The sequence below is a fragment of the Lonchura striata genome, chromosome 13 (genome assembly GCF_046129695.1).
Source record: "Lonchura striata isolate bLonStr1 chromosome 13, bLonStr1.mat, whole genome shotgun sequence".
In the NCBI taxonomy this organism is placed as follows: Eukaryota; Metazoa; Chordata; class Aves; order Passeriformes; family Estrildidae; genus Lonchura; species Lonchura striata.
This window is the reverse complement of record NC_134615.1, coordinates 2,579,922-2,722,353: the sequence shown is the minus strand read 5'-3', so window position 1 is coordinate 2,722,353 and position 142,432 is coordinate 2,579,922. Positions and strand designations below refer to the sequence as shown.

Below are 142,432 nucleotides of genomic sequence, written 5' to 3'. Positions count from 1 at the left end.
GGCTCTGGGGAGAGCCATGTGCTGGGTCAGGACTGGGAAGGGGGATGTCATGTCATCTCTTTGAGAAGTCTGAGACTGTGAAAAGCAATGGTGTAACAAGTGAGCTGCCCTGCAGCCACTGTCTGTGCGCAGTTCCCCACTCCAGGGCAAATGCAAAGTCACTGTCTAAAACCAACTCTCCTGCTTTGGCACAGGAGTGTGTGCTGCAGGCAGAGACTCTGCTCCCAGACACTCTTATTTCCTGCCAAAAGTACTTGGTCAGGGATGCTCCAAGTGCATCCCAGCTCTCTTCCAGCTACCTGCACAGGAGGCAGAGTTGCTGGGAACACAGGATTTTGTCACTGAGAGGTGTTCTCTTCCTCTGTGCAGGTCAGTTCGTCTCTGCTACTTTAAAGCGTTACAGAAAGCTGCTGGATCGTTTTAGGTGGCAGCAGGAGCATCCTTTCCAAATTCACCCTTCTGAGGCCCGGCGGCTGCAGCAGCCTGCCAAGCAGGAGCAGGATTTCAAGCAGGAGCTGCAGCAGCCCGAGGAGCAGGACTGTTCCAAGAGGCTACTCTACTCAAAGCGTGTTGGTTCTGCCCTGGAAATCTTCACAGATTTCACTCATGGCCTGCCACTGTTCTCCATCAACCCCTGCCATGGCATCCTTGCTCCTGGCCAGAAGCAGACCTTTCATGTGCAGTTCTCTCCAAAGTTCACGGGGATGTTTCAGACCACCATGCTGTGCAGGTGGGAAACATCGACACACTTGCCATCTCATGCTTTTGATGGGTACCACTGGGCGATCACAGGATGGGACAGGGTGGAAGGGACCACAGTAGGTCATCTGGTCCTACTTCCCTCCTCAAGCAGGTTCATCCCAAAGCACATGGCACAGGGTTGTGTCCAGAGGGCTCTGGAATAATTCCAGTGAGGGACACACCCCACCCTCTCTGGCAGCATGGCACCTGCACAGGAAAGAAGTTCTTCCTCAGGTTCAGGTGGAATTTCCTGTTCCTGTCCTCCATGCAGCGAGTACAGCTGTTAAATCTGCTGCTCACTGCTTGCACAGAGAGAGGATGCAACACTATGTGCTCTGCAAGGAGACAGAAAAGCAGCTGGCCTGGAATGTTTGTCTGGTTAATACCAGTCCCTCTCTTCCTAGGATTCCTAACCTGAATCCGGCTCAGAAGATGGGGCAGGTGATTGTGAAAGGCAGAGCCCAGGAGCAGAATAGTCTTGGTGAACCTTTAGAGGAGACAGAGGAAGACCAGGGACTCAAGAAGGAGGTGCTCTGGAAACCAATACCCAAGGAACACCATTTGTGTCAGCTGGTGCATCCGCCTGGAGCCAGCACCATCGTGCCTCCTGCTGCTGATGGTCTCCCACCTGGAAACCTCTGCAGCTACCCTTCCAAGCTCCAGTGAACACCTCCAGCTTATCTTTTAACTACCTACTTATAACTTTAATTACCTACTGAATAATTTTCAATTCATTGTTAATAAACAATTGTTAATAAATTGTTAATTGTCAGCTTGTTTGATGGATATATGGGCTCAGTCCAATAAGATGGAGTTTATCAAGTCCAAGTGCCGAGTCCTTCACATTGGCCTGCATGTTGACTGGGGACACAGTGTCTGGACAGTGCTCAGGAAGAAAGGGATCAGGGTGTACTGGTTTGTCCTGGGTTGTAAGATAAGCTTGTATTCTATTTGCCATCTGGCAAGGAGGCTGGGCACGTTTGTTATATTTTCCAAGAACCGGTTTTGCTCCTAAGAGGTAATGGTTTGTTAGTGGGCCATTGACTGATTCAATGCAGGGCTGGTAATGTAACACCATCCTATTGTGAGATGTTCCACCCAGAGGGGGAAGCCAAGCACTCTTTTATTGGATATAAGGGGATACCTTTTTTGGGGACAGAGCAGCTCTTTACCTTGGGGGATTGCCAGAGAAGCAGCTCTTTTCGGCGGCACTCGCAGCGAAGCAGCCGGCGCGCGCTGAGGCAGCAGCGGCGGAGCTCGGAGGCAACCCCGGCGCAGAGAAAGACCAGCCCCACTGCCACCAGATCTTCAGAGGAAAACTATACCCTTCTAAAGATCACCACTGCAGCTGCAGTTCATCAGCCACTGCAAGGGGAGCAATCCTCCCAGCAGGACTGCCACTGGCACCCCGAATCCTCAGGTTGTGGACTTTTTTTCACTGGTTTTGTTTGTACCAGTTGCATTTGCCTTTTTAAATTGTTGTCTAGTTTTTTCTCCTAGTAAAGAATTGTTACTCCCATTCCCATATCTTTGCCTGAGAGCCTTTTGATTTAAAACTCTTAGTAATTCGGAGGGAGGGGGTTTACCTTCTCCATTGCACAGGAGGCTTTAGCCCTCCTTCGCAGACTCCTGTCTTGCCGAACCAAGACATGGTTGACAGCCAGCTGAACATGAGCCAGCAGTGTGCCCTGGTGGCCGAGAAGGCCAAATGGCCCCTGGCCTGGATCAGGAATAGTGTGGCCCGTGTTGTAGACAGGCTTACAAAGAAAACTTTAACAAAAAAGGAGGCCAGTTAATAAACAGGCTTGCTTGTATTTAATTACAAATTGAACAACTTGAAGGAAACGCCTCGGGTTAGTCCAGAGACTGTTTCAACAATTTAGTAAATGTAACCTAGGGGTGTTTCCAAGGAAACCAGCTCCCAGGAAAGACCTGGGTGACAGACACCCCAGGCCTTTTAAAGTCTCTTGTCTCCTGATTGGGGTGCTCAGGATCCGTGCTGTGATAGGTCTATTTCTCCGTTACTAATTGCCCCTAATTACTAAGTTGGTGCAGTCTTCACCAATCATTTTGGGATTCTCGCCTCCTATTAGTTGGTCTCCCTTCCATTGATTGAAGCTGTGGCTGTGCTCTACAATGCAATACTTCTGGAAGCTTCTCTGCCCCCTCCACAAAGATTGGCATCTCCTCCCCAGTTCCACTCCCCTTTTATGCGTGCCCAACAGTACTGAGTTTTAATATAACTAATCACCATTTGTTACTTGCATCCGCAACACCTAACCATGTACATACATTGTTAACTATAGTTTTAATCACAACCTGTTACTTGCATCAACAACATCCAACTTTGTACATACATTGTTAACTATAGTTGTAATCACAATTTGTTACTTGTGCCAACAACATTTAACCTTGTATAAACATTGCAAACTACATTCCCCAAAAATTTAAATTTTATTTTTGTTCATACCAGCCAGCAGGAGCAGGGAGATCATTCTTCCCCTATGCTTGGCACAGGTGAGGCCACACCTTGAGTGCTGTGTCCGATTCTGGCCCCGCAGTTTGGGAAGGATCTTGAGACACTCGAGCGTGTCCAGGAGGCAACAAGGCTGGTGAGGGGCTGGGAACACAAGCCCTGTGAGGAATGGCTGAGGGAGCTGGGGGTGTTTAGCCTGGAGGAAAGGAGACTCAGAGGTGACTTTATCACTCTGCAGCTCCCTGAAAGGTGGTTGTAGTCAGTTTGGGGTCGGTCTCTGCTTCCAGGCAACAACTGACAGAACAAGAGGACACAGTCTTAAGCTGAGCCAGGGGAAGTTTAGGTTAGATATTGGAAAAAAATTCTTCACTGAAAGAGTGACTGCATGCTGGAATCGTCTACCCAGGGAGGTGATGGAGTCACCAACCCTGGACATTTTTAAAAAAAGACTGGACATGGCACTCAGTGCCATGGTTTAATTGATGAGGAGGTGTTAGGTCACAGGTTGCACGAGGTGATCTTAAAGGTCTTTTCCAACCTAATTAATTCTGTGATTCTGTCCATAGTTGGCGGTCAGTAGAGAATGCAAGTTACCGAGTACCCATCCAATGGGAAAGGGGAGAGGGACCACCCCAGCCACGAAAGGATATAAATAGAAACCATTTTCTCAGAGGTGGTGTGTGTTCATCTCTTGGGGAAGGGAGGCACACACCTGGCTCAGCAGAATCGTTACTAATAAAGAGTTCTGTTTTGCTTCAACGATTTGTCCCCATTTAATTGTATCTAAAAGTGAGTACATTTTTAACACCATGGAGGAGGAATAAGGTGAGCTTTAAGATCCCTTCCATGTTCTATGATTCTGTGACTGGGCACGAATGCAGCACTTTCACGGTCCTCCCACTGCAAGCTCCTCTGGTCCTGGAGTTCGGGTGGGACTGGACAGAACTGATGGAGCCGCCGCATGTCTGGGGTAGCGGGGCCCCGCGTTGGCCAGGGAGCGAGCGGCCCCACGGCTCCCGGCCCAGGGACGCACCTGGGTGTGGGAAGGGGAAAAGAAAAGGGAAAGGGAACAATGGCGCGGTGCTGGGTCGGGGGCCGGGCAGGGCGCAGGCGGTGGCAGTGCCAGAGGTGGCGGCAGAGTGGGAAGAGGAGCCGGGCCCCGGTCCCTGTCCCTGCCCAGGGCTGACGGGGGGTGAGCAGGGCGCGGCCGGAGGGTGCCGGTGCTCCGCTCTGCCCGCTCCTAGGCAGGGGCTCACGGAGAAGGCCCGGCGCCGCCTGCGGGAGTTAGATGTCGGGGACAAGTTCTCCCACTTGCCGCTGCCCCGGGCCGCCGTGCTGCTGCCGCTCACGGTGCGAGGGGGGCGGCTGCACCGCTGCTCACCGTCCGCTCCGTGCAGGTACCGGGGGGCTCCGAGGGGCGCAATCCTTCCCGGGGAACCATCGCCGTGCGCCCTCCTGGCACCTGCGCACCCCCAGTCCTGCCCCTTGTTCCCAAAGGCACCGCCAGCTATTTTTACACTCCTGTTACAGAGAAGACCTAATACATTGTTAAGAGAGTTGACAGAAAGTTTCCGTGTTAATTACCTCTTAGATACTCTATCGCTCTGTGAAGTTCCAATGTCAGTTGCAAAGTGGTTGTTCAATAATTCTATTGTTAACTAAATCCCCTTACCATCAGGTATTACCCTCGCTGTTCCTACTAAAATGACGGACTATACAAGAAGAAGATTACATCACCTAATAAGCAAATATGAAGCTCCCATAAGAGCTAGTAACAAGAAATACCTACAAAGAACCCCTAAGACAACTAGCCACCCTACAAATAAAGAAATAAACCAACACCTCTGACCAGAGAGGGCATGGGACATTGGGACCCTGGTCAGAATTTTCTGCCCTCATCACCCTAAGCAGAGTGGGCCAAGAAGAGTATAAAGACCATGAAACTTGAACCGAAAGACATCTTCCTAGGCACGCCCATGAGGACGGAAGCCCCAGCTCTGCTATACAGCAAAGCTGACATCCTCCTCCTCTGCGTCGCCAAAGGGAGCAGCAGCAGTGCGCGCCACCCCTCGGGCCCTCCCCCAGAGTTGATTTCATAATAAAAGCATTAAAAAGGAGCAGGTCTCCTTGCCCATTCATTTCACTATGATTCCAGTGTTTGTGTGCCAGGAACATGCTAGGTCCACAGAAACCCGTGAAGGAATGATAACTTCCACAGTAATGATTGTTTACCGTGCAAAATGCATATTACATTATTAGCTCTTCACAAATATTAAAATGAATGCTATATGTGTTATGTTGGAAAGTTATGCGGAATTAATCTCTTTTAAGTAGTGCTGTATTAATGTCTTTTAAGTAGTGTGGTAAATATAGTTTTTAGGCTATAGCATAATATTAAAAGAGAAACTATGTGATGTAAGATATTTTTGGTAACTAGCTGTCCTGGTTTGTAAGATAAGCTTGTATTCTATTTGCCAGCTGTTGGAGGTTGGGCAGGTTTGTTATCTCTTCCAAGAACAATGGTTTGCTCCGAAGAGAGGTAATAGTTTGTTAATGGGCCATTGACTGACTCAATGCAGGGCTGGTAACGTAACATCATCCCATTGTGAGATGCTCCACCCAGAGCGGGAAGCCGAGCACTCTTTTATTGTATAAAGTGGTGCCTTTCTGGGGGACAGAGCAGCTCTCTCTTTGCGGGATTCCCAGAGAAGCAGCTCCTTCAGCAGGACTCCCGAGAGAAGCGGCCGGAGTGCGGTGAGGCAGCGGCGGCGGAGCTCGGAGGCGGCCCCAGCGCAGAGGAAGACCGGCCCAACTGCCACCAGATCTTCAGATAAAACTCTACCCTTCTAAAGATCACCACTTCAGCTGCAATTCATCAGCCACTGCAAGAGGAGCAGCTATCATTTCAACCGGACTGCTACCAACACCCCGAATCCTCAGGTTGTGGATTTTATCACTAGTTTTGTTTGTGCCGATTGCATTTGCCTTTTTAAATTGTTATCTAGTTTTCTCCTAGCAAAGAATTGTTACTCCCATTCCCATATCTTTGCCTGAGAGCCTTTTAATTTAAAAATCCTGGTAATTCGGAGGGAGGGGGTTTACCTTCTCCATTGCACAGGAGGCTTTTGCCCTCCTTCACAGACTCCTGTCTTGTCAAACCAAGACACTAGCACAAGGAATGGAAACGTTAATCAAGAAATTGTTTGCGTTGTCCTATCTGGATAGACATAACAGCAACAAGACACCAAGATTTCAAGAGAAGAATTATTGCCTCCTTATGGCAAACACTCAGACTTCAAGTAACCAAGAAGGTTGATTTGCAAGATGAGGGGGGAAGCTAAAATTAATCAGAAACACCCTACTTTGAAAGGAATGTTTGACTCATGTATGGGATATATGAATATGCAACAGGCTATTGCTTTTAAGGAGTAATCCTTTGTTAGCAATGTGTGCCTTTTGGCGGAATGCCATGCGCCCGGACGTCTGTGATTCTTTGTTTTCTATTGTTTCTTATTGTCCTAATTTTTATTACTATTTTCATTACTATTAAACTTCTAAAATTTTAACACAAGTGAATGGCGTTTTTCACATTTACCTACATAAAGAAATTGACAATGCAGCGCAGCTTTATTAAATGTGATTTTTTCAGTCTGCAGTTAATATTCTTTTCTCCCTTTAATATATAAAAGGCAAAAACCTAAGGATCTCAGAACTATTTCACTAGCATTTTGTTTCCTTTTACAACTCTTGTTTTCCATCCCTGCCTTACATCCACTGCCTGTTTTCAGGAATTATTTTTTTTCTGTTGCTGGGTCTTGCTTTAAAAAAAATAATCACAGTTATACAGATGATACACTGATTGTAAATGTGCTTTTTACTGATCCTTGATGCACAAGCCTACTACTGGAATGTGTTAAAGATATCTTAGATATAATTCACTTTTTGATACAGTTTAGAGGGAATACAGTCTTCGAAGCAATAAATAAATAACTATTAATTTAGAATGAGTCAGCTGAGTTGGATGCATGTCTCCCTCCTGTGAGAAACAACTCACTTTCTTAAAAAAGTGAGCTCACTTTTTAGAATTTTAAAGAGTCATTAAACCTTTACAATAAAACCACAAAAGGATTAAATAAGAGAAAATAACAGTGTTGGGAGCCCTCCCTCCGTGGCTGCCTGCCACGTGGCTCACCCACAAAATGGCTGTTCTGCCTTTTCTACCCCGGGGGTTGCATCAGCCAAGCGTGGTCCCCCTCAAAGTCTATCAGTCAACTCTTCTTTGCTGTTTATTGATAGAGACTACTTTCTTGCAACTTGATTGGAGGAGGTGAGGTGTTGCCCCCTAGCAACAAGTTTTCCATTGCCCATGGAAGGGGCACATGTGCTCGCCTTCTTTCTACCTGTCCTAGACAACCCAGGCTATCTGCTGGGAACAATACAGGGGTGGGGGGAAAGAGGTCTATGGGAAGAACAGAGGACATCTAAACAATAAACCACAATAACATAACTATACATCAATAAAGCTTCTCTTAATATACATACAATATCCATCCCTTAATTGTGAGAGACAATCATCTCATTATTTATCTATAATACTCCCGAGAGGTGAAAACACACACATGCGTACTTTGACAAAATGGAAATCTTTTATACCTTTTTGAGGCTGGGGGTGAGCCCTGTCCCCTTTCCCATTGAATGGCTACTCAGGCTTTTTCCCAACTGCGAATTCTTCTGTCCCTTCCCTTCTCATCCTTCTTCCTGTTTGGGTCATGTCTTCAACCCTGCCCCTCTCCCTGTTCTCAACAACACCCAACCAATTAAACATAACACATCCTAACTATAGATAACAAATAGGAAACAAAACCAACAATTTTCATTCTTTTGCTGCATACCCTTTTTGGGCTGAAGCAAAATGTTATTTCCTCTCTCACAGGTACATTATTTAACTGTGTCTTTCAGAAGTATTTGCTCTTAGAATATTTTAATCTTGGTCTACAAGTTGTCTGTCTGGATTCAGCTGTCAAGTCATTTACGCAAACAAGATGATGCAAAACTTAAACTTTGACATACTAAAGCAAAAGTTCCACTATGAACTACACAACGCTTTACAGGTACAGTGTATTTCTTATAGCACGGGTTTATGGATTAGCAAGGGATAGCCTGAGCATTTTCTTCGGTAGCTACTCTTGCTAAGGCACGTTTCTTCTGCTCTGCAGAAACCTTAACCACCATTTCCAGCTTCTTTGAGTGGAAAGATAAACATAAAGTATGCTGCAATACCAACAGGCATCTGTGTGGATCCAATAAGAAACATAAACCTTGTTATATTTAACAGTAGTACTCCTTGACATTCTGAGAAAATCACCAGGGGAAGTGTGTTTTCCAGGAGGTAAAAGGGAAACCACTGATAAAGATGACATTGACACTGCTCTCTGAGAAGCTAAAGAAGAAGTGGGTCTTCAGCCAAAGAAGGTGGATGTCATCTGTAGGCTGACGCCTGGAATTGATGAAGTGAGTCAGCATATCATTACAAAATAAGTTTGGGTGGTTTTCTTTTGTGTGGTTAGCAGTGACCTTTCCAAACCTGTAACTTGCAAGAGGCGCTGCTTCTTCACGTGCACAGTCCGTGGGTCCAGCAGAGCCCAGGGAAAGGGCTCTTGTCAGCGTTTGGTATTTGTGAGACCAGCTCTGGGGCGCCAGTCAGTGACTGGAGGATCACGCAGACAGAGAGCCATGAGCACAGTCACAGGGCTACAGCAAGTGGGTGATGAGCAGACAGGCTGAGAGACGTGGGCTTGCTCAGCTTGAAAGCTACCAGGGATTTTGGCTGCTTCCTTTTCCTAGGAGGTCAAAGAGAGGATGATACCAGAACTCTACTTGAGGCAATGGACACAGAAGCAGCATGGCCATTTTGATGAGACATAAGAAAAAAATCTTCTTCACTATTAGGTCAGCCAAAAACCGGAGCAGATGTTCCTGACAGGCTGTATAATCTCCATCCCTGGAGCTGTGCAGAGCTCACTCACCAAGGCAGGGTCGCAGCAGGCTGCTGTAGCCTCACAGGTGTCTTGTTTGTTTTTTGATGATTCCACGGCAGTGCACAGAGGGAGCACCAGAGGGGATGTGCACTGGGATTGTGTGCATCATCTTCCTCTAGCAGGGAGACTCCCAGAGGTGTTTTTGGAGTGTAGGTCACCACTTGTCAATTAACAGGTTCTCAATTTCTGTAACAGTGTTCAGTATTACATGGGAACAGTTTTCCCACAGAACTGAGGAATAGCTGTTTCTGAAGACTATTTTTGTTCACCAGGTAACTCTTTGTTACTATGCCTCCTGTTTTTCTATCTATTACTGTGAAAAACTGCATTGACTTGTTTGTTCATCAAAAGTATGAAATTAGGATAAAAGGGTAGGGGTCGGGGCATGGAATTTGCAGGCTTGGGCAAGGCTGGTAACCGCAAACAAAGATTGTGAAAGGTCTTGCAGGACTTGCTGGAACTGATAACCGCAGTGTAAGGAGAGGCATCACTCCACTTGTGAAACCAATTGTTGATGGAACTGATAACTGCAGCAGAAGGAGACCCATCACCCCCACTTGTGAAACCAATTGTTGCAAGCCTGGTACAACGCAGAGAAGATACGAAGAAAAAAAAAAAAAGTATAAAAAGGGACTGAAGAGAAGGAAGGTTGTCAGCTCTTGGCGGAGCCAGACTCCCCAGCTGCACCTAGCGCTGTTTGCTTGCTATCGCTTGCTGTAATTAATACAATTATTAATTGATCTTAAAAGGCTGAATCAAATTATTCGCCTCAATTTATAACAAATTTGGTGCCGTGACTCCGATCGGAACACCTGGAGAGGAATGCTCCTAAGGAGGCGCCCCACTGCCTTTGCTTTAACAGTGGCCTTACGGGGACACTCCTCCCTGGACTCCGACAGACGAACCTAAAATCCGATAGCAAGCAAAGAACTGCCGGCGACCCCCTTAATCTTTGTGCATGAAGCCCCGGGCGAAGATACCGGATGGTGTAAGTATTTTCCGAAGGACCTGGTGTCCGGAGGAGGCCTGTTCTGGGAGAACGGGACCGCCTGGTCGGGGGTGGGAATCCTGGAGTGTGACGAGTGTGGTGTATGAGAGGGGAGCCAGCAGCTCGGACTCCCCAAGCAAGTGCGGACCTCATAGTAGTGCGGTTCCCATATCCGGCGATGGACTGGGCCACGAATTGAGGGAAGCGAGTGTGTGTGTGAGAGAAGGCACTCCAGAAGATGGGTCAGAGGAAAAGCAAGCCTGCTGAACCCATGGGTGGGGGAATCCCTGTAGAACTTCCCCATATTTCAGAGGATAGTCCATTAAGCTTAATGATTAAATATTGGAATACCTTTCCTTCTAGGAAGGGAAAAGATAAAGTAAAAATGGCTCATTACTGCATGGAAGTTTGGGGGGGGAAACAAATAAGAGGGGATCAATCATATTGGCTGGTATTTGGGTATTTGGTGGAAAATATACACAAAAGGAGTGCATCCAGGAAACTTTTGTTTCCATACTAACAAACCCACTCCATTTGTTGCCCAGATTATAAAAGGGTGTTGTTGGAGGCATGCGACCCACCCCCGGTCAAGGATGAAAATTGGGAACAGTATAAGGTTAGGCAGGAGCAGGGGAAGGGACGCCCAGGCGAGTACCGCTGCTGCCGAGAAGATAATTCACCTCGCGGCTTGAAGCACCCGAGTCGGCGAGCGAGGCAGAGGGGAAAAAGCCAGGTCCCCCCCCAATGGAATAATGCTAAAATGCTCCAAATATTGCCAGCTGAGTACTAGGTTCCCCCAGATGACCAGTCTGATTGCCTCTGAAACACCAAAAAGGCAACAAACCCAAAAAGGGAAAACAGGATATTATGCAGTAAAAACAAGGTCAGGACCCCACCCTTATTGGCAGATTATAAGTATTTTAATGCTTTGTATCATACATAAAGGGGAGGGTTCCCAGGGCTCTGCACCAGCCCTTTAAATGGACGCTAACCGGAATAGAAGGCAGGGTAATTCAGAGTCAGATAACATCTGGAGCCCCTAGTTTTACCCCACAGTTATGTGAACTAGCCCCTGTAGAGCCCTGTTTTAATACCGCAGGATTTTACATGTGTCCAGCATCGTACCCAGGGAAAGGGGTATTGCAATTACCCTGGAGAATATTTCTGTAGGTACTGGGGTGTGAAACAATAGCCTCAGACTGGCAAGCAGCAGGAGATAAATTTCTTAAAGTATCATAGGGACCTTATGGGTGTACACCTCCACAAAAGGATTCTAGTGGAGCCTTCTTGGGCGGGTAGAAAGGGAGTTGCCAATTTGTGCATTTAAACATAACTGAGCCCATAGTCCCAGGATGGATGGTAGGAAAATGTTTTGGTTCGACAAGACAGGAGTCTGTGAAAGAGGGCAAAGCCTCCTGTGCAATGGAGAAGGCAAACCCCCCCCCCCCCCGAATTACCAGGATCTTTAAATTAAAAGGCTCTCAGGCAAAGATATGGGAATGGGAGTAACAATTCTTTACTAGGAGAAAACTAGATAACAATTTAAAAAGGCAAATGCAATTGGTACAAACAAACACTAGTGATAATGTCCACAACATGAGGAGTCGGGGTGCTGGTAGTAGTCCGGTGGCAATGATAGCTGCTCCTCTTGCAGTGGCTGATGAACTGCAGCTGCAGTGGTGATCTTTTGAAGGGTATAATTTTCCTCTGAAGATCTGGTGGCAGTTGGGCTGGTCTTCCTCTGCGCCGGGGTTGCCTCCGAGCTCCGCTGCCGCCGCCTCCCTGTGCTCCGGCTGCTTCTCTGCGAGATCCCGCGAAGAGAGAGAGGGAGCTGCTTCTCTGGGAGTCCCGCAAAGACAGCTGCCTCGTCTCCCCAAAAAGCTACCCCTTTATACAATAATAGAGTGCTTGGCTTCCCCCTCTGGGTGGGACCCCTCACAATGGGATGGTGTTACATTTACCAGCCCGGCAGTGAGTCAGTCAATAGTGTATAAACAAACCATTGCCTCTACGGGGCAAACCATTGTCTTTGGGAGAGATAACAAACCTGCCCAACCTTTCGACAGATGGCAAATAGAATACAAGCTTATCTTACAACCCAGGACAGAAGATCATGGGGCTTTCGATATTGGGAACCTGGAAAAGACAGAGGGAGCGTATTTACCATAAAAAAAAAGGGCCTGTACCAGCAGACACACAGGCAGTGGGCTCTAATCCTGTAATAGTTGGGGATTTAACAGCTAGGAACCTGATAACGGATAACCAAACTACAACTCCTACAACACCGCCAAGTGGGGATTCCCAGTTTAACACTCTCTGGAAGTTAGTTGAGGGAGTATATAAAGTCTTAAATGCTACTCAGCCAGAATTAACAGAACACTGTTGGCTCTGCTTTGATATTAGGCCTCCATTTTACGAAGCTGTAGGGATATCTGAAAAGGCGAGACGTCTTAACGGTAGCAATCCCCCACAATGTAATTGGAAAGATTCCCGGGGTAAAGGAATGACTTTGGCTTCAATAACAGGAAGGGGACGATGTATTGGCAGAGTACCCACACACCTGGAGTATTTATGTGAGACTGTTACTAAAGCTAAATGGGAAGATACTCCAGCTAAATGGCTAGTTCCCGCTAAAAACACCAAGTGGATCTGCTCAAAAGGAGAATTCACCCCCTGTATTTCCCTAGAAATATTTAACGAAACCTCTTTCTATTGTATACAGGTAGCTGTGATTCCCAAAATTATCTATCACCCCAACGAATATATGTATAATGTAAAAAACATCCCAGAACACCACATACAAAAACTAGAGCCTTTCACCGCACTTACAGTGGCAGTTTTAATGCTGGCAGGGGGAGCAGGTGTCGGTACAGGAGTAGCCTCCCTAGTAAAACAAACAAAGGAGTTTAATTCCCTGAGGATTGCTGTAGATGAGGATTTGGAACGTATAGAACAATCAATATCAGCATTGGAAAAATCAGTAAGGTCCTTATCGGAAGTAGTTCTGTAGAATAGAAGAGGACTAGATCTTCTATTCTTACAACAGGGAGGACTGTGTGTGGCTCTCCCGGGAAGAATGTTGTGTGTATGCAGATCACACTGGGGTGGTACGAGACACCATGACAAAACTAAAAGCAGGACTTGAGAAAAGGAAAAGGGAAAGAGAGGCCCAGCAGAGCTGGTATGAGACCTGGTTTAATCACTCCCCTTGGTTAACTACCTTGCTATCTACAATTGCGGGTCCTTTAATATTATTGGTGTTAGGATTAACATTTGGCCCATGTATATTCAACAAGGTAATTGAAATAGTAAAAAGAAGATTGGAAGCAGCACACCTGATGCTAATCAAAGCCAAATATGAAACTCTCCCTGGAGATCCTGAAGTAGAAGAGACTTTGATTCTAGCCCACCAAGAAATAAAACTATTTGATGAACAAAATGATAAAAGAGAAAATACGGGACTGTGAAAAACTGCATTGACTTGTTTGTTCATCTAAAGTATGAAATTAGGATAAAATGGGTTTGGGGGGGGGGGGGTCGGGGCATAGAATTTGCAGGCTTGGGCAAGGCTGGTAACCGCAAACAAAGATTGTGAAAGATCTTGCAGGACTGGCTGGAACTGATAACCACAGCGGAAGGAGACCCACCACCCCGACTTGTGAAACCAATTGCTGCTGGAACTGATAACCACAGTGGAAGGAAACCCATCACCCCCACTTGTGCTGGATAAAAAGGGACTGAAGAGAAGGAAAGGTTGTCAGCTTTTGGTGGAGCCAGACTCCCCAGCTGCACCCAGCACTGTTTGCTTGCTATCGCTTGCTGTAATTAATAAAATTATTAATTGATCTTAAAAGGCTGAATCAAATTATTTGCCTCAATTTATAACAACATGGAGCCCAAAGGGAGCAACCCAGAATGGGACTGGGGCAGTGCCAGGCCCGGCTGGAGGAAGGAGGTGTTCCTGTGGCATTCCCATGCCAGAGCCGGTGCAGGCGGGGCACGGTCAAGACGAGGACATTCCTTCCCACATCCCCAGGGCGACACAGACAGAGAGGGGGCGAATCCAGGCTGTGTATGCATTTGCAAGAGTGATGGCGAACGCAGGAGTAGCTGAGAATGAGGGCGCTGGGGTCGGAGAGGCAAATGCCAGGCAAGAGCTCGGCACAGCGGACACCGGGCGTGAGCGAGGAGGGGGCGAGCAAGAAAGAGGCGCAGCCATGCCGAGGCAGGCGGAAGCAGGGCGTGACTGCACCAGAGACGCTCCTCTCCACACCCTCACGCCAGTGCAGACTGGGCCTGAACAGAGCCAGGGCAGGGATTCCCTTTGGTCACCGCCCTCCACAGCGGGTGCGAGCGACGCACCGACCATTTCCTTCCATCAGCGGCGGCGGGAAAACAAGCGAACTGCGTCGTGGCAGCGGCAGAGCAGCGATGCCGGGATTTTTCCACAGCATCGGTGAGTCTGCAGTTGCATGGTTCAGCTGCAGCGCACATCCAAAAATTAACAACAAATACACAGCAGTGCCCAGAAACCACAGCAGCCAAAGCAAACAACTTTTTACAAGCGCAGTCATTGCATCAAATACCCTGCGGCAACGCTGAGGGATTGGACCTCAGCATTCACCCTGAAATGAGATTCAATCAGTCACCTTTTGAAACCAGTGCAACACAAGGCCTTTCCCAAACTTCTCCAATGTTTCTAACATCAACCCCAGACCCTTCAGTTAGGTTGACACGACCTGGCCAGCAGCCACACTCAGCAGGTGGGGCCGACAGCGTCATCCAATGACAGAACAGCCAAATCACAATGGTTGTTTCATATCATTAATAATGAACATATTTCCAGAGACACTCATCTGCCACATTTTCAGGAATAACACCAACGGAAAGACATGCGGAACTCATGACACTTCTTCTCAAGAGCAACAACAACCTGTGTCATCTGAGATTCCACCAGAATCTTTTCCATTTACAAGAGACTTTTTGCTACAATCTTTCCTCTGGTTAACAGGCTGTGCTCTGGAACTGTGTTTGCATTTGGCAATGCATTTTCCCAATTGTTCCTTCCAGCAGAAGGTAGCCATACCCTTCCCATATCATATGTAAATATTCCTTCTTCATCAGCACCCAGGCTACCTGCTGGACCGACAGCAGTTTCAGCTGTGGTTTCCCCTGACTGTGCTGCACAGGGACTGTGTGCTTTAAGTAGTTTTAGCAGGCTTTGGTGGAAGCTCCTCTCAGACCCTCACATTTCACAGAAGAAAAGTCAATTTGCCTTTTGACCTCAGATTTGCCAGGGAAAGAATCAAAGCCACTCAGCTGCCTCAGCTTAGACAGCAGGTCTGTGCTGCATTCCTGACCTCAGCTCCTACAACAAGACCTCTGGGATTAAGTAACCCTCAATTCACCACCAGCCAACTGAACCGGTTTCCTTGCAGATACGGTGTCAAAAATGCATTGCCCTCTCCAGTTCAGCCAACAGGAGAAACACTGATTTGTCTTCTGAGACTGACAGGACAGCACAGGCTGTCCACAGCACAGCTGACATGAGGCATCTCATGAGAGGACCACTGGAAAGCCACGTGCCTGTGGCCTCCCAGAGAATGGGTCTATTTGGCTGACAGTGGTGAGTAAGCATTTCAGAAGCTGCTTGTGCTCAGGAGGGTGCAAGCCAGCTACTAACATGTTCCAGAACCCTGGAGGAAATCTGGGACAGAGAAAGCTCAAAGGCTGCATGCTGCTTAAAACATAAGAAGCAACAGCAAACCCCACACATCCTGCCCATTTCCAGTCAGGGCTGCAGGGCAGCAGCTGTGATGCTCTGGTTCCTTTTGTTGCTCTTTCCCAGCCCTGTTATCATCCAAAGGTGTTTTGGACTGCCTCACCTCTGGGTGCTCAGCTGGAAATGAGCTGCCCAGTTACTGACATTGCAAACCAGCAGAGTCTTCTGGCTGCTGTACTTGGTTGAAAACACTGGGAAGTCCAGCTGGTCAGGGAAGTCCAAGATAGCTTGGGCACCAATGGCTCAAATTGGCACAGTGAAGTCTTCCCTTTTGGTGGTGCAGAGAAGCTGGTGGAAATAATCCTGCAATAAAATAAACTGTCTAAGCACAGAGCATTTATGACCATCTTTTGCATGGGCAAAGAGTATCTTCCAGTTCCAGATCCAGAGCAACTCCAACAAAACCAGCAGAGGTCCTCAAAACACAGGCCAGATGCCCTGAATCCAGCCTTACAGGTTCATGTTCCCCTGAAGTCACCAATCTCTTGGGACCTCCAGACTCACCTTGTTCTGCCCAGGGGTGAAAAGGATGCAGACAGTTGTATAGTGGCCCGGTGTTGGGGCGGAAAGGCCCACTGGTGAAGGGCCGAAAGGCCCAGTGGTGAAAGGGTTACAGCCCTCCCTTGGAGAGCCTGTCCTTAAGCCACTGACTTCCAGTTATGGAGAGAAGTGCTCACACCCAAAGTGCCTTGCACCTCACGTGGTAATTCTTTGTTACTCATTGGCTCAGCTTCTCTCATCCCACCTCCTAAGTTAGACCTGATTCACTACTGTGTTTTCCCCACCCGTGCCTTTCTCTATAAATACCCCATTCCCTTTGTGCTCAGGGAGGTGGCTGTCAGTGGCCCTTCACAGAGGTGCCCCTGCAGTCAGTAAAGGCTTTCTCTGTGGAAGGCCACACAATGCTGTAGTCTCTTACTCCACGTCGCCCCACGAAGAGCTGAAAATCACCAGCCGGGCTGGGACACGTGCCTGTGCAGCTGGGCAGTCCTTTTCAGGACAGCTTCTTCAGGGATTGGCGCGGCACTCCACCGTCAAACCCCGCCGTGGCAGCCCAGTGGCACCTGCGGTATACACCACTGGGGCCCACCAGCCAGAAACAAGGTGAGTTCTCCAAGGTGACCTTCACCAGCTGAGGAACTTGCGAGAAAGACCTGGTATGATGGTTTTGCCACTTGTGGAGACAGGTGGACATGCTCTGTTGCCATCCTTTGTGGAGTTGTGTTTTTATACTTTATTGTATTTCTTACTGTGTTTCAATTTTAAAATGGTTTGTCCCTTTGTACTCCCTGTGCCCCTTTGGTTTGTCCCTAGTTTTCCCTCCTCTCCTCATGTGTCCATGACCCTAAAAGTGCCAAGTCATTCCCCTGTCTCCACCCAGGTGCCTTGTCCGTCACTCGATGTCCCTTCCCTTACATCTGGAAGCTTCCATCCAGGGCGTTGGATGACTGGATGAGGGCCTGGGGCCCCTCCCCTGTTCCTCTCTCATTGGATACCCTGTTTGTCAGTTCATACAAGAGCCACGCCCTATTGTTCTCCCATTGGCTAGTCGTTTCCCCTCCCTCTCCGTATTAATCTGTGGTTTGCACCTCTCTGGTGCTCTTGTCAGCAGGCTATGTTCGGGTGCAGTTGGGCTGTTTGGAGCTTCAATAAAGCTTTGGATTTCTACCCCTGCCAAGAGACTCTCCGTCATTCGCCAGTGGGGTCAGCTATGCCTCGGGACCCACGGAGGCACTCCCTAAAGCCCATCTGGGTCCAGCAGGGAGTGCTTCTTGCTGCCCTACTCACCCTTTGACTGAGTGGATTTGGGATCTTTGGTTGGGGTGAGGATGTGGCAATCCTTAACCACCCTTCTCTGCTCTCCTCTTCCAGCATAGTGTTAAGCCTCCACATCCTGGCACTTACCTTGTCCCTGTTCCTCAGAACCACCAGCACTTCACAGACCTCACCAGGAGTGTAGTTCCGAAACACCACCTCGGGTGGGCAAGGTTGAAATGAGCTCTGCTCTGGGTCAGGTGCTGAGAGCTGCAAGGAGAGGCAAGAGAGAGCAGGGAGAGCTGGTCAGCTGCTGGGAGGAAGGTTCACGAAGGAAAATCTTACACTGATCCCCAGTGAAGTACAGACTCTGGGTGAGTACATCTGCCCAGCCCACACTGGGCAAACAGCAGCTGATCAAACACTCCTGGACCACACTGAGCAGGCTCAAGCCAAGCTGCTCTTTTGGCACCCTCCTCAATGATCACATCAAACAGCAAGGGCAGGGAAAGGCTACCTTGTGATGGGAGATCTCATGCTTGTCTTGAGGCTGGACAATCTGAGGCAGACTCAGCTTCTTAGCTCTGGCCAGCCTCTGCTTGGTAGTGAGAGACATCTTCTGGAAGGCAGAGGAAGTCAGCCTCAAAAAAAACCAAACCAAACCAAACCAAACCAAACCAAACCAAACCAAACCAGCAAGAGCCTCAGAAATGCCCTTGTTCCTAGAGGCTTTTCTTGTTCACTTGCCACTGATGAGTAATTTTATGATCACAGGCACTAAGACAGTCCTGGAAGCCCTGGAAGTTATCTGCTGAAATACTTAGCATCAGTAAATTGATAATACAGAGTGGAATACAAATGCTCCAACCACATGGCTCTGTCCTATTAGCTTGTTTGTGATCTGATGTGACATGTTTGGGGTTTTCTGCTCTTTGGTCAATTGTTTCCTCTTATGTTTCACTGGATTGAGGCAGTTGTTGCAGATAGGTTTTATGGGTAATTTTTTTTCTCCATAGGGAGAGTAGAAAAGAATACAGCAGCATGCTTAGTTGGTTTATTAAAATCAATGAGTTAGAAAGTAGTAAGCAGCTATGGAACTGAGGAAAAGAGAATATTAATAGACCATGACAAAACACTGTGGATGTGACAGCCTGGTCAAAGATAAAAAAAACTAGATAAATTTCCCCACAATTGGTCTGAGAGACTTTAGGGAGTTAAAGAGAAACAATGATAGCTTATTATCATAAACAAGCTGCAGGTGGTGTTTTCCTACTCTCTGTTTCCTTGTTTTCCTCAAAGATGTTTTATAAGAAAGGCATCTTGTTAATTAGCCAATCAGGCAAAATGTATTGATTAATTGACCAACCAAGTCTATCTGTATTGGAACAAGGTATAAAAAGAGGATCCAAAGTAAAGACACACTCTTTGTGCAAGCCAGCCTTCTGGAGAGTCTGTGTCATTTCTCACTCGGAAGCGAAATCTGGTGACCAAGCCACGTGTCATCGGTCTGCCCTTAGTGGATCGCGGGACGGACGAAGAGACGCCCTGGAGCCCCGCCAGAACTCTGCCAAGACCCTGCAGCACCCACGTAGCCTGCCTCCATCTGGACACTCTCTGTTCCTCCAGAGAGGTGACAACCTTTCCCTGCATCCTACTAGAATGGACTGGGGTTGCGGTTTTGCCCTGATAGCTTGGAAGCGCAGATGGGAACGAATTCCCCAGCAAAGCAAACAGTCCATACTTTTTGCTGGAGGTTGCGGGCCAGTGTTTTCATGATAGGGAGTCAGGCTTCTAAAGAAGAATGAGGAATTGTTTCTGTGTGGAATGACATGATTTCCTTAATGGGAGTTTCTGTGTCAAATGATTCGCTCTGCACTCTGTTAGCCTGGGCCAAATCTCATGACTTTCCACTAGATGTGGAAAGTCCACATCTCACCTTCCATGCTTGTGGGAGGCATTGGGCCACCAGCTCTTGGAAGAAATTTCTAAAGGGAATTCCACCATGCCTCGACTTATGCTTGTATGGGGACTCCTGTCCCATGTCTTCCAAGGCCACACCCAGGGGGACAACAAGTCGGAAATTGGGACCTTGGAGGGTGAAGATGCCGCCTATGGGGGCACCAACACCCTGGGGGAAGGATTGCCAGACTGAGTGACTGCTGGCTTTTTTTTGGCTCCATATGGACTGACAGGGGACGTGGGGACCCACTGTGGAACCTATCTCTTGCCTAGAAATTATGTTCCGTGGCATATCCTTATCCCTATGACTCTGAGAGGCCGATGTCTCCTCCTCCTACAAAACCAACACCACCGAGAGCCATAGCTGCATCTTGGCTGCACCCAGGAGACAGCCCCTCCCCATTTGCACCACTTTTAGCCCCTTCATCACCACTGGCAGCACCAAAACTATTGCTGCTGTGGCTGGTGGGTCGGTCTTCTCCTGCCCTGCAAAACCAGCTGGCGAGCCGCTGCGACAGCTGGCTCCGCTCATGCCTGCCTCCATTTGGCAGGGGGCAGGGGGGTGGTCTTGTGCTTCCCAGAAGCTTCTTGGCCCTGCCGGCCAGTCCCACCTTTGCCCCCCCCACACAGTGGGGACCTACCCTTTCACGGCTGGCAGGGCTGTTATTCCTGACTCAAATTCCTTCTGCCACATCGCAGGTGAGGGTGGAGCCATCTCCATCGTTGGTGGCTGTCATGACTGTGGGTCTCAGATTCAGTCAAAGAGAGAAATGGAGAGTTTCTAACCAGGCAGAAGCCTGGGAAAGAGTTGGAGAAGAATGTAAATAATTTTTATGTCTCTTGTTCACATTGTTTATAGTGAAGTTCTATCACTGTGTGTCAGGCACTCTGCACCAATGGGGTGAGTTGTTTCCATTTCAGGACCAATGGAATTTGTCATAACAGAGCTCTGTATAAAAGAGCGGTTTATTTTGAATAAACGAGAGTTTCACTCTCAGCAGCCTTCTGAGTCAGTCTTCTCATTCCCGTCCTGCCTCAACAGTGACACATGACCACACTGGTCACTCTGTGATCTCCCTTCTTTTCAGCCTCAGAGCCTGCGCAGATGTCCCTGCCATGCCCATTGTCAGCACCTGCTGGTGGGTTTTTGTTCCAGCTGACGTCACAACCCTGCTGGCTTCCCCCTCCTTTTCCATGGTGCCTGCAGACGACAGCAGTTGTCATTGCAACATCAGCACTATCTCTCCGAGTGGTAAATTACACAACAGGAGCTGTGTCCCCTTTTGCCCCCCACCTTTAACTGCGGAACAACTGCCTTCTCCTCCTCCCTGTGTGGTGGCTGACTTGGTTGACTTAATGCCTTTTGCATCTTTGCCATGGCAGCGCACAGCGTCGCTGGCCATGGCCGTGTTGCCCACTGCTGCGCCTCCAGCCGGGTCATCTGCAGCTGGGCCCCCAGCCACCCCCACGTCTGGGCTTGTAACCAGCCCCTCAGCTCCGCAGTCGGCCCCTCAACTTCGGAGCCTTCGGGCAGCCCACCACTCCCTGCTGCCTGCAGGCTGTTCTCCCCATCCCTGCATGGGGACGGTGACAGTGATGAATGCCAACAGCCAGCCCCCCGGCAGGGGTGTGCCCTGGTGGCAGAATGCCAGCACTGACAGGCAGCATCATCGTCCCCGAGTAATCTCTGGACTTTGCCCCTCTGTTGGGTGACCGTATGACCCGAGAACCCTTGATGCTTTTGGGAAGCAGTTAAGACGTGAGCTTCAGAAACTGGGGGGGGCGACCTGTTGGACAGGGTGAGGATGCTGAAGTGTGAAGCTGACAGCACACTATGTCTGACAGAAGGAGCCATGCATGCCTGTCAGGCAGTTAATCTAGCATCAGTGGAGGAGACACAGGTGGTTCAGGAAGACAGTTCTGCCACAGGGAGAGGTTCACGCTTATCCCATGTATAAAGCTGTCCCAAACTCTGGACACGCTGACAGGCATGATGTGATTGCCTGGCGGGTGATCCAAGATCTGCAAGACAAGGTTGCAGAATATGGCCTTGGCTTTGTTATGCACATTCTCAAGAGTGCTAAACACAGACCTGTTTGCTTCATTTGATATTAGACGTATAGCTCAGGCACTGTTCCAGCCTGTGCAGTTTAGGGTTTTTCTAGATAACTGGGAACAGGCTGCTGAAAGGGTTGCAGCAGGCTACAGGCATTTGCCTCAAGGAGGATCCTAGGTTTTGTGTGGGGGTGGACACTCTCCACGGAGAACAGGCCTTTTCCAATCCTGATTTTCAGGCTACCTGGTGCCACCATGCCCACCTGAAGCCCCCTGGCTTTGCCTGACCAGCTCGGGCATGGCTGGCTGCAGGTGACACTCTCCTGTGCCTTCACGAGGTCCAGGGAGCAGCTAAGGCTGAGCGCTAACGCAGTCAGCCCTGATGAGGAGGAGACGAGGCGATGATCCGTGGAATAAAGGAGCGGACTCTCCGTCGAGGTAACAGTCCAGAGTTTATTACAGGGCTCTGAGGAGTCCTGCACTTCAGAGAATACAACTGGTGAAGAGCCCTCAACTAGCTCTTACCACAACTTATAAAGGGGGGGTGTAAACAGGGGGAAGGGATCACCCACCGACCAGTAAGGGGATTTAGGGGAGTGGAAGATGGGGGAACAGACAACTACAGAATCCAATGGGAAAGGTTTAAGGCAGGGACTCCTGGCCCTCACCCAATCACTTGATACCCAGGGTAAAAGTTCTGGAGAAGTGGGATGGTGAGCCGAGTGATGGACAAGGCACCAGGGAGGGGACAGGGGGATGACTTGGCACTTTTAGGGTGATTGACATTAAGGGAAGAGGCAGGACAATTAGGGTACAACCACTGGGGAAAGCTGAGGGGTAAAGGGACAAACCACATACATAAAACATAAAACATGGAATGTAAAAACACAATATAACATCCTGGGACTCTGCCGTTCTTGAGCAGAGTCAAAGGGTAGCATTTATTATATTGTTAAGAACTATTGAAATGGCCTCCCCCAAGCCATGATATACATCAATAACTCAAGGAGCAGATGAACATTTTTTGCCATTTGTCGAGAAGCTTACAGCTGCCCTGGAGAAACACGTTGACGATGATGACTTGAGACAGGTTTTATGCAAGCAGTTAGCTCAGGACAATGCAAACAATAAGTGCCGGAGGATCATAGATGTTCTTCCAGGTGACCCAGGCATGGTTTCAACGCATGTGCCAAAATAGGTGCTGTAGACCAAAAGTGTCTGCTCTGACAGTTGCTTTACATCAAGGCCAGAAATCCTCAGGGGGCGGACAACAGAAGAAGAGCAAAAATAAGGGCAAGAAAAAGAAAGGAATGCACAAGCAAACAGACCCAAGTACCAATTCCTTGTGCTCTAGATGCCTAAAGGCAGGTCATTATGCAAACCAATGTAAGTCTTAATATCATACTAATGGCTAATCTCTGGTAGGCCTGGGGAAATGGGAGGATGAGCACACAGAAGAATTGTGTTCTGACACAAGTGATTCCTCAGGGCATGGCACCGGCTCAGGCCCAGCAGCTCGGAGGCTCTGCCAGGGTAGATGTATGCACTATGACCACGGTCACCTTAGAATCCTATCGTGAACATAAGGTTCCTTTGGATGTGTTTGGACCTTTGGGACAAGGACTGGGTGCACTCCTTGTGGGAAGATCTAGTGTCACCCACCAAAGAATCTTTGTTCACTCAGGTGTCATTGACTCTGGCTTTTCAGGTCAAATTTATGCTACGGTTTCCACTCCCGCTCCCCCCGTCACTATTCCAGCAGGGACTCGGATTGCTCAACTTGTGCATTTTCAGTCGTGTCCCCAGGACTGGCCAGCAGATTCATGGGAATGGTGGCTTCGAATCCACGGGACTGCCACAAGTCTTCTGGTCTGCAGATGTTTCTGCTCAGCAACCACAGATGACGTGTACCCTGATTCTTCTGGGTGGCAGCCCACCTCAGATCCAGCTCCGAGGTTTGCTTGACACAGGGGCAGATGTGACAGTCATCTCCCTCTCTGCATAGCCTCCTAAGTGGCCTTAGGATCCCTTAGGGTTGGCCATCGAAGGGGTGGGAGGTGCAGCACATACCTTGGTAAGCCAGTGGTCTGTGAATGGGCAGACAGCTGCAGTTCTGCCCTCTGTCACTCCAGCTCTGTCACTCCAGCTCGACTCAGTCTTTGGGGGCAGGATGTATTGGCAGTCTGGGAGGTATAAATTGGGACAGATTTTTAATTGGGGCCACTGCGTTGAATGGCAGAAGATATCTTACACTGCCTTTATGGTGGCTGGTGGACAAACTCATTTGTGTTCACCAGTGGCCCCTGACAAAAGAAAAACTGGTTGCCCTTCATGATTTGGTTCTGGAGCAACTTCAACAGGGATACATTGAGCCTTCTACTAGAATACTCCTATATTTGTGATAAAGAAAAAATCTGGGAAATGGAGGCTCTTATAGGACCTCTGAAAAAATAATGCAGTGATGGAAAGCATGGGGGCACTGCAGCCTAGTATGCTCACCCACCATGATCCCCGTGGGATGAGAGATCTTGACCATGATTTGAACGATTGTTTTTTTTACAAATCCTTTGCATCCTGATGACAAGCCAAAATCTGCCTTCACAGTGCTTTCAATCAACAATGCCAAACCTGTGCAGAGTGTCCTGGGTTGTAAGATAAGCTTGTATTCTATTTGCCATCTGTCGAAGGTTGGGCAGGTTTGTTATCTCTCCCAAAGACAATGGTTTGCCCGGTAGAGGTAATGGTTTGTTTATGCACCATTGACTGACTCACTGCAGGGCTGGTAAATGTAACACCATCCCATTGTGAGGGGTCCCACCCAGAGGGGGAAGCCAAGCACTCTATTATTGTATAAAGGGGTAGCTTTTTGGGGAGACGAGGCAGCTCTCTCTTTGCAGGATTCCCAGAGAAGCAGCTCACTCTCTCTTTACGGGACTCCCAGAGAAGCAGCTCTCTCTTTGGGGGATTGCCAGAGAAGCAGCTCCTTCGGCCGCACTCGCAGAGAAGCAGCCGGAGCGCGGTGAGGCGGCGGCGGCAGAGCTCAGAGGCAGCTCCGGCGCAGAGGAAGACCAACCCGCCTGCCACCAGATCTTCAGAAAAAAACTATACCCTTAAAAAGATCACCACTGCAGCTGCAATTCTTCATCCACTGCAAGAGGAGCAGCTATCATTTCCACAGGACTGCTACCAACACCCCGAATCCTCAGGTTGTGGACTTTTTCACTAGTTTTGTTTGTACTGATTGCATTTGCCTTTTTAAATTGTTATCTAGTTTTCTCCTAGTAAAGAATTGTTACTCCCATTCCCATATCTTTGCCTGAGAGCCTTTTAATTTAAAGATCCTGGTAAGTTGGAGGGAGGGGGGTTTGCCTTCTCCATTGCACAGGAGGCTTTGCCCTCTTTCACAGACTCCTGTCTTGTCGAACCAAGACACAGAGATATCAATGGAAAGTTTTGCCACAGAGCTGTCAAAATAGCCTATTTGTCAATGGTATGTGGCTCAGGCCTTGTCTGGGGTCCGCAAGCAGTTTCCTGACACGTGTTGTTATCATTACATAGATGACATTCTGGTGGCAGCACCCACCCAGGATGAGTTGCTGCAAATGGCTCCGGAGTAGGTTCAACAGCACCTTCCTTGGAGATATCTGTGAGTCAGAATTTTTGACCAAACTATTCAGCATCAGAATGTGCAATTCTTGGATTCTATTAATATCTTGAATGATGCCCAGAAACTGATGGGTGTCATCAGTTGTTTGCATCCCTACTTGGGACTAACCAATAAACAACTGTCCCCACTGTATGATACTCTAAAGGGGGACCCTGACCTGAGATCACCTCAGGAATTGACTCCTGAGGAGCGATGAGTGCTTGGGGAGGTTCAAAAGGCTGTTTCCTCCCGTTGTCGAGTTCATTGACTTGACCTTTCTATTGATATCACTGTCATTATTACCAATCCAGATTTTTATCCTATGGGGTATCATTGGCCAATTGAGTGACAAATGGTTTGATCCTTTGCACATTTTGGAACAGGTCTTCTTGCCCCATCAACTAAAAAAGACCACACCCTCATTATTTGAGCTGATCACTCATTTGATAATCAAATGCTGTCAACGGTGTTTGCAATTAATGGCAGCTGATCCCACAACAATCATTCTGCCGGTAAAATGAGAAGACTTTGAATGGAGCTTAAGGGCTTCTTTGCAAAGTGCGCTTGTAAGAGGTCATCTGAAGCCTCCTTCATTCTCCTTTTGCCTTCCGATTGCCACGAGTAGGAGCCCCTTCCCCCACTGCAGTTCCAGCTTGGAGGAGATGACAATGCAGGTGCAGCCACTGTACCGTCACGCTTGCTGTTCCAAACAAGGCCTGACAAGGACTTGGCAAGGAGTTGGCAAGGAATTGGCAAAGACCTGACATGGACCCAGCATGGGGCAGCCTGCTGCGATGCCTGCTTCACTCTCCACCTTTAAGCCAAATGAACTTTTGGGGTGACTCTGGTGGTCTCTCACTGAAGACCCCTCATCTACCTTGTTACCACCATGACAGACCGAGATTGATGACCCTCCTCCTGAGGACTGAGACTGAGACCCCTACCACAGGGAATGAGGGAAATGGTAGTGTGACCACTATTGACATGACCTGTTCTTGTCCAGTAACTCCAATGGACTTATTCTTCATTGTGTTCGTCCTGCCTTGGTGGTTTCAGTGGACTCACCTGTTCCCCCGCAGCAATTTCAATAGACTCTCATTGTCCTGTATGTTCTCCCCTTTTTCCTTGGTGGACTATAACTGAACCAGTAGGTTGAGCAGGACTTTGGAGACTCTCCCTGACACAACAAGATGGATCCCCATCCCTCCGGACCAGTGAGGATCTTGCCTGTGTTGGTAGCTATTTCCATCCCCCTCTTTTCTCTCTCTTTATGCTTTTATCTCCTTTCTGACCCCACTATCACATTTATTGTTTTGGCTCCTAATAAAAGTGCATTTGTTGTGATTAAACTGATAGTCCCCTGCTGTTTGCCTTTTTGCACTTTTGGGATCGGTTAACGAACTATCATGACACCCCGCAACAAGCAGATCATGACAGTGCTGCAAAACTTTTCAGGGCAGATCTCCTATCATATGCCCAATCACAAGTTGTTGACGTTGGCAAAAAAGACCAATCTGTGGTTGCGGCCAAAACGCAGCTGGGTGCCAGTGCAAGGGCCCATTGTCTTCACTGATGGTTCTGGAAAAACAGTCAAAGCCATTGTTACCTGGAAGGATGAATCTGGATGGCAAATGCTGGAGGGCCATGAGCTTGGTCCAACTGGTTGAGTTAAAAGCCGTTGCCATGGCACTCCAGAAATTTTCTCATGTGCCTCTGAACATGGCCACTGATTCTGCCTATTTTGCAGACAGAACCAAGCGTTTGGATTGTTCACTTCTGAAGGAAGTAAATAATGCAGTTGTGTTTCAGTTATTGAGAACTGTGTGGAGTGCTTTTCAGGCCTGAGTTCATTCATATTACATCTTGCACATTCGGAGTCACACCAAGTTGCCACATTTCGTAACAGAAGGTAATGCCAGGGCTGACAGGTTGGCTAACCCTGAGTAGGTAGCGCCTCAGCTGACAAGATTGTGCAAGCCAAAGCATCGCATGACTTTTCCCATCAAAGTGCACATACCTTGCAGAAACAATTTCACTTAATGCCAGCTGAGGCTCGTGACATTGTCAGTTCTTGTGCTAATTGTCATGGACTTGCTGCACCTTTACCAGCAGGGATGAACCCCAGAGACATAAAGGCCTTGCAGCTTTGGCCAACAGATGTTACTCACAGCCCTGAATTTGGCTGACTTAAGTATGTGCACATGCCTATCAACACCTTCTCTGCCATGTGGGCCTCTGATCACACTGGAGAAAAGGGTCACAATGTGACTGCCCATTGGAGGATGGCTTTTGCAATCTTGGGAATACCTTCTTCTGTGAAAACTGACAATGGCCCTGCCTATGTCTCACAGAAGATGCAGCAGTTTTTACGTTTATGGGGAGTGTCACACAAACTTGGTATTCTGCACTCTCCAACGGGCCAGGCCATTGTTGAAAGTGCTTGAAGCATGTTCTGTTCAAACAAAAATGGGGAATGCCTGGGGAAACCCCACATAGTCAATTCGAAAAAGCTTTATATACAATCAATCATCTTACAGTGCCACAGAATTCAGAGAATCCTGTTAGTCTAAATAATTTTCTCTCATTGCACTCTTCAGGTGAGATGCAGCTACCTTGAGTGAAAATCCAGATATGGGACCTAGTCACTAGTAAGTGGGAGGGCCTGTACGACATTATCACCTGGGGACGCAGGTATGCATGTGTTTCCACAGATACTGGAGTACACTGGGTACCTGCGAGGTGTGTCCACCCTGATTTGCTACACCAAAACCACAATATGGCCAACAGGCAACCTCTGAACAATGATCGAGATGTTTGTCAATCATCAATCACATGGCCCCTCCACGAGCGGGGAGTGAACATTCCATCCTTTGTTTCTAAAAAGGACTGTTGACAGGCTAAGACTGTCAGTTCTTTGAACAAATTAATGATAAGTTGTTACTGTATTAGATTTAGTATTGAGATTGTATTAGAATAGGTAATATATTTTAAGATTAATAGTGTATTTCTTGTAAGAGGGAATCCCAAGATTTGATCTGTCCAACCATTTCAAAATGGTGTCCGATTGAGGTTCTGATTGGTAACTATCAACTGATAGAGGAACCTCTGGAGCTGTGTTTGTTTTGCTTTCTGAAAGGATCCTCACAGAGGATTACAAACACTGCCTCCTCCTTTAAACACAAAGTGGGACCTGTGGATGTGAGAGCCTGGTCAGAAAGCAAGAAAACTAGGTAAATTTTCCCAGAATCGGTCTGAGAGTCTTTAGGGAGTTGAAGAGAAACAATGATAGCTTATTATCATAAACAAGCTGCAGGTGGTGTTTTCCTGCTCTCTGTTTCCTTGTGTTTCTCAAAGATGGTTTATAAGAAAGGCATCTTGTTAATTAGCCAATCAGGCAAAATGTGTTGATTAATTGACCAACCAAGTCTATCTGTATCAGAACAATGTATAAAGAGAGGATCCATAGTAAAGATTCGCACTTTGTGCAAACCAGCCTTCTGGAGAGTCTGTGTCATTTCTCACTCAATAGCGACAAAACACTCCACAGAAAACACAATTATGCTAAAGAGTATCCTTCTCCTTTCTGCAAAAGGCCCATCACAGAGGGCATAACCAGGGTGGCACAGAAAGCTGCATCAAGAGCTTGTGGTGGGAAGGAGAATTCTTTGTTGAAAGGGACTTGTAATGCCTATGGAAATTCTGTGCAGTGACAGAGCTCTTGTAAGAGGTGTAAATGGGTACAATGCCTTCAGGTTTAAATTCAAGCTACAAGAATCCCTGCTCCCAGAGCAGCTACCTTTCTGTCACTGCTCTTGGACTGAAGCTTCAGAAATAGGCAAAACAGACCTTATCTTTGAAAACCTAAAAGCTCGCTTTGGGTTCCTCAAGCAGATTCAGGAACCACCTGAATTATACATGTAAATACTTAACATGAAAAGACAAGTGCCTCAAAAAGGCAAAACAGCTTGGTAATTTGTAGAACATAAATTTGATCAAAAAGAAAATGTGTTAATAGATCGTTCTGAAGATGACATTCACAATTTTCCTGGTGATATTGTGCACTGTACTGTAACAGTGGGTAACAATTGGACATGGCCAGTAGAATAACTGTATATGCTTTTCAAACTTATTCTTAGTATTCATTGAATTATTCATTGAAGTCTCATCCTTTTGTACACTTGAGCTCTGCTGTAAATTTCAGAGACACTTTTTCACAAGCTTCTAACAAGTTACTCTGGATCCATAATTACTGAGACCAAACTGAGTCAAAATGCCAAGTGGGATTACTCTTTCTCAAAGCCTGGAGTCACACAGAATGAAGCAGTACTTAAATCATCATGTGCATCCCATACACATAACAGTTCTGTTACTGATCATGTGCAGTAATTTTTTTACTTTTGCTACAAATGAAAGAATAAGCTACAAATAATATCTTGAACCTGTGTAAATTAAAGGATGGCATTGCAATACTCTAAAATATTCCAAGGGCACCCAATGCTGGTGCAGTAATACAAGAGAACTGTAAATATGTATTATAGTTATTATTCATATTAGGTAAAAATGGCTCAACTCAGATTTACAAAGCAGGAAACAACTCATGGAGAGTTGAAATGATGGAGCTGGGACAATGTATCCAGTCTGCTTTTTGTGAGACATGCTCTAAAGCAGTGGCAGTAGCAATGTACTCATCTCCTGTAACTTTTCTCCTTGTGATCTACTATCCACCTTTCCAGATTTTCTGCTCTTTTTTTTCTTTATTTCTTCAGCTGAGTACCAAAAGGAAACACAGAACTGCAATGTTTCTACCAAAATGATATATATTTTTTTCAAACTAAAAAATACTCAGAGCTTTTAGAAAACACAACAGAAATCATAGAAAGTATAAACAGTACAAGATACTGAACGATATTTTTACATCATTCTACATTAGCCAAAAAATGGATAGTAGGGCTTGAGGAACAAGGATATAAATTAAGTTTTGTTAAAAGGGCTTTTTTTGGCCTCTGTGACAACTGTCATCACCATGATGTAAATACTTCACAGTCTATTTAAATATTCCTATGTTGTATTATTTCACGATCAGCTACGATTTATTTAATTTCTGTTGTGCCCATCACTGAATTATCTGAGCACAATCTCCAAACAAGACAAATGGTAAAGTAGAAAAGGGCTGCAATAACTGAGCAGCCAACAGGATAAGCCATATTGGCTTTGCTGAATCCTCTGTGAGTGCTTTCCTTTCTTTTCCTCTTTGGTTTAAAATGCAATACATTTTCATTACTTCTGATGACTCATTTCTGAAAGAAAAAGGCAGTAGCTGTTTTTGGCAGGGTAAGTTGCATTTACAAATTGGATCACCTTGTTGGCAGTAGAACTGCATTTTTTCTTATAAAAGCTGCTCATCAGCTTGAGTGGGGAGAAGGCGCAAAGGATGAGAGAGGCTGGTGGAGCTCTGATGGTCTGAGGATCCAATGGTGCAAAGAGCTGGAAGGTGAAATACCTTTCAATGAGTTCAGGGTCATTAGGGAAAGGGAGTGTGTGCCTGAAAGCTCAGTTCTGTCAGCCATATTCACCTAGTAAAAGGTTTTTTTCCTGCACCAGTGTGTGTGGCCAATGCCAAGGGATGGCAGCTCTTTCTGTTGTGGGGGCATTGCAGCCTCCAACTGCAAAGTACGCAAATGAGCTGCACTGAAATGTGTTCTCCAGTTTTGGGGCTGATCCTGGTTAACATCTTTATTGATGAACTGGGGGTGGGGATTGAGAGCACCCTCAGTAAATTTGCAGATGCTCAGTTGGTGGGAGTGTGGATCTGCTGGAGGACACGAAGACTCTGCAGTGAGACTTGGACAGACTCGATCAATGGGCCAAGGACAAGGGCGTGAGGTTCCACAAGGCCAAGTGGCACATCCTGCAGGTCACCAGCCGCCTCAGTGTGAGCCAAAGTGTGCCCAAGGGGGCAAGAGGCCAATGGCACCGGCCTGTCTCAGCAGCAGGGCGGGCAGCAGGACCAGGGCAGTGCCTGCCCCTCTGCGCTGGGCACCACTGAGGCTGCACCTCGAGTGCTGTGCCCAGCCCTGGGCCCTGGTGGAAAAGGACATTGAGGGGCTGAGCGTGTCCAGAGAAGGGCAGCAGGGCTCACAAAGGGACTAGAAAACATGTCCCATGAGGAGTAGCTGAGGGAGCTGGTTTGTTCAGTCTGGAGAAGAGCGAGGGACCTCACCGCTCCCTCCCACTCCCTGACAGGAGCGTGCAGTGGGGGGAGGCCACTCTCTTCTGCTGGGCCTGCAGTGAGAACCAGAGGAAGTGGCCTCACATTGAGAGGAAATTCAGGATAGATTTTAGAAAAACAATTTTTCACTGTTCAGGCGTTCAGGCCTGGGAATAGGCTGCCCAGGGAGGTGGTGGAGTTGCCATCCCCGGAGGTGCTAAACAGGCCTCTGGATCTGACACCGGGAAATGGTTTTGGGTTTGCAGTGGCAGTGCTGGGCTGAGGTTGAACTGGATGATCTTAAAGATCTCTTTCAGCCCTGCCGGTTCTGCAATTCCGAGCACTTCCCGCCTGGCTGAGGGGAATGCTCAGAGCTGTCCCAGCCCGGAGGCGCTCGGGCGGCGCTGCGGCTGCGGGGCCTCCTGAGGGGCCGGGCCGGGGGCTGCCCTCAGCCCCGCGGGATCCCAGCCCTCAGCCCGGCGGGGCCTCCGCTGTGCTCCAGCCTGGAGAGCCCGCTCCTCAGCCCGGGGATCCCAGCCCTCAGCCCGGCGGGGCCTCCGCTGTGCTCCAGCCTGGAGAGCCCGCTCCTCAGCCCGGGGATCCCAGCCCTCAGCCCGGCGGGGCCTCCGCTGTGCTCCAGCCTGGAGAGCCCGCTCCTCAGCCCGGGGATCCCAGCCCTCAGCCCGGCGGGGCCTCCACTGTCCCTCATCACGCAGATCCCAGCCCTCATCCCGCAGATCCCACTCCTCATCCCGCAGATCCCAGCCCTCATCCCGCAGATCCCAGCCCTCATCCCGCAGATCCCACTCCTCATCCCGCAGATCCCAGCCCTCATCCCGCAGATCCCAGCCCTCATCCCGCAGATCCCACCCCTCATCGCGCAGATCCCAGCCCTCATCCCGGCCATCCCAGCCCTCATCCCGGCCATCCCACCCCTCATCCCGCAGATCCCAGCCCTCATCCCGCAGATCCCAGCCCTCAGCCGGGCAGCGCTCGGCACTGAGCGCTCGCCTCGCCTCGGGGTCTGCCCCGAGCCGCCCGCGCCGCCGGGTCGCAGGTACCTGAGCTGTGCCCATTTCCCCCTCGGGACTCCCCAGCCCTCCCACAAAAGAATGCAGCTGCTGTTTCATCTTTAGACTGTTGCCTCCCCCCACACCCCCCTTTTTATTTTCAATCTTTTATATGTTCTTTCCCTTTTGTATTTGGGCTGATCTGGAGTGGTTGCTAAGACTTCAGAGTGGAGCTCTGATAATGAGCTGTAAATCACACACGGCTCATCTGAGGGAGGAGGGTGCGAGGGAGCTGAAATAGGCCAGGACATTCCCGAGTCCTGTTGCACAGCGCAGCGTCCTCACGGCCTCCGCTGCTGCTGTGGGGTTTGGTTTCCACAGGACGCCAACAACCCGCACTTCTCCCCTCTGGGGTTTGGTCCCTGGGTTTCGAAGGACAAGTCCCGCCGAGGCTGGCTGGTCTACTGACCGTGCCAGCCATGTGCTCTAGGGCTGCTGAGCACACAGACTGACAGATCTGCACTTCTCCAGGAGTGGTTTCTGCGGTTTGAAGCGATGTTACTGGGTTATTTTGCATAACTGATGGAGAAGAGTTTTATATGCAACATTTGTGCGATGTTTGTTGAAGCAAATTTACTTTCTTGTCTTTCTACCTAGCCCTGTGATGCAGCAACAGAGGGCGAGCTATTTGCATCTAATTAATGTAGGCTGGCTTATAAATACTATTTTGTGTACTTTCTGTATGTTGCAAAAGTAAAAACGATCCAGGTGAGGCCAGGATGTGTCCTTGTATACATTCAATTTTAAACCCTTTGTGCTTCCTAAATTGTATAATTGTATAAACATGTATTAAATTAAACTCTTCTGAAATGCAGTTAGCTCCAGAGTGAACTCTTTTTTACAGCCTTCCTTTTGTTTGGGTGGGTTTTGTTTTTTCTTAGGCTGGTGGGGTGGTGGCAGTAGGAGAAAAAGAGGTGAGGAAGGCTTGCAAGCTTTTCCTTGATGTGGCAGGGTTGGATTTGCAGGAAAATGAAATGCATGTCTGTTCTCACTTCTGAAAGGCTGCGGGGAGATGAACTCTCTCAATTCTATGGGGGTGATCAGTAACTCTGAAGAGAAAGCAGGGCTGGCTGTCTTCTTTAAGATGACAATGATTCTGCTTTGAGCCTTTGCTCCACTTTGAGAAGGAAAACAAATCCATTCTTAAGCTGGATTCAGCATTGATTTAAAGTTTCTACCTGAACTAAGTAATTTTTGAGAAATTGTAATAGGTTACTGTGATGCTTGCATCAACCTTCTGTGTTTGGGACTTGGGGCATGTTATGTATAATAAATATAATTCGCGCCATTCCTTGTATGAAATATGTAATATTGGATGCTTGTTAAATCATGCCCGTTGTATTAGTTCCTCCCCCCTTCCCCCTCCTTTTTGTAGGTGAGACTTGAGTGTATACTGGAAACTGATTTACAAGTAAACAGATGTGGCTCGGCCGGGAGATGGGCCGTTGTCTGCTGATCGTCTGTGCTGATCGTCCAAGATGGATATCATAGAAATACTCAGACAGATCCATGTGAAAGAAGCCTTCCCGTAAATGCCCAACATTGAATTTTTCTCCTCATCACCAAAAAGAAATCCTTATTAACATATGGACTCCGAATAGAAGAAAGGACTGATAGCTAAAACCTTGGCCTCAGGCAGAATTTTCCCTATAAAAACCGCCTGTGCCAGGATGGAGGTGTGTGGGCATAGGGGAAAACCTCTGCTGAGGCTGACTCCTTGTTGCACACCCAGGGTCGACCCCAGGCTCGGCTCTGTCCTTTCTGTGTGGCTGGCTAGATAGAATTTGACCGCTAATAAAATTATTTTTATTTTTTAATCTGGCTAAAATAAACTCTCGTTTATAACAATCTTGGTGACCCCGACGTGATCTGGTTTGGGGGTATCCAGGAGTTCCCCTATCCTTGATCCGGGCGGTGCCCCGCTGATTTCAGCGGCCGGACAGGACTGAGAAACTCCACGGGACCAACCAGATTCCGAAAACAGCCGAAAAGCCATGTTAAGGAAAGGGTATAAACGGGCCCAGAGCTCTCGGAACTCGGAGCTAAATTTCCGAGGCTGCAGCAGCAAACTTTCACTCGTAAAATCAACGTGCACGAAGAATCCACGCGGGAAAAGGAGCCGTGAGTATCGCGTGGTTGAGTGGGGCGTGAGTGGGTGTGTGTGAGACGTGACATAGTCACAGCGCGAGAGCGGACCCCAACGAGCCGCAGTTCCACTAGCCCGAGAGGGAGGTGGTTGGCCACGGGGGAAGCGAAAGTATTTCAGTATACTCACAACATGCATACGACCTGAAACTCAGGGAGTTACGGGGATCCACCCACGGACGGGTCGGGGGAGGGAAGGTACGTTCTCGTGGATTCGAGAAACTGGTAAACCTCACTGGCCCTGGGCTCGGGGAGCCCGACAAAAAGGTAAAAGAGAGCTCACTGTTCTTCCAACTGAAAACCCACGGATCGGTTCACTGTGCAGTAACTAGGTTGGCAAGGTTTGGTCAGGAACAGACCGGTTTAAACACTTGGTAAGACTCGGTCCAGGACAGGACCAAAATACACATTTTAGCGCGCGGATTGCCAACTTCTTGGAACGGCTGGCAGACACTGACTTGGAATACGGTAAGGAAAACTTTAATATGGGACAAAAAAACAGTAAGGTGCAGGGGGGACCAAAAGGAAAAAATCCTAAACCAGGAAAGGGTAAACACCTGACAGCAAGAAAAGGTAAGCACTCAAAACCAAGGAGAGGGGAAACAGAGGAATTCCCTGAGATTCCAAGAGAAAGTCCCCTGGGGTGGATGTTAGAACACTGGGAGGACTGCTCTGTGAGATGGAAAAGGTCTAAAATAAAAATGGTACACTATTGTGTAGAAGTATGGGGAAATATGGAAATTGGAAAATACCAATACTGGCCCATTTTTGGTACCTTCGAAAATAAGCTCTGCCAAGCACTCTCGGACCACTTGTACGAGGAGGAGGAGTGGGACGATGAGGAATTGGACTATGCCAGGCTATGGGAGTATGCCAGTGCACGACTGCTCCCTATTAAGACCTCTGGTAAAAGGGTAAGCTCGGAAAAAACCTGGGAACCCCTAGAAAACCTGCCCCCCCCATACCAGGTTCCCCCAGCTCAAGCACGGGTCCCGGCAGCTCCCCCATCAGCGCCCCCGGCTCAGCCTGCACTGCCACATAATGTACAAGTCCCCGATGCAGGTGCTCTGGGACCTTCTCAGCCCCCAAACCTCCCTTCCACACAGCACGGGGACACACACACACACGCACACACACACACACCACAACGGGGAAAACACATCTCCTCCTGCCAGTAGGACCCGGCAGAAAACGAGGAGAGAAAGGGACAGACCTAATCTATACCCTTTAAGGGAAGTCCCCACAGCTCCCAGAATCATCGGGTTTGTAAATGTTCCCATCGACACTGGGGATGTAAGGGCTTTCAAAAAGGAAATGGGGAAATTAATGGATGACCCTTTGGGTGTGGCGGAGAGGTTAGATGAATTTTTGGGAAATAGTATATATTCATATGATGACATCTCGGCTATATTAAGATCTTTGTTTAATGCTGAAGAACGAGCTATCATAAGGCAGGCTGCCATAAAGGATTGGGAATTCAGAAACCCCCAGGGTGGGAGCGGGGTGGAAAAGTGGCCAGAACAAAGACCGTCATGGAACGCTCAGGCGGAGGCAGACCGAGCAAAAATGATTGGATTAAGGAACATGGTAATACAAGGTATTTGGGGAGCAGTCCCCAAGGGACAAAACTTTAGCAAGGCATTAGGGGAATGCCAGGGGAAGGATGAAACTCCTACTGAGTGGCTGGAGAGGCTCAGGAAAAGCCTTCAAATGTATTCTGGTACAGATCCTGAATCCCCCGTGGGGGCGGTCCTTTTAAAAACACAATTCGTGGCTAAATCATGGGAAGACATTTGGAGGAAGTTAGAAAAAATAGATAATTGGCAAGAAAGAAGTTTACAACAACTATTGAGTGAAGCGCAAAAGGTATATATGAGGAGGGATGAGGAAAAACAAAAGACACAAGCCAGGGTGTTGGTGGCAGCAGTAAGGGAAGCACAAGCACAAACGGCTGGGACGTCATCTCCAGCCCCGGGGCACCAGGGGAAGCCGGTGTACACACAAAAGACAAAGAAACGGGTAAGTGCTCCTGAATGTTTTTACTGTAAAAAGAAAGGACACCTCAAGAGGGATTGTAAGAAACGAATAAAGGATGAAATAGTCTTTCAAGAGGAATAGAGGTGTCAGGGGCTTTACAATCTGGGGTCAAGGACATCTAGAGAGCCCTTGATAAAATTAAAGGTTGGACCCCAAAAACAAGAACTAACCTTTTTAGTTGACTCTGGAGCAGAAAAAACCACAGTCAAACAACTACCTCCTGGGTGCATCAAAGGTAAAGATTTTATGACTGTGATCGGGGCAAAAGGAGAACCTTTTCAGGTCCCTATCCTAAAAAATGTAGAAATAGAATCGGATAATAAAATCTGTGTTGGAGATATTTTATTAGTGGAAGAAACAGAATACAATTTACTGGGAAGGGATTTTATGGTAACATTAGGAATAAGTATAATTGCAAAAGACTCACAACTCACAGTAAGTTTATACAACCTAACTACCGAAGATGAAAATAAAATTGATCCCAGGGTCTGGCACACTCCCGAGGAAGCTGGAAAATTAGACATGGAACCAATCCACATTGAAATTGAGAGACCAGAAGACCCCATAAGGGTAAAGCAATATCCCATCCCTCTAGAGGGAAGAAAAGGATTAAAACCAATAATCGAAGATTTAATAAAAAGAGGCACCTTAGAGCCTTGCATGTCAAGACATAATACACCTATCTTGGCAGTTCAAAAATCAGATGGTAATTATCGGCTAGTACAAGACTTAAGAGCAGTAAACCCTATTTCCCACGGTCTCTAATCCATATACTTTGCTGAACAATGTGTCCCCGGATGATAAATGGTATAGTGTGATCGACCTAAAAGATGCCTTCTGGACTTGTCCTCTAGCTGAGGAAAGTCGTGATTATTTTGCCTTCCAATGGGAGGATCCAGACACCCACAGAAAACAACAACTAAGATGGACTTCGCTCCCTCAAGGGTTTGTAGACTCACCAAATCTTTTCGGTCAGGCCCTTGAAAAGGTGCTCAGCGAATTTGTGCCAGTCCCCGGGACCAAACTATTGCAATATGTAGATGACTTATTGGTAGCCGGCTCTAAGGAGGAAGAAGTCAGGGCTGGAACCATAACTTTATTAAACTTCCTGGGAGGACAAGGGTTAAAGGTTTCAAAGTCTAAATTACAATTCACTGAACCTGAAGTAAAATATTTGGGGCACTGGCTGACAAAAGGGAAAAAGAAATTAGATCCAGACCGGGTGGCAGGAATAATTGCATTACCCTCCCCTAAGACAAAAAGAGAAATCAGGCAATTGCTGGGACTTTTGGGCATTGCAGACAATAGATCGAAAGATACAGTGAAATGGTAAGGTTTTTATATGACAAACTTACCACAGACAGACTTAAGTGGACTGAAAAAGACGAAGAGAGTTACCAAGGATTAAAAGAGACCCTCATAGCTGTGGAAAAATGACGGGAGACAAGTCCATTCTATAATGTCAACAAGTCTCAGTTTATTTCAAGCACACATGTATAGTTATACCCATTATAATGAAGCTTATGCATATTGCAAAATTTAAGCTCATCCTTGGTGTATGAAAAACAGGTCAATCCTGCCTTTGGAGCTTTCTAAGCTTGCTTTGTTTTCCCTTACATTTATCTTTTTGCTGAACATTCTACTGTTGGGAACCAGCTTAGCCAAGGACATAAGATATTATTGCTACATCTGCTATTGCTGCACTGTGCAATTTTCAGCTACTGCTTCACTAACTGCACATAGTCATGTCCTTTCTCACGAAGCCATTCATCCACAAAACTCTCCATATTTCCCCCGTTTTTGTTTTGGACCATTAAGTTAGTTGTCCACATCTTTTGAACCATGCGTTCTACCAGCTTCTGAAGACAGTTAAACAGGCAGGGCAAAATCAGCAAGAGTAGGAAAACAACAATCAAGATTCCTGCTGCATACATGATAAAAGTTCTTAGCCAAGGACCGATCCCTAAACCTTTAAGCCATTCTTCTATCCCCAGACCATCTTCTTCTTTTAATTGATGAAGGCCCTGTTGTAGTTCTTTAATCTTAGCATGTATTGATACAGAATGATCAGAGAGATTCATGCAACACATTCCTTCAAATTCCTCACATCCATGTCCCTGGGCTAACAACAAAAAATCAATTGCTGCTCTGTTCTGTAGTACAGCATGATTTACACTTTGTACATCCATAGCAAGCATAGCTAAAACCTCTGATGTTTTGTTAAGTTCATCTTTAGTCCAGCATCCCAATTGTTCAGCTAACACCATAGCCTTTTTGGCAGCTCCTCCTGGTAACAGGGTTGCCACTATTACCTGTTTTAAAGTACTCCAAAATTGAGGTTGTCCAACCTGATCACATTCTAAGTCATGCACATCACGTCTCTTCCTTGTCTTCCCTAGCCTGTCCCATTGCATTAGCAATGATATATTAGGATGGAACAGCGCTAGCTTTCCTAGGTAACAGGGTCCCCCTTGTGGTTTTACCGGAATTCCATTCCAAGCTCTATCTCCACAGATCAAAAATACACCCTTTGGCAACCTTAAGGGTTTCGTTATCTTGGAACCATCACAGTTAGAATATAACTGTGATGCTACCCTACCTGAGTCCAGTGAAGAGTCCAGAGAAGCCCATTTGTTTCTTGGGTTATTTACACTCTGCAAATTCAATGGAACAAAGCTAAACCATCCTCCTGTTGAAACATTCCCTAAACTAGCATTAGCACTTCCAAAGAGATCTAATTCTTCTGGTGGAGATTGCAATGTTTCTTTAAGTGACAGTACCAACAAACATTGCCTATAGCCATCTCGTTGAGCTTCTGTGTAACCAATATTCTTGTCTGGCCCTTTCACCTTTGCAAGATTTTTGCAAAGCGACTGATTCCTTATTAATCCACAAAATTCTTCCGGTCTCCAGACAGGAACACCTGTTAGGCAGGTACGAAATGGATTTGTCACTCCTCCCAAGCTAAGGCATAGCGAACTTTGATTAGTCATGTTAGCCAAGGTTATCCAAATATTTTCTCTGGGCTGATTAAATTGTATTAGTCCGTGACAAAGATTAGTGAAAAGAACAAGATAAATTATCCACCTTATCGCCCTCATGATTTCTTTTGCTTGAATTTTAATTTTAATGTCTGCACATATTTAATAAGCTTATCTAATTCTATGTCTGGATTTCCTACTACTGGTTTTCCTAAATAAGATCTTATAGATACCTTCACTTGCTTTTGACACCTTGTTGATAAAACTTTTGAATTTGCTTGCTTAATTAATCTATCACAAGCATGTTCTGCTTCCCACCTATAAAAAGCTAATATCTTTTGTTCTGGTGCTTCAAATAACTGTAAAGCTATAGCAACTCCTAAGCCTGTGTCTCGTATTAAATCTCTCTGCCAAGAATCTCCTCGTTTTCGAAAGTCACAATGTTTACACCAAAAATGTCGTTTTAAAAATACTTGATCTTCCCAGTATGTTTTTCCACAACCCCCACAAACAAAAGCAATCCAACTGTTACAATTAAAATTCCCACAACTAAGACACTCAGGATTCTTTGGTCCTGGAATATGAACAGTCTGTAAAGCCTCAATAGCTGTAACAATTGCCGTAAAAGTTAACTCTGAAGGCAAAAATTGATCAATCACTGGGGAAAGTCCTCTTATCTCTTGAAGAATAGGTCCCACTGTGCGAATCAGCTTCTCTTCAATTCTCCTCTGGTCCTGATCCGTCAGGCGAGCTAAGAGACGACTCATCCAGAGCTGGTTTGGTCCACTTTGCTGGCACCCAGAGTGAACCTGTAGGGGTGGAAACACAAAGATATCCCCTTCCCCAATATAGGACCTTTGCTGGGTTCTGCCAAATACCTGTTTTAGGGTCCCTATACCTGACCCATACTTCTTTGCCCTTTTTGCTTATTTCTTTTTGTCCATAATGTACCATTGCAGGTGGTGCCTCTGAATCCCCAAATACACACAAATGATTAAGAACAAAGAGCACTTTCATTAATCTTTCCTGAACATCTCCAATCTCTCTATGTTTTTCCAGATATCTCTTCAAAGTTCCATTTGCCCTTTCTACAATTGCTTGTCCAGTGGGAGAATGTGCTATTCCTGTAATGTGCTTAATTCCCCATGATTTTAAAAATCTATTCACCCTGCCACCAATGTATGCAGGACCATTGTCTGTCTTAATCTGCTTTGGCACTCCCATTACTGCAAAACAACTACACAAATGCCTTATAACATGTAATGCTTTTTCTCCAGCTTGAGCTGTTGCCCAGATGTATTTACTATATGTATCTATAGTAACATGAACATATTTCAAGCGACCAAAACTATTTACATGAGTAACATCCATCTGCCAGAGTTCATTAGATGAAAGACCTCGTGGGTTAACTCCCCATCCCATGCCATGACCCCCATTATGATGACTACAGGTAGGACAAGCTCTCACTATAGCAGTAGCATCTGCATGGGATATTCCAAACTCCCGTTGTAACCCTTTTGCATTCTGATGAAACATAGAATGTGCCTCCCTAGCAAGCATTTGCCCTGATAAAGGAGAAGTTTGAGTCACTGTGACGAGCTTATCTGCCCGGGCATTACCATCTCCTAAGCCAATTTCCCATTTGTGACTTCTTATATGAATGATAGCATAAGGATGTTCTCGGATTTTTACTGCTTTTTGAAGTTGTATGAACAGTTCAAATAGTCTCTGATTTTGTACTTCCTTGATAGCAGCATCCTCTATTCTTTCCACAACACCAACTACATACAAGGAATCTGTAACAATATTCAAAGGCCCCTTCAGGACTGTGTCTTGGTTCGACGAGACAGGAGTCTGTGAAAGAAGGCAAAGCCTCCTGTGCAATGGAGAACGGCAAACCCCCCTCCCTCTGAATTACCAGAATCTTTAAATTAAAAGGCTCTCAGGCAAAGATATGGGAGTGGGAGTAACAATTCTTTACTAGGAGAAAACTAGACAACAATTTAAAAAGGCAAATGCAATCGGTACAAACAAAACCAGTGAAAGAAAAAAGTCCAGAACCTGAGGGGTGCCAGTATCAGTTCTGCTGGGACAATTGCTTCCCTTGCAGTGGCTGATGAATTGTAGCTGCAGTGGTGATCTTTAGAAGGGTATAGTTTTCCTCTGAAGATCTGGTGGCAGTGGGGCCGGTCTTCCTCTGCGCCGGGGTTGCCTCTGAGCTCCGCCGCCGTCGGCTCAGCGCGCGCCGGCTGCTTCGCTGCGAGTGCCGCCGAAGAGAGCTGCTTCTCCGGGAATCCCGCGAAGAGAGAAAAAACGAGCTGCTTCTCTCCCTAAAAGCTACCCCTTTTATACCATAATAGAGTGCTTGGCTTCCCCCTCTGGGCGGGACCCCCCTCACTTACCAGCCCGGCAGGGAGTCAGTCAATAGTGTATAAACAAACCATTGCCTTTACGGGGCAAACCATTGTCTCTGAGAGAGATAACAAAACCTGTCCGACAGGTTTGCCTTCAACAGATGGCAAATAGAATACAAGCTTATTTTACAACCCAGGACAGACTGTTAGAGCCCAAACCACAGCTGCTAACTCCAAGGTCTGAAGGGTATCTGAGTAATTTGCAGTGAGAATTTCATGATTCCAAACTCCCTGCTCCTGCCATGTAATTGCTGCTGTTCTTGACCTCTTCCCTGCATCTGTGTATGCTGTTATTGCACCAGGAATTGGCTCCTTTTCTCGCTCTGGCCGAACCATCCAACTCAATTTTCCAATCCACTGTAATGGAGGATTTTTAATACTTTGAGTTATGACAGCACCTCCTATTCCTAGCAGAGCTTCCTGCAGTTCTTCACTATTGACCAAATACCATTGTAAAGAGTCCTTTTTCATTGGAATCTGTATTAATTCAGGCTCTCGCCCATCAACCTGCAAAATTCTCTCACGACCTCGTTTTATCAAAGCTGCTAACAGTTCAATTTTTTGAATTAAAGTCTTTGTTTGCTGAAGTGGAGGGGATAGCCATTCCAACACCCTTATCTCCCCCGTTTTTGTGTCTAGCTGGGTTAAAGCTCCCAGCAAATGTTTTTCACCACACCATATAGTGAGATTAAGCAGGATTCCCAGTATTCGCCGATGTACACGACCCTGAACCACACAGTCTGTAATTTGCTGAAGAGTTCTTTTCTGCTGAGGATTAAGGGTCACTGGTGCTGTTGGGTCTGTGCCTTTCAATAAGGGTCTAAGAGAATCTAACAGTTCATTTGGAAGGCCCACTATAGGTTTAAGCCATTGTAAATCACCTAGTAATTTCTGAGCATCATTTAAAGTAACAATCTGTGTTTTCAGTTCTAATTTCTGAGGCGTTACCAAGCTTTGAGACAATGTCCATCCCAAGTATTTCCAAGGAGAAGTTAACTGTATTTTCTCTGGGGCCACAACAAGCTGAAAACGTCCCAGCAAGTTTTGTACATGTTTAACCTGTTGACTCGTAAATGATTTAGGCTGAGCAATCAAAATATCATCCATATAGTGATAAATGATAGCTTGTGGCCACTGTTGCCTCAATGGTTGTAATGCAGAATCTACGTAAAGTTGACATAAAGTAGGGCTGTTACGCATGCCCTGAGGCAAAACCGTCCATTCAAATCTTTGATCTGGACCTTCTCTGTTCAGAACTGGCAAAGTAAATGCAAAGCGCTTTGTATCCCTGTCATGCAAAGCTATTGTAAAAAAGCAATCTTTGAGATCTATTATCAATAGAGGCCATCCTTCAGGTAACATTGCTGGATTAGGCAGACCTGGCTGTAGTGCACCCATTGGCTCCATCTGTTTATTAACCTCCCGCAAGTCATGTAACAAGCGATATTTCCCTGACTTTTTCTTTATTACAAAGATAGGGGTATTCCAAGGACTTGTAGACAATTTCAGATGCCCTTGTTGATATTGTTCAATGACCAAGGCATGAGCATGTTGCAGACTTTCCCTTTTTAAAGGCCATTGCTTTACCCATATAGGCTCATCACTTTTCCAAATTATGGGAATCGGGAAAGTCCAAGCAATGGCTATTATCCTAAAGGGTGCTCATTTGTCAGGACAACCCCTAACTGTGTTAAAATGTCTCGCCCAACTAGGCATTGCACCGTAGGTGGTAACTGAACAACAGAAAATATTGCCTTTATGACTTTACCATCTATTGAGACAGTAAGAGGTGGCGAGCGACTTGCAAGAGTTAAACCTCCAACTCCTGTTACTGCTGTAGCAGCTGGCTGTAAGGGCCAATGTGCAGGCCAACACTGGTGCAATAATACTTGAATCAGCACCCGTGTCCAGCAAACCTGTAAGCATGCATTTTTGTCCCTTATACTCCAACAAAACCTCTTTTCTTGGTCTGTCATTCAGATCCAAAGTTAATAGAGTCAAGCCTCCTGTAGATCCAAATCCATCTCCTCCACGGCTTTTCCGTGAGGATACAGCCTTAGTAACTTGCTCCAGAGGAACCAATTGAGCGATCCTTTGTCCTTCATTAATCCAAATAGGAGGAAATGGAGTATGAACCATAATCATAATTTCACCAGTATAGTCTGCATCAATGACACCAGGCAGCACAAATAATCCAAGCATAGAGGCCGATGATCTTCCCAATAACAAAGCTCCCATTGTCCTGCCCTCTATTATAATAGGTCCATTAACTCCAGTGGGGACCTTTTGTGGCTGTGGTGTCATTAAAGTCACTTCTACTGCAGCTGCCAAGTCCATCCCGAGGCTCCCTCTTGTGGCTGGACGCAAGGTGTCCTGTTGGACAAGCTGGAGCAGCTATTTGTGTCGGAGCGCGGCTGCTCTTGTTCGCGCTGTTTCGGGCGTTTCCTGGTCTCCTCTTACAGGCAGCAATGTTATGAGTATCCGATTTGCACTCAGGACACCATACTCCAGCAGCAGAGCATTCTCGCCGAACGTGTCCTGTCCCTCCACATCGGAAACATCTCATACGGCTGCCGTAAACATTTCCCTGGGTTGCTACTGACGCTTGGAGGGGTGCAAGAGCAGCTAACACTTGTGTCTGTGAAGCTTTTGCCTGCTCTTTTAATCCCTCCCCCAGCTCTTTAATAGCCTCAACTAAAAATGCCTGCTGCCCCGTTGGTATAGTAGCCATCCTCTCTAGTGCATCTTCTATAGTCCAATTAGCTCCTAATGTGTTTAACACACTTCTTGTAGAAGCATTACAATTTTGCAAAGCACACTGCTTCAACAATGATCCACGCATAAACTCAGGCACTCCAGCTCTCTCTATTGCTGCCGCTGCCTTATCAATAAACGCTCCAAAAGTCTCATCCCTTCCTTGTTTAATTCCCATATACGCTGGCAAACCTCCCAGGTCTTTCACCTTATCTATAGCCCTTCGAGCCAGTCGCATTGCCTCTCGACACTTCTCAGGTCCTAGCATAGCTTGTGCCTCAGTGCGAAAATATGGTCCTAAGCCCATCAATTCATCTACAGTTACTCCATGAAGAGGATCTCCAGGCTGCCTTTGTATAGCTACAGCTTCATTAACCTCTGCCTGCCAGTGTGCACCAAACAAAAGCCTCTGATGCGGCGAGAAAATAAGCTTAGCAAGACTTCTACAATCTCCTGGTAGCAATATATTAGTACTCCAAACATAATCCAATATCTGCCTAGCCGGTTCACTAGTAACTCCAAATTGACTCACTGTAGCTCGCAACTGTGACAACAACTTCCAATCTAACGGTGTAATCTGAGCTGTTAACCCTCCGCCTGCCTGCTGCTGAAAAATTACAGGACAAGCCAGTTCCGCTGCTAATTCCAAAGCCTGCCCATCTCCTTTGTCCAGCTCCTCTCTTGCCAAAATCGCCCAAACTTCCCTCCGTTCCCTGGCCAGAGCCTCCGTTAGGTCAGACTCTGCCCTAGGGGTCGGCTTACTGACAGACAAACTTTGACAAACTGTCGATTTCTGTTCTGAGGGGGCTGGAGGAGCCGTGGGCTCACAACGTGACTCTGTTTCTGTGTCCTCAGAAACAGGTCGCAATGGAGGTAACTCCACTGTAGACACAGCAGGTGGCATGGAAACACCAGGCAACCAATCCTCCCTGCTAAAACCTCTATTTTTCTCTAGTGCTGAAGTTCTCTGCTCGGCAGCTTTCTTTTCTGACTGATGTTGTAATAACTCATTGTGAACTACCTTCCACCACTTTCCCAACTTTTTAGCTGTCTTATCATCATCTAAAACTTCCTCCCACAGTTTATCCCCGAACTTACGCCACTCAGACAACTCATGTACTGTATAAGGATTTACAAAGAACCCCTTAGAATACCCATATGTTAATAACCCTGGCAGATCTTTTTTCAAATCAATGCCTTTAATCTGCCTTCTCTGCAAGAATGCAGTAAATAAATCATATGCTGCTTGCCTCTCCATACCTATATTGTCAGCGCTGTTGCAGCCCTCCGAGGTCGTCGGCAGCACGTATCGGCCAGGCTTGCCTGTGCAGTCACCTGGGGCACGGTGCACTCTATTTCAATTCAGCACTTTTGCCGTCCTGGCTGCATCAGGACCCAAACCCTTTTTCGTCACTCCACCGTGGTGCCTATCACGTCGATCGGGTCACCATTTTGTGGAAAAATGACGGGAGACAAGTCCATTCTATAATGTCAACAAGTCTCAGTTTATTTCAAGCACACATGTATAGTTATACCCGTTATAATGAAGCTTATGCATATTGCAAAATTTAAGCTCATCCTTGGTGTATGAAAAACAGGTCAATCCTGCCTTTGGAGCTTTCTAAGCTTGCTTTGTTTTCCCTTACATTTATCTTTTTGCTGAACATTCTACTGTTGGGAACCAGCTTAGCCAAGGACATAAGATATTATTGCTACATCTGCTATTGCTGCACTGTGCAATTTTCAGCTACTGCTTCACTAACTGCACGTAGTCATGTCCTTTCTCACGAAGCCATTCATCCACAAAACTCTCCATACATAGCAGCTCCAGTACTAAGTCTCCCTGACATAAAAAGGCCCTTTCAGCTCTTTGTGGCTGTTAGTAACCACACTGCCCACGGGGTTCTGACCCAGGACTGGGCAGGGGCCAAGAAACCAGTCGGATATCTATCCAAGCGCCTGGACCCTGTCAGCAGGGGGTGGCCCACTTGCTTACAAGCAATTGTGGCAGTAGCAATATTAGTGGAAGAAGCCAAAAAGGTAACGTTCGGGGCTTCATTAACCATCTACTCCCCCCATAATGTAAGAAGCATCTTGCAGCAAAAAGCTGACAAGTGGCTGACAGACGCCAGGCTTCTGAAATATGAAGCCATCCTAATCCACTCCCAGGACCTGGAGCTAAAGACTACCCCGGCACAAAATCCTGCCCAATTCCTGTTTGCGGCAGTCCCAGGGGACCCCCTCCATAACTGTGCTGAGATAGTAGAATTACAGACCAAAATACGACCAGATTTGGAAGAAGAAGAACTCGAAGAATGGGAAAAATGGTTTGTGGACGGTTCTGCAAAAATTGTGGAAGGTAAAAGAAAGTCAGGATATGCAGTCATAGACGGGAAGACTGGAAGGGTGGTAGAATCCGGGCCCCTGAGTGCAGGGTGGTCGGCTCAGGCCTGTGGGCTGTATGCAGTATACAGGGCTCTGCTGGGACTTGAAGGGAAAAAGGGAACAATTTTCACTGACTCCAAATACGCATTTGGGGTAGTACACACCTTTGGAAAAATATGGGAAGAAAGGGGTCTGCTAAACACACGGGGAAAAGGGCTAATTCATGAAGAAATAATTAGACAAATCCTAAGAGCCATCAGGGGACCAGAAGCTATTGCTGTGGTCCATGTAAAGGGACATCAAACTGGGATGCAATTCAGGACTCGAGGAAACAATTTAGCCGACAAAGAGGCAAAGAGTGCTGCTTTGTTAAAACTGAGTACCCCAGAACTTGGGAAAGGAAAAGCTCAAGAATTCCCCCACCACCCCTCTGAAAAAGAGATAAAGGCTTATCAAGAGATGGGGGGACGGTTAGAAGAAGGTAAGTGGAAGCTATCAGACGGGCGGGAATTGTTATCAAAGGAATACACCAGGAAAATTTTAAAGAGATTACATCAACAAACACACTGGGGAGCCCGAGCTCTGGCAGAACAATTCCTAAGATTCTTTGGCTGTAGAGGTATTTATGAATTGGCTAAACAAGAGGTACAGGGGTGTATAATTTGCAGAAAAATAAATCGAGCAAACTCCCAAAAGTTAACAATGGGGAGTCGCCCAGCAGCTTACCGGCCCTTTGAAAGGGTCCAGGTAGATTTCACTGATCTACCTAAGGTCGGGAGATACAAATTCCTATTAGTCATAGTGGACAAACTAACCCACTGGGTAGAGGCTTTCCCAAGCTCTCGGGCTACAGCCCAAACAGTGTCAAGAATCTTATTGGAAGAAATTATACCACGATATGGGTTAGTAAGCTACATTGATTCAGACCAGGGAACACATTTCACATCAAAAATTATTAAGCAATTGGCATATGCTTTAGGCATTCGGTGGGAATACCACACCCCGTGGCACCCCCAGAGCTCAGGACAAGTTGAGAGGATGAATCAAACACTAAAAGCCCAATTAGCCAAACTGATGTTAGAAACAAGAATGTCATGGACAAAATGCCTCCCGTTGGCCTTATTAAATATAAGGACTATGCCTCACTCTGAAACAGGACTTTCACCTTTTGAAATGTTATATGGGATGCCTTATACCCACGGTATGCCTGTAGGGCATCCGAGATTAGAGGATACACAAATACAACCATACCTAATAGCATTAAATAAGAATCTTGAAGAATTGCGAAAGCAGGGGGTGATCATGCAGCACAGTCCTCTTAGCTTCTCGATACATAAAATACAACCTGGGGACAAAGTGCTTGTAAAAGCATGGAGGGAATCTCCATTAACGCCTCATTGGGAGGGACCCTTCATTGTTCTTTTGACCACAGATACTGCTATACGAACTGCAGAAAAGGGGTGGACACACGCATCAAGGATAAAGAAAGTCGAACTCCAGGATCAAGCACCAGAGTGGAAAATCACCTCCCGCCCTGGAGATATGAAGATAACCCTGCATCGGCAAAGTAACTGGCTGAAAACATCCCAATCAAATTTTCTGGGCCAGAGTGTAACTATTATCCTTTTTGTATGCTTCCCCTATGAATACTGTTAGACTGCTCCAACTAAGTGGGTTATGTGGGAGTGCTTTGAGCAGGAGTTAGAGCTGACTATCCGTTTTCTGGTAATAGCCACAAGGCTGAGATTGTTTCAAATTAAATTCAATAATCTGATGTTTTCCCATATTAGAACGGATTAAGGGAAAAATTACTTGGAAAATTAAAATTATTATTGTTGAGTGTCATAGGTTGAACAACGCACAGGCTCTGCTGAACTACACCAGGGAGGCATTTCTAAACAGGTATGCAGCTCAGCCTGAACATGAAACCACAGACGAAGATTCCTGCTGCCAAGAAGATGGTTTGCCCCGCCGCTGGAAGCACCCCAGTGGGCGCTGGGAACAGCAGAGGGATCCTAGCAGTGGGAGTAATCCTGGTGAGCCTGAGCCTAGCCACATGCCTCAAGGGGGAACTTAGAGATAAATACCCAGAGAAGTTATCCCTCACCTCATGGAACTGCAGCAGGGGTAAGCGTGATAAACCGTGTCTTGAGACAAACACTCAACAAGGGGTATACAAATTAAAGGGGAAATCAAAAACATACCGTGAAAACGGACAGTCAGCTCATCAACTGCATCGAAGGAGCACAGGGGAAATCTCAATTCCGGTTTGTAATGAATGTAACCGTACTGTATGGGTTGGGGGAAGACAGGAGTCTATCTTTGTTGCTTATTTCCAAGCTAACCCAGTGTGTTACAATCCGAATAAAATTAGTATGTGTATAATGGGGGGAAAGTCCTCACAGCAGGGCGGCTGAGGCTTTAGCAAAATTTGAAAGGCGAATAAAGGGAAAAGAACAAAACTACAAAAATTACCAAGATATCCCAAATGTAGACTAAAAGCCAGTCTCAAGAATGAACAGAGGTAGAAATTAGGGCGCAAATTAATTAATCAATATAAAAGGTGGGGGATTGTTATGTATAGTAAATATAATTCGCGCCATTCCTTGTATGAAATATGTAATATTGGATGCTTGTTAAATCATGCCCGTTGTATTAGTTCCTCCCCCCTTCCCCCCCCTTTTTGTAGGTGAGACTTGAGTGTATACTGGAAACTGATTTACAAATAAACAGATGTGGCTCAGCCGGGAGATGGGCTGTTGTCTGCTGATCGTCTGTGCTGATCATCCAAGATGGATATCATGGAAATACTCAGACAGATCCATGTGCAAGAAGCCTTCCCGTAAACGCCCAACATTGAATTTTTCTCCTCATCACCAAAAAGAAATCCTTATTAACATATGGACTCCGAATAGAAGAAAGGACTGATTGCTAAAACCTTGGCCTCAGGCAGAATTTTCCCTATAAAAACCACCTGTGCCAGGATGGAGGTGTGTGGGCATAGGGGAAAACCTCTGCTGAGGCTGACTCCTTGTTGCACACCCAGGGTCGACCCCGGGCTCGGCTCTGTCCTTTCTGTATGGCTGGCTAGATAGAATTTGACCACTAATAAAATTATTTTTATTTTTTAATCTGGCTAAAATAAACTCTCGTTTATAACAGGGCATGTTTGAGGGAGCATCTTTCTGCCTCCAAAGCTGAATGTCACTCTGCTGCTCTGCTCTCAGAGGCTGCCACATTGGGTTTGTGTAGAATCAACGCTGTGGGGTTTTGTGGGTTACATGGTTCGTGTAATGTGACAATGTCTTTGGTGAGTTTAATGAGTTCTCACTGTAAGGAATATGTCTCTGTGCTCATAGCCTTTGGTTTGATCAGTCCTGGCAGAACAATGCTGATGGTTTAGTGGCTCCTTGAGCAGCAGGAGGCTGACTGTCTTCTAGTGTTCACGCCCTAAGTAACATTACTTGGTCTTAGTGCCAGTTGTTGGCTGATGGCAAAGTTGGCCACTCTTGTAAGGAAAATTGGATCAGCTTTGTTGTGATCAGTGACACAGAGCAGGGGATATTCTTTCCTGACAGTGCCCCTCAATGGTAACATGGAATGACCTGATTTCTGCAGAATGTCCACTTTCAGATGATAACCTGGTAGTTAGAAATGCAGAGTTCTTATAAAATAATGTGATTCCAAAGGAAAACTTTGCCATACAAGAATACATGAAACTGTGTGTGTGAGATGCCAGAGTAAAAGCAGAAAACTGGAAAAAGTGCATTTTAGAAGAATGATGTCATTTATACTGCATATATTATCATTATTAGCATAACACTGCTAATCTGATCAGAACTGAAAACACTTTTTCCTTGCTGTTGTAGAACAAGAACAGAGATAAAACAAAAATGAACACTCAAAATGTGCAGATAAATCAGTGTGGTAAGATAACCTAATATAAGTTGTCATTATAGTCTGCATCAGTTTTACAAAGTTTTAGTAGACTGTGATAGGCCTCTTGTGGGGTGGTGAGCAGTTGGGAAAATGTGCTTTTTCCTAGTTGCCACATTTTGGATACTGTGTTGGATATGCAAAGGGTAAATCAAATGACAAACCTACATATACAGTAAAGCACACCCCCATAAAGTCTTTTTTTATTTGCTAATATTTATCCACATTGTTATTGTATTTTAACTTCTCTAAGAACCCCCAAACCTTGTAAGGGTTTACAGACTAAGAAGCAGATTTTCCAAGTCTGTTTACCCGCCTAGGGTTGTACGAGGATATTTTGTGTTATGTCTCCAACTACCTGACTGAGGGCTCTGCTGCTGTGGTGCATGATTTATGTCTCCTGTAACTAAGTACCCTGGAGCAGCCTTGTGCTCTTGGGCTCTTTCCTTACTACTCCATAGATTTTCAACTGTATTTGCACTCTGAATATTTTAATGGCTGTGTATTATTTACACTTAATGCACCTTGCAATTGTGAATTTACTATTTAGTAGCTGACATCTGACTTACTAAGAGTTACTAGTAAATAAAGGCCAGAAATGTTAAAAGGAGGCTGTTACTCTGCAAAGGAAATCATGCTCAACTAACAAACTATAGACAGAAATATTTCTTGGTTTGTTGTTTGGGGCTGAATAGAAGTGATGTAGCTCCGTTTTGACTCCCTTTTCCCCTATTTTTGAAATACATGTGCACACTACATTTGGGACAGGTTTGTTGTAGTACTGACTAGATTAACATATAGAAGATATAACAATTTTAATGAAGGTTTTTGTGTTTGCTCCTAGACATGAAAACTGATATTTAAGGCTTGAATGCCTTAAATATCAGATGGACTGCCCTCTGTCTCAGAAGGAGGCTTTGATCACTATCTATTCCATTTGCCAACAAAACAGTAAGGAAGGCTTTTCCTTAGAAACAATGCAGTCATTTGTGTTCACCATGTATGCTAAGAAACTGGTGGGCATTGTAAAAATGTCCAAAGGACATAAGGTTGGAGATGTTGGAAAATCTTAGAAGCCTTTCATTTTGCAGAGAAACAAAAGCAAAAGTTTCTGTTCTTTTTTCCTCTTGTAGGTGAAGCGAGTGAATACTTTCGAGAAATTGGTGGTTTGATGTTTATAAATGACCTTGCCAAGTCGAGTGCTCATTGCATCGTAAAGGAAGCAGCTTTGTTTACATTGGGGATTATTATAGAGAGTAATGGTAATACAAATAATAAAAATTAGTATTGTTAGTATTTCTGAGTGCACCACAGCCCCTGTCATTACTTGTGCTCATGCTTTGTCTCCATTTTCTTTTGGTCTCACAAAATGAGACTACAAGATTGTCAGTTGGAGCAAGGGCAATGAAGGTGTGCCAGTTGCCCTGTCCATCCCCAGATTTGATCAGTACCTTGTTGACTTGTGCACACACGGTGTCTTCAAGTTTCCAGACACCTGCACTCCCCCTCTCCCTCAGCAGCAAGTGTTCAATGGCTGCAGGATTGTTGCAAAGCTTGCCAGGGTCCTGGTTGGTGTAGAGCTCACTGTGGGGGGAAGCCCTCAGTCACTTCATAGTCCTGCCTGCCTCCACTCCCCACATACTGGCCACAACTGAGACATAAAAATTTAGGATTATGAGTGGCTTACTTTAGGACTTAATGGTTTTCACTTTCTGTTTTCAGTGTATTGTCAACAGACTTTTTGTACTTCTGCATTGTTTGAAGACGTCATTTTATTTTTAATGAAAAAGGATTCTGGTGTGAACTTGAAAAGAATGTCTGTTTATGTCATCTTAGTACTGGTTTCAAATAATAGTAAGTTGGGTTTTTTTCTGTGTTACAACAGCACTCCTTTTCTGTTTTCCATTCTGCAGTACAAAATTTGGAACATTCAATAAGTAATGTTTTGGTGAAGTTAGTTTATAAAGATGAATGTTTGCATGTACCTGAACCTGAATTGTTGCAGTAGGTCATTGCTCACTGGGATTTCCTTAAACAGCAGAACGTGGTTTAGTTCTAAAAATATAGTTTGCCAATGCAAACCCATTATTTCTGAGAGTGTATAGAAAGAGAGAGACATAGAAAGGTTATTTACCATTATGTTGATATGATTTTGTATTTCCTTCTGGGGAGGATATGTGCTTAGGAAAGGGAATGTATGTATGTAAACTAAACTTGATGTTAAGATTTTGTCTGCAATTGCAATTGTCTCTGGAGTCTTGTGTGTATTCTCTTTTAGAAAATGGGCAAACCTATGTCAGAGATACAGGCTGCATCAGCCTGCTGCTGCAGTTATTCAGGTAAAGAGGGTTGAAATTCAAACAGACAAATAATGGACTGGTTGGCAGCTATGTTTCCTTGACTCTCTGGGACTTGTTTGCATTGTCCTTAACAGAACAACTCTCTCCACCTCTGAGAAGAATGTGTCAGATGAAAACACTGATCCCTGCTATCAGCTCTGGTCCTCGGTGTGCAGCACTCTCTGTGCCTGTGTCAACAACCCCCAGAATGGTACGTGTTGCTCTGAACATTGTGAAAGAACTCCAAAGATATTCTCCTGTGGAGTTGTGTTATTATAAGTTTTATTATATAATGGTTTGCTCCTCTGTACCCCCATGTTCTATTTGGTTTACCCCCAGTTTTCCCTCCCTACCCCACATGTCAATCCTCCCCTAAAGTGCCTACCCACTCCCTTGCCCCCTCCCAGGCGCCCTGTCTGTCACTCGGCATCCCCTCCCGGACACCTAGAAGCTTCTACCCTGGGTGCCGGGTGGTTGGACAGGGGTCTGGGGACCCCTCCTACGTCTGCCCCTCATTGGATCCCATGCACATCACCCCACACCAGAGCCACTCCTGACCCCATCCCCATTGGTCAGCCGGTTCCCCTCCCTCCCCGGTTATAAGGCGCTGCAAGCACCTGTCAGCTGCTCTTGGCAGCAGGATTGTTCGGGTGTTGTTAGCCCCGGTTGGGCTGCAATAAATCTTGGCTATACCCCTGCCAGGAGCCTCTCTTCTCTCATTGCCGCGGGGTCCAGCAGCGCTCGGAAGACCCACGGAGCATTCTCCAAAGCCCCTGGGGGTCCAGCGGAGGGTGCTTCATTTGCCCCTCTCGCCCCACCGGACAGCTGCCGGGGCAGGATCGGGGGGGGAGCGCGGCATTCTCCAAATTAGTAACACCTTGCTTTCATTTTTACAGTTCAGCTGAAGTTTCATTTCATTGCCTTTTGATTTGGGGTAATTTGTTTTTACTTTTCCAGAAGATAATCAAAACATTTGCTGTTCGTTTTTTCCCTATGCCAAAGAGTGGCTTGAGAGTCACACGGAGCCTGAGATAGTTCGTCCCATTTGCTCATTTCTTGGCCTCACAGTTGCAAATAACTGTAAGTGCAGCTGAAGTTTTACACACGTCTGCATTTGATAAAAGGAGGTTTAATTAGAGAGCTAAATATTTTTTTCTTTCTTGTCAATCTCTGCAAAGTCATTTGCTGTTCTTCCAGCTTTTACTCTGACCACTGTATTCCACCATCTTTACTTACACTACGCTGTGCTCAAGTCCACAAATATCCACCATCTGGTCACATTTCATAGGCTCAGTAAAACTGTTTGGATTCAAAGTGTGTCTAAATTGAAGTCCTCATTACATGGCTGAAAGCAATGACTTAGGTAGAACTCAGGCATGATGTTTGCCATTTGTGTGCACATATTAGGGTCATGTTTTCCTGTAACTGTTTTATATGCAGTTACTACATTTCTGGAGATTGATGTATATCCAGCTTCTGTTGTTTAAGAAATGTAATGACTAGCACAGAAGAACTCTGATGGACTTAGTTGGTGAAATGCTAAAAGAATTTGCAAACTCTGTCACTCAAATCACATTTTTTCTTTTTTCCACTAAGCATATGTGCAGAAATATTTTGCTTCTATTGGAGGATTGGATACATTAGCCAAAGTTCTTCTTGAGCTTATGCATGATTCCTGTTTGAGTCACTCCAGCATGAAACTTGCAGTGGTAGTAACAAAGACTCTGGATGCCTGCATTGCTGATAACTGTGAGTGGAAAGACACTTTTTATCTATGGTAATTTAAAAATGCAATTTTTAAAGTCTTGTGCTGGGGAAGGTGTAAGTGGGGAGTGATTCAGTTCATCTGAGGTGGATTACTGTCCCATTGTTGCTAAAATCAATACAGTGAAATTTAAACCTTACTGAAAATTAAAAATAAGATGCTTCAGCTTGTGCTGGGTAAGTAAAGCTGTGCTCTGGGCCTGGATTTGGCCAGTCAGTTTGGATCCTGGAGTTAGGCCTATGCCTGAAAAATAAATTGTGTAGCCTTAGGAAGCTTTAGTAATTCAGAGGTGGAGCTGCACAAATGTGGTGTTTCTGCACAGCACACTGTGCTCCGGTTTGCTGGCTGGGTACTGCTCTCCTGATGAGGTCTTTTGTATTCCACAGAAGGTTTGCAGAAACCTGTGACCCTAAGGAGCTTGTGCTGTGGCCATGGTTGCTGTATCTCACACTTGTGCAATAAGAGCTTCAAATGGAAGTTCACAAACGTTTAAAAGCACAAACCTGTACCAGTTCTGAGGGTAGTTTCAGATCAGTTGGGTGTGACAGGACTGGGCCTCAGCATGGGTGGACTAGCAGTGGTGTTGCCAGTGCCAGGAAGGGCTTGGCCCCTGCTCTTTTTATGGCAGATACTCTGTGTGTCAAAGCTGATCCAAATCTCTCTGGCTCCGTGCTGGAGCTGATAAAGGACGTGGAGAAACTCAGCAGGGATCTCCAAAGCTTGCACAGTGCAAAGCCCTCATTCATCAGATCTTCTGCCTCATCTCTGTGGAGCACACAGGCCGGGAGGATGGGCAGGGTTGGATTTGGGAGCAGCACAGGGGGATGGGGTAATCTGAGCTGGTAAAGGTGAAGCAGGGCAGGGCTGAGCAGGCCCAAGGTTTTGAGGGGTTTGTAGGGTTCCCTCAAACCCCAGCATTTTATCCTTGGATAATTTCTGTACACTCATGATCTGATTTATTTTCCTTCCAATTATTTTAACAAACAGCTACCATGGGTGTTGTCTTGGCAAAGTATCACACTGTGTCAGAGCTGCTGAAGCTGCTGTCCAATGAGACACTGAGCACAGGGGAAAAAATCAGTATCATTCTAACAATTGGACACTGTACTGAAGTTTGTGGTAAGATCTGCTTTTTCTTTTTCCTTTCTGTCAGCTTCTCCTAAATTCTTACAGACTGACTCCTCCAGTGGGATCACTTCATTAAGACTGGAACATGAGAGAGATTAAACAATACGGTGTCAATATTTGGATAAGAAGTTTTCTGTAATGTTCCATCCTTAAATTTTAAAGCTTGTTAGCAGGAAGTGTCTTTAGTAGCTTTGAAAAAGTAGACTAAACATGCAAGAATTCAGAGCTGTGTTTAGGGGTCACAGGGAATAATTAATCCAGACCTGAAAGCTACTGCAGTCCAGACATAGCAAATGAGTTGTCTTGAGCTCTCTTTTTCATGGTCCTTAGCACATACAGCTTCTGTCCACTACTTACAAGGCCAGTAATATTTGTAAGAGCACTGGTCTTTAAGACACAGATGCAGTAGGTAGCCCTGAAATGTTTTTGTCACCTTCCTCAGGGCTTGCCCAAGCATATCTGGTGCAAATACAGCACTTCAGTTGGTATTTTGTGGCAGTGCAAGCAAAGAGATAGAGAAGTTAATTTGTACTTTTGTTTTTTCTCATGTATGTTTAGATTAACAAGAAAAAGGCCTTATGTTCAAAAATTCTGGTTGATTTTCATCCTCTGCCAATATCATGTTCAATAACTAGCTCAATAGGTCATAAATTTATTTGAGCAGACATTTTTTCAGGAAGAATTAGTGAAACAAGACTTAATGAAAAATGTCTTTTGAATAGAAAGATGATTAAACCAACAGAAAAAAGTTTCCTCTTTAAATGTCAACACTATCGGAATAAAAAACGTTTTACGGGTTTCGCGAGATTGGGATTGAAGACACTCAGGTGTTTATTATTTCATATCAGTGAAATAGTCTCACAACCATGAGTTGTGCAGTCTTTCATTAGCAAGGCACAAAATGGTTAACTATCTCTTGTTACAAAGTCTTTTGAGACTAAACAATCCAATTAAGAAATGACGCCTAGATTATTTTCCCTTTTTAACCCAATAACTGATCCCTCTAAGCCTGCAATGTCGACTTTTCTGTCCAGTTACAAAACATCACCCAAACACATGGAGAAGAAGGAAGAAGAAAGTAAAGAAGAGCAACCTGTCTCCACCCTAAAACTTCCATCTTGCTTCATATTTATTTCTATATTCTAAATCCCCAAACTGTTAAGTTTTCCACCCTGTGATATTACACACTTCTAACCAACTACATACCCAGTGATTCCGGTACTATTAATCAATTTTTAACGTCTTCTCCACAGCCTCAGGTCAAACGCAGTGTTCTCTTGTGGGTCTGTGCTTTTCAGCATAGAAAGTTGAAAATTCTCAGCATCCAGAGTTCCAACAATGTTTAATTTTTTAATTTCCTTTTTTAATTAAGTTTAAGCAAGAAAGAACTATGTTCAGCAAGTTATCAGTTATATGAATATATATGTGAACAAGATCATAATGAAAATTAAGCTAATTATGTAATAAATGAGGAGGAACAGATTGGCTAGACCAGGATTAAACTACTAATTTAATTTTGATAATTATAAACCTTGAGATTTTGATATTTCTGCATCTCAGGCCTCACAGGAATGTCACCTATCTACTCCAAGAGCAGGTAATGGAACAGAAGAAATACAGGAGTCATTATTGAAATGTTTTAGGCCACAGTTAAATGAGCTTGGAACTCCATCGAATAAGTGGTGTCAATCCCTCAGTTCTCTTACAGAAATCTGAGTTGTGGTCAAATCATCCTGTGTGATGGAAAGCTCTCCTGCTGTCACTGCAGCAGGCTCGGCTCTGTAATGAAAACCTCTCTTTCTACAGAAACTTGCAGAAAGTTGCCAGTATTGGCTCCTAAAATTACTGTAAGGTTAAGGTGTGTGGGGCTGAAACCAAACCTTTTCCTTACCATGTCTTTTCTAGAAGAAAACCAGTGTGAGCTGCTTCAGAACAATGGTCTGCCACTTATGATTCAGATATTGACAGAATCTCAGGACGAGGAACTCATCAAAGCTGCTACTTTTGTGCTGCAGAACTGCAAACAAATGAGTAAGCTTGCTGTTGCCGCTTTAAAAATGACAGTGATTGTTTCCATCTCTGTGTTCTGCTGATTCCACAAGTGATTTTAACTGCAGCTCCTTTGTGATTCTGTGTACTCCAAAAGATGTTTGTTTTCTGCACAGAAAGTTGTTTATTTGTTATCAAGAACTGACTTAGTCAGAAAAAAAGAGAAGGAAAAATTCCAACAGAGTTACAAAAAATGCATTTGTGAAACTTCCCCATGTAGTGCCAGTTCTTAAAGCTTTCCCGTCTATAAATTGTGCGGAAAATATGAACATTGTCATTCAATACCCAGTGGATGCTCTCTTCCTGAGGATGTACAATTAGAGGGAGAGAACAAACCAGGAGATAATCAAGCCTGAAACCACTGTGTCTACATTAATCTCCAATATTAAGAAATCTTGATTTTTTTTTTTTTTTCCTGAAGCAGGGTGTATTTTTAGGCCCCCTGTTTCAGTTTTTTATTAACTATCTCTACAATACCACCCATGAAATAGAGAGACCTTGTCCTCTAATCTCTAGAGTGTGGAGGGTGTGCAATTGCTAATCAGGGAAAACCAAACCTGTATCTACATTTCTGTGCTGCAAGCACAACTGAGAGGTTTGTGTAAGACTGGGGGGTGTGTGGGAGAATGCATTGTAAGAGAATAGAGAAAGTGCTGCAGGCAAGCTCACCCCTGATAAGGTGCAGCTGTGTAAAACAGGTGACCATGTCAAGGGGAAAGGAGCACTGGAATGCTGAAGTGCACTGAGCAATGACAAGGGGGTAAAAGGGCACACAGGTGTTATGCATAGGGCAAAGGGGTATAAAAGGCTGCAGTGGGGAATAAAGAAGTGCTGATGCTTGCAAGCATTCATGGTGTCAGTCTTGTGGCCTCTGTCAGGGCTGTGGGGATTTGTAGTGTCCATGAATATGGAATTGTATTTTTTAAAAAATGCAGAGACTGGTACTAGTCAAGAACCTGGAGTTATGTCAGTGAAAAGGTCTTTTTTTTTTTTTTTTCACAGTATTATTGTGCAAACAGTTTATAGGAACACTAATTGCAAGCTCACCTCTTGTAACTGCAGCTTATATTTCAAGTGTGTTAACATTTATGTATTAACCTGTGTTTTATAAAAATTGGTTTTTGCATTAAATTGTTGGGGCTGGCCCTCATCATACTAAAATGTAATCAATATTTTTAAAATGTTAATTGATAAAATACTAATTTTTAATGTTGTTCCATATTTTAGAAAGCTGAACAGTTGTCTCTGAAATTATATGATAACTTGTTAAATGTGAACAATGCAGAAGAATTGGATGTGCAGGTCAGAAAATGATGTCTGCAAAACTACTGGAAGAAAATACATTTTACACAGAATTAAATTGAATTGAAAAACAGTACGATGAGGTTGACCTATTTGCCAACACAGGATAAACGAATCATATCTTTCCAGAGTTTAAGGAGAAAGCAAGAGTAAATCCTTAAGATAATTTCAGTGTGAGCAAAAAACTCAGGAAAAACGTTGGATTTGTGTGAAGCTACAACCTGCAACTTTTATCATTATTGTAGATCATACTGAGTTACAGGTGTGCAGAGAGTGGAGGCATCTGTATTGTATGAAGTATTCTAGTTTATTGTAAACCCAGATTTTCTGTGAGATAGAAAAAGAAGTTGAATTAATTTTTAATTGCTGGACATTCAAACCTATAGTTGTATTATTTGCATGCATGAAATGCTCAGGGTTGTACAGCTGTAGGAATTGATTTACTGATCTGCCCCAAAGGGTGGATATTATACATTCACTGGAATAAACATACAGCAAATACCCAACATGACAAAGCCAGGGGCAGATCTCAAATTCCCTCCTCTTGCAAGAAGCAAGAGTAGGACACCTTTCAACAAACAAATACAGGATAACATTTTTGGGCATGCTTTGTATGACTTCATACAAAGAAGAGATGAATCTCTTCTTTCTCCTTCTAGAATGGTTCTCTGAAAAAAAAAAAAACAAAACAGGGTTGTTTTTTTTTTTTGGAGAGGAACTGTCTGCACTAAATGGGAAGGTATGATTTACCATCTTCAGCTTTTTTGAAGGGAAACAACTATTCTTGTGTATCTTCCAGAAAATCCATCTTTATGAAGATTTTGATACTGCATACTTCCAGCCACTTACATTTAAAGTGCTGAGATTTGAAACAGAGAATCATTTCCCCTGATAATAGTGGAAACTTGAAGTGATCAGTGATGACTGCTCCCAAAGATCCTATTCCCCATTTTATCCCAGAATGCCCAGAAATGAACCTAAACTAACTCACTCAGTGTGGCTCTAGAATACTAATACTTTACATAGAGCAATATCTAGATCTGTCACAGGTGCCTTTATCACCATATTTTAAGCTTTCATAAATACTTACAGAAAGACTCTTCAGAAAATGCTATAGTAAAGTCAATAGTTGAAGTGACAATTTCCTTTGAAAATCAGTAACTTCCTTGTAACTGAGTTTTAGTGTGTTTTTCTTGCCTGTCTAATTTGCTACAAGTCCTCTCCCTTCCCCTCCCCTCCCCTCCAAAATGTGTCAGTAGTAGAGGTAGGTAATGACTGAAGGAGGGGTGGAATGACAATGATTTTTTTTCTCCCTTTTCAAATTAATACATATTACATATAAAATAGTAATTAATTATGTTACTGTGCTGCAAGGTTGGTATGCTGTAATTTTATCCACTGACAGTCTGGTTTTTCTTTCAAACATGAAGGAGTATTTATTTTTTATCTCTTTCAGGACATTATTGAGACTGAAAGCTCGGCTTTGAAAAATACTAGAAAACCCAGAATGGTAAAAGTTGTAAGGTACAAGGATATAGCCAGTAACTAACATATTCAAATCATTTGGGTGAATAGTCAGTGTATGCTGACAGGTGCTTGTTTGGCTTGAAGTTTGGAAGGGGAGGAAGCAATTGCAGGAAGTAATCCTTATCCAGTTTCTGAAAAATTAATTTACGCGTGCACGACCATCTTCACTGCTCAGATTAATAAAAACAAGGTTTTATGGCTCTTTCCATGTAGTCCATAAAGTCTGATGGATTCCCTGTTTCTTTATGTTTAAAGGAAATTAATCTCTTTCCATAGGTTTTCTAACACCACCTCAGTTGCATCAATACTAGAATGACAACACTCAGAAGATTTCTTGATATCCTCAACTGTAGAAGTTTCCAGAATCTAAAAGTCTGTCAGCACTGGGAAGATAACTTCAAGTAGCATTCTATATCTGCTTTTAGTAGATCTCTAAAGGAAATTTTGTGGAATATCCCTGTGTCTGTCAAGTAATCGCAATGCTTTATAAACACAGTTGCTTTAAGCATCAGTTATTCAGACAGTTCTTCTAGTGACTGTCCAGGAGGTTCTCAATTTCCTCTGAAGTGCACAGGCAAACTAAGAATAGATGTAATTTTTCAGAAGAAATTGTCCTTTTCTCCCTCCTTCCCTCCCACCCCACTAAAATCATTACCAGCCACTTGGACATGCTATTCTAGTGTCCTGAGGCATTGCTGCATGGAAGGGGAAAGATCACAGAGCCACAGGCTTGAAGGGAGCTGAATGCAAGGTCGAGCCACTTGGACATAAAGAATGAACCTAAATCAGAGCCTTTGCTTCTCCCTCCACTATGAGGCTGAAAAGTACTTCTTTCTCTGCAAGAATCTCACTGTTTTAATTTAAGTGCATGATTTTAGATGCTTATGGGGAGACGTGGCAGAATGGAAGACTAGAGCTTAGAGCAAGACGTTTTAAAAACCAGCCTTCTGTGCTCTGCCTTACAGCCTGCTCGTTGAAAGGACATGCCAGAGTCCAGGTTACAGACCAGACTGTAAGTATCATGTTGTTCTTGTATTTTTTTTCTGTATTTTCCAAAACACAGTCCTGCAATTTCACTTCAGGTGGCACATGTGACAGCTGTCACCTAAGTTTCATGAAGGCCAAGAGAAATGGGGAGAAACCACATAAAGCTAATGGCCAGCTATGCTATCCTGAGACTTTATGGCTACCTTTTTTTCCCCTGGTTGGCTGGAGTGCAGGTTTAGTTATTTGATATACAAATTTACCTATTTAGCTATTTAATTTAACTATAGCAGAAACAGAATCAAACCTTAACTGTGTTTTGCTTTGCTTTGACCCTAGAGGACATTTGTTTTGACTCCGTATTATTAAACTTGCCTTGTTTCCAAACGGAAAAGTCCTACTGAATCAAACTTGATCTACTTTCAATCAAGTAAAATCTCACTCCTTTTCTCCTCTCCCCGGGCTAACTCATAACTAGGTTTTAAACAATTATTTTGTCAATAAGAATCATTCTCTTAACACCTTAATTATATTACTGACTCATGGGAATGGTTTGGATTCTAACCTCTGTCATCAATTTGCAGCTCAGGATCTTAAGGAAGCACCCTGAAAGAGATGATGCCTATTATTCTTAGCTCAAGTATGTGTTGAATATCAACTGTGCACTTAAAAGCTGCTTACACCACTGAAGTATAAAAAGAACTGTATTTTCTTATAGATACAGGCTTTGAAATTCCAGATAAATTTGTGGTTGGATATGCTCTTGACTCTAATGAATACTTCAGAGATTTAAATTGAGTTGGTAATGCAATATAGGTGCATAAGAAGTGTTTGTGCTTCACCTTTTCATAATTGCAGGACATTCTGAACCCCAGGATGGTGAGCAGCATACAATCTGCAGCCACATCTGAAAATAAAATAACTTGTAATTTGACTTTAATTGGATATTTCTCTGTCTTGGTTCAGTCCTATGTTGCTCTTCTGTCACCAAGTCTTTAAAGCAGCCATACAGGGACTCTCTGTGAAGGTTTTCCATACACTTCTGGATAACATGGCTGTAAGATCTCTGTTCCCTTATTCCATTACAGCTTCCTTAGGCTGCACAGAGTAGTAGACTTGGAAACATCATAAACTAATAGGGTTGGTCTTTTTTTCCCTCCTTTGTTTTCAAAAGCACTTTCTTAATTCTGGTTAACTTGGAAAGTTTTTCACTTCTAAGTCTCTTTACTAAGACAAACCAGTTCTGCTGAAGACACAGACAATCTGTGCTGTTGTTCAGCAGCAGGAAGGTGTATGCAGTAATTTAACAAACCTAAGTTCTTTAGAATATATAAACCTATATATTACAGATAAACTTGAAAAGAATATAAAATTTTGAGTTTACTGCAAGTAGGAAACCTGCAACAATTATGGTTTTAATGTGTTTTTATTACAATGCTGGGAATACATCTGAAAGTCTTGCCTTTTACTTGAAGATAGAGGTTGATAAATATTGTAGGGTTTTTTTCCATTTAGCACATCTGCATTCTGAAAGGGAATGCCAAAGAGAAATACAGGATGTGATAACATCCCTCTTCGGGAGCACTAATCCCTGGGTGCTGATTAGGTGATAAACCATTACACCAGGAAATTGCTTCTGCTCCCTGCGTGTCCCTAAGAAGAAGGAGAAGCTGTATGTCACTGCCAGCACCTGCAGCTGGCTGATTGCCACCGGTGCTATGCGCTGAACACGAACTGTTGAGAGCCTGGGTTTTCCCGTGGAGAAGGAGCAGCCCGGAGCGGAGGGCGAGGCTCTGGCCCCGGAGCGGATTCCTCCCGCTTCCGCCCAGGGACGAGGGGCAGCAAGGCTGGACCGAGCGGGGACCGAGGGCTGCCCGGCGCCCCCGGCCCCGGCCCGGCCGCACAGTCGGTTCCGCGGTTGCCGGGTAACGCGAGCGGGCCGACTGTGAGGTGCCGCCGCCTCAGTGCCCGCAGAGCGCGCTCCTGGCTGCTGGTTCGCAGCCTGGGCTCGTGTAGGCGGCTGCACTCGGCGATTCGCCAAACTAATTGTCCGCGAGCGAGTCCTGAACTCGCAGACCCTTGGTGTCTGCGAGGGTGTCCCGAATCTCGTTTGAAGGTAAAGATTGACTAAAGTTGTACTTTTGGTTTTGACACATCTGTGCTCTGAAAGAGAAATTCCAGAGGGAAATACAGGGTGTGATAATACCAGTCTTCTGGTGCAGCAGTTCAGTGGCATGTACAGCCGAGTGGATGAATGATAGATGGTCCACTGATTGTGCTTTTTTTTTTTCAAAATTTGCCTTTGAAGAAAGGCAAAATTTCCTAAGTATAGCAGCCTGTACATTTTTTTCCTACAACGATTACTTCAACTGCTTAAAGTTGAATGAGTTCTGTTCAAGTTTCAGTAGGTTGTTACGATCTGGTTATTAAAATTATTAGGGAGATGTCCCTGAGTTAAGGTGCAAATGAGACCATATGCCAAAGTCAGTAGTCTGGATTTTATGTAACAGTAAATGTGAGGAAGGGAGAGAGAGAAATGGAGAACGGCATTGGGGAGAGGGAGAGAAAGAGAGTGACAGATTAAGTAGAAGGTGTCTACATTGCATGGATCCCTCTGGAAACCATGAAATCCTCTTCTGGTCTTCTCTGTGGTGAGGTCTCGCAAAACATAGGACTCCAGTGGATTAATGCAGATTTGGGCAAGGTGGGACTGCCCAGGTACCTCCCTGGGGCAGGCAAGTTGGACTCTGTCTCTTGCTACTTTTCAATAATATCAAATCCTGAGCACCAGTATATCCTTTGGGTCTGCCACGAATTGGGTTGTGGATTTTCAGGTCTGTTGTGTTACGTGGCTTGCCATGCAGTCATCTGGTGCGAGGCCTCAGGGATGGTCTGGGGGCACTTTGGAGGTCTTTGATGAGTTATGACACCCCCTGAGCTGCCCCTCGTGGGAATGTGCCCTGGATGTGGCCTTCTGGGGCTGGGGGGTTTTGGAGCTGAGCCAGTTTGTGTGAGGGAGGATGGGTGTCCACTGCCTCTTACCAGAGGTTGCACCACACACCCAAAATTTCCTTCTTCCCTCTGTTGATGGGAGGTTTGTGTGCAAACCTGACCTCAGCAGAATGAGTCTGTGGCTATGACTTCTCCAACCTGAAGGCAGACAGAGCTGATTTTCAGGACAGCTGCTGGGTTTGGCTTTATTGTGGATACATTTTTCTCCCTTAGCCTTGTTTACTTCTCCCCAGACCTGAGATAACAGGACAATAGTGTCACCTTTATCTTGTCTCAAGTTCCCTTAGGTGGCTTAACTCACAGTCCTGAATTCCAGTCAGGAGGCATTTTCAGGGCAGGGTGGGCTTGGGTGGTCTCAGCTTCTTTATTCAGTTTTGTCACAATGGGCAAAAAGTCTGTTATAGCAATGTTTAAGCCATTTGCCATAACATTCCAGTCTCTCTCAAGTCCTGTGAGGAGCAGCTGAGAGAGCAGGGCTTGTTTAGCCTAAAGAAGAGGAGGTCCACTCGAGCTATTTTTAAGTAATATTTAAGCTATAGCTTTGTCCTAACTATTATTAGTGTTCAGCTTTTTAGCTCCAGGTTTCAGTATGAGCCATCTTTGAATTGCACAACATAGCCATATAATTCAAATAAAGTCCAGCTAGAGGCCTAACAATAAAAGTTTGGCTACTTATGCTAAACAAGCTCTCAGCTACTTTCAAATCATATAAAATTTTTAGCACCAGTATATCCCTTGCATCTGCCATGAGTTGGGTTCTGGATTTTCAGAGTTCCTTGTTGCTCCTTTTGTTGAGGCATTGTCGCTCATCTGTGACATTCTCCCTTGAAAATGGCTTCTGGATTCCCGAGAACGACACTGACGCCTCATCTTTTGTCGCGGGAAATGATGAAATCTTTAACTGTAAGTACTCACTGGGGCTGTGTTAAAGCTGGAAACTCCCCTCGTGTCTCTCCTCTCCCTGCCCCTGTTGTCAGCAGCGCTGTGAAGCTGCAGACCCCCTCGCCACCTCTTTGTGCCCTGCTCCTGGCTCTTGGTGGGGGCTGTCCTGGTGCAGCAGGGAAGGCTGTGTGATGTTTCAGGGACAGTCCAGCATCCTGCCTGGCTGGGCCACCAGAGCCAAGTGAAACCAATGTGCAGCTGAAGCCCTGAGCAAGTTCTTCTTTCCCTTTCCCTTTGCCACAGCAATTCCTTCTGTCAGGCTGGACACTCACCTGTGCTGCTCTGACCAACCTGCCCGTGGGCACCTGGGCATGTGGGGGGGGAAGCTCAAACTCTGCCCAAAGCCTTGAGAGACACGGCTGGTCCCAGCTGGAAGAGCTTCCAGGCCAGCTGTTCTCTCTCATCTCCTGTGTGGCCACAGATCCAGCCCTGCAGGCAGCACTGGAGTCAGGGCCACACAGGTCCCTTGGTGTCTGGAGCTCACTGGAGTGAAGATGCCCCACTGCTGAGGCTCTGTCAAGGAGATCCCTCTGTTTTCTTCTATGGAGGAGCCTGTGAGCTCAGACAGAGAAAACAAATACTAATTGACAGGGAGAACTAAAATTTGGACACATTCCTGTGCACCTCACTCTTGGTACAATATTCCTTTCTTGCTTCTCTTGGACTCACCCAGCAGTGCTATCTCCTTGCTGTGAGTTTTGAGTGTTTTGCAGGGATGGAGTTAGGGGAGTTTTGAGAGCTCCTCCCCACTCAGAAAAGATCACTGCCTCAATCCAATGAAGCATAAGAGGAAACAAATGCCCAAAGAACAGAAAACCCCAAACATGTCGCATCAGATCACAAAGAAGCTAACGGGACAGAGCCATGTGGTTGGAGTATGTGTATTCCACTTTGTATTACTAATTTATTGATGCTAAGTATTTCAGCAGGAAACTTCCAGGGCTTCTAGGACTGTCCGAGTGGTTGTGAGCACAAATTATTCACCAGTGCCACTTGTTCAAGAAAAGCCTTTCTGAACAAGGACATCTCTGAGGCTCTAGCTGGTGTATTTTTGCCTTTCAGCTGCTTCCCTCTAAGTTCCTGAGGGAGAAGTTTGTCAGCACGAAGAGCAGCACTGGGGGGAGTATTCTGCCCAGAATTGGCCCATCTCGAGACGTGAGTGGGCCTCATCAAAAGGTAGCCTTTTCCTGCTCTTTTCCTTTCTCTTAGAAGTTTAAGAGGGTGTATGCTTGTGACAGGCTTGCCTCCAGCAAAATACCTCAGTGTCCAGGTTCTATTGTCATTGCAAACTGCTGGTAGTGGTGAACAGGAGTCCTGATCTTCACTAAGCCAACACAAATAACCTCTGCTGAGGCTGCTGGGGTGTGCTGGAGTGTAGCTGCCATTGCTCATGGGAGGAAGGCTGGGGACACAAGGGCACCAAACTGCCATTTGCCATTCTCCTGCTGAAATAGCCACCTCTTGCTTTGGTGTGGTCACCATGAAATGCTTGGGGTCTGGTTAAGGATTGCCCTGGAGAGGGGCATTGGGAGCACCTCAGGGGCAGGGTGCTGCAGCCATGCCCTTTAGCAGACTGTGTCTCCCGTGAAGTCACGCAGGAGACCTGCTTGAGTCTCTGGAGTGACAGCAGTGTGGCTGGAGAAGGCAGACAAAGCAATGTCTCTGCTCCAGAAGCATTTGCTGCTGTTGTGTCATTCCAGACATGCCTCTACAATGGTATTAAATACGATAGCAATAATTACAAGAAAGCGCCCATTTAAAGCACATGGAAAAAGAAGATACCAACTCTACCGAGAAAACCACTGAATCTTATCCTCATTCAGCATTTACCTCATTTGTCTTTTTATTCTTGTCTTTCCCTCTGTTTGAAATGCACCATCTTTTAAGCACAATTAAACGGGACAAAATCATCCAAGCAAAAGAAAACTGTTTATTAGTACCGATTCAGCTGAGCTGGGCGTGTCTCCCATCCGCTGGAGACAAGCAAACACACCCTCGGAGAAAATGGCAATCTTTCTATCCCCTCTGTACCCAGCTGGGGCGGTCCCTGTCCCCTTTCCTATTGGATGGGTACTCAGGAGCTTCCATTCGCTACTGACCACCAACTTTCCTGTCCCCTCCCCTCTCATCCTACTTCCTTTTGGTCAGGTCTTCAACCCTGTTCTCACTGCAACACCCAACCTGAGCAGATCCAAACCATAAACAACACATAGAACCAACAAATTCCATTCTTTTGCTTAATAACCTTTTGGCTTTAGCAAGATATCGCCTCATCTCTCACACTTCCTCTGGTACTGTTTACTTCTTACTGATGTCTAAGTTCTAGAGCAAAAAAGATATTTGCAGTTGTGTGGGCCTCGGTTTCCCTGTCTCAGAGTAAAGGACATCTCAGAATTGTTTCCCATGGAGACTCCTGTAAACCCATGGGTTTTTCTACTCCATGAGTGTCGCAGAGCTCTGTGACCACCTGGGCACAGGGCTGTGCTTAAGGTAAGTGCTACCTGGCATTCTGGAGAAGGAAACCTGGAGAAATACATGCCAAAAGAGCAGCTTGCCTTGCTTGCCTTGAACCTGCTCTGTGTTGCCCAGCAGTTCTTGATCAGCTCAGAGCTCAGTAGGTGAGCTACTGTTTGCCCAGTGTGGGCTGGGCAGACGTGTTTACCCAGAGCCTGGACTTCACTGGGGGTCAGTGTAAGATTCTCCTTCGTGAACCTTCTTCCCAGCAGCTGAACCTCTCTGTGTTCTCTCTTTCCTCTCCAGCTGCCATCAGCTCCCCTGAAACAGAGCTTGTTTCAGGTTTCCCCACCAGAGATGTTATTTCAGAACTTCGTTACCCATGAGGCCTGTGAAATGGTGGTGTCTCTCATTAATAACAGCAAGGTAAGTGCTGGGGTGTGAAGGTTTAACATTGTGCTGGAAGAGGAGGGTGGTGTAATTCCCCTAGTGTACAGCAAAGCAAGTTACCTACTGCAGGAGATATAGAAGAAAATATCTCAGCACCTTTGTTCTGCAAGATGGAGCTGAGACATTTCCTGTGCAGGGAATTGTCCCCTGATTTTGGCCATGTATTGATGGTATTCATTCCAAAGGAGTTTCCTTCTCTTGAAAGCTCTGGATTGATAGGAATGTTGAGTACTGTGCAGTTCTTACCTGCTCTCATGCTTTGCCTTGAGTCTGTACCACATCCTGTGTCTCCTTGGGTAATCTTGGCTCCTAAAATTTGTAGGAATCCCTGCCTTTCTCAGCCTGTTTGTCTCCCTTTGTGCAGCTCACAGTCAAAGCTCAGGGGCTGTGCCTTCTCCACTTTTTGCTAGAATCACTTATCATTAATGGCTTTGGCACTGCAGGAAATGCATTCTGAAACAGCCCTGGAATGAGACTGATATAGCAGAAGTAGGAGGAGGCCTTTAGGTGCCATTTCAGGCTCCTGCCAAACTTCATCCAGCTCTGCTCAGGTTTTCCAAAAGCAACATGGTGCTCTGCTGTTCCTTTGGAGAACCACAGCACATCCAAAGCCATGTGCTCCTGGATGTTTTCTGTTCACTTGAAGAAATTGTGATTGTTTTGTAGTTTGCCAAGAGAGTTGAGAGAGAAAAAGTTGAAAAATGTCAGCAGTTGTCTTCCACTGTAAAAGGACAACTGAGACCATTTGAATTCCAGTCAAGGAAACAGTTTCTCAAATAAGGCTTGTACCAAGAGTGGCCTGGTGGGAAGAGACAGGAGGGAATCAAAAGCATCTGGTTCAGACTTTTGGAGAGCATTTTGGTGCTCAGGGGTTGATATCTGTGTGCTAGAAAATGCATGTATGCTGTGTCTGTCTATCCCAGAGGGCAGAACCTGGCTTGCTGGCTGCAGGCAGGAATGCCCAACAGCCCAGCTTGCCTGCACAGGCAGCAAGAACCCCTAGAGAGCCAAGATTGGCTTTAAATGCTGGAACCACACTGTCAGTCACTGCTGGTCATCTTTCTCCAGGCATAAAATGCCTTTGAAGCCCATAGTTGATAGGCACAGCCTGTCTGTGTTTCTGTCACTTTTGGCAAGTTGATTGCTGTCATAATTTTTTGATTCTTCCTTGCTGCTTTACTGCCCATTTAAATTCTCTTTGTCATCTCCTTGGTTTAGGAATCGTCTTGCTGTGTTCCTTCCTTTGCTTTTATTCTCAGTAAGGGCACAGTGTTTGGTCTTCTCTCTTGCTGGTCTGTCTGCCTGTCTGTATCCCCAGAACTGCCCTACCCAAACCTGATCTGCTAGAAGAGATTTTCTTCCTTCCCACAGGATAATGTGCTGTTTTACTTTCAGGCAGCACCTTCCCCCTCTGGAACATGACTGCATGGCTGTGTGCTGGCAGAAGCCAGCAGGTTTTTTGATCTTGTTGAATATGCAGATGACTTGGTTCAGGTGCTGTGTCTCCATCCTAGTGCTGACCTGCTTGGCCCTTCCTTCCCACCAGGCATTGCCCTACTGCCCCTGGCCAAAATGCTGGACCCAGACAGAAAGGACTCAAGTTCACCCCTGTGAATTACGTGCCTGTACCTCCACAGCTGAAAGTGCTTTGGAAAAGGAGTCAAGGAGGGATGTCACAAGGGCACGGACAGGTCTTGTCTCATCCTGTTTCCACAAGTGGCAAAATCATCGTTTCATATCTTTCCTGCAGTTTCCTCAGCTGGTGAAGATCTACATGGAGAGCTCACCTTATTTCCAGCTCATGTGCTCCAACAACGTGTACCGTGTTGTGACGCCGGGTGTGCCTGCCCATGTGCGCATCCGCTTCACCCCTGACGAGAACAAGGTGAGACTGGAGGAGCCAAAACAGAATTATCTCCAAAGCCATTGTTCCCTGCACCCTGGGTATATCCCGTTCCATGCTGTGAGCTCGGCTCCAGGACATGGGCAGGCAGCTTGCTGCCAGTCACACCTTGGCATGTGCTGTCAGGCACTGCATCCAGGCCTGACAGGCTCTGCTTCCCCTCCCTGCACATTCCTGAGCATTCCCAAGGGAAGGTGCACAGGGAACAGTATGAAAATGACAAAGGGGTGTTGACAGATGTTCAGTCATTTCTAGGTACAGTGAAAAGAGCTTAATTATTATGGAAAATACTAGAGGAATTAAGAGGTCAGAGAGCTTTCCTCCTTCCTGACTGGCAGCAGCTTCTCTGCCTCACCCGGGGCTGGAGCAAAGATGATGCTTTTTCACACCCTCTGTTCTCCAGCCTTGCAGCTGTGCTGTCCCAGAGCACAGCTGACCATGATACAGCTGCAGGGCCAGGGCAGAGGATGTGCTGGGCCTGTGAGCCCGGCCTGGCACAGGCACACTGGGCTCTAGGTGCCCTTAGCCAGCAGGAGGTTGGTGAGCTGCAGGGGACTTGGACACCTCTGGACACCTGCCTGAAAGAGCTCGTGTAGGGCAGGTACAACCTGCAGGCAGACCCATGAGCCCAGAGCCTGTGGCAGTGACGCTGCTGTGGCTCTGTCTTCATGCCTGTCACTGTGGTGGCTCTGTCAACTGGCACCCATTCCCTGCCAAACCTGCTTTTATGAGGATGTTTGAACACCAGTGCTGGGGCCCTGGCAAGTCTGATGTCAGTGCTGTGATCCAGAGGCTTGTTCATACAGAAGGGTTTAGGACATGGCATGGAAGGGAGGAAGCCTTGCAGGGAAACAAAGAGAGGCTCTTTCCAACAGCATCCTTCAACCCCTTAGCACTGTTCTTCTCCTGACTTGGTTGGAGAGGCAAAGTTAGAAGGGAGTTCTGAGCCAACTAATGTTTCTACACCAGGTCAGAGGTGCAGGAGCTCTTTGGGTGCAGGAGCTCTTTGGGTGCAGCTGTTTTCTCATCTTCCTTTTGCTGCTTAGAGTCAGTTTAACACTTCGTCCTGTTCTCAGACAGCAGGAATCTAGAAACCTAAAGAGGAATGTCCTGTGTTCCCTAGCTCCATGTTCCTTAGAAGGGACTTACGAATTATTTAACATTATTAAAATTTAGAGTAAAAATTATGGTGGCCTAGGGTAGTTCTCTGTATGATCCAAGTGACACAAGAGCTTAATGCCACAGAGATCAGTTTTGCAAAGTGCACTGGTGCCTTTAAAATGTGACGTATTAGTAGGACTTAGTGTTCATTTTAGGGTGGGATAGGTAAATGGATGCCATTGATGAGTTACAGGAAATGGTTTTTCTTCTGCCACGGGGATGGCACTAAATATCCTGTGCTGAGCTAGTTTCTTTTCCTGCAGGATTATTTCCACGAGCTTGTCTGCAGCAGTGCAAGGGAAAGGATAGTTGTGCCAATTCGGGCAGTTGGTGCCCGAGCTATCTTGGACTTCCCTGACCAGCTGGACTTCCCGGTGTGTCCGGTCAAGTACAGCAGCCAGAAGACTCTGCTGGTTCGCAATGTCAGCAACCAGGCAGCTCGTTACCAGCTGAGCACCCAGAGGTGAGGCAGTCCAAAACACCTTTGGATGATAACAGGGCTGGGAAAGAGCAACAAAAGGAACCAGAGCATCGCAGCTGCTGCCCTGCAGCCTGGCTGGAAATGGGCAGGATGAATGGCATCTGCTCTTGCTTTCAGTGTTCTTAGCAAGATGCAGCCTTTGAGCTTTCTCTGCCCCAGATTTCCTCCAGGGTGCTGGAACATGTTAGTAGCTGGCTTGCACCCACCTGAGCGCAAGCAGCTTCTGAAATGCTTACTCACCACTGTCAGCCAAATAGACCCGTTCTCTGGGAGGCCACAGGCACGTGGCTTTCCAGTGGTCCCTGCATCAGATGCCCAGCTTGAGCTGTGCTGCAGGCATCTGGTGCATTCCTGTTACTTAAAGCTGATCTGATTTCCCTTGTCAGCTGAGGACATCAGTCACCTCTTCTGTTCCATGATAAACCTTTGAAAGCCAGTTTAAAATTTCAAACAGATGATTTAAATCTCTGAATATGGTTGAGCCCCCTTTCACTGAGATTTATTTTTAAATATTCTGAAGTTCCTCTGTTTCTGCTGTTTTTTCTTTTTTGTTTTGTGTTAAATGTTTGCCAGAAGATCATGCATTCTTCATTGGGAGCTTCCATGAAGGTCGAGCTCCTCTAATGCCTATCAATATACCACATGCTCATAGCTACATGCACAGGTGTCTAGGAAATAAGAGATATTTGGGGAATATGTGAAAAGCAGTTGAGCTGATTTAGAAGTTAAAAGTATAGAATAACTTGCTGGAGGGGACCTCTGGAAATCATCTGAGCAGACACACTGCTCAAAGCAAGAGCAGTGTCTGGGGATTGCAAGGTGCCATTGGGAGATCTGGACCTGTCTTTAGATGCTGTACAAGGAAACAAAGATACAAATGGACCTAGTTAAAAGGCAGAAGAAAGCAACCTGTTAAAACCCCCTCCATACCTTATCTTTTTCTGCCTTTTGGGTACAGCAGCGATTCATTGAAAGGGCAGATCTAACAGGATGAGAACTGTCTTAAGGGAAAGCTCACAATTTACAGATAAAAGGCCAAAATTGAGCCTACCAGCCCCATCTCTTGGCAGTGGTTTTCATTTGGTTATTACAGTGTCAGGGATGTCTTCTTCACAGCTCTTCTATCTGTGGGCTCGGGGAACAGCTTAATGATGTTGGCTGAAATTCAGAGAAGTTAAGTTTAGCTGTAGAGCTTGTGTCCTTGGGTCTTGGGGAGCCATGTCTGTGTGAGAGATGACTGCTACAGCAGTTACAGAGGAGTCTGCTGGGTACAGCCCAGGGTGGGATGTAGGAGATGCAGAGGCTGATTTGCACTCAGTTTTTCAGTCCTGAAACTGAATCCTGAACTTGGCTGGATACTCTTCTCCTGATAATTTGAAAATAAGAAGACACCTTCTTTCTCAGGCAACCCCTGAAGTCACCCCTCGGAGTGTTATTCCCATCCTGCCATCTGAGGGCACGAGCATGTAACATGTGGCAGCAGTGGGAAGGGAATGGCATGGAATGGAATGGAATGTAGTGCTGGAGTGTGGCCAGGGATTCCCTTAACTGGCAGCTTCTCTGTTCTGGTGAAATTCCTGGCAAAAGAATAGGAAAAAATCCCGTGCCTTGCCCACACCAGGCACTGATCGCCCCAAGCCCCAGCAGAGACCTGCAGCGGTCCTGGCATCACCCCTGGGGCAGATGCAGGAGCACGTACACTGGCCTGGCTTTGGGGACGGTGGGGCCTTGTCTTTCCTCCCTTCCCTCCAAAGTCTCACATCCAGCACATAAACATTGCTGGCCCAAGGCTTCCCCATCAGCCAGTAGTGATGTTCTCACTAGTGGTAATGGGAATAGGTCAGGCCCATCATTGCAGCAATAGATACTTAATGAGCAGAACCTGAAGCAAAGTTCATCAGCTGTCACTACTGACATGAAGTTCAGTTTGCCAGATGTTCTCTCTGGTTTTGTGTGTGATGCATTCATCACCCAACTCCCCAGAACACACATTTTAAGTGACAGATTGGCCACCAGCAAAGCCCCAAGGCCAGGAACTTTTGTTTCATGAGTGGGACTGTAGAAGAGCATAATGCGCAGCAGCTGCTGGGCAGAAGCACATTTCCCCTGAGCTCTCCCTGAGCATCAAAGCATGGAGTCCTGTGTTTGTCAGGCAAGAGCTGTTTACCTGGTGACCAATCCTAATTGCTCCTGTTAAATCCAAAGTGCACCAACACATAGCACAGAGTTTCTTTGCTGGGCCAAGCAAACAGTTACCAGCATGCATGACAACCCAGAGTGCCAGACTGCATTGCTGGTAAATACACCAAAACTTCCTGTTCCACTTCCTTGATGTGCTGCTGCTAATGGTGATTCATTTAGCTGGGATTAGATCCTTCAGTCTGCAAATGGCATCCTCCTTTTGGGTTTCCATGTCACTGTGTTGCTCTAATCTGCATTTGCACTCTTTCAGAGCTTTGATTGCTCCTTTTCTTAGCACAGCTTTCATAGAAATGCTGATAAAATGTGCCCTTTTTAGGCTAAATCAGCACATTTTCAAGGTAAAATAAACCAAAGAACCACACTGCAAATTGAGCAGTAATTATTCCTTGGTCTTCAAGGAGAAGTTCCCTCTCCCTGTCTGATTCCTAGGCTGTAATCTCAGAGGACAGGTAGGGCCCTAACATTTGCATCTCTTGAGATGAGGTTTATAGGCAGCAGGTAAAGAGAAATTCCTGAGGCAGTCAGTGTCAAGTTGTGCATGCAGATAGTTCTGAACCCTCTCTGTGCTTTTCACAAACCATGATGGGATTGCTGGCAGTCGGACCCTTGAGTCTCATTGCAGAGGGCTGAGTATGGGGGACATTAAGTAATTTTATCCCACAGGATCTTGTGAGGGCTGGATCTTCTTAGAGGTGGGTCAGTGGCTGTTTCTGATTCAGTCTTTTCTGTCTGTTTTCTGCTGACTGTGGTTGGTTTTCTCCCTGCTTGCCCAAGTGAGCTGAAGTGAGCTGCACTGCAGAAGGAATCTCATCCCCAGGTGTGCCCCCAGTCCTGATCCCTCTTTCTGTGTTGCAGTCCTTTCTCCGTGGTTCCAACCACAGGAATTCTGGGCGCTGGTGACAGCATGCAGGTGACAGTGAGATTTCACCCGCTGAAGACTGGCGACCATTCCGGGTCCCTGGTAGTGTGCTGCAACACAGGTGAGTGCTGGGCCCTGCACGGGGCATGGGACAGTTCTGCACCATCACTCCCTCTTGTCCCATCCCCCTCCATTCCCTCTAGAGGTCCCTCCCCTGTTCAGCTTTGCCCCAGAGAAAACTGAGAACTCCTTGGTGTTTAGGGAGTTGATAAAGTGGATCCCCTCTAACAGGGGTTTTTGGGAGTTGCTGAGTGGAAGAAGGAGGATCCCTAATTCTCCCCTGTCATGTGGTTATGCCTGGGTGAAGTTTTTATTCCTGGGCAATGTGAGGTGTGAGGTTTCCATCAGACTCTCTCCCATACAATGTGTTGCTTGCACACCTCTGTCCCATATGGTGCTTCTCCACTGGCATGTCACAGACCCTTTTTCTTGTCACCCTCTACACATATATGTAGTTTTTGCCTAATAACATTTTCAGGCCCTCAAGTTCCTGATTGGTGACAAATCAAGACAGATTTTTCCTCATCTCCATTTCCTAGGCCATTCATGCTGTTGCAAACCTCTCACATCTATCTCCCATTTGATTTCTAGACTGAGGAATCCCATTCAGTGATCATACAGAAGCTGCTCTGTACTTACTAATCTTTCCCTTGTCCCTTTTTTATTTAATTTGCAATGCTCCAGCTTGGTTTTTGAGATCAGAACAATATAAAATATTTCAAGACTGATGTGGCTGTGGGTTTGGACAGGGAGATGATGATGATTTTCATGGTGTTCATTTTGTAGTGGTTTGTCATATTACAGAGCTGGGCTGCTTGTGTTTCCTCACCTGTGTCCCCTCCTGCTGTGGGCTGTCACTTCATTTGTTCCTCTGGGCCTCCTTTTCCTGCCTACATGCCCCCAGGTGTATTTGCTGGTCAGCAACAAGGGATCCAAGGGATCAGGAGAGACATGAGTCTCATGGGATGCTCAGGGGAGACCCTGGGCAGGCCAGGACTGAACAGGGCTCCTCAGCATCACCTGAAGGACTTTGATGCAGAAATCCTGGTGATCTGAGTGGGTCACTGGAGCACATGGACCAACCTCACTGTACATACTGTCACCTAGGGGCCAAATCTCTACAAACACACTGAGAAATAAAGAGTTTAAGGAGGTGCCCAGGACATCCTCACTCTGTACACCCAGAGCTGTCAGGATGTGCTAAACGTACTGATCCACAGAACTGCTCATTCAGCTAAAAACTGTGACACCTTCTTCTGCGACCTGTGGTTTGCTCTGTTCCTTGTGTTTCTGTCAGCCAGGAAGCTGAGCAAAGACTCCTTTGCTTTGTTCCAGGTGAAGAAAATATCCAGACAAACCTCCATGGACAAGCTGTAGATCTCAAGATTGGATTGAACACAAATTCCATGGACGTTGGCAAGACTTTCATTGGCATGTCAAACCACACAACCGTGTTCATTGAAAACAGGAGTAACATCACAGCCCACTTCCAGTGGAAGACTTTGCCTACTGAGGAATACGAGAATGAAGAGAAGAGGAGGTTGGTTTGAAAGATGCATTTCAGTGAGAGACATGGCCCAAGACTGAAACTGGCGTGTGGCCGCAGGGGGGTGTTGGTGTTTTTGAATGGTTTAGGCCAAGTAAACCATCCCTGGCCCTAGGGTGTGTGTCCCTGGGCTTCAGGAGCTCAGCACTGAGCATTCCAGTTCCATTTATACTCCAGCCAAGGATGGCATTTTGGGAAGGAAAGGTTGATTGCAATGACTGGATTTCCTCAGGTTCTAATTGGGCTTTTGCCTCTCTAATCTTCTTCCTACATGACACAGCAATATCCTTAAACACTTCCTGAGTTGCCAGCCCCTCTTTCCAAAGGTGATGCACCCTCTTTTGTTCCCTTAGAAGCTCCATGCCCATCCAGGCTGGTTGTCTTCCCCATCAGCTCATCTTTCAGCACACAGGGACAGTTTGTTCCTGTGCCTTCAAGACTTCTTTCTTGAAGTCCATCCATCCTTCCTGGACCCCTTTGTTTTTAAGGGCTGTTTCCCAAGGTACTCTCCAAATCCATCTCTTGAACAGGCTGAATCTGCCCTCCAGAAGTCCAGAGTGGAAGTTTTGTTGATGCCTGTCCTTATTTCGCTGAATATTGAGAACTCTATTCTTTCACGGTCACTGTATGGTGAACAGATGAAGTTCATTTAGTCATTAGGGAATCTCCTGGTGATATCCAGTACCTGGACCCCAGGGAGGCAGCACACTGCCCTGTGGAATGGATCCAGTCGATCTGCAGGGCCCTCAGCTCCCCTTAGAAGGGAGTCACCTACTACCACTACCCTTCTTCTTAATACTTGAGGCTGTGATGTGTCTGACAGACAAGTGCAACTGGGAGACTCTCCAGACAGAATTTTTTCTTTAGTGTCATCTGCCAGACACTCAAGAGCCAGGGCCTCATACCTATTCTCTCAGGGCACCTGGGTAGGTGATGGGCATCAGGACAGAATTTTTTTACCTCCCCAGTAGAGACCCATTTCCATTCCCCACTTTCTCTTAGGTCTCCTCTTGCCTGATCACAAGAAGGGCAGGACTTCTGCTGAGCTTCTCTCAGGATTGGACAGGTGTAACTCCACCAGTTTATTTCTGTTTCGCTCTCCCTGATGCTCCTCAGCCTTTCCACTTCTTAAGTTCTGCCACTGGACAGAGCAGATCATTCTCCTGCTGACACCACACACAGGTGTCTTTCACGCTGTTCTCTGATATCAGTACCAGGCTCAGACGCTCCCTGCAGCCAGGGGCCTGGACAGCTGCGTCCTTCTTGGGGGGTTCAGTTTGAGTTAGTACATTCCTGCTGGCAGCAGCAGCAGCAGCAATGACTTTCCATCGTTTGTAAGCCATTTCTGGAGAAAAAAAAAAAAAGGCAGGAAGAAGAAAGAAAAAAGGGGGAAAAAAAAGGCAAGCACCTCAAAACCAGCTAAAAGACACAACCCACTACACAAGGAGGGTGGGTGGCTGCACTCTTTCTGCTCAGCCACGCCAAAGCTGAAAAATCGCTGTGCCAAAACTGCTGTGCCAAAACTGCCGTGGCAAGCCCCTGGTTGCTGCGGGCCAGGTTGCTCGCACTCCCCGGAGCTATTTCACGTTGCCTGCAATGGACCAGGAGATTGACCCTCGCCTGCTTGAATGGCTGGCGAGAGGGTCCTTTGGTGCCCTGGGCTTCTTGGTTTTCCTCTGTTCTCGATCTCCTTTCCTCCTTCTCTATCTCCTTAGTGTCTGATTTCCATACAAGCTCTGCATGTTAAAAGAAAATCCTTCTCTGGCTACTTCCCTGGGCTGTTATTTTCATGTTTTTCCCACTTGCCTGCCTCAGCCTGGACCCCAGGTGAGCCACTCTCCCCTCAGAAGCAACTATGTTTACCCAGAGTAAACTTCAACTTGGCTTTGGTTCTGTGGGGTTTGTTCCAATTACATGTGTTTTCATGCCAGTTTGTGTCCTAGAGTGCCACCAGGACATTTTGTTCTTCCTTACTTCTGGTCTTAGGGATGGTTTTAGCTCCAGGGCCACTGTCCTGCTGTCAGAGAAGCTTTTGAGATCTCAGAGCAGAGAGGACTTTTTATGAGAGGAGATAGTGCAGGACCCTTTCCCTCTCAGGACATTCTACTAGCATGCACTGGGATGGGACCCAAACAGCTCTGGATCATGAAAAGGCCTCTCCAGGAGTTTGCTGTTTCCTCCTGCACAACAAAGTCCCTTCCCCTTTCAGAGCCTCTGTTTTCATGCATATTGCATCTAAAACCTTGACTGTCACTGAAGGGATGAGGTGCCTGAATTCATCCATTTCCTTTGGAAGTGCTCTGGGATGCTCTTGTGAAAGCAGAGTAGGGAATAGGGCAGGTCCAAAATGGCAGAAAGGAAGAGTGATGCTGGTAACATGTAGCTGCAGCCCAGCTTCACCTCCCCTTCTGAGGGAAGTCCTGCTCCATGATTATTATCTGCCTCCCCCAGGCAGCTCAGTGGTAGGAAAAGCTAACTGAGGTGGCTGCTGGATTCTCCCTCAGCTGTGGCAGAGCCTTTGAGCCAGGAGGTTCTCTTGAAGGATGCTGGCTTTGGAAACCTCTCCTGAGCTTGAAAGTGTGGAGTAAAACGACCTGCTGTGCCAGTGAACAGCAAGTTCTCCTCTGATCCATGTGGGACCCCCATGGCTTGGGGTCAGCCCTTGCTGGGGAGCTGCTGCTGCTCCTCCCCAAGTGCTTTCTCTCCTGCACTCACACTTTTCTCTGCAAATATGTGGCTTATTAAATGATCTGCTGGCCTTTTCTCTCCCTGTGGCTGCAGGCAGTACTTGCTCAGGCGCCGAAAAGCGGTGTGCCTGGAAAACTTCATGGAGGAGAGAAAAATGGAGAAGGGCTCTTGTAAAGATCATACTTCCCTCATGAGGAATGTGGTCCAAGAGGAGATGGCAAAGATACAAGAAGACCCCATGCTGTTCTCCAGTGCCATTTTTTGCATTGAGCCATTGGTAAGTGATAGCTGAGAACCTCATTTTTCCTCCTCTTCCTCCTCCCCGTTTTCCTCTTCTTTCTCCCACCCACCCTATCCCTGGCCCCTCAGTAGATCCTCAGCTGGCTGGGTGTGCTGAGAAGGAGGACATCAAGTTTCTGGTGCGGCTGCAGAGCTCCCTGCTGGAAGCATTTCTGCCCTGCAGGCTCAAGGCAGGGCTGGGAGCCTGGCAGAGCCGAGCTCTGCTGCCAGGGCTCGAGCTCAAGGGCGCTCTGTGCTGTCATTGCAGTGTCCACAGGGAGCAGTTCTTGTAGGCAGGGGCTCCCCCGACACGTGGTGCGTGGGGCTCAGCAGAGGCTGTTGCAGCTCTGCCAGTTCACATACTGACCTCAAGCTTGCAATGGTTCGCTGGAGGCCAAATTCAGCCCAAGGTTAATTCTAGAAATGCCAATCCCCATCCCCATGTCGTGCACTATTTCTGAGTGTCCCTTCCAGTGTCATCTGAGAGCATGGACACAAGGGTGGAAGGTTGAAATGGGCCTTTAGAGTTCTCTTGCACACAGGGACAGAAAACCTTTTCCTTTTCTGTTTGTGCAAGCAAACTGCCACGTCCTCCCACCAACCCGAGCCCTGAGTCTGAGTACTGGCATTGTGAGAGATGATGAATGCCTGGTGTCTGCACAGTGCAAAATCCCTTCTCATTTTGGAGTAAACCCCAGAATAAGCCCAACCTCTGCATTCTTTCAAAACAGGTTAAACTAATATTTTTATTTCCAAGGAAGGGGATCACGTTCTCTTCTTGGTTACTCCTATGGCCTCTGTTGGCCTCCTATGGCCATCTAAGGCCAAGAGCCACCAGTGCACAGTGGCAGTTGCATCCATCCCACTGTAGGTGACAGCAGCATGATGTGACCAAGAGCTTGTGTCAGAGCAGTAGGAATATTGTGGAGAGTGGGAGCTGATCAGCTGAGCACTGAGAGCTTCCAGCGGTGTGCTGAGCTGGGTTTGGAGTGCTTCCTTGTGTTGTTCACTCATCGCTGATGCTCTAAATAAAGGCTTACAGGACTGTGGTTGAAAACAAGAAATGTGAAGTTTGAAGATAAGTGTTTTGCTGTCCCTTTTCTGTTCTAGGAGGGAGAAATTCAGCCATATAGTTGGGCTGAAATCAAGGTGACCTTCAAACCCTTAGAGGCACTGGAATACCAAATTATGGCTTACTGCAACATCTCAGGTACAGCTCCTTTCCCCTGCTGCTCTCAGCCACAGTGAAGCCACGGTGCAAGCCTGAGCCCACTGGGCTCCCCTGTAACTGCTGGGAAGAGTCCCTGGTCAGCAGGGCAGTGCTGGCACATCCCCACTGGCCCTGCAGCTTCCAGGGAGTCTCCTGTGCAAGGCCAGGGCTCAGAATCCTGTGTCTGGGTTACTGATCCCAGAACAACCCAGGCAGTGCAGGGAGAGGTTTTCCTGCCATGGCTTTGCCAGCATTCCCTCAAAGGCCAAAGAGCTGCAGAGCACAACAGCTTTAGTGAACAGGCACTGAGCCCCTCTAGGCCACTGACCTCCAGGATGGGTCCATTTGCCATGGCTCCATCATCAGGTGGTAGGAGCTGAGTTAGAAATGGGCTCCCTGACCCTGGATCGCTCCCACTGCCCAGACACCACCAGACCAGAGTGGCTGAGCCCCACTGAGCCCAGGGTGTTTGTAGAAGGAGCACCCTTGGCCAGCACCTGCTTCTGTCCCTGTGTGGGAATTGTCACCTTGCAGCTCAGTCTGTGGAAGTAGAACACAATGCTGAGTGCCAGAAGTTGAGGATTTTGGCAACAAAGTTGTGTGCCACTGGGCCAGGTAGTTTGGTAATTGCCAAACTCTTGATGAGCTTTGTGCCTGCACTGAATGGATTTCTGAGCTCCTCTAAGTGCATGGGAAGGAAACCACAGAATCACAGTATGGTAAGGATGGAAGGGACCTTAAAGGTCATCTAGTCCCAAGGGCCCTGCCATAGGCAGGGACACCTCCCCCTAAACCAGGTCACTCCAAGCCCCATCCAGCCTGGCTCTGAACACTTTCGGGGCTGGAACCTCCACAACACTCCTGGGCAATATGCTTCAGTGTCTCACCACCCACACAGTAAAAAATTTCTTCCTAATATCTAACCTAAATTTCCTTTCTTTCAATTTATACCCATTACACCTTGGCCTATGACTACAGGACTTCAGAAACGTTTTTAACGCAGCAGACTGGTGGCTAAAATTAAAAACCAGCCCAAGGAACGGGTTAGAAATTGCAAGTCAGCCCCAAGGGATATCTCCTGAGGGAAGAGAAGGGTCCATATTTTCTCCTGCAGCATCAGGAGCTGGTTGCATCCAGCTCAGAGTCGGGGACTAGCACTGAGGCAGCCTGGAAAATGCAGTGTAACAGAGGGAATTATTGTACTGAAATGGACATCTCTCCCCAGGCCGTGAGAGCAGGCTGCCCCTGCACCTCAGAGGGGAAGGCCAAGGACCCTTGGTTGAACTCAGTTGTCCTTCAGTGAACCTTGGGAACATTCTTGTCAACAACCCCCACATCTGTGAGGTGAGCAGCAGGGCTTGGGATGGATCCTGATGGCTCCTGAGGCAGCAGCAAGGCTGGTGGAGCTGTGGAATTCCTGCCAACCTGGGCAGTTTTGAGCAGGGAATATTTGATGTACTGGTCAAATCTGGAGGGGTCAGAAAGGTGTGTCTGTTGTTCATGAAGCCCCAGTCCCTGCTTTTGGGCAGCCTTCCTTAGGGATCAGCTGGGAGGCTTCCTGCAAAACAACCCCTTGGCACATGAGAGCAACAGCGGGTCAGACAGCTGCACCTTCAGAGGCTTTTGTGGCAGTGCCTGACACAAGGCACCTTTGTACTGGGCTGTTGAGAAGCAGCTGGAACAAACTGGCTGCGTTTGGACTCCAGTCCACTGCAAACAGCTTCCAGTCAAGTGTCTGCTGCTCATTCCTGGAAGCCACAGGAAAGCCATCCAGCCTCCTGGCTCAGTGCTGGCCCTTGCAAAGGGCTTGGGAATTCTTCCCCTTGCTGACCAATCCCTCACCACGCTTTGGCCTTAGTGTATTTCTGACTCTAGAAAGAGAAACGTGTTCTTGGGAATAAAGCAAAGGATTTTTCTACCTATTTTCCTCCCCTGACAATGGTATCAAGTTTACAAAAAAATCATGAGAGAGCAACTGAAAGAGGTAGAAAATGAAGCACTGCCTCATGCCAGACACTTTCAAAAGCCTGGCTGGGGAAGGCAAAGACACACAGATTTTTCTTACCAAAAGGTGGTGCTGTCTATATATTTAGACACTGATGCCTCCTAATCAATGTATTGTTTTCATGGTGTGAGAAAAGGTGAATGAGTAGATGGTACTGTTGGAGCTGTGCTCGCTGGGGCAGCAGCAGCTCTGTGGTAATTCACTACGCAGCTGCAGTCACCCCATGTTGCTGTCAGGGCCAGGTCTGAATGAGCTTGGTGGTGCTGACCAGAGGTGACTGCTCTGTGTCCATGGGATAACCCCAGGGTGACTGCAGTTATGTGGAGTTACCAGGGCTTTGCATGAAAACCCAAAGGCAGAGCTTGTCCTGTTGTATCTTTTAACTTCTGCCGTTCAGCAGCACATAGCACCTTCTGCCATTTCTGGGTCTTAATTGCATCATTAGAAAATAACTCTCACAAAAAGGCAAGATTCCATGTATATTTCCATTTTGCTTTCTTGCTGCTGCAGGTGAAGCTGATTAACCAAGGAGCTATTAATGCTCCCTTCACCTGTATTCCTTCAACTACAAATGTGGGCTTCTTCAAGTTTGCACCTGAGGAGGGCATCATTACACCAGGCGAGATCCAAACTATTCAGATCTCCTTCAGTGCCACCGTGCTGGGGAGGTTTGAGGAAGAAGTCCGGTTCAGTGTGGCTGGATCTCCTGTGCCTGCAATCCTGACCATCAAGTAAGGACTGTGGGAGCTTGGTGGGCACATCTGGGACATCCCCCACCTTCCTCATTTGGGGGCTGAGCAGAGAAAAAAGGTGTTTCCTGAGGTCTTAATCTCTGCTCTGATCCTGGAGTTACCTTAGTGTGAGGATGCTTCCTGTCCTGTGTGGTACCCAGGAGCTGGAATGACTCTTCCCTGCAGGGATCTTCCTCTGCCTTGGGCCATGGCAGGCAGTGGGATGGATCAGCTTTGGGCAGTAGCTGCTCTGGGATGTCCCCCTGAACAGCCAGCAAGGCCCCCAGGGCTTTGGAGGTGGGCCAGCCTGGGTGATTCTGCACCAGCAGCAGTGTTTGTAAAAACTTGTGTTAATAATCCATCCCAGATGGGCAGCAGCAGCAGCCTCACCTCACCTCTCACAGCCATGCTGTGGGGCACAAGCCGTGCTCCCAGCTCCTGTGCAGAGAGTGCCCTGGTAGCTCCTTTCCACAGCTAGGAAAGGGCTGATGTGGGAGACAGGGAACTGTGCAGCAGGAACTGTGCCAAGGACAGGGGCGTCATCCCATGGGCTGGTGCCATGGCAAGAGATAATCCTGGCCCAGCAAAAGGGAGAAGGGCTGATACGAGGGGAGGCAGAGCTCAGTCCTCAGCACCACAGCAGCATGAGGGCTTGTCCCTGCTAGCCTGAGCCATGTGCTGCTAGGATCATGTAGGGTAAGCCAGGAGAGTTGATGCTGGCTGCTCTGGAGCTTTGGAGCTGGGCTGCTGCTCTTGGGAGGCACTGGGTCAAGGCAGTAAAGAAATTAAAGCAATCTGCAGTCAATTATACCAATAAGGGAGATGGATTAAAAAGAGCAAGAAAGTTACTACTTAGCAAGAGAAAAGTGGTGAGTAGGTCTGCCTATAGTAGATAAACAATCATGCTAGCTTTGTTTTTGGAGGAAAAGTGATGCTTTTTTATTTTGGAAATCAAGAGGGAACCTTTGACCATCAAATAATTGATGCTCCTCTGTCCCTCCCCCAGATTGCTCATGGGATTTTATTACATAAGCAGCTTTCTCCTTGAGCAAGGGCAGGTGTCTCTTGTTGAGAGGTGTAGAGCAGAGCCAGTGGCAGTCCTGTGAACACAATAGGAGGCACAGTTCACTGGTCCTTGATTTTTAACCAGAAGGCAGAGTGGGCATTGATTGGCATCTGCCATGAAATAAACTCGTGAGTGTTGTGCAGCTTCAAGTGCTGATTTTCAGTTGGTGACTTTTGGAGTCTGTCTGCTGAGGTCAAGGACAGGTGAGGTGCTGTGCTAGATGCAGGACACCCTTGTTTGGTTGTTGAAGCTATTGCTCTTGGCTGTGCCAGCTGGTGCACTGCTGACAAGCTGCTCCTTTCCTCTAGGATTCATCTGTCCACTGCGTAGAACTGTTGCTGCTCTTTTCAGAGGCTGTTTGGGGCTCCCCTGGATTCCTGTCTCAAAACTGTCTGTAATAATTGCATGGGTCAAACTCTCCTGAGAAAGCTCCTCCATGGGAGCAGCAGTTCCAGCTCAGAAGTAGCAAAGCAGGGAACTTGTGGTTGGAAAGGCTGGTTACAGAAGTTTGTGGAGGCACCTTTATGTCCATCACTTTACAGATGGGGAAACTGAGGCACAGGGCAATGTCTGGGTGTGTGTTCAGGGTCCTTCATGGGGCCACCAGCAACCATGGGGCTTTTCCTGCCTGCCCTGAGCCCAAAGCCCCATCAGTGGCTGTTGGCTGCTGGCCACTTGGCTTTAGCTGCCTCCTGTCCACAGGGGCCCTGTGCCGAGTACATGGTGGTGTGTTGATTTGAGCCCCGCAGTGCCCTGACACCAGGTTTTATGCCCCCAAGCCACAACACTGGACCTTTGCAATTCCCTTTAACCAAGCCATGTCCTCCTCTGTCCTCGCCATTGCAGGGGCAATGTGACTCGACCAACTTTACACTTCGACCTCGATGAGCTCAGCTTCGGGGACATCTCCTTTGGTGAGTGTTCCCTGGGCTGGGACACAGCGTGAGGGATCTGTGTGTTCCACAATGGAGCACTTGAACATCCAAAGCATCCCTCGCTCTTGTTCTGCCACAGCAGCCTCTTCAGGGTGTGAACTCCAGGGCTGGTGCCTCAGGTAGCATTCTGCCATTGTGAGATCTAATAGAACCAAGGCATAGAAAGTCAGTATTTTCTGGTGTCTCTGTCCTGCTTTAAAAGGCAGATGTCTGCCAAAGAAGGTGGGAATCCTCCTGGAATGGAAAGATGACCCCCTCCCCCCAAATTATTATACCTCTGAAATTACAGGGCTCACAGACAAAAACATGGGAAAAGGAATAGCAGTTCTTTACTAGAATATATCAGCACAAACAACACCACAATAAGCAGAAGTTTCCAACCTGTCAAACAGTGTTTTTCCCCTCTGGTGTAATTATGATCACAGCAGGAGGAGGTGAAGGCTCTGGCAGGGCAGTGATCCCCTCCCAGCCGGCACTGGCAGGGCAGGAAGGAAGGAAGGAAATGGGAAATGCTCCTTTTGCAAACTCACGGGCAGAGGGAATCTGGGCACTGCCCAGCAGCAGCAGGCAGGAGCGGGGAAGGCAGGCAGGCTGGATCCCAGCGCTGAGCCGCAGCCCAGGGCAGTCCCGGGCCAAGCACACAACCTCCCGCAGCAGCAGCAGCAGCCGACCTTCGATCCCGAGCGGGAGGAAGGGAAGCTCCGCTCCCTGCCGAACCTCGGCTCCGGCCTCACAGCCGCCCACGGCATCACGCCACAACTCCCAAAAACTCCGAACGGAGAAGCCCACCCCCAGAGCCAAAACCCCCCACGACCCCTATCCCCCCTCTTCACTACGAAGCCTAAACCCGTAATAATGATTTTCATTAACTTTTTAAGAAAACTAATTGCCTTTCCTGAGCTGCTTCTTCTCCACCCTGCATCACCACTGAGGAACTTGTTAAGTTGCCTTTTGAATAAATGAAACAAGAAAGGCAACAGGTAGAAATATGGTTCTGAAACAAGAGATTCATCCTGCTTGTTCCGATTTAATTCCTAAAGTCTCTTTAGCTAAGGCAGCTGTTGTATCTTTACTTCTTTTTAACTGCTGGCTGTTGTCTGCATGTGGTGACCTCAGTCTCATTTGAGGTTTTGACATCTATGTTTGTCCTTTTTGTGCCTCCCTTGCCTCCCTGCTGGAGTCATTGCTGGAGCTGGCAGTGGTCACTGTTGATGGGCACAGAGAAGCTCTGGGCTGTACCTGCAGTTGTTGTTTCTCCCCATCTGTGTTCCAATGAGTCTGGGTGAGCAGGCCCAGGGAGAAGCCTCCTCCCCACAGGGCTGGCCAGCCCAGCCAGATGTCCACTGCAGAGCAGGTCATAGCTGCTGTCCAGGCTCTGCAGGACATCCCCACCATGCCTGGCTGGATCTGACTTTCCAGTACAGAAAGCAAATCTCAGAGCTAAAGTGGGGTAAGCCCTTGCAGGCAGCAATCACGGTGAGCAGCACGGGTGTGATGTCCCCGTTTGTTGGGTGAGGTGGGCCATGGTTCCTAATTGCTAATCTCAAAGCAAGGCTCGGGTTTGCCCCCAGCTGAGTGGGCTCTGAGCTGTCAAGTACTCAGTCTGTTTGGCCCAAACCAAGAGCTGCCTTAAGGGTCCTGCAAAGGAGAACTGCGTTAGGGTGCTTTGGATCACGTTCTAGTTCCTGACAGCATCCTCACTTTCTTTTGCTGTAGCCTCTTCTCAATGACGACTCACTGTTTATAGATCTTGAAAAGGGTGGGAGTGTTGGTAGCCTTAACAGGGAATTTTACAGCTTGAATTCTCAGAGTAAATCCTCGGTCTGGGTGCAGACCCATCACTGAGAAATAACTGGTGCTGGTTTGAGGCAGGTGAGGGAGCTCTTCCCCATCACAAAGAGAGAAGCTTGCAGTATTCAGCAGGGCTAGGAGTAGGCATTTTCAAGGCTGCAGTTTGGAATCAGTGTCAAAGGCAATTAAGTGATGATGAATTCTTCCTGCAGCTTCTCAGTGAGCTGTAGTTCAGGCAATAAAGAGCTAAACTCCAGTCACACTTTCATCTTACCGGGATATTCACCCCAAGGGTTATGTCATAATTGGTGCCTAAATGGATATTTGTGTCCTTTCCTAGGCTTTCCCTACACCCAGAGCTGTCGCTTGACTAACACCTCCTCGGTGCCAGTGACATTCAAGCTCCGCGTGTTGGATGATGGCACCCAGCCTGCTGTGAACGTGTTTGATCAGATACACAGCAACAGTGACCCATCCTGGAGGGAGGGAATTCGTTTTTATGTGGAGCCAAAGGAGTTTACAATGAATCCCAGCCAAGGGACCATCCTGCCCCAGGGACACCAGGATATCGAGGTATGGGAAGAGCCCAGCCACAGACACTTCAGCATCAGGGCTGATGCTTCCCTGGAGTGTGGGAGGGCTTTAGCTCTGGTGCCAGCTTTGAGCACTTGGAGCCCTGTGTGAGTGAGAGATCTGCACTGGTGAAAGGCCTCTGCTGGCTGGCTTCCTTGGGATGTTCCTCAAGGAGCACCGTGTTGTTTCCAAAATCACAAGCTGAGATCACATACCATATGGTCAAGTACTGAAGCCATTCTTGTGCTTTTTGAGAGAGATTTCTTTGACTGCAAGTGGGCAGAGGGAGGATGAGGACAGAAGGTGGCTGTTAGAGGAATGTCATTGTAAAAAGCAGTTTGCTTCTCGGTCTCATTTCCCTTCTCCTGGGGAGCAGAATGATTTGTGCTCACTGCAGGGAACTCCAGTGGAGACAAAAAAATGCAGCCATGAACTGCCCAGCACCTGCTGGGCCCCACTTTGCCCTCAGCTTCCTGCTGTAGAGCTGAACTCATTCTGTTCAAGTCAGATTTCCTCTGCATTTATGTCATTGCAGTCAGATGAAAAATTGGCCTCTTAATTTGAATACAGTGGTCCATAGAGCTTTAGTCTAATGTTTTAATTTGGCTGACCTATGCCCTGATACCAAGGTGTGTTTAACAAATCTGGTCTTGCCAGAAGACTTTTGCTACTCTGAGACTGTGCTCTACACATGGGCCAGCAGAAGAATAAAGGCAAAATCTGCCCTTTCCTTACCATGAAACAAGAGCTGGAGGATATCACACGTGGGTAATGAGCTTTTGTAAGGAAGAATTCACTGCTCTTCTCTTCCACCAGGTGACCCTGTGTTCCAACACAGTGATGGAATTCTGTCGGAGAATGCTGGTGGACCTGGAGGGTGTTGGCGAGGGAGTGGCATCACTGGTCATCACAGCCAGGTACCAGCCCTTCCCTGGCCTCCCCCAGCCGCTGCCTTGCATGGGGTTTGCTGGCTGGAGCTCCCAAGGAGAAGTGCTGTCTAATGACCTCCTGTTGTGCCCAGCTGGACATGAGAACAGCGGTGCTTGGACATCAGCCTGTGCTGAAAAGCACCCCTGCTCACTGCCCAGCACGGTCCTGGGCCCTTTTCTAAAGGGATCAGGAATGATAAATTTTATTGGTCTGGGTTTTGGTGCTTGAGCTGGAGCAAATTTCCTGAGGCCTCCTCTCCTTCTTCCTGCAAGAGGTGGAGTTGTGCTGGTTGTGACCACCCTGCACTGGTTTGGGACACACCAAGCAGCCTGCTGAGAGTCAGGGTCTGGTTCTGTCAATGAGGGACATGGCAGGGGGAAGTGGCTCACAGCAAGAGTGGTGAAGGCAAGGTCTTAGGAGGGGAAAACAGCCCTTGATGAGGCAGGTCAGCTCTAGTTTTCCTCCTTCCTCTGCTTCCTGTTTTGAGCTTTAATGTTCTCAGACTCGACCCAAAAGTCGTTCTTGCTGCAGCAGAATTCCATCCTGCTATGCTGCTCTGGCTGTCATTTAATGACAGGAGGGATGCAGTTCCCTGGTGCTGTTCCCTGTTCCGGGCAGAGCCAGTCAGTGCCTGGGCTGCCATTTTGTCAAGCAAGTGTAACTGGGGACAGTCAGTGCATGGAGCTGTGGAGTGAGGGACCGAGGGAGCTGTAGGACCTGGGAGGGGAGATCACCCACTCTGCAGGGCAGGGTGTGTCTCGTACCCTCCAAGGCTGGGGCAAACAGCTGAGTTCTCAAGCAGGGCAGCAGCACCGTGGGAGAGAAGAGAACAATTTTTACTGAGATGCTAGAGTTGTGTGTTCCTTGAGCCCTAGTGAGCACTGATCCTTGTTGAGAAGGCTTCCCCAGAGATCACTGGGACTGTTACAGGAGTCCTTGCAAGCCCCCTTGGGAAAGGAGGAGCTGAGGCAGCCCCTGCGGAACAAAGTGCTCTGCCTGGGGCAGTTGGCAGCCTCTGGCGCTGCCGCTCAGGGTTTACCCCTCCTTTACAAGACATGTTTGAGCAGGAAGACTTTGAAGGCAATTTACCACTGTAGGGTTGTTAAATGTCCGTTTGACAGTGACAAATGTGTTATGCTCCATTTCACAATCTTTGGGGGTAAACATTCTCCATTCTCTCAGTGTCTCATTGCCCGGGGTCATCTTTTGCCCAGGTGTCTCGTTCCTGAGCTGCACGTGTACCCCCAAGTCCTGCTGTACGATGAGTGCCAGCCGAAGGTGCCATACCAGAGGAAGTTCCTCGTTGCAAATAGCACCAATCTTCCTGGCTGCTACGGGCTTATTCCCCAGGTTTGGCATCGCATCCACCTCCTCCTCCTCCTCCTCTCAAATATTATTGAGGAGATACTAGGGTAAAAAAGGGTTTGGATAAGGCCTTGCTGGTTTCTGTTCTGTCTTAAAGATCTGCTGAGAACAGGATCCTACCTGAATGTAAACTTCAGGATGTAGTTTAACTTCCTGAGGATAGTTGATGTTCCAGTCTTCAGGGTGTTTTCTTGTGGGCGATATTAGAGGGTTGTGAAAAGCTGCTGCATCCACAGACACCAGTGCCTGTGCTGGCAGCCTCCTTGCAGGAGCCCCTGAGAATGCTAAGCCTACAATTCTTGCATCTTGTTTGTGCCTTTTACCTTTGTCCTGGGGATGTTTAAAAATGTGTGTAAGTTGCTGTTGCGGTGGATGTTAAGGAGTCTAAAATTTCTTCAGAGGTCCCTCTGAAGCTGCATTTGATTCTGTCCCTGCCAGGAACGCAAGGAGGACTCTCCTGTGTTCTACTCCAGCCACAAACCCTGTGGGATTGTCCAGCCTCACAGCATTGCAGAGATTCCAGTTACAATTGAAGTCCAAACAGTGGGCAAGCATCGCACCAACGTTCTTATCGGCGTGTTTGGGGATGAGAGAAACCCACTGGTGAGTGCAAGGGGAGATGTGTGCCTTTGTGCAACTGCTCCTGGCAGGGTGCAAGGGTACAGGGATTCTCCTGGGGAAAACAGGCACAGGCTGCTGAGGAGGACAGGAGGGATCGGTGGCACAAACAGCTCACACCTTAGAGGTGGTAATCTCAGTGTCTGACACAGAAGGTAGTTCATCTAAGCAGGAATCAAGGATAATTTTAGTTAATTGTTCTTTAAAATGCTATTAACTTTGGAAACATCTGTTTTTAAATGTCATCTCTCTGAGCACAAAAGAGGATGTCAGACTTCTGGGAACCTTGAGCTTTCTGTAAAAGAAAAGAAAGCTGGCATTTGAAGAGTGGTTGCAAGGACTTAAACTTACATGTTTTAATATAAGACATGGAAATGATGGTGCCAAACATCTGAACCTGGGCCATTGTGGCACTGCATGTAAATCAGCAGAAAGGACAGGCAGTGCAGGCTGTGCCAGGGAGCCTGAAGTTTGAAAAAACAGTTGCTTTCAACTATCAGGCTGCTTACCTTAAAGAGGAGGGTTTCTCCCCACCAGAATAACCAGTTGTTTAACTATCAGCCTGGTCTTAACTTGAGATTTCTTGCAAAGATTTTGCCTGTGGACCAACAATTTGTAGTTTAAAAGGTTCTCTTACCTTAATCCTTTTAAATTTGGAGGTGAATATGTATTTTTTTTTTCCCCCAAAAAGCCCAGCATTTCAGGTGAAGAGTGGTAGCTGTCCCTAAAGAAATAACTTGAGTGGAGTTGAGCTGGTTAAACTTTTTTAGCTTTCCCTGTTGTGGTTTGTTTTGTTTTTTTGAGGTTTTTTTTTTTTTTTTTTTTTTTTTTTAATCTTTCTTGCCTGCTTCCTGGAATAGAGATCAGAATTACGGAGCTCTGGACAGCTGGCAAAAATCTACCCAAGTCCAAGGCTGATAGAGTTTGGCAGAATCCCAGCACTACAGCCTACTTCTCGAAGTTTTACCCTCTTCAACAAAGGTCTCATCCCTAAAGACTTCAGGATAGACATTGTAAGTATCTGTGGGGCTGTTTTCCAGGGAAATAGACTGGTCAGTAGCAGCCATGACTTGGTTTTTAAATGTAAGATTTCCATATTGCCCTGTGTGAGAGGAGGCAAGATACTCCAATATTCTATCTGAGCGAGGCAAGAGGAACCTGGCTCTGGAGTGGTGTTAGCTGGGGCACCCCTCAATGAAATCAGTTGCAGAGATATTGGAGCAGAATTTAGTCTGGATTGTGTTGACAAGTTCTCCCTTAATTTTATCTTTTGTCTTTAGCTCTGATATCAAGAGAAACCTGTGGTCCTTTGCTCCCCAGAGAACATGGATTTCCCCATGGTTTCCCTGTTCCATCTTCACTTGCTTTGTGCCAGACTGCTGTTCATAGTAGAGAGCAGGGTGCGGGGTCTGTCCTCAGACTGCTCGTGGGGAGGCATTTTTCACACCTCCTGTGGGTCAGGCTAGCTGGGCTGTCCACACAAAGACATGTGGGGCTGTGCACCCCTGCAGCCTGTGATCTCTGTGCCATTGAAGAGCATCTTTGGGCACCAGCTGCAGAGAAAGGCAGTTTAATATTGGAGGCTGCAGAGGGCAGAAGGAGCTGGGGCTGCTCCCCTGGCAGGGGGAGCAGGGCTGGTGCAGCCAGGAAGGCCTTGTAGGCTGGGCCTGCGGCTGGGTGGGATGTTTGCTGGATGGGGAGATCCATGAGGGGCTTGAGGTTTGTTTTTCTTCATGCTGGGTGTGTTGGACTTGTGGGGTTGGTTAAAACCTGATACTAAGGACTTGTTTGTGGCTGTGGGTAAAGCATTAGGCCACGTGGGAGAGTCCAGCCACAGCCTCCTGGGCCAAGGAGGGGCATGAATTTTCCTCTTGCTGCTATTCCCGCTGTTTGGGGGATAAATGTAACCTCAAAGTGAGGGATTTTTCTAGGACAGCTTTCTCTAACTCCACAAGAGAATTCTGCTTTCAGCCTCTGCAGGGAGCAATGCACCTTGGCTGGGTGGTCGTGGTGTGTAAAGGATGGGTTTCACATGCTGGTAGCAGGGAGCTGTGTCTGCACAGCTGTGCTGGTGCAAGGCCTTTCCTCCCTTCTTTGGGCAGCTTCCAGCTCTTTTACCCAATATGTGAAATCCATGAAAAACCAGATGACAAGAGTTTTAGGGAAGAGTGAGCCGTGCCCACAGAGCACATATTGTCCAGTTTTCTTTCTGCTTCCTGTTTTCCTGCTCTGCTCTTACCATTTGGAGATGACTTTTCCAAAGCAGAGGGTACTGGGGCACCTCTCTACAGCTGATGATTGGTGGGAAGTGAGGGCTTCAGTCATTTAGGGGATGTTGAGAAGCACTGATGGCCCCTTGGGAAAGAATAGTTTGGTGCTGGGGATTTGCACAACTGGTTTTGCAGAGATATTCTTCAGGCTCTCAGCATTATCCTCCAGCTGTGTGGTTTCTGGAGTGGGATTGGAGCAGTCCTGGCTTCCTCTGGCCTTGAGCCTTTGTGAGAAGCCAGGAGAGAGAAAGCAGCTTTCCTTGGCACACACTCCAGAGAAAGACTGGGGAAGGAACACTCTCCTGAGGATAAGCATCCCTTGGGTTGGGCAGAACTGGGTTAATTAGGTGAGTCCGTTAAAGGAGGGGAAAAGACAAGTTGTAGGAGCTCTGCTGTTGCCCAATACTCTATTTTAGGGATTTTAAGCCTTTATGATTTTTATCATCCCCTCTTTAGTCTTTTTTTCCACAAGACACCAGGGTGTATGGTTCCCATCCTAAATGCATATTATGCTTGTCTTACAGCCTTGCAAACCCCATTGTTACACCATTGAACCCAGAGAAGGAGTGATCCCTGCTAGGGGTCAGGTGCCTGTGACTGTCACAGCAACCCTGGATGACACTGGACTCTTTGCTGACACTATCCAGCTGTTCACTGGGGACAGCCTTTGGACTGCCTGTCGGCTGGTGGCTTTGGGCACTGGCAGCACAATTGTCATAGACAAACCATTTGCCCCAGAGCTCAACCTGGGATACCAATTCAGGTAGGAGATCTCTCCACTCCCACCTCTGCTCCTGTCTCAACAAGGAGCAGTTTTGCTGTAGTCCTTCAGGCAAGGTCTTCAGTGTCCAAAGCCCTGACTCCCTGAAGGCAGAGAGATTCCTTTAGAAACCTGTGATGGCCAGTTGAGAGTTGTTGGACACCCTCAAAAGCCACTGTCAGAGAAACAAGTTGCTAAATTGCCATTGAATTTTCTTTAGTTCTAGTGTCTTGATTATTACTTGATCAAGTGAGGACATAAATGTCTGTCAGCAGGACAGTGAGTAATGATCAAGTGATGATGGCAGGCTCACAAAAGGTTCCTGAAATGGTGCCCAGATGAGGTGGTCCCTCCTTGTGGCTGAGGGACCAAGGGAAGATGGCATCACACCAAAATGGCATGCAGGGGCCCCGGGAACAAAGAGACAGGAGGGTGACAGTTCCCACCGGGAAGGCAGGAACCCACAGAGCAGTCCCAGAGGCAGATGGAAACTCTCTGGTTTGTGTGGGGTCTGCACCGCTGCTTCCTCACGCTGTTCATGGGCTCTGCTGCTGCCCTGCTCTGCCCAGGACCTCGCTCAATTTTTCACTGCCAGCAGAGTTTGCAAAGTTCACTTCCAAACAGTTTCTTATTGCAAAATGAAGTTTCTACAGATGGCTACCAGTGCAAAACCAAGGCTGCTACCAACGAGAGAGGCCCTGCTTCCCTGGTTTCCTCTCCTGGAGCAGGCAGACAATTTTTATATCAGCTTACTGGGATCATCCAGAAACTACCTCTGAGCTGGCTTTTGGGAATGCCTGCAATCATACCCCCACACACAAAGTCCCCAAGTGCAGGATCTCAAAACTCAGTTACAGTTTTGGGCACAGATTAATACAAAGTACAGCAACAGTATGAATCACCCCAGAACAAACATTTTGGAGGAAAACACCAGGTCCTGTTAGCCTTGCCTGGAAAATGCTACATTACCATTATAAACATATTTCTCTTTGCAATAATGACATCAGAAGGGCAGCTTATCAGATACTATTTCTGGTCCACATTAAGAGCTGGAAATGAAGACCTTCTCCAAGCTATTAACACCTCAGGTTGCTCACTGGGAGCAATCTGATGACCAGGGAAATAGCTATTCCCATAATATTTTCCATCCTGCCTTCTATTCTAGCTTCCTTCCCTGTATTCATCGGTTCAAAGTGACAAACGGTGGCCACCATTTCTATCAGCTCTTCTGGAGCGTGGGATGCTACAGCCCACCTGAGGAGGGGGGCCAGGGCATCTCAGCCCTCAGTAGCCCCAAAGATGATTCCCAGAGCCCCAAACGTGCCGCCCCCATGTTTGCGCTGGAGCCACCGTTGATGAAACTGCAGCCAGGCGAGTCTGCGGACCTGGTGCTGCGAGGCTTCTCCCGCGTCGCACAGGTGAGGTGCCCCCAGGGGCTGAGCCTGGGTAACCATCAGATCCCCTCTCCTGGGCTTGCTCCACAGTCCCTCGACGTTAGCCTGGGGAAATGAGCAGGGGCCTTCAAGAAACTGGTTTAAGACCACACGTTTCTGTGGCAGCACCAGCTGCTTTCCCTGCTGGCCACCCCCAGACCAGCTAAGACTTTATTGTGATTCCACAGCTACCAGAACCCAGTGCTGATACCAAAGTAGGGCTGGAAGGAAATACTGCTCTTTTGGGGCAAACAGCATTGCATGCTTAGTCAGCAAAGAAGGGCAGAGAAATAAATTACACTTAGACTAGGAGCCCAAAAAGAAAGTGAATTAAACAAGTGCCAAGTGGTTATTGGGGTACAGTGTTGCAGACAATTGAGCACAGAATAAACAAGCTGCATCGCAGGAAGAAAAGGGGGCAGTGACCGTAACTCTGTGGCAGGAATGAGGCCTATGGTGGGTGCTGAGCCAATGTCGGGCATTTGCAGGGTGCCCTGCCACCACCCACTGGTGACAAGTGACTCTTGCATGCAGGAGGTGCAGGATTATGTGATGTGTGAAGCTGTCAGAGGGATAGCCAGCAGGAGAGAGAAGATAATAGAAACAGTCCTTATCTGCAAATATATTGATCCCTCCATAGAAATATCAGCCAGACAATTTTCTTTCCATGTGGAGAAGGTAAGTTTTGGGATTGCATCCTGGCATTTAACAGCATGGCTGAGGGGGTTGTGTGCTTGTGTTAAAACTCCTCTTTACCTTTCCTGAGACACTCTGTAAAGTAAGTGACAACACTTTTAGAGGTGAGACTGGTATTTAACTTCCCAAAGTAAAATTACAGCTGCACTGCCAAGGGGGATCGTGGCCGCTTCCAGAGAAATGCTACTTTCTTTGCTCACTGTAAAGGGAGGCTTTTGAGGATCCTCCAAGGCACGGTGATGTCTGTACACCGATGCTGTAAGGAAGCTGGGAAAAATGGAGATTCCTGTGAATTCCTCAGGCTGACAAGGAAAAACCCATCATCTCCTGTGTCTCTTTGCCTTCTTTGCTGTGCATTTCCCTAAGCTGCACCTGCTTCAGAGGACCCCCCATGTTGCTGTTGAGGCAGGACGGGAATGAGAAGACTGACTTAGAAGGCTGCTGAGAGTGAAACTCTCGTTTATTCAGAATACACTGCTCTTTTATACAGAGTTCTGTGAGGACCAGTTCCATTGGTCCTGAAGTGGAAACAACCCACCCCATTGGTGCAGAGTGCCTGACGCACAGTGATAGAACTTCACTATAAACAATGTGAACAAGAAGAGAGATAAAGAATTATTTACATTCTTCTCCAACTCTTTCCCAGGCTTCTGCCTGGTTAGAAACTCTCCATTTCTCTCTTTGACTGAATCTGAGACCCACACCCCCAGACATCCTGCAGCTGCAGTGATGATAACACTGAAGCAGAGCAGGTGCCCTTTAGTCTCTGGATTCCAACTCCAGCATCATCTTTCCCTCTCCTGCAAGTTGTCTGAAAAAGAGACAATGTTTCATCCTTTGGTTTCTGCAGTTTCAGGCCTCTCCTCTGGTTCCCAGGCTTCCACTGAAGTACAGAATCCCCCCTGGAACAGGCAGTTCAGATGTAATTAGAAGCTTTTCAGCTCTACCTGATTCTGCCTGGGTTCTGCTCGATGCCACACACACAAACTGATTTATTGCATGCTATGGCACAGCACCTGTTTGATGTCAGCACATCCAGAAGTAGTTTCCCAAAGTCTCTGGTTTCTCTAACCATGCAAGAAGCCCAGCACAATGCATAGACAGGAAAAAAGAGCCTAGGCTTTTATGAGGCTGCTAGAGCCAATAAGGTTGTGAGAAATGACTGTATGTGAGTGAAGACCATCTAGTGCTGTTCTGCCCAATAGAAGGACAAAACTGGAGACAAATGGTCTGGAGTCACTTTCTGCTTTAGATTTTGTTGAAGCAGCCACCTCCTCTCAGGGACGTATTCCCTCATCTGTACATGGGAGTGTTTCCCTGTCCCCCAGAGGATGCTGTGGTTTCTAAACATGAGAAGTATCTTTAAAGAAAAACCTCCTGGAAGAAAGGGTAATAAATAGAAAGGGTAAATAGAAATGTATGCGTTTCTGGGGCTGAAAAATGTGAGATGCAGCAGAAGCAGGAGGAGGTCTGTGCCTGGTTGAGGCTGTTTTTCCTTGTCTCCTGTTTCCATAGAAACCCAGTGATGACCTGACTCGGCAGTACCAGCCTTTGTCTTTAAAAAACACCTGCCTGCTGCCACTGGACCTTATGCTGGACTTGGAGCAGCCGTTCCTGGTCTGTGATGAGGACCAGCAGCCCCTCCCAGATGGCCAGGTGAGCAGCCCTGGACTCCTGCAGTGGGGTCTGAACGGGAGGGATGTGGTGGTGCCTTTCTGGTGCCTTTCAAGGGAGCTCCTTGGGTCAAGAAGTTCATTCTGCAGCATCAGCAGTGAGCTGGCCTGAGCTGCATCAGCGGAGCTGCTGAAGGAATCAAAATCTTTCCTGAATTGAGAAGATCCGTCCTGCCTTTAAGGCACAGGGAGAAGGGAGCAGGCAACTGGGTCTGGGCAAGCCATGCAGTAAAGGTGTCTCATGGAAAGCATGCCAGCTCTGCCGCAGCCACCCCCTTGTATTGGGGCTGAGCACAGAAATGGCCTGAGGGAGTCCTGGACTAGACTGTGGTGCCTACAGACCCCTGCTGTAAGGAAATGAACCATGAACTGAGAAGCCCAAGCTGGGGTCACTTTGAACATTTATAGTTTTGTGCTGTCAGACCTTGGGACATCATCCCACAGGTGATTAATTCCTGTTTGTGTCCTGCAGCCTGTGACAGTGGATGTAGGGGAGACCTGTCATCTCTACATTGCATTTGACCCAGCTTATGAACTGGATTTTAAGAGCTGGAAAAAAGAGAAAGTTCTGAAGATAGGCATGGTCAGGGGCCATCCATTTGTGGAGCATATCGCCCTTCGGGGAGAAGTCCTCTTCCCAAATCTCCAAATCCAGCCCAGCACCCTGGAGTTTGGCTGCATCATGGCTGGCACTGAAGAAGTGCGTTCTCTGGAGATCACCAACTGCAGCCCACTTCCTGTCAAGTATCACTGGTCATTCCATTCGGATAGCCAGGTGAACAAGTTGAGGTATGTGCACCTTTGTCCTCTCCCTGAAGCTCTTCTTGCTGGTGTCCTGTTTGTACTTGGCAAAGAACAAAGGTGTTGGCCTAGGATCTGGCAAATAACATTGACCAGCCGTGGTCAGGCTGGATGTTCAGGGAATAGGTTTCCAGCAGTTTGGTGCTGTGCAGCCCCCACAGTGGTTTCCCCTGGGAAGGAAAGCTGGGGTGAAAGCTGCTTTCTCAGACCTCTGTGGCCTGAGGCAATGTCCACCTTGATGAAGGGCTCCTAGTGCCAGCTCCCACAGTGCTGCTGAAGGCCCTTTTGGTCCCTCTGCTTTGGGATGGGTCCTCTCTGCAGGAGCTGCTCTCTGCTCCTTGCCTTCCTCCCTTGCATCGTGCTGCAGGATGCCCAGAAAGTCCCAAGACCAGAGAAAGAGCTACTTAGTGCCTGGGCTGATGCTGAACATCTTGTTACCTTCCCTTTCCTTCTTTGCTAGGACAACTCCTTTACTGCCAGGATGATTTCCCTCCCAGGGGTCAGCTTTCAGTGGACACCTTGGATTCTTCACTCCCTTGTTTTGTGGACACTTGTTACTTATTTTGACTTTTCCACCGTGCAACATGTACCTTATGGGTTCTGTTCTGCTTGACATCAGGACTTGTTCATCACATCATCTCCTATCCCTGCCTTCCAGAGAGTTTCTACGTTAGGGTGAAAAATGTCTTCTGGTCACCATGGTCCTGGGAAGTTGCCTCAAACCATTCGTTCAACTAAAGACAGTGGAATAGATGATTAGGGGATCTCTTGGGGGTTATGATGAGAGAGCCCCTCATCCAGAAACAAAACCCAGCCTTAGATCACACGCTACAAAGCCAAAGGCAGTGATTCTTTGGGGAGCAGGTCATTACAGGCCCTGAATGCCTGTCTGGGAATGGTGCATCCAGGTCATGTTTGACTGTGTGGGGAGCACTTGCAGCTCATCAGGGTGACAGGCAGGCACGGCTTGACGGTGTCCCTCACATGGCGTTAGAAACACAAGCAGAGTTACTCTAGGCACCTGCTTCAATTTAAAATGGGGAATGTGACCTGAGTCGCCTGGAGTGTTGGAAAATGTCAATCAACCCCCCCTACACTGTCAGGGAAACATTCCTGATCAATACCTGGTGGAGCTGCAGAGGTTCTGGTGTTGGGCACTGTGGGGGGCTGTGCTGGCTCGTCTGTGGCCGGGTCTGCCCCTCAGTGCCTCAGATCTCACCTTTTTGCTTTCCTCCCACTGTGCTTTTTGCATCCCCACAAGATGTTAATCCCTATCCTCTCTAGTTCCTCAATGTAAGCAATTGCAGCTGCTGTACCACTGCTACCTCAGTGTCATCCCTGGGCTGCCTATAGAGCAGACCCGCTCCAGCCTGGATTGGGAAGGGCTGGATCAAACCATTTCTCAGTTCAACGTGCCAGCACCCTGGTCAGGGGCTGCATCCTGACCAGGAGCTGCTTGTGCAGGTGTTCCTCCCTCCTTCCCACTGCAGGTCCCTGTTCATAGTTACGTTGTTTTCCAGATCTGAGCTTTACCTGCCTACATTCAAACCTCAACCGCCAAAGGAGAAGAGAACCTGTTTGGATTCCTTGGCATCTCAAACAAGACGCTTCAAGATTAGAAATGTGGAGGAGGCAGTCATAGCCCTGAAAGAATCGCAGGGTCTTGCCCAATCTGTAGGAGCAGAGGTAGATTTTCTTGTACACCTAGTGCTTGTGCTGCCTCCCCAGCCTGCCACCAACCAGTCATGCTCGTGCTGACCTCTCTTTTTGCTGCCCTGTTGTCCTGTGCTCTGAAAGTTGGCCAGGCAGCAGGGCCAGTGGCTGGATGTGGGGAGAGGGAGAAATAGGAGAGTTTTTCTTGGAGGAGCATGCTCAGATTCTACAAGCCTGTGTTGAGTGTGGAATTTTTTTGCTTTGTTTTCTTCACAATGTGAGATGAGGCTTTTATCTGTATCATCATGGTAAGACCTCCAGCTTCCTTCCCAGAGCAAGCTGTGATGAGTCCTGATCTCCATGTACCCTTTTCCCAGCCCAGCCAGACTACCTGTTTCCAGGTGTCTGCTCTCACCCAAGAGCTGGTATTACACTGTTGGCCCTGGAGCTGTCTTACAAACTGAGACTTTGCAAAGTGGCCGTCTCTTCCTCCTAGCATAGAAAATGGCTTGTTTTTCAGGTGCCACCACAAACTCGTGCAGGGTATTACACCCCACTAGGGTTGACGGGATTCAGGTGCTCTATGGATGTACCGCACACTTCCCTTGAAGCGCAGGAGGTAAGAGGGAATCCGTCTCACTCATCCATCGCCAGCGTGGCAAGCAGGGCTGTAGCTCCCAGTCCCACTGGTGGCCCCCAGCACTGCACACAGAGGGGCCTCACGTCCCTCCAGGCCCATACAAAGTGCTGCTGAACCAACTGGCTGTTGGAGGGGCTGTGCAGGACATGTTGTAGGACACTCCAGGGACGCTGTGCAGCACCTATAGAGGGCATTGCTCCCCCTGGAACACATCAGATAGTCCGTAGGAAATTTTTGCAGGACCTTTTGCTGAGGCACCTTGAGAAAGCAGCATTTAAATCAAAGAGAGGGGAAAAGCCTCAGAAGTCAGATTAGCTGGGCCAGAGTCCTTCCCTGAGCTCCAAGAGCTCTCACTCTGAGTCTTCCCCTTTTCTAAAAGCAGTAAGAAATGCTTTTGAAAGGCATTAAAAAGAATAAGTTGTGCACCAGAGAGAATTTCTGCTACCAGGAGACATCCCAGTTCACTTTAATGTAATGTGTTAATTCATGCATTGATTCCTGAGTATGGGAGAAGATTTTCCCCATGGTCCCTCCATTGGTCAGTGGCACAGATGCAGGAAGAGATTAGGGTGATTGTGGCCGTGTTTGTGCAGTGGCTACAGCTGCACTTTGGTCCAGGATGCTCTTCTGCACCCATTTCCATGCTCAACACCTCAATCTCTCCTGTCCTCCAGGCTTTCAGTATTGTGCCAGTGTCAGGTGTGCTGCAGCCAGGAGGGAGCCAGCAGGTCTCCTTCACCTTCTTTGGCCACCTCAACGCCATCTCCAGTGTCACGGCGCTGTGCCACGTGGAGGGAGGCCCCACCTACGAGGTGATGGTGACTGGGGAGGCCTCACGTGTCAGCTACTCCCTGAGCCTCCGGGAGATCAACTGCGGCTCTCAGGTACCACACGTGTCCCCTGGTGATACAGCCCACCAGAGCCCAGGCTAGCTCTAGAAACTCTGGTGCTGCCAGGTGTGAGGAACTGCCTTGGTGCGGGGATTTGCCAGAGACAGAATTAGAGCCACATGCTCTGCAGTGCCAGATACAAGCCACAACAGGGACCAGGCGAAGGAGAAAGGAGGAGGCTCTCTGTCTTAAGACTCCACAGGGAAGATATTATTTCAAGTGAAAGGAGCAATGTAAAAGAGCCCTCCCTGCTGCATGGGTTTTTATACTGTTGCAACTTACGGGGAAGTTGCTAGCAGTTGTCCAGTGGGGAATCTTCAGGGGAGGAGTAAAGGGAATACATCATTTTTTTGGGGTAGGGCAGGGGGAGGAAGGGTAAAGTCACATGGGCCAAAGGGGCATCCAAGTTTAGGGGAATTCCAAAGGGGTGTTGCAGTTGGGGATTGGCCCAGGCTAAGAAGTGGCACAGGTTTGGGAATAAGGGGTTGGGTTGCCTTGACAGGCAGGGAAAAGAGCTGGAACAAGGGGTGGGGAATGGCATGAAAGACAGCATTGAGGCAGGGTACAAATCAGGGATGAACCAACTTGGGGAGAACATGGAGGTGCAACAGAGCAAATTATTTGACAATAAACTAATAAAATAAACAGGAACTGCAACACCCTGGCACAGCTGCCTTGGGACCACGGCCAGCAGGTTCCTGCCCACCTCGGTCCAGGGCTCCCTTCCCTTCCCAGCCTCTTTGTTGGCCCTGGGGCTTGGAAGTACAACCTTTGAGGGACGCATCTGGCATCCAAGCTGGTTTAAAATGGCCATCTCCAACCCTCTCCAAAATGTTGGGAGTGCCTCTTTTTCAGGGTACCTAAGACTGCCTCCTGAGGAAGGCAGGATCCCGGGGGGTGCTCTGAGGGGCATGTTCCTGAGACATCCTTCTGCTAATCCACTCTTAAAGCCTGACCTCCACGAAGATGCTCTTGTCTAAAGCTCTTACTTAATCCACACAAGAGTCAAGGGAAGAAGTTGGGCTTCCAGTCACTGTATTTGGGGAGACTGTCCCAGAATAATCCCCACATCACTCCTTTAACTGAAAGCCCACAGATATTTCGAGCTGCTGGCCCTGTCGGTGTTGCCCTGTGTTGAATCCCTTGTTGCATGTATGTTGCTTGCCAATACTTGCATGCAGGTGCCTTTTCTCCTGCAATGCCTCAGTGCTGTCTCTGTTTCTCCTGGCTGTTGGTGACCCCTCAGAGTGCAGAGGGCCCGTGTCCCCCGGTTCATTTATTGCTGGCCCTCACACGGTTGTTACCACACCGCTGTGTGCTGCCAGAGCTCCCTGGTCCTGTGCAAGTGCCCTGTGTCTGGGGTTCCCCGGGTTCCCAAGTGCCCTTATCTCCTCCCTGGTCCCTGCTCCCATGATGTGTCTGCTTCCAAGGCCAGGAGAGAGGAAGGAGATTCCCAGCAGCAGGCCTGAGTCTGTAACTTCCTGCTCCTGTGCCTTCTCTCCAGATATTTAATGAAATTGGTCACAGCACGGTCACCCTGGTGAACACTGGCAAGATTGAATTCATCTGGACCCTAAATCCCAGCGCTGCAGCCGAGCATCTGCCTGGTGTGTTTCTGGTCGATCCCACCATTGTAAGTAGCACAAGTGACGACCCCAGCCCTGTGCCAGGTGGCCCAGGAGAGTGTTAAAAGGAAAAAAAGAGGGTGGGGGGAAGGGGGAAAAAGTCAGAGGGGAAAACCCCAAACCCAGCCATGAGAGAGACAGAGCTGTAAGCAATTTCTGCCGGGGGCAGAGGAGATCAAACAAGAGCTCTCCTGATAAGACTCCCCCAGGCCTTGGCTGATGGGGGCTCTGCTGTCACAGGGCAGACACTGGCAGGAGGCACAAGTGTGTTGGTCACTGTTCTGCTGTAAGGGAAGTAGAGGAGAATTCTTTTTGATAGATTTCTCAGATGAAAATAAGGCACAAACGCAGCAAGTGTTATATCTGAAAACTGATTATTGATAAAGAAAGGGTATGGTCCCGACCAGAAGGGGATAGAAAAGAGAGCAGGGAGAGAAAATGAGCAACGGAGACAGCAACAGAGGACAGGGACGGAGCGCTACCGCCAGAATGCTGGGCCACTCTGTTGGGTCCTGCTCGGCAGATGGAGGAAGTGTGCTGCCAGCAGCACCGAGCGTGCGGTGCAGGGGCTCCATCCGCAGCGGCAGCAGGAGCGGCGGTCCCGGGGCTGCGGCCGGGCCGGGCTCAGCAGCTGCGGCTTGGCACCGGGCACTGGGCACTTGTCACCGGGCACTTGTCACCGGGCACTTGTCACCGGGCACTTGTCACCGGGCACTTGTCACCGGGCACTTGTCACCGGGCACTTGTCATGGTCGGGGCGCGGCGGCTGCTCCCTCGGAGAGGCAGCGGAGCACTGGGTTGCCGTGGCGAGCGGGGAAGCGGCGACAGCAGCGTAGACAGACGGGGAAGAGATGGCTCTGCAGGGAGCCGGACCCTCCAGGTGCTCTCAGCCCAACAAAAAAACAAAAAATGGTGGGGAAAACCTGGCAGTGTTAACTGCTTCGATATGGTAAGATTCCTCCCATAACTCACCCCTTTTAGGAAGATGGTCAAACGGGCAAAGTTGTTAAAAGATTGGTCAGACAGGCAAAAATTTCCTGGGCTTTGGGGTCTGCCTGCCTCCACGGGGGAGGTCTCTTGCAGCCCCCTAGACAAAGCCTGCCTGCATTGTCTCCCAGCAATCTCCTTTACACGTGGGATGTGTTAAGGCTCTCAGCACATCTACAGCCCCTATAGTAATTTTTCACCCCACATCAGAACGTGTATTTATAACATACGTTGTGGCATAATTAAAAGTGCAATTGGTTGCTCACAGTCACTCTGGGGACTCCCAACGGCTGAGATCTCGGGTTGTGTTGGCACTGGAGTGTTTCTGAGGGTCACCTTACCGTGCCTGTGTGATCACATATCCCTTAAGTAGGCTTGCTGGTCTCTGCCTCCTCCAGCTTTGTTGCTGTGCAGCGGCTTTTTGGGCCAGGGAGCAGCAGGGCTGGAAGAGCGGGGAGAAAAATTAACAGCATCCCACTGCTGTCCAAGCTTCTCAGTCCTGCCTGGATGCCTTTGAGGCAAAGCAGCACTCCTGCCTTTGTCCCTCCTTGCAGTGGGAAGAGGAAGCCAATTGCTTTCCCATTTCTTCATGCCTGTCTCCTACAAGGGAGGAGAGGAGCTGCTGGCCCTGCTCAGTGTGGGGACTTCCCCAGTGGCAGCAGAAGAGCCTTTTTTGATGAGGTGGGCTCTTGCTGGCAGAGGGCAAACCCCATTAGCAGCAGAGCTGTGCTCACATCAGGCTGTGCTGGGGCTGCAGCCTTATGAGCCCTGGGGAGGACACACGGCACCCTAGGGTCAGAGGCTCGACTTTTTGGGCACAAGGAAGGTAGAAGGTGTGAGAAACGAAGGCCACTCCTTAGTTAAAATTTAAAGAAAATTTAATAAGAGACAGTAGGGGACAAAGTCAACAAAGGAGAAGTAACAGCGCTGGGTGCTTGGCTTGGGTGCTTAGGCACAGCCAGAGGCACCCAGGCAACACAGCAACACCCCTTATATACCCTGGGTATTGCATCAGCCTAATCCATACCTACAAATGCTTGTACATATTGAAATATTTTAACACAGTTCCTCCTCTGTCCTGCCTTTTTGGAGCATGTGCAGATGTCCTGATCCCAGTCAATTGTTACCTTTCAGCACATTCAACAGGTTTCCATTCCTTCACTGGTTAAACGTTATTATTACAAGAGCTCTTCACCAATATTTATATCACAACACAACATTCGCATTAAAAGAATTCTAAACCTTAGCAAAACTTCTTTTACAAAAGTCAACATTATAAAACACGTAGTATTTATTCTAACAGTTGCGAAAGCCAACACTGTAATGTATTTGTCACAAAGGTGATGTGGTCTGATGGCTTCTTCTAGATGAGAACCTGTCTCCTCAGCCTGTCTGTCCCCTGAGCCATCCCCATCACTCTGATGCATTCCCTCCCTCTTCTCCTGTCCCTGCAGGGCTCCATTGCACCTGGTGAGAAGCAAGTGCTGAAATTCTCCTACGTGCCAGGATTACCAGGAGCCTTCAAGAGGATTTACCAGCTTAAAGTGGGTGACCTGGACCCAGAAAATATCCTCCTGAAAGGAGAAGCGTCCTGTCCCATGATCAGCGTGAACCTGCCCTGGAACATCACAGGTGGGCACTGCCTGTCTGGCCCCAGGAAGGGCTCCTCTGGTTTTGTTCCCTACCATATGCCCGTAGGGCAGTTCATGCTCACCTCTACCGAGCCTGGAGGGCTGCAGGACTCCCAGACTAAGTCAAGCCCCCTGGTTGCTTCATGAGTCTTGAGCAGAGAATGCCGTGTGGGCTTTGTCCCGGGAACCAACCTGCAGAGCTTGCCAGCACATCTGGCAGGGTCCTGAAGGATGATGGCTAGACTGAAGGGCTTGGGAAAGCTGTAAGAGAGGCTGGCAGGGCTTCTGGCAGGGTTGGAATTCTGTGACGTTGCAGGGGATGAGATGCTCCTTGGGGGGTGGGAGATGGGTGGGAGCAAACATGAGGATTCAGAGAGCAGCAGCAGCATCCACTTCCCATAGATTGCTTCAGGGATTTCTTTTTGGAAGAAACCAGTGTTGGGAGGCAGGGACTTCCCAGCTGAAATGTGACTGGCACTTTGCCCACACTTCTCTTTGTGGATATTTTCTTCCTTCAGGAAATGAAAAACATGAGAAGCCACTGAAACAGCTTGTAAAACCCCTGCATCAGTACAGTCGGAGGAGTATATCAGCTGTTCGGAAGAAGTCTCAGACCCTGATGACTGAGACCTTGAAGACTCTGAATCCAAAGACTCGGGACCTGAAGCCCCGTTATCTTGGCTCTGGCACTGTAGTAAGAACAGCTACAGCCTTGTTTGGCACATGCGACCCTCCCCATGTCACCTGAGCCCCTTGCAGCCCACAGCAGCTCCCTGCTGCACCTGGGACCTCCCTGCCCACTTACAACCATTTGTCACCTCAGCATTGCCCTTAGGGCTGCCACTCTGCTCATGGCCTCTTCTGGGGCTGCAACAGCTCTACCCCAGGGAGAGATCAAAGGATGGAGTTCAAATGGTGCTCTGAAGGAAATGCAGGTCATTTCTGGGGAGTTTCTTGGTCCCGACCCAAGCCCTGCTAGATTTACAGACCTGAACAGCGGCTGCCTGATTGTGCCCTGGGGCTGTGCTGGTGGTGCTCATTTCCAAGAGGCACCAGCTTCATTCTGGTTCCTTTTCAAAGCAGTTTTTGTCCAAGCTGCCTTGGTACTAGCTGTGGGCAGGCAAGCACCTGGAGCTGTGGAAGGTTCCTGGCTGGTCTGTCTGCCTGTGGCCACAGGGCAGGTGTCGGTGAGGTGGTGCCTTCCCGAGAGCGAGCTCTCTAGTCAGTGCAGATAGCTCCCACAAACCACCAGATGCTCTGAGGGCTAGATGTGGTAATAATGGCAGACCAGTAAAAGGGAGAGAGGCTTGCTGCTTGAGGGTCCAACTCTGTTTATTGGAGGGTCCAGGCGAAGCGAGGTAAAGAGATCAGGTAGCAGGGTGGCAGGTTGAAGAGGCTCAGAGGCAGCAAGCCCTGAGTGAAGGAGGGTCCAGGGTATATAACTGGGAAAGGATAGGCGGGGTAACTGTGGAAAGAAACCAGCCAGAGAAAGGGTAATGGGAGGAGCAGGGATGGGGTGATTGGAAAACAACCAATGGAGGAACAAGGGATGAATGACAAGTAATAGGGACCAATGAATGAACACAGAACATTGAACTTTCTGGAACAGGGGATTGAACTACAACTTGATGGACAGAACAGTATTTGCATCTGAAACAAGGAACTATGGGAAAAAGGTTCATTCTCTCTCCCTAAACTACACAGTTGTTTCCTCCCAAGGCATTTCTGCCTCATAACTTCCCATCTGACATCCTATATCTGCCTGACCAGATCAGTTTTCCTAACAGTGTCTGGGCAGGCAAAGATGCTGGAGTTGTGTCCCTGGAGATGAGGTCCTGGCTAAGAGAGCAGGAGGTGTCACAGACACTGAGCAGCCAGCCAGGAGGACCCCCACACCCCCTCTCAACAAGAGCAGGGAGGGATCCTTTCTCAGGTGCAAGCTGGGCCTTGGGAAGGACCTTTGCTAATCAGCCACTGTCTTCCCTTTCCTTAGCCAAGCTCTCAGCTACAGATAGACACGATGAGGACGCTGATAGAGAAGGCTGATCTGGAGCTGCAGCAAAAGCTCACATACTATCCCCCGAAGAGCAGGTTCCCTGACAAGGAGCTGTGCCAGAGTCTTGTCAAGTGAGTAGGGACTCCCATCCCCAGGTGCCCCATGGGGAACACCCAGCCATGTCCCCTTCTCCTGAGAGCTCCTTGTGTCTGCAGAGCTGGGAATAGCCTGGACTTCAGAAAGAGTCTGGTCCCGGTGGCTGTGACACGCTACATGGGAACAGCAGAGTGTCCTCCCTTCCCCAGCACCACGCTGAGCTTTGGACTGCTCAGCTCCCCACAGGTGTTGGGGTTCTGTCCCTAGAGCTGGGGGACCCAGTGCAGACCTTCAAGCCCTTCCAGACAGCATAAATTCTGTTCCTGCTGATTAGCTCTGAAAGAGACAGCTCCCAGCTGATGTCTTGGTGCCAACTAACAGAGCACACTAAACAAAAGGAGAAGGGAACTGCACATGTCAGCAAATCCTTTAAAACCCAAAATCAGATGGCTTGAACCCTGGTGGGGTGGCAGGGCTTATCCAGGTAACTTGGTCCCTCTCTTTGCACCATCGTGATGCAGCACAAGCACAGGAGGCTTCAATTCAGGAAGAAGATGCTCTGCAGAACAGATCATGTGATCTGGTTGCAGAGCAATGAAGATTTCCTGTGGAGGCAAATCTTGTTCCTAGGCCCCAAAGCAATGTCAGGCTCAGGCTATATACCAGGCTAGGCAGTTTCACTGAGACCAGTGGAGACCCAGTGTACTCACACTGGCTTTTCATGGCAGAGCAGCTGTGGCCAGTGTCCATTTTAAACTAATTTTATTTTCAGGTACCATTAGAAGTTGATAAAACCTAGGACCTGCACTCCTCCTGACTTCCCAAAGTCATTGCCAGGTGGTCAGGCCATGGGTTTCATGGGCTTGAGCTGAGTTTTTACAGCAGTGAATAGAGAAATAGCCACTGTCTTTGTATCCTCCATCCACTTGGATGTGTAGCCAGGCTGTGGTTTAAGGACTGTCCTTACTCCTCCTTGCAGAGTTGAGCTGCCCGAGTATGTCCTGGACATGGGCCCTGTCCATAAGGGTCACATTGAGAGAAGCACTCTGGAGATCACCAACCCAGGGCAGATCCCAGTGTCCTTCCAGGTTGATGTATCTGTCCTGCCAGACACAGGTAAGCGTGTAGAGACACTTCATGAAGCTTGAAGGAGGTGTCTCAGACAGATTAGCTTAAGCCACTGAACCTGGGGAGGTTTCTGAGCTTTTTCTTCTCAGTGGCCCTGCTGGGAGCTTTAGAGGCAGAACTCTCATGCCCAGGGACTTGGTCTGCCTTGTGACTGCCCAAATGCTTCTGTGCAGGGGCCAGATGGGCTCATCACCCTGGTCACCTCTCAGCATCTTCTGCCCTTGGCTCCCACGAGCAGCAAGTTTCTTTGGGCACTCTATGGGCTAGTTTTGTCAACCAGTGGGGTCTGCTGTGTTTTGGAAGTGCTTTGTTTGGAGTTCACACTGTCGCAGCTCCTGTATTCAGCCTTTATTGAGGAAACAGCCTGTGAGATCCTCTGGTGGATCAAAAGAGGCTTCCAAAAGAGGCCTTGAGGCAAGGCTGCACTTCCATCACACAGTGGCTCACTGCATCTGAGGTGTGTTCAGTGCAGTCTGAAGTTTTTGTCCAGGTCACAGCACAGTGTGGGGCTTTCCCCAGACCTCTCAGCCAGGACGCCTGTAAGGCCTTAACATGCTTATGACACATTTTGTGTTTCTCATGCATCTCAGCTGCTCTGTTTTCACCTCTTCAAGGTTTCAGTGTGGACCTGGACCACGTGCAGGGCCTGGCCCCCAACCACACCGTGGTGCTTGAAGTGCGCTTTGAAAGTGCCCACCAGCCCCAGGGTGACGTGGATGTGCTGCTGCCCATAGAGGTACCACAGCTCTTGGGGCAGCCAGCAGGCTGGGCACAGCAGCAGATGTCACTTGGACCCTCCACTGAATTCTCTGTCCTTCTCCAGGTGACAAAAGGCCCCACATATAACATCCGCCTCCATGCCACCGTGTCTGAACTGTCGCTCGAACTCTCCAAGAACAGACTGCACTTCTCTGACATCCTCATTGGGCAGTGCCAGGTTGAGACCATCCAACTCCACAACTGGTTCCGAGTACCCTGCAAATGGTTCATTACTGGCACCAAGCCTGTTCTGAAGGTAAAGCACAGGCGACATTGAACATGTAACTTCTTGGTTGTGTTTTCTTTCTGTCTCTTGCCCTTTCTGCTCCTGTGGCTGCCTGAGCATTTGGGTCTACAGTGCATTTGAGGAAGCTTCTGAGGGTCTGGATCCAGGCTGGTTTGCCTGGACCTGTTCCATTAGCTGATGCTTTGCTTTTCTGCCATCTTTGCCCATTCCTCCTCCTCTGACGACAGTAGTTCCCTATCTGCCTGCCCTGTCTACAGGTTTGAATTCCAGCTCTAGGCTTTGGGGCCACACTTGCTTTGGCTGTGGGTGCACCATATCAGTGTCTCAGAGCACGAGGAGACCTCACACAATTGATTTCTGTGCCCAGAACAATCACCTCAAATACACGACACCAGCCGTACCTCAGAAGCAGCAGGTGCTGGAGGATGAGCCCTGTCCCTTTGAAGTGAAGCCCTCCAAAGGAATCCTTGGTGCAGGAAAGTGGCGGAACTTGCAGATCCGGTTTACACCCAAGGAAGAGGTGAGATTGGCAGGTGTCAGCCCAGGAGGCCTGTCAGGGCTGTCTGGAAATGAGGGCTTGGTGCAGAGGGTGTGGTATGAGCTCTGCCTTCACAGGGAGCTTTCTGCCAGGCCCATACTCAGCGTGGCTCAGTTCACCCCACAGAGCATTCCCATGAGATGTGCTTTGAAATGCCCACAGGGACCTTGCACAGAGAGCATCAGGGCTGCCTCTCAGCATATGGGGGCAATGTGCCCAACTCTCCTCAGCCTCCCCCTTGCCTGGCTGTATTTGCAGCTGCAACACTCAGTACAGAGCAGCTGCCCACTTGCAGAGGATAATCCTGGAATGGCCAGTCAAGGCTCATCCTGCTGCAGGACTGACAGACAGAACAGCCACCACACACCTTCCTGGGCATGGTGGGACAGTCACCTGTAGTGGTGTGCTGCCAGCAGTGCCTGGGGCTCTGGCCTGCCTGTACACTCCCATGCATCTGGGGATTCAACTTAAAGGATGGAGCATTCCCAAAAGTAGTTTGCCTGTGGCCGCTGGGTCTTGGAAACTGGTAGTGTGTAACAGCATGGACACAAGTGCTTCTGTGCTCACAAACAGTCCCAGGGATCTTTTAATTGCTCAAGAGATGTAACCATCTTTTGTCTGGCTTGGACCAGAGCCAAACACTAAGCAGAGATGATGACCCTTATTTCTGGCCAGTGAGAGCTGATTTGCCTCTCTCCTGGAGCTGATGTTTGCCTGATGCAGCAGTGCCAGGACAGTGTCTGGACACTGTAACCCCGAGGGCCCTTCCCATGAGCATTGCACTCCTGCATGACTAGGGGAAAATGTCTGACAGTCCATTGTACATGCATCTGCTACCAAATACCCAGATACAGTGCACACCAGGATTCATCCCAGTTACTCAGACCAGGACACAGATGCTGTAGTCCCTAGCAGAAGTAAATATCTGGTTTCCATTCACCTTGGAGGGACTGATAACACCCTGACCTTGGGGCAAGAGTTGTATTTGGGGTCCTGTCACCTGGATGAGTTTTCTCCACTTTTCTCTTTTCAGAGGTCTTACAGGAATGAGCTGGAGTTAAACATTTGTGGGAGCAGCAATCACTTAAAGCTGCACCTCTCAGGACAAGGTCTGGAGCCACGGTTGGAGTTCAACCCCCCAGCACTAAAGATGGGATGGGTGCTGGTGGACAGCGATGGGGTGGAGGCCACAGCAGTGGTGAGGAACCCATGCGACTTCCCCATTGAGTTTTGCTCCCTGGATTTTGATGAGCAGTACCTTGAGGAGAAGAAGGTGAGAAGGCAGGTCTGGTCCCCATGTACGTGCTGCCCAAGCTTCACAGCACTCCAGCATTCCCAGGCTTGTGCCAGGGAGATGGAGGCAATCCCCAGGGCAAAGGCAACTCTGCTGACATACCTTGGAAGGACTTAAATAGTTTTTGTTATTGGGAGGAAGGGAGAAGACAGAAATCGGGTTTGTTGAGTCTGTGTGATCAAAAGGCAAGAAAAGGAATCTTGTGTGTGGTTTCTCTTCCCTACACACACAGATCCTGCGGATGGCAGTGGGGTCTGAGTATCAAAAGAGCTTTTTAATGCCTCCATGTGCTGTGGGTAAGACTCTGCCTCCACAGGTGCTAAAAGACCATGAAACAGAGAAGAGAACAAAGGCCCAGCAGGCAGAGCTCAAGGCCAGGACTAAGACCAAGGCCAGGACTGAGGCTGAGGCCAAGGGCAAGGCAGCACCAGGTCAGAAAAACTGTGAGGGTTTGGCGGTGTCTTTTGACTGTGGTTACAGCTGGGACTCCAGTCCATACACACTGAACTCTCTGTCACCTTGCTCTCCAGGGAAAGTCCGTGTTTTTAGCAGCTGTCTGTTCCACAGATGGCAGAGGAGCTCTTGGGTGAAGGGCTGTGGCATCCTCTACCAACCCTGTGTGTAGCCAAAGCAAACTCCTATCTGCCTGCCACAGACTGGGGAAATAATCAGGATATTCCCTTGTGTCCCTTAGCCACAAAGACTAGGATTGAATGACTTCCTCAGCCAGTAGGACCAAGTCTAATATCAGTGGCTCTTTGATATTTGCACCTTCCTAGCAACAAAAGAACAAGAACATGTTGCTTTCACCAAGTTTCCTTTCCTGGGATCTGAGGGGATGGGGAGGATGGTGAGGATCAAAGGTAGGCCGGAGGCTGACCTGGTTTTGCACTGCAGCACATCACAGGACTCTCACGTTCTGTCCTGAGTCCATGGTGAAAGGGACTGGCAGTCCTGTCTCTCGGGCTGTCATGCGCCACCTGAGCATTGATGCATCTTCAGAGAGGCAGCCCAGAGGGATTGTTGTCATCATCCATGGGCCACCCCGTGCAGGTACGTCAGCTGCAGCCCAGGGCTGCAGGGAGAGGGCGGGCAGGAGGAACGTATCCTCGTGGGCCATGGTGCTTAAGGCAAAGTCCTCAGCTGAACAGGAGGTGGAGATGATCCCCTTGGCTCTAGAATTCAGAGCTTGTACCCACGCTCTAGCTGCCTGCCCCATGGCCTCTCCTGGAGGGACACTTGATTTCCCACTGCCCTTTTAACTTTGAAATCTTGTTGGAGATTTTTCCAGGGCCTGTCCCTGCAATGCCTCCTGTGCCAGTGTCACCAAGCATCCCCCTCTCTCTCTCAGGAAAGACAGAGATAGCAGCAGGCCTGTGTCAGTACTATGATGCTGCTTACATATCCATTGACACCGTGGTGAAAGAGGCCATGGCCAACGATGGGAGCCCAGCAGGGCTCAGTGCCCGGGAGCTCTGCACCAACGCTGCCATGGAGCCAAAAGGCAAAGATAAAGGTAATGCTGGTAAGGAGAAATGCTGGACCCAGAGCTTGAGAACCCCACCTTGAATGTCCACTTCTGCTTACTCAGAGCAGCAGTTTTGCAGTCCTTGAGTCTCTTAGGGAACATGGCTGAAGTGCATCTCTGGCTTGTCTAAAAAAAAAAAAAAATCAATTTTAAGGGCTCAGTCAGAGGTTCTTTTATAGCCCCTTTTGCTGCCATTCTTGGCATGTGGTTGTTTTTCTAGGGGTGGTGAAGCACGCCTGTCTCTTTCCCAAGTATTTTATATTTCCTCAAAGCGGAATTGAGCTTGCTCCTCGTGGGCAGCAGTTCTGCCCTGCACTTTAACAAAGAAAAGTCTTCTGAAGTGGCTCATTAAGCCACAGGAAGACTGACTGTTAGTGTAACCTTGCAAGTGAGAGGAAGGGAAGGACAGCCTCCCAGAGGAATTTCTAATGAGAGACATGCTCCAGATGAGCTCTTTTCTCCAGAGATTTACCTATGGCCACTGTCAGGTTACACAGCTCGTTGGGCTGTTCCCCATGTGAGACTGGAGACTTTCATGAAACTTCCTGGGCACTTGGTACCCTGAGCTCTGCAGGGTGAGGCCAAACCTGGCTCGGTGCAGGGGGAAGTTTTGCACTGCTCAGTGTTGAACCTGGCTGGGTTGGGAGCTGGTGGGAAGGAAAAGAATCTGGGTCCCAGCCGGACTTTTCCCATAGGAGGATTTAGCTTCAGTGGAGACAGGTGATGCAAGTGTGGCAGGGCTGCAGGTCTCCACAGGAGAATGCTGGATGGGTGCAGTGTATGGAAAAATTACTCCTGGAGGACGAATCTTTGGCTTGATCTGCAGGGGAACTGCTGTGCAAGCAGCGTCACCTGTGTGCACAGTTGTTAGGAGGGACATAGTGCTGACTTTAAAATCAAGTATGGGATGGTGTGCTTTACCTGCTGGTAAGAAAAGCAGGGAAGGAGGTGCTTCTGGGAAACAGTGCTCCCAGTGCCCAGCAGACTGGGGAAAAAGTGCCATGTTCCTTCCCAGGGTTGTGCCTGTTGTAGGGAAAGGTGCCTGCTTGCTTTCAAAGCCCCTCTGAACCATCTGTCCCCTGTGCAGGTAAAAAGCCTCACCTCACTGCTCAGACCAAGAATAAACAAGCCCCTGGGGAAAAAATCAACAAGAAGGATGCCAGAGGCAAGAATCCTCCAGCACAAAAGAAGGTGCCAGCCAGCAAACCCAACATAAAGGACACCAAGGTAAACATGATCTGCCCTGTTTGATGCCTGGGACCTTTGCATTGTCTTTGAGATGAGCAGGGGCTGCTTACAGTGGAGGCTCTGTGCCAGCCACGGCCTGGTAGGTGGGTCCATAGTGCCACGACTTGGGCTGGGAATGTGCTCTGGCAGACAGCTCCACTGCTTCTCAGTGGTTTGCTGGCAAAGTGCAGTCCTGGCTAGTGTGGCTGCAGGCAGTGAACAAAGTGCTGGGAGGCTGCACTGGGGGCTTGCAACCTTGGGTGTCTGCTGGCCAAGGGATGGGCCCTCCAGGACCATCCCCTGGAGCCCCCAGCCTGCACTGCAGGGCTGTTTTAGTTTGCACTAGGGAGGAACCCCAGCTCCAAGCCCAGCAGTGGGAGTTGTTCAGGGCTTTCCACCGTGGTTTCTTTTCCTTACAATGGTCCACATTGCAGTTCACAGTTTCCACTGCTCCTGCGCCGCAGCAGCTGAACATTACCAGCAGTGGTGGGGAAGAGCTGAACTTCTTGAGCTGTGTGCTGCCCAAGGACCTGCTGGTGGACATCCTCAGTGAGAGGCTGAAGGTGCGTGGGGTGGGGGAAAAGGAGACATTCCTGCTCCAGAGAGACAGCACTGGGGTACAACTCGGAGAGGAGGAGGAGGAGGAGGATGCTGGACTGTGTGCAGGGAGCCCTGGGGGAAGCTGCAGCTGCCCTTATTGGCAGAGCCCACAGACAGATCCAAGCTGCTCTTAGCTACTGCACTTGGAACAAGGATGGCTGGTGACATCTGGGTTTGCGGTGCAGCTGCAAGCCCCCTGTGTGCAATGGCTGACTTACTCTTCCCTTTATTCACAGGGTAAAGACTGCTACAAGGGAGTGGTCTTTGATGGCTTGGAGACCCTCTTTGCAAGCAGCCTGGAATCTTCTTTGCTCTGTGTACTCAGAGCTGTCAAGAATTGTCATCATATTTACATGGTGAACCTGCATCAGGATTATGCTTCTTGGAAAGCCAAGGAGGAAGCTGAAAGAAAGAGGAAGAAAGCTCAAACAGAGAAGGAAGGTGAGATATCTCCTCTCAAATTATCTCTCTGAAGCCCTCAACCATATCTCTGTGTATCTGGATTTGCAGCAGAGCTTGTAAGAAATGTTTTTATTAATCTTTTTACCTTCTGCCTCAGTGTAACCAGTACTCCTATTAATCTTTTTACCTTCTGCCTCAGTGTAACCAGCACTCATCTCAGAGCTGCAGGAAATCTGAGGTTTAAAGACTCGCCTTAATCTCTAACATTAAATCTTGGGCACAAGTGCCAGCTGCTGTAGCTCAGTGACAAACGACTGTCCTCAGCCTTGGTGCACTTAAGCCAGGCAAAGCCCAAGAACCACACTGCCCGGCCATAGTTTGGGGGATTGTCTGAATTTTGGAGCAGGGATATGAGCTCCCCAATATCTCCTGGTATGATAGGCTGGGTCAGGAAAGGCTGTGAATCCTTGCAGCTGACACAGAGCATCCAGCTCTGCTTGCAGTCACTCATGGTTTCTCCTCTGGTTTAAAGAACGGCAGCAGAAAAAAGCTATTCAGAGGAACAGAGAACATGTCTTGCAAATGGATGAGGACGAGTATGACACCCTCCCTGAGGAGAAGAAAGCAGAAGTGGATAAAATAATACCGGAAACGAAGACTATACAGACGGAGGGGTAAGCCGTCCATGGGTTACTGCTCAGGGTCCCTAGAGGGTTTCCAAGGACTCTGAGCTCAGAGGTATTTGATAGCAAAGGCCAGAAGCAACACAAGGATGGCCACTCTCTTAGCTCCCTGGCTCCCAAGAGAGGAAGCACCTTCTTCTGTTGAGCTAGAACATCATCTTCTCTATTTTAGTGGTGAGCCCTCCTGGCTTACATGCTGCCTGCAGGGAGCTGGGCTCTGGGCTTGCCTTGGCACTGCCTGTAGAAGTCTCTTCAAGTCCATGATGTTGATTTATACCTTCTTTATCATCTCCCTTCTTCACCAAAACGGTGGGATTGTGCTATGGGCAGGTGTGGGGCACAGGGTCCTGGTCCTGCCACAGATGAAGTCCTTGCAATGCTGAGCTGCCAAGGTTCTCCTTATGGTGGGACACCACCCATAAAAGCTCACGTCCTTTAGGCTCCCCTTCCGCTGCAGCAGTAGGCAAGCTCTGCTCCAGCAAGGCAGCCCAGCTCAGGACTCACAGGAAAATTGTGGAGCTGGGAGTGGAGGCTGCTTGAAGCAAGCCTGTGTATCAGGGCTCCTTTCAGCCCAGGCTGAAGTTGGTTTCATGGCGAGGTGACAGACAAAGCTGCTTCAAATTGTTTGCATGGCAGATAGCACTGGTTTGCTTGGTCACAGCTGATTCCAGCAGGAAACCTGGCTGACAGGAGCCTGTCTTGCAGGAGAGGATTCCTGCAGCCTTTGCTTTCTGACTGATAGGATTATTCACATGAAGGGGCAGGCTGTGCCCAGGGAGAAGGGGGCTGAATGAGCGGAGGATGAATTGTAGGAGGGATAAGCAGATGTTAGCAATCTGTGTTCTGCTTTAAACTGGGAAATCAAGAGACAAAGAGCGTTTTCAGGCATCAGCACAGAGAGCTGGTGGATCAGCCTTTGGCATTGGGCTGGAGGTGTCTGGGTGTGCCTTAAGAGGGAGGTTGCAGTCGAGACTTTACGATAGCAAGGCGTAGGTTTGGCTGGTCCTGGAGGTCCTCTTCCACTATGGCACTCACTTGGGATGTTCCCAACCTCTGTGGGTTGAGGAAAATCCACAGAAATGGTCTCATGATTCTGCCTGGCCTCGGGGTCAAGGAATGAATTGCAGGGCCAGCCAGGACTAGTGAGCCCAAGTTTCTGGTGGTGACTCTCCGTGATGTTTTCTATTTTGTTTGCTGAAGGGAGCTGAAGGAGGTGGCTCAAAAGCTTGAGAAGGAGGCAAAAGACTTAGGGGAGGAAGAGAGGCAGAAGGAGGAAGAGAAGCAGAAGAAGGAAAATATACGTATCTCCGTGGGGAAGCAGCCTGAAAAACCACAGAAGGAAGCCAAACCCCCAGAGAAGAAGGAAACCAAAGCCCCAGAGAAGAAGGAAACAAAAATCCTAGAGAAGAAAACCAAATACCCAGAGAAGGAAACACAAATCCCAGAGAAAAAAGAAACCAAAACCTCAGAGAGGAAGGAAACCAAAATCCCAGAGAAGAAAGAAACCAAAGCCCAAGAGAGGAAGGAAACCAAAGCCCCAGAAGAGAAGGAAACAAAAATCTCAGAGAAAAAGGAAACCAAAGCCTCAGAGAAGGGGGCACCCAAAGCCCCAGAAAAGTGGGACTCCAAAGCCCCACAGAAAAGGGGAACCAAAACCTCTGGGAAGGAGGAAACCAAAGCCCCAGAGAAGGGGGAAGCCAAAATCCTAGGGGACCCAGCTGAGATGGAGAACTTGATCCTGAGGTTTCAGATCTACGAGTCGTCACAGCAGAACATCGCAGAGGTTTTCTCCTCCTGGGACAGAGTTCAGGGTACTATGCAGTTACCTATGATCCAAAAGGGAAACAAGTCCCAGCCTTCAGGTGAAAACAAAGGTCTAAAGAAAACCAGTAAGCCTCAGGAGAAGGTGAAGAAGCCTGAACGTGAACGTGTAGGCCAAAGGAGTCTTCAGTCATCTCAGCTGGGGATGCAAAGTGAAGCTACAGAAGGGGCAGTCAGTGACAAGCATGTTGGGGTGCCATGCCTGGACATCCAGGTCTCAGATCCTAAGGCCATGATCAGGGAGATCCTGAGGGATGGGAAGCTGCCAACAGAAGACCAGGTAAAACCCTGCAAGGCTGAGATCTTGAGCTTGCCATGGTCATGGGCCCTGGAGCATTGTGACCCCCAGGTGATAATGGCACAGAGCCTTGTCCAGGCCCCTGATGATGTTCCACAATGGCTCTGTACCATCTGTGTGGATGGGGAGGTTATCACCATCCCTCAGATGGGCAGGAAGTGTGAGTGCTTTGTGTACAAGTGTCCCATCTGTTCAGAGTTTCCCAGCCCGGAAATCATTATAAACAGTCCCAGGACAGGGCAGCTCATAGTCATTGTTTTCTTCCGCTGAGTCACTTGGGAGAGGTTTCTCTCCTGGTCCCACTTGTAGCTCTTGATTCTGCTCTGGAGCTTGCTCACCCCACTGGGCATAGCAAAGCACTTATACTTCATATAAGTTAAAAAACCCATTGCCAAAAGCCCAGTGCCTTTGAAGAAGGATGAAGGAGACAGAAGTATAAGCAGGATTTTCTCTTCTGATTTAGATGCTGAAACATCTGGGACTGCATCCTGACGGCCCTCCCCTTGCCCCTGCTGCTGTGCTCTCCATGGTCAAGTACCCAGAGGAGCGGCTGGGCCGGGCAGAGCGTGTGGAGCCCTTCACCATTGTGGCACCGCGAGGTGCTGCTGTGGAAGACAATCTGGTGGGTGCTCCAGTGGTGCCAGGGCAGGGACCAGGCTGGATGGGGGCATGGGGGACAGGTTGGATGGAAAGAGCATTGTGGAGAGGTAGTGAAGATGTGATGGGGCCTCGTGTCTGCAGGTCTCCTTTCTGTCAGGGATGGGACAAAAAAGACAGCTCTGTGGAGACAGAGCAGTTCTGTAAGACAAGAGGTAAAAAATCACTTAAAACCATCAACTTGCTTTGAGGAGAGTCCTGAGTTTGAAGGAGTGTCCTAGGCAAAACACCAATAAGGAAGACCAAGTCCATGGGCAGGTGGACTGACTTATTTATTCTCTCTTCTGTTGGTGAACAAACCCTCATTTTGCTTTCCAGGATGGGGATGTCTCAGGGCTCACCTCTCCCTCCCTTTTCTCTCTCCCCTTAGGCCGAGGCCCCAAATGTGAAGGGCAGTTCTGCTGAGGGCCAACCAAAGACAGGTACAGCAGCCAGCAGAGACAGCTCTCTAAAGGAGAAGCAGAGAAGTCCCCAGGATTCCTCTGCAACAAGGTCCAAAAGTATGCTGGAAAGTGCCTCAAACCCCACAGAATTCCTCAGGTGAGGCGCACAGGATGAAGTGATGCCTCTGCTTCTTTGGTCCTCTTGCCAAACAAGGCCCATCATCCCCAGCTCCACAGTGACCCTGTGCCAGTGCCTCCACGGGATGGCGAGTGCACCCTCCTTGTTTCGTTTGCTCCTCAGCAATGTCTGAAGGCTCCTCTTTAATTGCCAGGCTGAAACGGTACCAGTGGCTAGTGCCTGCCCACGGTGAGGTGAAACTGAAGGTCCACTTCTCCACCAAAAAGCCAGGGAAATTTGAGCAGACACTGAGGTTTGAGCTCGTGCAGACAAAGCACGCGTACGAGCTGCCCTGCTGTGGCACCGGCCTGTACCCCAGCATCAGCCAGGACCCACGGTAAGGCTGGCCCCTGGCAGCCCCCACAGCACAGCTGCCCCTGAACTCACAGCCAGGGCTGACCCCTGGGGTTTCTGCCTGGGCAGATCGTGCTGCCTGAGGTCACCCAGCACCTCCTCCTGTGCTGGAGCTGGCAAGGCAGATGGTGCCTCAGCCACCAGGAAGGGTTTTGGCTTTCTGACTACATTTCCTACTTGGAGCATCTCATAGCTCTCCTTCCCCACTTTCTCTGCCCAGGCTGGTGTTTCCACAGTGGAGGGAGACCATGGAAGCAGATGACATCATCTTCAAGGAATATGTTGAGAGCACAAAGCAATTCCACTTTGGACCGCTGCTGTGTGGGAAATCAAGAGACTGGTATGTGCTCCCTGCTGGGTTTTGCACTTTTGTGGACACACCTAGGGAGAACAGGCTGTCCTGGTGGCACAATCCAGGGCAGTCCCCAGCAGAGTCCTGGGAGACACATGGGTTTGAAGGACCACAGATGTGTGAACTTGAGCAGATAAGAGGCAAATGAGCCTTGGAGGAGCTGCTCTGCCTGCCCAGTGGGTGCCTTGGTGGCCGCCTTGGTGGCCAGAGCCACAAGCTGCTGCCAGTCCAAAAGTGATTTGGGGGCAACTTCTGTCCCCCTCCACATCTCAGCTTCACCCCTTAGAAAATGAACTTTATGGTGATTTTTGAAATGCTTTGAGCTCTGCAAGTAGCCTGATCAAGCAATTATTCTGTAGATGGTTTTGTAAACCTTTTCTTAATCTGGAATTATTAATAAGATTTTATGGTTGACCTGCCAATGGGTATCGGGAGGAACGTACAGCAGGAATTACATTTTCCTGTAAAAACGTTGCATCCTCACTGCTGGATAAAGTTTGCCTAAACACACTCTCATTGAAGCTATTGTGTATTTCTACTTTTACTGTCACTCTTTTTTTTCAATAATATTTCAGATCTTGTCTCCATAGGAACTCTGGAGGGCTAAGTCTATTTTGACAGCCCAAGGAAATGAAATCAAAATAGTTTAAAATAGCAGACAATCATTAGCCAGATTGATGGATGGTCTGGGATTTGTGTTTGCTTCTTTTACCCTTTCACTCCAAAGTCATTTCCACACCTGAGAGAAGGGTCATTTGTTATATTTTTGCATTTCTCTTGAAAATTGATGCTTTATATTTCTTTCTCAGACTTTGAGCTAACCCATGAAATTCAAACCAGTTTCATGACTTTGATGAAAAAGATTAACTAAACTCTTTTTCCAAAAGCCTTTTTTTATACCCTGCAGGGAAGGCACACCAAGAAAGAAGGGGAAAGAACGCATGTGCCTGGTGCACTGTTATTTTTCTGGGCACCTTTGAATTTGCATTGTATCAAAAACTCTCAAAGTGGCCTGAGCATCATCAGGCTTCTGGGCTGGAGGCACCAAGTCCAGGGGAAGGCATCAGAGTAAGGCCAGGCTGAGCACACGGCCATGCCCCTGACTGGGATCCATTTCCCTCACTTGTTTGTTAGAGTAGGGTCTTCCAGCACTGCTTCCTCAGGTGCACACGGTGCTCTCCTCTGTGTGTGGCAAAGGCAGCAGTCTGCTCTGCAGCCTTTTCCCCTTTTGTGGACAGGTACAAGTGCCAGAACTGTCCCAGCAACTCGGAGAAAATAACCATCCTCAACAACTCCCCCATGAACATAGAGGTCCAGTTCTCCTTTGAGAATGCTGGGAAAGCAGCGACGTTCCACTTGGACTCTCACAGGATGGCGCTGAAACCAAAGGAGAAGCAGGTAGGAGAAGGGCAGGCAGAGCAGGCACCGTAGACGTGTCCAGGGGCTGCTCTTCCTGCTCACACACTTTCAATTTCTTCCTGTGGGGCCGTGTCCAGAAGCTGACCATTTGGGCATACCCCACTTCCCCTGGCTTCCTGCAAGACAAACTCATCTGCAGCATTGGGAAGAACCCAGAGCCAGTGGTCTTCAGCCTGTGCTGCCATGGGGTGCACATGAAGCTGGAGGTCAGCCCCCTGGAGCTGTCTTTTGACAAGCTGCTTCTGCACAGGTCAGTCATCCCACAAGCACTCCAAAACTTGTGACAAAGAGAAAATATTTGACCCTGGTTTCCAGGGCATGGATGGAGCTGCTCCAAGTTGCATTCAGTGGCCAGGCTGGTGTCACCATCCGGCAGCTGACACCAAGTGCCTTCCTGTCTCTGCAGGACTGACAACAGGACCTTGGTCCTGAGAAACAACACCCTGCTGCCCGTGGCCTGGCAGCTCAGTGGGCTGGATGACCTTGCTGAGGACTTCTCCTTGTCACGAGATAACGGCACCATTGATCCCCGCTCAGAGTTTGAAGTGACAGTGCATTTCAAGGCCGGGCAGCCTGGCAGCATTGAGAAGAGCCTCCAATTAGAGGTGAGAGGGGCTGTGCCCTGCCTGGCAGAGCGGGGCACAGTGAGCAGCTGTGTGCTGCTAGGGACAGAGCCAGGAAGAGCTGCACCTGACAGACACAAGGGTGCTGTGACCCCAGCTTCTGCCTCTGCACAGCGTTTGCCAGAATGTGCAGTGCGTCCACATCCCCCCAGATAACCAGACACTGCATCCTGAGCCTGTACCACAACCACCTTGTCCCTGTGAGTGGTTGAAGGTTGCTGTGTGGTTGTACAGACTGCAGCGTGATCTCTACATTCCTCCTGGACGTTCTCTGAAGCTCTTGCATAGTGCAACAAACTCTCCCCCTGGGATTTTGTTCCCCGTGGATTAGGGACTGCATTTCAGAGAGGGTGCTAGGTGATTGGAGAAGGTTGTCAATGCCACCTGCTCTGAGACACCTCACACTTCTTGTGGTTGTTCTTACATCTCTGTGCCTCTCAAGGATGCTTTAGCAGCAACATTCCCTGCTGTGGGAGTGCAGAGTTGGGCTGATAGGGTTTTTTACTGCAGCAGAATCCCACTGGGGCAGCCCATGAGATAAACAGCAAAGCTTGGGAGTCCTCCAATGCTTGTGAAGCCAGGGAGGCCGTAGGGGAAGCAGCCAGCAGAGACAAGGACTGTCAGGCTGTCTACCAAAAGAATAATTAATGAACAGTGTCTGTTTCTTGCTGCCTCAGGTTTCAGATACAGAAAACATCCTGGGGATTGTTCAGACTGAAAACATCAAAATCTCTGCAGAAGTCTATGACATTCCTCTGAGCATCGACATCCCTGAAGGTCAGTGGATGCCTCCCAAACAAAGCAGTCCAGGTGCACTGCATTACCTTGGGAGGTGGGCAACCAAAGCACATTGGGATGGGATGGGATGGGATGGGATGAGATGGGATGGGATGGGATGGGATGCAAGGATGGCATGGACACATAAAGCACGTACCCTGCAAGGTGCATGGAATAAAGCATTGTCAGCGCACTGACAGCCTTAAGTCTCTCCCCTCTGAACTCTGAAGTGTGCAGCTTCATGTGCAGATTGGATTTTGGGGCTTTGAAACAACAGTGACGTGAACAGGCAGTTGCAACTCCCACAGGCCCAGCACAGCATATAAAGCAATTGGATTTGTGTTTGGAAGCGAGGAAATGGGAGACAAGCTCCTTAGGTACTAAGCCTGCAGATATTTTGAGTGGGAAGAGAAAGGGTAGACAAGTAGCTGGAAAACACTTCCAAGAATGGAAACTTGCTGAAAAGGGTTTTGTGCCAAGACCTCCATGTAGTTTGTGACCTGGTATATTCTGCAACCATGTTTGACTTTGCTCTGTGGGTTTTCTGCAGGTCCAGATGGAAGCTTGGAATTTGGAACCATTAATGTCCTGGATAATGTGAAGAAAGTCCTGAGTCTGAAGAGCAAAGGGATATACAACATTGAGTACAGGTGAGTCCAGCTGCCTGGTAGTGAGCATTTCCTCAGGCTCCCAAGCCTGTGTTGTCCCTCTGTCAATGGCTAGAACTGTTTCCATGCTGGCTGCCTCATGGTAAATAAAAAACTTGGGCTCTCTGATCTCAATTATTCTACCAGAGAATCCAGCCACAAACCAGCAGTTCTTCACAGCTCAGCTGGAGCCCAAAGGAGAGCCCCAGAAATGTCAGCCACTGAAATGCTGAGATTCATTGCCTTTCTTTGATGGTCACCTCCTTTCTCTTTCTGAGACTCTGTAAAGGAGTGAATGAAAAATTTTGTCTTAAGGTTTCTTGCAGTAACCTCGTGACTGACTGCACTCTCTGTCAAGATCCAGGATTCCCTGAGCAGAGCTGGACTCTCCCATTTCTTTTTTTCTGGTCCAATGCAAAGTCCTGGCTGTGCTGGTGGCACCTATATTTTTAACTGCAGAGATCTCCATTCCTTCCCTTTCTCCCCAGTTTCATGCTGAAGGATGCAGGTCCCAGGATGCAAGACTTGGCATCCCACTTCACTGTTGAGCCTCAGTCAGGCATGCTGACTGCCTCCCAGTCTGGTGTGAATATTGAGATGCTCTTCCACCCCACAAGTGAAATTGTCCTCAAGAACAAGCCCATCCTGTACTGCCAGGTGAGCTGCCTGGACCAGGCTGTGTTATCACACGGTGTTCTGGGAGCATAAACAGGATAGGTGTCTAATGGAAGGAGGGCTTTACTGGAGAATCCTCTCTGCTACATACACAAACAAAGCCTTTCAAAACCATTTGGGAGGCTTCCTAAGTGGAGCTGAGCATCTGACTCTGGAGGAGGTGCTTAAACAGGGAGGGTAAATGGATGGATGTGGAGGCTGGGACTGGGGTAGAGGCTGGCCTCTTTGCTTTGGTTACCTCCCTTCCTGTGGACACAGGTGATAGATGGCAGCTCAAGGGAAGGAGGCCAGGCTGTCGCCAACATCCCATTGAAGGTGTCAGCAAGAGCCGAGTACAGCAAGTACAGCATTGAGCCTGCCTCACCCACCGACTTCGGTACCATGATCAAGGGCACCAGGAAGAGCCGGACTCTTGTGCTGAAGAACAAAGGCATGGTCAACTTCAAATTCCACATCCGCCAAGCAGACAAGGGTGCATCTGCATTGGAAAGCAAAAGGTATGAGAAGCCCTGCACCACCCTTCCTCTGAGGAGGCACCACCCCACAGCTGGTATGTGGCAGGCAGCCACAGCTATCATCCATTTGCATCCCTGGCTAGGGGAGAGGGAACAAAAAAATGTCTCAGTATCCCCATGTGTAGTACAAAGCTGGTGATAAAGCTGCTCTGTCCAGCAATGGGTGCTACAGGCTGCTCTCTGGGAGCCATCAGGAGCAAGAAGGCTTTCCTCTGTGAGGAGGAAGGCCAGCTTTGGCCTCAGAGAAAGGCAGGGGAGCTCAGCATGACAGATATCTTTGCTTTCTCCCCTCAGTTCAAAGCAAGAGGAATCTGCTCCATCAGCTACAGAGCTCTCAACAGGAAGGAAATCAAGCTCCTCAACACAGGTGAATGACTCCTGCTCCCCAGTAGTGCTGCTGCAAGGGATGTGAGAAGATGCTGCTGTGCCCAGGCCTGGGGGCTCATCGCCACAGGGTGGGACGTGGTCTGCAGGATGGAGTCCAGTATCTGCTCAGTCCCACTGAACGTTCTGTACTCTGGCTCTGACCTGGAGTTGTAGGGTCAACAGAGGGGGGAGCAGGTCCTGTGTTTGGTAGCTGTGAGCCAGCATAGGCCTGTGAACACCACAGAAGCAAAAACATCCCCCACTGAACTCCCAGTCCACAGAGCTCAGACAACATTGCTTTTTCTTGTTCCCAGTCTCTACCTCTCTCCCATCATTTCTCACAGATATTTCTGCTCTCCTGTGTTACCTCTGGAGATTGAAGGATCACAGCTACCACCTTCATTCTTAACACTCGGACTCCTTTCTCTCTGCCACTTGGGACAGACTTGCAGCTCCTCTTGCCTTGTTGCTCTCAGCCTGGAGCTGCCTTTGGGCCATGCAGTCATCCTTCCCTGCCCTGGGACTGGGTGCTTGGGCCCAGCTGGAAGCCAAGGCAGGACATATTCCTTGCTGGGGTGCTGAAGGCACAGCTATTAGCCATCAGCCTCTCCTGGAACTTTTTCTGCAGGATCGCCTCATTCTTGGCATGTTCAAGGTGTCCCCCTGCTCTGGCTCTGTCCATCCGTGGGGCCAGCAGGTGATCAGAGTGGAATGCTTCGCCAGGCAAGAGGGGATATATGAGGAGCAGCTCTACATTGACATCACAGGAAGAGACCCCAAGGACAATCCCCTCGGCATTCCCTTTACCCTGATGGCCGAGTCCTACTTCCCAGGTACCTACTGCCCACAGTCACACCTGCTGCTGATCAGCGCCTAAACTTGCTGCTTGGATAGAGAGGCACGCTAGCCCTGGTGTCCCACCTTAAAATCCTCAGAGGTTCCAGCCCTCTTCAAGTCCACCAGTGGACTCATCCCTTCCAGGCTGAGAGGGATGCATGGAAGGATAAAAGGAAAGCAATGCTCTCTAAGACTGAGGTTGACTGAGCTCCATCCTCACAGCCAGCTCCCCCACCCAAGGCTGGGTTTAGCAGTCACCCAGGCAGAAAGGGCTTATCAAGGCTTCTGAGAGGCCAGCAGGGTCATCAGGGAGGCTTCTCCATGCTCACCCATCTGGTCTGTCCACAGCACTTGTTAAAGATGTCAAGTTAATCTTCAAGGAGTACCCGATCTGCAGCAGCACCAACTTCTGCCACGAGCTGCAGTCATTGAAAGGCGCGGGCCTGTTCATCAGAGATGAGAACAAATTCGTCTTCCACAAGGTTGTGGTTGGGCAAGAGGCTGAAGCTCATTTCAATATCTACAATGCAAGCCGTCTGCCATGTGATGTGGCCCTCTCCATCAAACCCCTGCCTGGAGAGGTAAGAACTGAGGCCAAGGTGGTGGTTGTCCTCTAAAGGCCGTGTGAGAGCCTGTTTTGTTCTCCAGATGCATTGCTTCCTGTGGCCCAGACTAGGCTAGCTCAGTGCAGCTCAAACTGCAGGAGAGAGCAGCAGAGCCAGGGAACAGTTGTGTGGAATTCTGCATGTCTGGGGCAAGGTTTTGGCTCACACCTCTGGGTCTTCAGTGGGAGAAGTGAATCCTTCTAAACCTGTCTTGGAAGCACACTCGGAGACGGGCTGTTATGAACTGACATGTCAGGGCTCAAAGGAGAGCATTTTCTCAGTTATTAATTGACATGCCAGGGCTCAAAGCAGACCATTTTCTCAGGGTCCCTGGCTTTTCCTTCTCTTTGAAGGCCAGTTCTAGGTTATTTGCAGGATCTTCCATGCAGTGCCCACCTCCCATATAGGCTGGGGCAGCTGCCAGGTCTCAAAACACACAATGCTTTAGCACAAGGTCAGCATGCCCTGGGAGGGAGGGAGCCTGTCCAGGGAAGCAGGAAGGAAGACACTGTCTGGGGCTGTTCTCAGTAATGCATTTATGAATAAAACTGTGTCATGATGAAAGGTATTTTCTCCTAACACTGCTCTGTGGGTTCCCCCAAGGAAAAAAACCCTATCGAAAGCATTTTCAAGGTGGATCCAGTCAAGATGTCCATTGCCGCCTCATCCTATGCTCTTGTGAAGGTGACCTTCACCCCACCAGACGAACAGGACTACGACTGCATTATCAAGGCTTCCCTTGTCATCCCAAAATGGTAACTAACCCTGTGAAATACTGGGGGAGGCCTCACTGACAGCTGCCTCTCCCCTGGGAAGGCACAGACCTCTTGTTAGCTCTAATGCTTTTGGTAGCCTTAGGCAGAGTTCTTGGCATCAGATGATCTAGGAGTAACTCTTAGAGCAGAAAAACGAGGCTGATGATTTATTCTCTGTGAGAAACCATGAAGACAGGGAAATACTCCGTAGCGAATTGGAAGCTACTGAGATGTGCTGCAGCTGAGCTCTGGCCGTTTCCAAGTACAAAGGCTTAGATGAAGCAGTTTCTGTGCCAGCAGGTCAGCAGGCACATTTTGCTCTTTGTTTCCGTACAATTAAGTGATCCTCTGATTCCCTGGCATTCATTAAGTGCCGCCGTGCCAAGCTGCAGCCGCCGGGCTTCCCCTGCCCGGCAGAGGCACGGCCAGCTGCGGGGAACGCTCCCCTGGATCTCCAGGAGAGCCGGGGAGCGGCTGAGGCAGAAGTTTCACTGTCTGCCTTGGGTGGCGGAGAGGCGGCGTCCGAGGAGATAACAAGGGAGCCGACTCAAGGCTAGGGAAACAATTTCAGGTTTAATCCAGGCTCCGGGGAACCCAGTGCCACGGAGAATCCAGTAGCCAAAAGCGCCCTCGAGGCTTTTGCAACGTCTTAAATAGCGGGGCGGTAGCAGGGGGAAGGGAACGCCCATTGACCCGTGCGGGATTTGGGGCAGTGGAAGGTGAAAGGATAGACAGACACAAAAACCAATGGGGAAACTGAAGGGAGGGAGCCCGGGCCCTCATCCAATCCCTCGAGGCCCAGGGAGCAGATCGGCAGGAAGGCGCTGGGAGCCGAGTGACGGACCAGGGAGCGGGGAGCGGGGAAGTGCCCGAGCGCTGTGAGGGAGATCGGCGCTGAGGGGGCGGCGGGAAAACGCGGGGCGGAGCCGCTGGGAGAAAATGGCGGGTGGAGGGGCGAGCCGCTGCACAACTGTTACAGGAGTATAAAAACACACTACAACAATTAAGCTATGCTTTTGCTTGTTGCATGTCTCATCTCACTGCAGCCAGGGGATTTGCCATATCTCATCTGATGCCTCGTTTTTTACCTGCTGCACTGCTTGATTCAATTAAGTGGAATTAGTTTTAACTGTTATTGTGGAAGGCTCTGGCTCTTTGGAGCAGATTCCTCTTGTGAATGGCCCTGAGTGGATTGGGAAGAGGCTGGTGGGGGCTGTGTTGTGCGGTACATGAGCACCAAGCAGGGAAAACACTGTGGGTGGCCCTTGCTGCTTAACTTGCCCGTGAGAAATGAGTTAGTGCCAGCTGAAATTGTTTCTGTGTCTCTCCTGCAGCTCTGTGAGAATTGAACCTCGGATCGTGACCTTCCATATCAGCGGGAAGGGGCTCGAGCCACAGCTGACAGTCGTGTGCCCAAGTGCTCGCAGCAAGAGGGGAAATGCCGTGCTGCGCTTCAAGAGGCTCCAGGTGGGGGATTCAGAGACGCTGCCCCTGGTCGTCCGTAACAATGGCATCGCACCTGTGGAGGTGAGGAGGACCTGCTCGAGGAATGGTCTGGTTTGGGAGCAAGTGCTTGTGGCACAGGGGAAGGGTCCCAAAAAACATGGCACACCTGGGAAGAGGTGTCAGAATTCTTTTTAAGCAAGTGACCGACATCTGTTCTCCAAGAAGAGAGTTCTTGGAAATTTTCCATCCAGGCTTTCTTCTTCTAAGTTGAACACAAGAAAAGTGGTGTTTTCCCCTGTCTCTCAGGTCACCCTCTGTTCTCATGGACATGTGTGATTTCCCACTTCCATTAGATTGTATTTGATCCTAGTTTACTACCTTTTAAGTAAACTTAGTTGTGCTTTAATTACATTCTGCCCATTACTTTCTGTCCTGTTTGGTTCTGTGTCAGTTCTATCCAGATGCTTCTGAACACCCTTTTTTCCTGCTGGTTTGACTTAACTTTTGTGCTAAATGCTGTTTGTAGTGGGAGAGGTGCTGGGCTCTCATGCAGGATCAGCAGCACTGTGGTGTCAGTCTCCCTGTGCCATCCTGTACTCACACCAGTATCATTGTGCTCTGGGTTCCCTTTTCTCAGTTTATGTTATGCCTGGAGGATAAGCATGGAGTGTTCTTCTTGAGAAGGAGGGCCTCCACACTCAGGATATTCCGCACTGGAGATGTGGAAGAGAACTCCGTTGGAAACGGTAAATCCATTAACCATGAAGTGTGATCATGCAAAGAGGGAAAGCCTGTGCCCTGCTCTTGGCTTCTCCGAGCAGCAGCCAGATGTTAGGCACACTTTCTTTTATTGGGCTCTGTCTCCCAAGCTTTTCTTGGGGACTTTTTGCAGGGTCTCCTCCTAGCAAGTTGTAGGAAGTTCTTCTGTTCTTCTAGACATGGTGGGTTGAGTTGTGGGGGGCTGTCACTACCTCAGTGGACCCTCTGAAGTATTTGCTGCATGTGGGAAGGTACCAGCCTGAACACACACAGCCCTTGAGCACAGAGACAGCCAGCAGAAGCCAAAAGCACTCTTTGGCTCAGCTTTGCATATGGCTGGAAGCAAATGGAATGAGGGCTGGGCATCAGCCTGAGGTTAAGCTGCTTAAGTGGTGCTGTGTCTGGAGGTGGCAGTCCTGTGAACAGAGGAAGAGGTTCTGGGGCCACTGGGGGTAGAACCTGTGCTTAGAAGGCAGCTGGTTTCAACCTCTTATTCCTCATCTATCCTGTGGAAATATTTCCTCTGTACAGCTGTATCACTTAATCTGATTTCCGTTGCTGTGCAGAGAGCAAGCCCCCAAAGAAGCTTTTCTTCCTTCTGTGTTCTGGGCAATCGACAAAGTTTGATGTCATTTTTAAACCCACTCTGGCTCAACGTCTGGAAGAGAAGATTTGTCTGTTAGTGGGGGACATCTGCATGACCCAAATAGAGCTGGTGGGTGAAGGCCACAGGGATGAATTCACCCTCGGTGGATTAGAGGAAGACATCCAGGAGAGGAATGCTGAGAGCAGTCTGAAGAAAGACATCATTGATGGTAAGAGAGGACAGGCTGCCAAGGTGTAGCAAGGAAGAGGAAAATGTCGGATCATGTGTGTCCTCCCTCTATCCAGGCCTGGGCTGTCACCCACAGGGCTTGGTGGCCTGTGGGCATGGCAGCCATGCGTGCAGAGCAGCGTGTGCTGTGCTGCATGTCGCTGGCTTAGGGACGTGTCAGGGTGTTTCCCTGGAAGTGGTGGGATGGGGAATTGCCTGGGGCACTCCCTCCAGAGGGAGGAAGGCTTGGAGCAAGGAAGCATTGAACATGCAGGTGTCTGTGCACGTGAGGGGGGCAGGTGGAGCTCCCTGCATGCTGAGATCCCTTGCTCTCCTCCTTTACAGCTGTCAGAGTGAATCACCTCCAGTTTGGGTACTGTCCTGTCAGGAAGCCCTGCCGCAGGACCTTCACCATCACCAACCACACCCGTACAAAGGTCATGCGCTTTGAGTGGGAGACAGACGCCCCATTCCAGTTCTCCCCCAAGGTGAGCATGGACTGGTCTGCCTTTCCCCATTGCTCAAGCCCTGCCCTGGTGTTCCCAGGAGCTGGCAGGGAGTCCTCACGTACCAGTGATAGCCTGTTCCAGTGCCACGGAGGAGATGCAGCCCCTGGCTTGGCTGGGCCATGGCTGCCAGCCTTGCAGAAAAGGCTTCATGTTATGGGAGGTGGCACCTTCTGTTCATACTTTTGGATATCCAACTTTGTGTACATCCACTCTGAGGTGCAGATTCCTGGCATAGGTGTTCACCACATCAGTCCCTTTTGCTGTCAGTCCTGGCCTACCGTCCGCAGGGGCTGGCCCAGTTCCAGTCCCTTTGCCCCCTGGCTGACCTCTCCCAGGCCGCATGGCTTCCCCTCCCGCACCCAGCCCGTGGCTGGGCAGGGGAGGTCTGAGCTCTTCACTGACTGGAACAAAAGAGAGAGTTGCCCTGGAGTTCTCCGCTTTTAACCCCCCTGTGTTCTCAGACGTGTTTCCAGTGTCTTCAGTGGTCACACCACGTGTCAGCATTCAAATCTGACCACTGATTGGTTTGACCCCAACTTCCTGAGAAAACTCACTTCCTTGTCAAACCAGGACACCTTGGCAGGGACCAGGCTTCCAATTTGGTCTTGACTCCCTCTCTGATTCTCCCTAGGTGGGACATCTCCATCCTGGCTGTGCCAAGGGCATCACAGTGATCTTGAAATCAGATGTCCCAGCCACCTTCAGGAGGCACCTTGTGAGCTGTAAGGTGACCAAGATTAACTTTGAGCTGCCACAAAGGAAGGTTCCTGATTGGGATGACCAAATGTGCATCGTCACATGGAAGGAAACGACCAAGAAAGACCTGGCAGCCAGCTGGCCTCAAAAAGAAAAGGTTAGAAGCAAAATGGCCAAAAAAGCCAACCCAGCTTTTACACAAAGAACCACCATAACACCATCACTGTTGGCTGAGCAGCTCCTGCTTTCTCTGGACATTGGACAGCCGTGAGGTTCACCAGCAGTGCATTCCAGGGGAGAGGTGGAAACACAGTGACTGGATACACTCACACGAGAGGGGGAAGCCTTTTGGCAAGAGACCTTTAGCCACACCCAAACTGCATCAGTCTGTGCCACAAGCATGAGTGTTGCAGCCTGTGTTGAATGGGGAACGTTTTCTTAGTTTATCCCATTTTATGGTGTTAGAAATCTCTTCACCTCATTTCGTGCCTTTTTGCCAACAAGGAGTTAAGTCTGCTGCACTCTGCCCCTTCTTTCAAAGCGGAGAGAAATCCACTTCTCCTGCATATGAACCCCAAGTTTTGTCTGCCTGGATACCAGAGAATTTGATTGTCTCTGTATTGTGTGGGATATCTCATCATGGAGTAGCTCAGGCACCAATGACAGTATGGAGGAGTCCAGAGAAGGATCATCTCCAGAGCTTCTTGCTTTTATTGTCATTATTGCCTAACACACTCATCTTGGGTGATGGTTCTTTCTGAGTTTCTGGACCATTTTAAGGCCTCTATACCATCCTCTTTTCTACCAGAACATGTGAGGGTGGAGACTTTCCTAGTGAGATCTTTCACATCCCAAAATGCCCATCCTCAGCTCCCAGCAATGTAGCTGTTGCTCCACACAAGACATCTGGAAAGCACTTTCTCCTAAGACAAGAAGAAAAAGGTGCTTTCTAGAACTCTTCAGTCTTGGGGTTCTCCATCCACAGAACTCCAGCAGGGGAACTTAAACCAAATTTTGAGACCTGCTGGATTTCAAGGGGACCAGGAAAAGAGTCAGTGCCTCTACAAGGTTGAAGTACAGGACTAGAGCACAGCTATAGTCTCCGTCGATATATTAACAGCTGTGCTAGTGACTGCTTTGATCCGTGGGTAGAAACAACTACTGTAGCAGAGCAGTCTCAATGTTGTCATCTTTCCAGGGAAGTAAAAGTGAGTGGTCCTTTCTAGTCCCTCCGTGAGGCTGATCTTGGAGGCCAAGAAGATTCCTTTCTCAGCCTGACTTTCTGGGCTCTGCTCTGTGATTCCTCCCTTCTCTGTTTGCAGGTGATCGAGATAGCCCCGGAGCCAGCTCACACTGTGGTGGAGGAGAGCAGCCAGGAGTTGGAGGTGTACCTCAGTGCCGTTGTTGCCTACACCCAGTTCAAGCTGAACACGACCGTGGTTCAGTTCAAGGATACCTTGCCCTTCCAGACAAGGACAACCACGTGAGTGCTGGAGGCCAGGCAGGGCCCTGCGAGCAGGAGCTGCCTTTGCCCAGGGCTGGCCCAGTGCCCTGTTCCCAGAACTCTGCCCCAGCCAAAACCAGCACAGGCCCATTTATGTGCACACAAAGCCAAGCAGCTGGTGGTGGTCAGGAGAGGTTCAGTGCTGCCATACCTTTCTGCTGAGAACAACCATGGATTTGCTTTCACTGCATGTCTGCATCTGCTCAAGAATAAGTTTGCAGTCAAACCAAGACCTAAAGGCCAGAGTAAGCCCCTTAGCTTCAGTGTCCTGGACATCATGTTGGCCCTTTCCTCTTAAACTTCCAGACTCTGAAATACTTTTTGGGGCCACTCACGACAGCAGTCTAAGCATGGCAGAGTTGCCTGGCGAAGAAGATGCTCCTCGGCAGAAAGCAGTACCAGGAGTCCATCAGACAGTGTTACTGTACTATTTGCTTTATATTTATTGGACATTTTTTGTTACTCCTCCTTCTTGCTTTTCAGTTTCAGGCTATGCAACACGGGGAAGGTAGCCCTGGAATACTCCTGGGAGAAAGCTGCAGATAGTGAAGCGGTGAAGAAGCCATTCGCAACTGGTCAGATGAGTAAGGGCATTTCACTTGGTAGCTGAGGGCCTGGGAGAAGACTGCCACTTCACAACATAAATTGCTTTTTCATCCTTGTCCACATGTCCACTTTCATCAGCAGCTTCCCAGCTGCAGCTGGAGAGTTTTCTCCTTGTCCCCATCTGCCTTTCAGCCCCTTCTGTTCTTGCTCTGCCACTTCTGCTCTGCAAAGGAGCTGAGCCAGGCTCTGGGGAGAGCCATGTGCTGGGTCAGGACTGGGAAGGGGGATGTCATGTCATCTCTTTGAGAAGTCTGAGACTGTGAAAAGCAATGGTGTAACAAGTGAGCTGCCCTGCAGCCACTGTCTGTGCGCAGTTCCCCACTCCAGGGCAAATGCAAAGTCACTGTCTAAAACCAACTCTCCTGCTTTGGCACAGGAGTGTGTGCTGCAGGCAGAGACTCTGCTCCCAGACACTCTTATTTCCTGCCAAAAGTACTTGGTCAGGGATGCTCCAAGTGCATCCCAGCTCTCTTCCAGCTACCTGCACAGGAGGCAGAGTTGCTGGGAACACAGGATTTTGTCATTGAAAGGTGTTCTCTTCCTCTATGCAGGTCAGTTCGTCTCTGCTACTTTAAAGCGTTACAGAAAGCTGCTGGATCGTTTTAGGTGGCAGCAGGAGCATCCTTTCCAAATTCACCCTTCTGAGGCTCGGCGGCTGCAGCAGCCTGCCAAGCAGGAGCAGGATTTCAAGCAGGAGCTGCAGCAGCCCGAGGAGCAGGACTGTTCCAAGAGGCTACTCTACTCAAAGCGTGTTGGTTCTGCCCTGGAAATCTTCACAGATTTCACTCATGGCCTGCCACTGTTCTCCATCAACCCCTGCCATGGCATCCTTGCTCCTGGCCAGAAGCAGACCTTTCATGTGCAGTTCTCCCCAAAGTTCATGGGGATGTTTCAGACCACCGTGCTGTGCAGGTGGGAAACATCGACACACTTGCCATCTCATGCTTTTGATGGGTACCACTGGGCGATCACAGGATGGGACAGGGTGGAAGGGACCACAGTAGGTCATCTGGTCCTACTTCCCTGCGCAAGCAGGTTCATCCCAAAGCACATGGCACAGGGTTGTGTCCAGAGGGCTCTGGAATAATTCCAGTGAGGGACACACCCCACCCTCTCTGGCAGCATGGCACCTGCACAGGAAAGTTCTTCCTCAGGTTCAGGTGGAATTTCCTGTTCCTGTCCTCCATGCAGCGAGTACAGCTGTTAAATCTGCTGCTCACTGCTTGCACAGAGAGAGGATGCAACACTATGTACTCTGCAAGGAGACAGAAAAGCAGCTGGCCTGGAATGTTTGTCTGGTTAATACCAGTCCCTCTCTTCCTAGGATTCCTAACCTGAATCCGGCTCAGAAGATGGGGCAGGTGATTCTGAAAGGCAGAGCCCAGGAGCAGAATAGTCTTGGTGAAACTTTAGAGGAGACAGTGGAAGACCAGGGACTCAAGAAGGAGGTGCTCTGGAAGCCAATACCCAAGGAGCACCATTTGTGTCAGCTGGTGCATCCGCCTGGAGCCAGCACCATCGTGCCTCCTGCTGCTGATGGTCTCCCACCTGGAAACCTCTGCAGCTACCCTTCCAAGCTCCAGTGAACACCTCCAGCTTATCTTCTAACTACATACTTATAACTTTAATTACCTACTAAATAATTTTAAATTCATTGTTAATAAACAATTGTTAATAAATTGTTGTCAGCTTGTTTGATGGATATATGGGCTGAGTCCAATAAGATGGAGTTTATCAAGTCCAAGTGTAGTAGATAGGGACAGGCGAACGGAAGATTTCGGGATGTGACGGAAAGAAAGACCCCCATCCCCCTTTCACCCTGCAACATGTTATCCATTACCCCAAAGAATGTAACCACACCTAACCCAGTAGTCTTCCACTCCTAACTAACCCTAGAGACCCTGCCAACCCCCTCCTGACATAGCAGAGTCCCCCAAGACTATTTAAACCCATGAGATCAGATAATAAACGCTTTCGACCGTCCACCACATTGGTGTCCTGCGTGTGTCGTTAGCCCGAGTGGCCCAGGAGAGACTGGGCTGCCGTGCTGTTCCTTGAAACCAGGTCGCCGTTGTCTTCCATGAAGGCAACATAACTGGTGCTGAAGCCCGGGAATAATTCGCTCGGGTAGCGGGTGTCGCCTGGACAAGAGCAGCGGCCAGACCGGTGAAACCGTGTTCTCGGCGGGGGAGACGTCCCAGGACCCGCGGTCGTCATGGATGCCATCGCCAGGGTCGTAAGTGAGGTTCATAAGCAATGGGGAATTGAGTGTAAGCTCAAAGACTTTTATCTTGCTATAGCAAGGCTGCTTGAGCTTGGGGCAATTTAACGCCCTGTGGATGTTTTGCATCCGGAGATATGGGAAAAATGCACAGCCGTGCTGGCCGAGGACACAAAATCCTCAAGCAGCGGCAAATGCCTTAAGGCATGGGGCAAAGTAGAGAAAGCTCTGCGCAGAGCAATAGAAGAGCAGGAGACATGGAGCGCGGCGCGTACGTGTTTATTAGTTACACCCAAGCTAGGGGTAGGAGTGGCAACGCAAACCGCCCCTGAGGACGATCCACCCGGGAGCGGGGATCTGGGGGGGCCCGGCGCGTCGCCCCCCACCCCGGCCCGGGGCCCGGGACCCCCCCGCGGAAACCTCCCAAAAATCCGCGGCTTCCCCATCCGCCCCACCACTGCCGGTCAGTGACCCGCTGCCGGAGGTGCAGCAGCGCGCAGAGTTCTTTTGGCAGAGCCTGGCGGGGGAAGCCAGAGGCGCGGAGGCCGCGGCTCGGGAGGAGATCCTACCCACGCCGCCCCCGTATCCCCTTGAAAATGGCGCCGGCAGCCAAGGGGAGGGGTGGGGCGCGGGCAGTCTCGGCGCAAAGAGCCCAGAGGCGCGGAGTTTTGTTAATGCGCGTGCGCGGGAGAAAGAGGAGGAGAGCGGCAGAGGGCTCGGAGCCAATTGGCAGCCACGCCTGACGCCACTACCATGTAAGGGAGGAACCCCCCCCTGCAGGAGGCAGGGCGAGCCCGGGGGGCGGCAGCGGCGCCACCCCCGGCGGGAGGAGCAGGGTCGGAGCCGCACAAAACGGCACCGAGCCCCGGAAGTGCGCTGGCATTCGACTTCCGACTCTGAGTCCAGCAGCAGCTCCGGCAGCTCGGAAGAGCTGTCGGGAGCCAGCTGGGACTCTGAGACGAAGAGAATAGAGCCAACGCAATTTAAAACAAAACCAAGTAAAGCTTTAGGCCGCACCGAAAAGCAGCCACAATACGAACCAGCCCAGTTTACCAACTGGGGAGAAATAAAAATAGCCTGTGCTGAATGGTCCCCAGCGGCTGCCGTACAAGCCTTCCCGGTGAGGATCACCAGCCCGGAAGGGAACCAGCAGAGGGTATATGCCCCGGTAAACCCAAAAGATGTACAGTCAATTGTCAAAGCCATTGCAGAAAAAGGAATCAAATCGGCCATGGTCTCCACATTAATCGATGGTCTTTTTAGTAATGACGACCTGCTTCCCTTTGATATTGAGCGAATAGGTCGCATGATACTTGATGGTGCCGGAATGATTGTGTTTAGACAGGAATGGGAGGATAATTGTACAAAGCTATTAGCCCAAGCATCTGGCGCGATGCAGCCACTATGCGGATCGACTTTATCCAGGCTTATGGGAAAGCACAATTATATGATCACGCCTCAGCAACAAGCCACACAGATGCGGGCTGAGGAGGTCAGGGCGACCACTCGGGCTGCTAGGGAGGCTATTAGTGCAGCCTCCCGGGTCGTGGCCAAGCCGTCGCCGTGGTCCACCGTGAGGCAGGCAGAGAGCGAAAGCTTCACGCAGTTCGTAGATCGCCTGCAGGCAGCGATAGACTCCTCTACCCTGCCGGCAGAGGCAAAGGGCCCCATGGTAGCTGACTGCTTGCGCCAGCAGTGCAACTCTGTCACCAAAAATATCTTACGTTCCCTGCCAGCCGGAGCCAGCCTGGCTGACATGATCAGACATGTAGTGAGGGAAGAACACCTGACACCCATTCAGGCAGCCGTCCACACCCTGACCAGTGCCATGGCGTGTTTCAAGTGTGGTGAGGCAGGTCACATCGCGGTGAGCTGTCCCCAGCCGGCACAGCAGCCCGCCGCGGCGCCTCCACCCCAAGCACGCCCGAGAGGAGCCTGTTGGAGCTGCGGGAGGAAGGGGCACCTCGCCAAGGAATGCAGGTCCCAGCCCCAGGGAAACGGGAGAGGGATGGGGCGTGCGGGCCGCACTCAGCTCCTCCCGCCGCGAATGCAAGGCGGCCCATCTATGCCAACCCCCAGTGGGACGGGGTGCCCTTATACCCCATACCCCCACAGGAGGCAGCCAGCTTCATACACTTGCCAGTGAATTTCGCAACACAGCCTGCAGTACCTTCGTACCCACTACCACCACAAGCAGCGCTCGTGCCGCAGGGTCAGCAGGGGACGCCCCAGAACGGGACCCCTGGGTGGCCCTGGCCATGAAAATAGGGAAGGAGCCCCTGATGCTATGGGGGACGTGCCGCCTTTATGGCAGTCAGGACCCCCATGTCATAGGGCTTCAGTTTTGGGCAGACACAGGAGCAGACTGCTCGATTTTTCCCCAAGCGCTGTGGCCCCAACACTGGCAATGCAACTTTAGCAAAGCAGAAAGGCAACTTCTGCACTCAAGTTGTCAAGCCCAACAGAAAGACCAATAAGTGGGTGGTCCCATCCGCAAGGGAGTGGAACAAACAGTAGCAATCCACCCCTACATTTTGCAAAACTCTCCACCCCTGATAGGAAGGGACATCCTTGCTATGTTAGGAGTCAGGATTACAAATTTATAATAAGGGCCACTGCCGTACACCCACTGTTGCCAATCAAACTGACTTGGAAATCACCAGACCCCGTATGGGTCAAGCAGTGGCCCCTGCCAAAGCCTCGAATGGCAGCCTTGCTGGAACTGGTCGACCGCGAGCTGCAAAAGGGTCACATAGAGCCCTCCACCAGCCCGTAAAACACCCCCGTGTTTGTAATCCCCAAGAGATCTAGAGAAGGTTATCATCCCATCCGCATCTGGGATGTGGGTTTGCCAGCGATCCGGAGTGAGTCCTTGTGTGTTCCTTGCCAAATTTAATGACTCTATTGACTTCTGTGTCCAAGTTCTGATTGTTCCTAGGGTCCTGTACCACTCAGATGAAGAAGTGTACCACCTTTTCGAAGAACCTGACAGACTCCACAAAAGAGAAATAATCACAGGTATAACTATCACAATGCTGCTCGGCCTGGGAGCAGCTGGTACAGCCACTGGTGTCTCAGCCATCGCAACCCAACAGCACGGACTCTCTCAGCTGCAAATGACCATCGATGAAGACCTGCAGAGGATCGAGAAATCCATCTCCTATCTAGAAAAATCAGTCTCTTCGCTTTCAGAAGTAGTTTTACAGAATAGGTGAGGACTGGAGCTCTTGTTCATACAACAAGGAGGACTGTGTGCAGCTTTGAAAGAGGAATGCTGCTTTTATGCAGATCATATGGGAGTCGTTAAAGAATCCATGGCAGAACTCCGAGATAGACTGGCTCAGAGAAAGAGAGACAGGGAAACCCAGCAGAGCTGGTTCGAATCCTGGTTCAATCAATCACCTTGGCTCACCACTTTAATTTCCGCCCTGGTAGGTCCACTGGCAATACTGCTTTTAGCTGTTACCATAGGACCATGCCTGCTGAACAAGCTGGTCTCGTTTGTTCAAGCCCGTCTAGAACGGGCGAACATTCTGTTTGTGGGCCAGCAACAAATGCTGTAAACCAAAAGCTGTGAACACAGTCAGCTGCAAAAGCCTTCAAAACTCACCTTGCGAGAATTACTCAGGTTTACCAAACCCCTTTTTCCTTACCAAGTTACAAGATTGTACCTCACTCCAGTGCCTATATCTACGACTACCTCATTTTATTTATGAAAAGGAGGGGGGAGATGTAGTAGATAGGGACAGGCGAACGGAAGATTTCGGGATGTGACAGAAAGAAAGACCCCCATCCCCCTCTCACCCTGCAACATGTTATCCATTACCCCAAAGAATGTAACCACACCTAACCCAGTAGTCTTCCACTCCTAACTAACCCTAGAGACCCTGCCAACCCCCTCCTGACGTAGCAGAGTCCCCCAAGACTATTTAAACCCATGAGATAAGATAATAAACGCTTTTGACCGTCCACCACATTGGTGCCTGCGTGTGTCGTTAGACCGAGTGGCCCAGGGGAGACTGGGCTGCCGTGCTGTTCCTTGAAATCAGGTCGCCGTTGTCTTCCATGAAGGCAACATCCAAGTGCCGAGTCCTTCATATTGGCCTGCATGTTGACTGGGGACACAGTGTCTGGACAGTACTCAGGAAGAAAGGGATCAGGGTGTACTGGTTGACAGCCAGCTGAACATGAGCCAGCAGTGTGCCCTGGTGGCCAAGAAGGCCAAATGGCACCTGGCCTGGATCAGGAATAGTGTGGCCCGTGTTGTAGACAGGCTTACAAAGAAAACTTTAACAAAAAAGGAGGCCAGTTAATAAACAGGCTTGCTTGCATTTAATTACAAATTGAACAACTGGAAGGAAACGCCTTGGGCTAGTCCAGAGACTGTTTCAACAATTTAGTAAATGTAACCTCGGGGTGTTTCCAAGGAAACCAGCTCCCAGGAAAGACCCGGGTGTCAGACACCCCAGGCCTTTTAAAGTCTCTTGTCTCCTGTCCTGGGTTGTAACATAAGCTTGTATTCTATTTGCCATCTGTCGAAAGGTTGGGCAGGTTTGTTATCTCTCCCAAAGACAATGGTTTGCCCCGTAGAGGCAATGGTTTGTTTATACACTATTGACTGACTCACTGCCAGGCTGGTAAATGTAACACCATCCCATTGTGAGGGGTCCCACCCAGAGGGGGAAGCCAAGCACTCTATTATTGTATAAAGGGGTAGCTTTTTGGGGAGACGAGGCAGCTCTCTTCGCGGGACTCCCAGAGAAGCAGCTCGCGCTCTCTCTTTGCGGGATTCCCAGAGAAGCAGCTCCCTCTCTCTCTTCGCGGGATCTTGCAGCGAAGCAGCCAGGGAGGCAGCGACGGCGGAGCTCGGAGGCAACCCCGGCGCAGAGGAAGACCGGCCCCACTGCCACCAGATCTTCAGAGGAAAACTATACCCTTCTAAAGATCACCACTGCAGCTGCAGTTCATCAGCCACTGCAAGGGGAGCAATCGTCCCAGCAGGACTGCCACTGGCACCCCGAATCCTCAGGTTGTGGACTTTTTTCACTGGTTTTGTTTGTACCGATTGCATTTGCCTTTTTAAATTGTTGTCTAGTTTTCTCCTAGTAAAGAATTGTTACTCCCATTCCCATATTTTTGCCTGAGAGCCTTTTAATTTAAAACTCCTAGAAATTCGGAGGGAGGGGGTTTACCTTCTCCATTGCACAGGAGGCTTTAGCCCTCCTTCACAGACTCCTGTCTTGTCGAACCAAGACAGATTTTGGCGCATCAACGTGCAGCTCGAGGGCATTGAGAGGGAAAAAGGACTAACAGTTCTTAAGTAATTTGGTTTT

At 48.4% G+C, this 142,432-nt stretch overlaps 2 protein-coding genes across 2 annotated transcripts; both read left to right on the top strand.

The window, feature by feature from the left end:
• Positions 1-51,327: 51,327 nt before the first annotated feature.
• Positions 51,328-60,063, top strand: LOC144247082 (telomere repeats-binding bouquet formation protein 1-like). The gene is given in 13 exon segments (XM_077786419.1): positions 51,328-51,361; positions 52,215-52,226; positions 52,229-52,321; positions 52,504-52,632; positions 53,093-53,224; positions 53,649-53,709; positions 53,805-53,920; positions 54,667-54,789; positions 55,306-55,458; positions 56,462-56,593; positions 58,508-58,633; positions 59,883-59,987; positions 59,990-60,063. Coding segments are annotated over 13 exon segments (1,290 nt in total).
• A 5,963-nt stretch (positions 60,064-66,026) lies between these two features.
• LOC110482787 (hydrocephalus-inducing protein) lies at positions 66,027-135,192 on the top strand. The gene is made up of 59 exons (XM_077786248.1): positions 66,027-66,379; positions 67,481-67,594; positions 69,179-69,298; positions 71,073-71,207; positions 72,650-72,849; positions 75,925-76,049; positions 77,324-77,528; positions 77,888-77,906; positions 84,227-84,447; positions 86,360-86,427; positions 88,580-88,812; positions 89,629-89,729; positions 90,957-91,092; positions 91,546-91,710; positions 94,520-94,758; positions 95,921-96,173; positions 96,723-96,866; positions 98,400-98,540; positions 99,030-99,346; positions 100,849-101,044; positions 102,326-102,535; positions 104,046-104,174; positions 106,608-106,785; positions 107,303-107,478; positions 108,778-108,911; positions 109,856-109,992; positions 111,268-111,530; positions 112,582-112,821; positions 113,075-113,273; positions 113,740-113,895; positions 114,194-114,367; positions 115,458-115,597; positions 116,032-116,160; positions 116,434-116,638; positions 117,132-117,273; positions 118,483-118,583; positions 118,776-119,383; positions 119,865-120,023; positions 120,429-120,598; positions 120,774-120,956; positions 121,194-121,313; positions 122,564-122,723; positions 122,822-122,994; positions 123,151-123,349; positions 124,045-124,144; positions 124,695-124,794; positions 125,280-125,448; positions 125,725-125,963; positions 126,276-126,348; positions 126,976-127,180; positions 127,533-127,765; positions 128,393-128,544; positions 129,879-130,071; positions 130,628-130,736; positions 131,316-131,564; positions 131,909-132,051; positions 132,704-132,925; positions 134,091-134,251; positions 134,756-135,192. Exons 1-59 carry the CDS (start codon positions 66,308-66,310, stop codon positions 134,880-134,882), a joined length of 10,164 nt encoding a protein of 3,387 aa, XP_077642374.1. The 5' UTR covers positions 66,027-66,307; the 3' UTR covers positions 134,883-135,192.
• The last annotated feature ends 7,240 nt before the right edge of the window (positions 135,193-142,432 follow it).

Excerpts from the sequence above, each read along its gene's own strand:
- LOC110482787 (XM_077786248.1), top strand. The coding sequence starts at position 66,308 with ATGGCTTCTGGATTCCCGAGAACGACACTGACGCCTCATCTTTTGTCG. Across the intron at positions 125,449-125,724 it reads AGCCCATCCTGTACTGCCAG|GTGATAGATGGCAGCTCAAG; the intron begins GTGAGCTGCCTG and ends CTGTGGACACAG. Across the intron at positions 132,926-134,090 it reads GCTGGCCTCAAAAAGAAAAG|GTGATCGAGATAGCCCCGGA; the intron begins GTTAGAAGCAAA and ends CTCTGTTTGCAG.